The sequence below is a fragment of the Dendrobates tinctorius genome, unplaced genomic scaffold, assembly GCF_039654945.1.
Source record: "Dendrobates tinctorius isolate UK_male_01 unplaced genomic scaffold, ASM3965494v1 ptg000065l, whole genome shotgun sequence".
NCBI lineage: Eukaryota > Metazoa > Chordata > Amphibia > Anura > Dendrobatidae > Dendrobates > Dendrobates tinctorius.
In genome coordinates, this window is record NW_027361733.1 from 7,519,263 (window position 1) to 7,663,441 (window position 144,179).

The window sequence follows — 144,179 nt, forward strand, 5'->3', positions numbered from 1 at the left end:
TAACTGAAATCGCCTGCAGGAAGCAGCGGCAATAAATAGCCATCCTGAGGCTGGGAAAGATTAACCCTTGATTTGACCAGACCGGGAAAAAGGGAAAACAGGACTGAAAACCTGGTCTGAATCATGACAGGAATGGTGTTCCTTTCATAGGCCTTGTTGACCTCTCTCCAAATGTAACATTTATGGTTGTGTGCAAAAAGTTTGTCTCATCACTCCAAATTATCTTTATCCAGAAGTTTTGAGGCTTGTCTCTGTGCTGTTTTGCATATTGTAGCCGAGATGCTTTGTGGCGTTTGCGCAGTAATGGTTTTCTTCTGGCAACTCGACCATGCAGCCCATTTTTCTTCAAGTGCATCCTTATTGGGCATCTTGAAATAGCCACACCGCTAGTTTTCAGAGTCCAGTATTTCAGCTGATGTTATTTGTGGGTTTTTCTTTGCATCCCCAACAATTTTCCCGGCAGTTGTGGATGAAATTTTTGTTGGTCTACCTGACCGTGGTTTTGTTTTTTTACAGAGCCCCTGATTTTCCATTTGTTAATCACAGTTTGAACACTGCTGACTGGCATTATCAATTACTTGGATATCTTTTTGTCTCCCTGTCCTGTTTTATATAGTTCAACTACCTTTTCCCGTAGATCCGTTCACAATTCTTTTATTTTCCCCATGACTCACAATCTAGAAATCTCAGTGGCTGGATGAAAGATGCAAGAGTCTGTCTGGATCCCAGAAACTGACTCAGCTTTTATGCACACACTCTGATTACAAGTAAACAGGTCACAGGTGAGGATGTTACTTTTAGTAGCCATTCAAACCCATTTGTGTCAACTAATGTGCAGAATTTTTTCCATAATTTGCCAATAAATGGCTTCACCCAACCACTAACCATGAGGGGGGGGGAAATGTTGATGTTATCATTCATATTCTCTGAAAAAAAAGACCAAGAAAGCAAATATTCTGCCGGGTTATATAAACTTTTGACCACAACTGTGTACAACGAGTCTCCTTCACACTACTTCAGTTCCCTCCCCCGGTCCCTTTTTTTCAATGTATTTTCTTTTTTTTGTCTTTCACTCTCAATCATTCTTTCCTATTTCTCTTTCTCATCACTCAAGAGCTATGAGCTGTATTGGTGGTCACCTTGACTTTCGCCTAGCTTTCCCAGACACGCATACGAAACATAACTTAAGCAGCAACTGTACAGAAAGGTGCGGCCCCAAAATGGAAATCTCTATTTCCTATTGTCAACTTTCACTTTTCTCTAACCCTGTTGCTTCTATCTCCTCCATGGTTTACTGTGTTTTTCCTGTAGATACTTTGTACTTTAGTTTGCACAGCGGTTATTTCCTTGTGTTGTCAAGGAGACATGGAACCTTAAGTGTTTTGTTAAGTGTTATTTCATTAAAAGCTTCTATTATTATTATTTAACAGGAATCAATACATTTCCCACTTCTTGAGTCTCTGAGACTGTGCTCTGCTAGTTGCTGGATGGAGGATGTTATTAGGCACTGGAATTTTGCTCTGCTGTTTGGAATTTAGGAGATAGGACAGGTTGTGATTCTTATTAAAGCTGGGGCTTACCTGCCGATAAGTCGCAAGACCAAAAACATTTGTTCATCTTGTCTGTGACTTGCTGTCTCGCCACTATTTTAGGGTTCTGATTTTGCTGAAAATAAAACAGCCAAGTTGCGACTTGGACTTGTATCACGCTGCTTCTGACCCACCACAGGAAATCTAACACATTTGAAAACATATTTGACTGTGTCGCAGATCGCAACTCTGCACCTTAGGAATTCATTACTTCCAATGTTGCGATGTGTCGCTGTGACCTCAGTGTCGCACGACACATGTCGTCCTTTAACATAGGAGACTGTGGCTTTCACTATAAACTGCGGTGTTGCAGTATATTGTGTAAGCAACTGACAAATTGCAGTGTCAAGTCCACTATGGAGACTAAAACATAAGGTAAAAAAATGTGAAACCCTTGAAGGTGATATCTATCCCTTTTCCCATGATAAAAAAAAAAATATATTGGGTATGTTCATAAAAGCCCAATCGATCAATATAATAAATTAACCCATACAGTGAATGTATAAAGAAACAAACACCATAATTGTTTTTATGGTCACCACAAATCCCTTAAAAATGCAATAAAAAACATATGTACCCCAAATTGTTACCTGTCAAGGATAACAGCCAAAGGGGGGTTGTCACTGTTACCACTAACACCAAAGAGATCACACAGATCCCACTGTTATCAGTTTGTCAGAGGAACGTGACTCTGCAGCCTCCAATCGTCAGGACAATTACTCAATTGACTGGCGAGTGATGGATGAGGCTGTGGACGCTTTCATTGTAGGTCAGTTATTGGGGAACTTATAGTGAGTGTATACACCTCCGATTCCAACGCATGGGATATATACCCTGGTGCAATCACTGCCAACTCCACAAAAACAAAAGGAACTACAAGCTGCCTTCAGCAGTCGCTTATATAGGTAGGGTGTGTCTTCAGGGGAGTGGTTTACAGAGCTAGAGGAACAGCGCTATTAAATTTTATATATTTAATTCAGAAAGGTAGCAATGTTTATAAAAAAAAATATGCAAAGATGATACAAAATGGGAACAAAACAATATGGTTTATACAATCACATAAAAGGGACAACCAAAGAAAAAGTACCAAACCTGATGTCATGGAAGTGGTTTAAAGCTTAGTGGAGGGAGGTACTCCTTAGTAAAAAACCCACAGCAAGCTGTGCTTTCCAAGAATGACAAAGGACAGAAACCCAAATTCTGTTTATTAGATCAAGGTTACTCCCATATACCTCCCCTTGGTAAGCTCATATGGAGGCTAGTTGTGGGATCTTCTAGGCCCTCCAGAATTTTATGAGATCCTTAACTTTCTGGATATCTTCCCCCATGGAGGTTCCAGGTGGTAGATATTGCCGTCATGTTTCTTATCGCGATTTTGTGTTTATAGGGGCAAAACTAGGCATGAATAGCACCATCAATCAGTCTAATATTAAGTTGGAGGGTTTCTGCTGGCCTTACAGTGTTGTGAGTCAATGTATTCTGTATGTCCCTTTGCTGCGCCACCGAAAATATATCTCCAATAAATAATGGATTGATACAGACTGTTCCATGACTGACCACTGGGTCCAAAACGTCTCAGAACAGTGCTTTGATCAGAGGAAGCTCTATCCCTGGGAAATATACTTCCCCCACCTCTGCATAAACGAATCTTAATCTTGGTGTCTTTTTCCCAGAGCAAATCTCCTGTTGTCATTACCTGTTCACTTCAGGAGGCCCCTATTTCAGCTCCCTTCCACTTCCCAAGTTATAGTTTTTCTCTTTCCTAGCTATAATTAAATATATTCGATGTAGAGTTATGTCCTGACTCTGGAGATTTCTTTATGGATTTTGATTTTTCTCTGTGAAATTGTTTTCTTGATAATCGGCTCATCACGCAAAAAATGTAAGCCTTCACATCATTCTTTAGACCGAAAAATTAAACCGCCACGTCTCTTGGAAATTGTTGACACAATTTTTTGACTATGGAAAAAATAGTTATTGCTCTGGGGAAAAAGGAAAGGCTAAAACGAAAGCTCTAAAGTAAAAATTAGCGGCGGCAAGGGGTTAATATATGTCAATTTATAGCCAATGCCACGGGGTGGGGGTAATTGTCTCTCCTCTACAAGGAAGAACAAGGGCATCTCATCCAGAAAATTAAAAGACAAGCAGAGGCCGTAAACATGACTGCAGGCCCAGTCTAAGGGCCCCGTCACACATAGCGACTCACCAGTGATCCCGACAATGATATGACCTTGTCAGGATCGCTGGTGTGTCGCTACATGATCGCTGGTGAGCTGCCAAACAGGCAGATCTCACCAGCAATCAGGACCAGCGACATGCAGGTAACAAGCGACGCACGTCGCTTAGTTACCCGCAGTGTATCTTAGTGACCAGCGCACTGATGCAGGGAGCTGGTAACCAAGGTACACATCGGGTTTCTAAGGGTCGCGCGGCACTTAGAAACCCGTTGTGTACCTTGGTTACCAGCTCCCTGCATCAGTGCGCTGGTAACTAAGGTACACATCGGGTTTCTAGGCCGGCCACCGCTGCTGTCTACCTTGTATGCCTTCACTGAAGCTGGCCGAAAATAGGTAACAGGGCTCTCCAGCGATCCAGGACAGATTCAAACAGTGCTAATACACTAGTGGCCAAAATTATGGATACACTTGAAGTTTTTAATTTTCGAGGCTTCTAGAACTTTCCGCGATCTTACTTGTTTGATTATGTAATTATATTTATAGCCCAGGCCGCAATCTGTTACTAACGATCGGGAGACTTGTTTTTCGTATTTTGTCGGTAGTTTTTAGAATTTTGATAAGAAATATTGGCCGTCGTTCTGTGAGTAAAATTCATAAATTTTTAGTTATACTGTAGGTTAAATTTTCTTTATGTCCACGTTAAATTAAAGTGTTTTAAAGCTACAGTCGTCACTTGATCCTTTCAGTATAGGTCCTACAGGCTTTCATTTCATTACAAACTATTGAGAATTTTTATTTCTTGTATCTAATTAATATTTAAATTTTTTTTAACTGAATAATTACAAATGTCTTTTTTGAACTCAGACGCCTGAATTTTTTTTCTTTATTTTTTTAGATTTTAATCAGGCCAGCCACAGAGGTCTGATTGGTCTAAAAAAAGAGAGCTACGGCTATTGTTTTGAGGAAGGAGGGATACAGTTTCAGAGAAATTGCTAGGAAGATGGATGGTGGAGTCACTGCTTCTGGAGTGCAAAAGCTGTGTTCACGTTTTGCGGATAGTTGCAGCATCAAAACTAAGAGTGGAAGAGGAAGGAAAAGGGCAACAACTGCAAAAACAGAGGAATTGTTAGGTTAGCCTTGCAAAATAGAAGCATCAGCCAAGGAACTAAACCAGATCTTGCACGATGGAGTTTCGGGGTTGGATAGAACGGTATGTCGCCGATTACCTGATGCTGGTCTGAAAGCACGAACACCAAGAAAAAAGCCATTCCTAAATCCTAAACGGAGAAGTAAGAGAATTTCCTGGGCCAAAGAACATCTTAGCTGGAGAACTGAAGATTGGAAGAAAGTAATCTGGAGCGATGAAACGAGAATATCAATTTTGGAAGTGACGGAGTGTGTTATGTTCGGAGAAGGCCAAAGGAAGACTGTCTTCCAGAGTGTATGACAGCTACAATGAAACATCCTGAGAGTTATGATATAGGGCTGTATGTCCTGGCATTGAATTGTGAGAATACAGGTCCTTGAGGAAATTGTAAATGCTTTAAAATATATTCATGATGTCCTTGAATTAAAGCTCATCCCATCAATTCGTGACTTTGGCAAGGAACAGACCGAAATTTTTTCAACAGGATGGAGCACCATGTCACACTGCAAGGCAATGTCTAAAATGGTTGAAAGCAAGCAAATTTCTGTGCTTTCATGGCCCAGGAACAGTCCTGATCCTGAACCCCTATCGAAAATCTGTGGTCAAGATTAAGGCTGAGTTCACACGTGGCGTTTTTTTCGCGTTTCCGCGGCGGTTTTAACCACGCGATTTTGCCGCAAAAACGCGAAAAATAAGCATCCCATGCATTCCTATGGGATTCCGCATTGCTGTGCTAATGCTGCGGTTTTTACCGCGGCGGAATCGCTTCGCGGTAAAAACCGCAGCATTCTCATTAATTTGCGGAATCACGGCGATCCCGCACCCATAGGAATGCATTGTTCCGCTTACTTCCCGCATGTGGCTGTGCACAACATGCGGAAAGTAAGCAGAACAATTGCGGATGGTACCCACGGTCTGGAGGAGAGGAGACTGTCCTCCGGGCTTTGGGTACCATATCCCTGTAAAAAATAGAATTTAAAATAAAAAATATTGTTATTCTCACCCTCCGACGTCCCGTGCAGTATTCCCGCCTCTCTCCACGCTCCCGGTCCCAGTAATCCTTTGCGAAAATGCCCGCCATGGCGTCCGTTCTCGCGGGATCGCAAAGTCTCGCGGTCATTCGTGCGACGTCATCGCGAATAACCGCGATACATCGCGATCCCGCGAGAACGGACGTCATCGCGGGCATTTTCGCAAAGGATTACTGGGAACGGCTGCGCGGGACGTCGGAAGGTAAGAATAACACCATTTTTTATTTTTTTTTACATTCTATCTTTTACTACTGAAGCTGCATAGGCAGCCTCAGTAGTAAAAAGTTGGTCACACTCGTCAAACACTATGTTTGACGAGTGTGACCAACCTGTCAGTCAGTTCTCCAAGCGATGCTACAGATCGCTTGGAGAACGCTAGCATTTTGCAAGCTAAATACGCTTGCAAAATGCTAGTTTTTCCGCGGGAAAATCGCGGGAATTTAAAATGCGATTTTCCCGCGGACTGGAATTCCGGAATTCTCGCGGTAATTTCCGCGAGAGTTCCGGTACGTGTTCACTTAGCCTAAAGCGATTGGTTTCTCTTAAGCGATCAAGCAACAAAAAGGCATTGATTGCAGCTGTTATCAGTTCCTGGTACCATGTTATAACAAAAAAGAAAAACCAGCTCAGCAGTCTGCCATGGGTGCATGGAGCTCCGCCAGGACAAGCGTGAATCACATGAAGAAAGGACAAAAGCACTCCAGCTCCCATAAAATCGTAGATTTCTATTCTTCCATTAAAAGCATTAGACAAATGGCATGCTCATGTGAGGCTGCCTCACATGAGCATGCCATTTGTCTAATGCTTTTAATGGAAGAATAAAAATCTATGATTTTATGGGAGCTGGAGCGCTTTTGTCCTTTCTTCACCATGTTATAACCACAGAGGACCTTAGAAGTCTTGTTGAATCTTGATGGATACCTTATATGCTATTAAAGAAAGAGCACATATGGATAGCATGAAATTAACATATTAGGACATGATATTTTGATTCGGCTATTCCGCTATTCTTATTGAAGTAATGAGATATTTTGTATCATGGTAACCTTTTTTCTATGTAGAGGTGTTCTAACTACTTGTGGCATTATTGTTATAAACACTTTGTATGATTACATGCTAAAATGACAAAAATTTGAAGTGTATCCACAATTTTGGCCACTAAGCTCCAAAAAAAAGTACTAGTAAGCAATGCGCATGTTCTGCTGTTTAGTAGTGGTGGTCAGTTTCGAAGGCAATGAGCTGTAACAAAAAATTGTAATAGATCCAAAATGGTTGGAAATTTTAAAGATAATCTGTCACCCCTGGGACGTATATCGCCTATTAACTCCTTCCTGATATCAGGCGTAATAATACATCCCTGTGCCCTGGGCCTTATTGACCAGGGACGGATTATGTCCCGGTGCCGCTAGGTATCAGCTGATTCTGACATCTGGCACCCAGCACTAAGTGCCAGGAGCAGTCATGCACCTCTCCCGGCACTTTAACCCCTAAATGCTGCAATCGAAAGCGATCGCAGCATTTCGGGAGCCTGCAGAGGGATGACAACCCCTCTGCCCTTGGATCGGAGACACCGCAGCATGACGCGGAGTCCCGATCGTTGCCATGACCTGATGCTGTCATGATGACATCCGGCTTACCAGAGCTAGAAAAGTTGCTTGATCATGCACAGTGCATGATCAGCAACTTACTCTGTCGGTGCAGAGCTGACAGTTTGCATAGTATGGGGTTGCTGCTGTATCCCCATACTATACAAGCAATCAGCCTGCAAAAAAAAAAAAAAGCCATGCAAAAATAACTTTTTTTTCTATAAGTTTTTATTGTGTAAAAGTGCCAAAACCTAAAAAATACCATAAATGAGGTATTGCTGTAATCGTACCAACCCGAAGAATAAAACTGCGTTATTAATTTTACCACACACAAAATGACAAACCCCTCCCCCCAAAAAGAAAAATCCTGAATTGCTGGTTTTTGTAAATTCTGCCTCCCAAAAATTGGAATAGAAAGCCATCAAAAAAGTCTGAAAATTGTACCAATAAAAACGTCAACTCGTCCCACAAAAAAAAACAAGCCATCAAATGACTCTTTGGGCCAAAATATGGAAAAATTATAGCTCTCAAAATATGGTGATGGAAAAAACTAGTTTTTGCAATAAAAAGCGTCTTTTAGTGTGTGACAGCAGCCAAACATAAAAACACGATATAAATCTTGTATCGCTGTAATCGCACCGACCCGAATAATAAAGTCTCCTACTCACTTATACCGCATGAGGAACGGCATATAAAATAAAACCAATTCTTCACCTGCTGTTCATTTTTTCAGTCTGCCTCCCAAAGATCACCGTAAGGCTCGGCCTACATTTATCCTGCACTCTGCGCTGAGCGCTTACATTGGGTTTTCCGTGTAAATCTCTGAAATATGTGATTCAGACAGAACCCCGGGCAGAAGATTCCCTATAATGAGGCAGATGGAGGCAATGTGGAAGTCATTGAACTGTGATCTGGCGGTGCTCGTCTTTTTAGGATTGCATAAAAGAGCCGTCAGCCACAGTTTTGAGCACTTCTGAAAAGGTCACCACTGAACAGAGGCCAGACGGAGTCCAGAGTAACTCTGCTGCTTCATTATAGTGAATGGATCCATTGGGGGTTTCATCTGAATTATTTCACTCAGAGATTTAGATGGAAACACCAAAGTAAGTACTCAGCGTAGGGCGCCGGAGAAATGTGATCCAAACATTGTGTAAAATGTTCCCAATAAAGCTTCAACTCAATCCAAAAAAAAGCAAGTCTCCACTCAGATCTATCATCTGTTAACGGAAATGGAGGGGGCATCCACGTTACTGGTAGTACAAAGGGTCTGGAAAAGCAAAATGGCTCCTCACCCTCCAAGAGAAATTCATCAAATTCTCCACTCCCAAATTCAAATGCCCCCTCCCTTCTGAGTCCCACAGTGTACCTAAACCATATATAGCATTCACATGTTTGGCATTTCTGAAGCGATGAGAGCCCGCCTAACTTACGGGTGCGTGCCACCAGAAGCATAGGCTGGGCATAACGTACTGGTACTGTTTGGTTGCTACAGCGTACTGGTCAATACAACGGCAGTATGCAATTTTAACTCTGCAACATTCATTGCTGCTTGTTTCCTGAAAATACCCATAGAGTCAAAATCGTAAATACACCTGTAAATAAATTCCTCCATGGGCATAATTTCCAAAATGGGGTCAATTGAGGAGAGAATCTGCTCTTCTAGCAATTAGGGGCTCTGTATATGGAGTCTGCAAACTGTTTTTTGGAAAATCTGCGCTCCAGGAGGTAAAAAGTGCTTCGTTCCTCCCGAGTCTCTCCGTATGGCTGTAGTACTGTACAGTCACATATGTGGGATATTGCCATGTTTAGTAGAAATGGTGGGACAAATTATGGTGCCATTTTTACCCACTTCTTGTGTAAAAATGTAAAGTCTGGGGCCAAAACAACATTTTGGTGATAAAAATGTTATTTCTCCTTCGCCTCATTGGTGGACACAGGTGCTGTGGGTGTATGCTACTGCTGCCTGGAGGCTGACGCTAAGTGAAAAAAAGAGGTTAGCTCCTCCTCCGCCATATACACTCTCGCCCCGATTGCGGGCGGAAACCAGTTTTTTGCTTAGTGTCTGTTGGAGGCACACGTCTGTCTGTTTCCAGACTGAATTTTTTATTTTTATTTTTCCCCATGAAGATAAGACAGCGACGACGGACCCTATAGAAAGGGTCCGATCTCCCCAAACCAACAACGGGCGACCACGTGCGAGTGTCTCCTCCACGTTTCCTCTCCCGCAACGGGGATTTTTTCTGGACGTTCCGTTTTTACATGAAGATGAGAATGGGGGCGACAGATCCTATTGAAAGGGTCCGATCTCCCCAAACCAACAACGGGCGAGCACGTGCGAGTGTCCCTCCACGTATCCTCTCCCGCACCTTGGGACATGATGCCGGACTTAGCCCTGTCCACCCTAGGGTATTGAAACCCTAGGCTGCACAGAGGCACAAGTGTAGTCCGTACGGTCCCCACTGCCCCACCAATGCTAAGACTGCGGTGTGGCAAGGCGGAGGACGGTCCCTCTCCTCACCGCTGCAAGGGGTTAGATGGTTAGGATGCCCGCACCGTCATTTTTCATATATGGCCTCCCCTCTACCTGAGCTGGACGGAGGAGGATGGCCGGGGAGGGCTCCTGCTGCAGCGCAGGGCTGGAGCCCTTAACTTCTCCTGGGCGGCAGCAGAGATGGGCGCGTCTGGCAGCGGCGGATCCGGTTCCCGGCCTTGGTTCTGGGGTCCGGCGGTTCCGCCCGGGGGGATGGTAAAAATCGAGGTCGCGGCTTCAGCCGTCGCTAGGCTGCGGCCGGAAGTCCCCGCCCCCCGGCTTCGCATCACGGCGGCCCCGCCCCCGGGGCCTGGGTGGACGCCGAAGAAATTTAGACCCCGGCTTCAGGCCGAAGCTAGGCCGCACACGGAGGTACTGCCCCCAGGATCCCTTTTTTCTTCCAAGGGCCTGCCTGCAGTTGTGGCGTGCAGAATGAAGTGACGCCTCGCACGCTAGGACACAGGGGACACAGGACTTGGGTAAATGCTGCCCCCTAGCCCCACAGAGAGGCCACGCTAGGAGAAACGAAGAGCGCCCTCCCCCGGCGTTTTTTTTCAGCATGGATGCCTGACAGGTACAGCATGTCAGGAAAACCTAAGACGCATACGTTTTTATACGCTGCATGCATCTCCTGTCGGTTCGCTTTTCCGCAGGTGCAGACCAAGCGAGTATGCGAAGCCTGCGAGTCCGAATGCGCCCAGGAGCCCTCCCCTGCGACCGAGCCCAGTGTACCAAGTCCCCCAGAATGGGCGTTATCACTGTCGCAATCTATGGCGTCACGAGAGCAATCGAGTCCCTTCAGGCCCCAGATAGGGGCAGGGACAGTGGCTCGCCTGTCTTAGAACGGTCCTCTACCTCAGGAGCCTCTGACCTGCAGGGGCCGTTCTCACTCCAGGCATACCCAGGGGAAACAAACCCACACGGCGTCTCCCGGTCCAGCCGGTGCCTCGGCATCCGTGAGCTCTGCTTCTCACTCCCCATTACCAGCAGTCGATAGCAAGCAAGGCTCGGACTACGACTCGAACAAACCCCTTGACCTAGATACGCCGGGTGGTCAGGAAACGGTTAACAGTCTCATAGAAGCCGTCAACCAGACTCTAGGGATTGAGGATGATTCCACTCTGACTTTGGGCCATAAGGTGTCATTTAAGCGAGTCAAGCGTCCCTATAGAGTACTAGCTGAAGAGCTAGAGAGAGTATTTTGGACTCACCCTGAATTTGAGGACATAGTGCAACGACACAGAGAACGGCCGGGCAGGTGTTTCTCGGGCCAGAAGGCACTCGAGGCGAGGTATCCTTTTGCCCCGGATCTCCGTGAAAAGTGGACGGAATCCCCAACGGTGGATCCACCTGTGTCGCGCTTGGCTACAAAAACTCTACTGTCCGTACCTAGTTCTTCTATTAAGGATCCCACTGATCGTCTCATAGAGAACTTGGCTCGCTCAGGCATCGGGATCAGCACTCTCTCCCTCCTTCGCAGCAACGTGGGTATCCAAGACCATGATTTCTTGGTCAGAATCATTGAATAGAGCCTTGCTAGACATAGACCTACCAGCTGAAGTATCAGAAATCGCAAATCAGATAGCCATGGCGGGGGACTACTTGATCAATGCATCTTTAGATGTAGCCAACTGCGCGGCACTTGTGTCCGCAAATGCAATCTCCATTAGGAGAGCTCTATGGTTAAGGACATGGCAGGCCGATTTCTGCCTCAAAAAAAGTCCTTGACAGCGCAACCATACCAGTGGGGCCGCCTGTTCGGAGAGAAGTTAGATCAGCTCATCTCCGACTCCACAGGAGGCAAGAGCGGTTTTCTTCCTCAACAAAAGGTCAAACCGCCATTTTGTCACCAGTTTCAGGCGCGTTTCCAGGCCTTTCGCAACCCTGGGTGGACGACAGCAGCTAATTCCGCCGCGTCAGGGCGCCCCAACCAGAATAGTGACCGACAGGTCTCATATAGAGCCAACCCATTGGGCAGGATGCGGGCTAACCAGTCCAGGTCAAGAGGATCCAGGTCCCAAAGATCTGCAGCCAAATGACTCAGGGCATCTGCCAGGCGACACCAACAAGGTAGGCGGCCGCCTACTCTGGTTTCACCACACCTGGCTCAATGTCGCACGCAACATATGCGTGAGAGCTGGTGTCCACAGGGTACAAGATAGAATTTGTCAGGTACCCCCCAAGACTATTTTTTCTTTCCCGTCTTCCCAAAGTGGATACCCGGGCAAAGGCTTTACTAGGAGCCATCGATTCACTCAGCCACAATGGAGTCATCATTCCAGTACTGGAAAATGAAAAGACTCAGGGCTTCTATTCCAACCTGTTTGCAGTCCCCAAAAAGGACGGGACTGTCAGGCCCATTTTGGACCTAAGGCCGGAGTCACACTAGCGATTAAATCGGACGAATGCAATGCGATAAAAAATCGCATTGCATTCGTCCCAATGTTATTCTATGGTGCTGCTCCCATCATCCATTTTTTTTTATCGGATCCGTTCCTCGGACCGAGACAATCGCAACATGCTGCGATTGTCACCGATTTTCGGATCGGATTCGCCAATGCAAGTCTATGGATGCGATTTAAAAATCGCATTGAAAACGCACCACACGTGTGACTTGCGATTTAAATCGCAAGACTTCTCCAGGTCAACAGGAAAGAGCATCAGGCATTGGCATTGGATGTCAATTTGATGCTTAGATGCGAATAAAATCGGTTCATCGCCAGAAAATCGGATGACAGACGGATCCCTGGACAAGAAATCTTTGTGTGATTTCGTACCGTTAAAATCGGACCGATTTTTTTTTTTTTTTTATTTATTTTTTTTTCTTTTTATATCGTTGTGTGTGTGACTCCAGCCTAAAGCTCCTGAACAAATTTATCAGGATCAGACATTTCTGGATGGAGTCTCTCCGTTCAGTCATATCGGCAATGGGGCAGGGAGAATACTTGGCCTCTATCGATATCCAGGACGCATCTACATATCCCCATTTTCCCTCCGCATCAAAGGTTTCTACGCTTCGCCATCAACAGTCTAAATTTTCAGTTTGCAGCGCTGCCCTTCGGGCTAGCCACTGCCCCCAGAGTGTTCACAAAGGACATGGCAGTCCCCATGGCCATCCTGCACTCCCGGGACATAGTCGTATTCCTCTACTTAGACGACCTCTTGGTCAAGGGCCCTTCAAGGCGGGCATGCGAGGAAAGTGTCAGCATCACTAGATACTCTTGCCCGCTTAGGGTGGTTGGTCAATGTAAAGAAGTCATCCCTTGTTCCAGCTCAGAGAATTTCCTTTTTAGGGATGATCTTTGACACTTGCTGAGGGTTGGTAATTCTCCCTCGAAACAAGGCCCTAGCCCTCCGGCAGGGAGTGTGGGTACTGCATCAACCAGTCCCTCACACCATCCGTTTCTGCATGAGGATTCTAGGAAAAATGGTTGCGGCGATGGAAGTGATCCCATTCGCCCAGTTCCATCTTCGACCCCTGCAGCACCCCCTCTTACGATCCTGGGACAAGAACCCGTTCACGCTCGATCATCGATGCCGGTTGTCCTCTCAGGTCAGACAGTCACTAGAGTGGTGGATAATCAGCTCCTCCCTTCTTCAGGGGAAACCTTTTCCCCCAGATCAGTGGCTGGTGGTCACAACCGATGCCAGCCTCCTCGGCTGGGGAGTGGTTTTTCGCCACCACACGACCCAGGGACGGTGGTCACCGCAGGAGGCACGCCTCCCGATCAACTTGGAGATACGGGCGATCCGGCTGACTCTGCAACGGTTTCATGACCTTCTAGCAGGCCGCCCCGGCCGGATTGTCGGACAACGCCACGGCGGTGGCTTACATAATTCACCAAGGGGGCACCCGCAGCAGGGCAAACATGCGCGAGGTAGGGCACGTGCTTCGCTGGGCCGAGAGGAATCGCGTGGTCCACATCCCGGGGGTAGAGAACTGAGCGGCAGACTTTCTCAGCCGGCAGGGGCTTGCGTCCGGGGAATGGTCACTACACCCAGAGGTCTTTCAGCAGATTTGCCAACGGTGGGGAGAACCAGATGTGGATCTGATGGCCTCCAGGGTGAATGCCAAGGTGTCCGTATTTGTCGCTCGGTCCCGGGACCCGCAGGCAATCACCATGGATGCGCTGGTTCTGCCATGGAATCAGTTTCACCTCCCATACCTATTTCCCCCGCTGCCACTACTTCCGAGGGTCATCAAGAAGATCAAGGCAGAAGGGGTGCCAGTGATTCTGCTGGCCTCGTCGAGCGTGGTACGCAGATCTAGTGCAGCTGCTCGTCGACGTGCCATGGCGACTGCCAGAGCGCCCAGATCTACTTTCTGTGTTTGACGGCTTGGCCGTTGAATCTTGGATTCTGACGCAGGCGGGGTTTAGGCACATAGTGGTTGCTACGATGGTTAGCGCCCGGAAGCCTGCCTCAGCACGAATTTACCACCAAACCTGGAAGGTTTTCTTTGCATGGTGTCGAGGCAACGGTTGTTCTCCACTGAGATTCTCCATCCCTAATATCTTGGCTTTTCTCCAGTCTGGCCTAGACTCAGGCTTGGCCCCCAGTTCTCTCAGGAAACAGATATCGGCTTTATCCGTCCTTTTTCAGCGCAGGATTGCTACCAACATGCAGGTAAAGACATTCATCCAGGAGGTCTCCCACTTGGTACCTCCCTATAATGCACCTATGGACGCCTGGGACCTTAACCTGGTCCTAAGTGTTCTGCAGGAAGCTCCATTGAAGCCGCTACAGGATGTCTCTGTCATACCTTTCCTGGAAGGTGGTGTTCCTGGTAGCTATAACATCAATCAGGCGGGTCTCTGAGCTGGCAGCGCTATCTTGCTGAGCCCCGTTTCACAAAGACAAGGTGTTTCTTAGCCCAGCTCCTCCTGTTTTGCCAAAAGTCGTTTCCTCGTTTCACATTAATGAGGATATTGTCTTGCCCTTTTTGTCCAGCACCGGTACACCGTGTGGAAAAGGCCCTGCATACGTTAGACCTGGTGAGAGCACTCAGGAGGTACGTGTCGCGGACGGCACCCTTTTGTCAGTCAGACGCGCTGTTCGTGCTCCCTGAAGGTCGCAGGAAGAGACTCGCCTCAAAATCGACCATAGCAAGATGGATTCGTTTGGCTATTCAGGAGTCCTACCGCATCAGAGGCGCGCCGATTCCAGCAGGGATCAGAGCACACTCTACTCGGACAGTGGGCGCCTCTTGGGCGCTTCGGCATCAGGCTTCGACGGAACAGATTTGCAAGGCAGCAACCTGGTCCAGCCTGCACACGTTTACTAAACTTTACAATATCCATACTCAGGCTTCAGCGGATGCGAGCCTGGGTAGAAGGATTCTCCAAGCAGCGGTGGTGCACCTTTAGACAGGAGGTGCATGTAGCTTAGATCGGTGAGTCAACTTCCCACCCAGGGACTGCTTTAGGACGTCCCACAGTACCTGTGTCCCCCAATGAGGCGAAGGAGAAACATGGATTTTTGTGATAACTCACCGTAAAATCCTTTTCTCCGAGACACTCATTGGGGGACACAGCACCCACCCTGTTAGCCAATCGGCTCTTGTTTATTTTATTTATTAATATATATTTATAATACTTGGGTTTTCTAGACATGTTGTTACCTGCATTAAGGTTGATGTCTGATTTTTGTTTGATCTCCAACTGCTTTTGCACCAAACTGGTTTCCTCCCGCAATCGGGGCGAGGGTGTATACGGCGGAGGAGCTAACCTCTTTTTTTCACTGTCAGCCTCCAGGCAGCAGTAGCATACACCCACAGTATCTGTGTCCCCCAATGAGCGTCTCGGAGAAGAGGATTTTACGGTGAGTTATCACAAAAAAAACATGTTTTTTCTTCACTGTCCAATGGTATAAAATTCTGTAACACCTGTGGTGGCAATATGATCACTGCACCCCAAATGAATTCATTGAGAGGTGTAGTTTGTAAAATGGGGTCACTTATAAAGGGTTCTGCTGTTCTGGCACCTCAGGGGCTCTCCCAGTGAGTCATGGCACCTGCAAATCAGAACAGTAAAATCTGGCGCTCCTTGCCTTCTGAACTTTGTACTGTGCCTGAAAAATATTTCCCTATTACATGTAGGGTATTGGCGCACTCAGGAAAAAATGGATCTATTTTGTTGTTAAAAAAATCCTATTAGCCCTTAGAAAAATTAAAAACTTTGGGCTAAAACAACATTTTAGTGGAAGAAATGTAATTATTATTTCTTCACCGCTCAATGGTATAAAATTCCGTGAGGTACCTGTGGTGTCAATATGTTTACTGCACCCCTAGATTAATTATTTGGGAAGTGTAGTTTGTAAAATGAGTTCACATATAGGGGGTTTCTGTTCTGGCACCTCAGGGGCTCTGCCAATCTGACATGGCACCCTCCAACCATTCCAGCAAAATCTGAAATCCAGTGTGGCACCTCTTCCCTTCTGAGCTTTGCACTTTGCCTCAAAAATAGTATTGCCCTACATATGGGGTATCTGCGTACTCAAGAGAATTTGCACAACAAATTTTATGATGCAATCTCTCCTGTTACCCTTATGAAAATGCAAAATTTGGGGCTAAAATAACATTTTTGTTGGAAAATGTGATTTTATTATTTTCATGGCTCAACATTATAAACTGTGAGTTCAAGGTGCTCACCACACATCTAAATACATTCCTTGAGGGGTCTAGTTTCCAAAATGTTTATTCACATCAGAGAACCTCCAAATGGAATATGACATCCGCTAATGATTCTAGGAAATTTTACATTCAAAAAGTCAAATGGTGCTCCTTCCCTTCCAAGCTCTTCCATGCGCCCATACAGTGGTTTTCTCCCTCATATTGGGTATCGGCATGCTCAGGAGAAATTACACAACAAATGTTTTCTTGTTACCCTTGTCATAATAAGAAAACATTGTATTTGATGTAAATTTTGTGAAAAGAGTTACCGTATATACTCGAGTGTAAGCCGAGACCCCTAATTTTGCCACAAAAATCTGGGAAAACCTATTGACTCGAGTATAAGCCGAGGGTGGTGCTGCACAAGGGTTAATGGTGGTCCAAAAAGATGCTCCATAGATAAATACCCCCCATAAAATGCTGCACAAGGATTAATGGTGGTCCAAAAAGATGCTCCATAGATAAGTACCCCCCATAAAATGCTGCACAAAGGTTAATGGTGGCCCAAGAAGATGCTCCATAGATAAATACCCTCCAAATATTGCTGCTGCAATTAAAAAAAAAAAAAAAAAAAAAATAAAAAAATGACATACTTGCCTCTCGTCGCTGGGAGCCAGGTGCTGGTGTCCTAAGCAGGCGGGGATATCGGCCCGCTATGTGGGACAGGTGCCGGTGTCGCCGCTGTCTCAGGCCCCAGGCACTGGTGATATTTACCGGACCCCGCTCCATCGCTGCGTGCCACTCTGTCTCCCGGGTCCTCTGCAGTGATCAGCAGAGGGCGCGCACTGACTACGTCATCGCACCCTCTGACTTGAACGTCACAGTCAGAGGACCCGGAGGACAGAGCGGCGCACAGCGGTGGAACGGGGTCCGGTAAATATCGCCAGTTCCGGGGGCCTGAGCCAGCGGCGACACCGGGCACCTGTCCCACATAGCGGGCCGATGTCCCGTCATGCTTACCCCCTCCTGGCGCACAGTCTCTGCAGCCTGTCTTCTCCCATTGTCTTGGCGCCGCAGCGCTTCCAGGTTTCAGCAGTCACATTCATGACTTTAATGAGCGGTACCACTTGACCGCTGAACGCAGGAAGAGCAGGGGCGTCGAGACCATGGAAGAAGCAGGGGCTGCAGAGACCGTGCCAGGAGGGGGTGAGTATGATCTCTGACACCCCCGCCGATCCCTGTTATATGACTTGACTATAAGCCAAGAGGGGGGACTTTCAGCCCAAAAAAATGGGCTGAAAATCTCAGCTTATACTCGAGTATATACAGTAAATGTTAATTTTTTTTCCACATTCCAAAACTTCCTGTGAAACATCTGAAGGGTTAACAAATTTCTTGAGTGTGGTTTTGAGCACTTGGATGGGGTGCAGTTTTTAGAATGGTGTAACTTTTGGGGATTTTCTGTCATGTAGACCCCTCAAAATTACTTCAAATGTGAAGTGGTCCTTAAAAAAAATAATGGTTTTGTAAAAATGAGATATCGCTGGTCAACTTTTAACCCTTCTATCTTCCTAACCAAACAAAACATTTTGATTCCAAAATTGTACTGATGTAAAGTAGACATGTGGGAAATGTTATTTATTAACTATTTTGTGTGACCTATCTCTGTGATTTAAGGGAATAAAAATTGAAGGTTCAAAAATTGCAAAGTTTTCAAAATTCCCGTTTTTTTCACAAATAAACGCAAGTCATATCGAAGAAATTCTACCACTTCATGAAGTACAATATGTCACCAAAAAACAGTCTCAGAATTACCGGGATCTGTTGAAGTGTTCCAGAGTTATAACCACATAAATTGACAATGTTCAGAATTGTACACATTGGCCTGGTCTTTAACGTGAGACTGCCTTCGGGGGTAAAGGGGTTAATATGGGCATACAGATAATAGAAATATTACACTAGTCCTGCCTGTATGCCTCATATTAATGGTCTTGTTGCTGAGAAATGTTATATTCTTTGTTAATTTCTTCCAGGCTCTGGGGTGTGCGGTGTGTGGAAGAAATCCCTGCCTCCTGTCTTCCTTGTAATACTTACCTCCTCCCATCAGCGTTAGTTACGACCCCGGAATCCCTCACCTGCGCCCTGCAATCCCTCAGAAATACATACCTCCTCCTCCCTTCTGTGGGCATTGCATTCAAGGATCTTCTGTGCAAGTGCTGGCGAGTTACTGTGACCTCCGGTATGTGCCCTAAAAATCTGCTCTCCCCACTTCCTCCCTGCACAGTCATCGCTATGCCATGTGCACATGGCGATGACTATGCAGGTCACTCCGGGCACACATGTAAGGCCGGGGTTACACTAACCGACGCAAAATACGGTCAGTATTTTACATGCGTAATACGGATGAATGACCCCTAAACAGTGCTCCGTATGTCATCCGTAATCAAGGTGTGGTCGCGTATTTTGTGCATGTCAGCATCCGTATGTAATCCGTATGGCATCCGTATGGTGAGATTTTCTCGCAGGCTTGCAAAATGGACATATAATGGAGCCCTATGACAGGGTTTCTAACACTAACGAAGGAATAGATATAGACACATAGAATACATACATACATACATATATATATAGATATATTCTATGTGTATATATCTATTCTTTCTTTCTTTATTAAACCTGTCAGTGTGAGTTTACTGTATCGCGCACTGAATTGCCGGCTTTGCTAAAAGACACCTGGTGCGTATTTCTCGCAAGTCACACGTGTGGTCAGTATGTAATCTGTATTTTTTGTGCACCCATAGACTTGCATTGGCGTATTACGGGCGTAGTATGCTAATCCTTAAGGATAAAATGTTATTCTCGGGCTTACTGTGCGCTGCTTGACCAGGATAAAATCACCACAATGTGAGAAATTTAACCATTTAATTTAGTGAATTAAATGGTTAAATTTCTCACATTGTGGTGATTTTATCCTGGTCAAGCAGCGCACAGTAAGCCCGAGAATAACATTTTATCCTTAAGGATTCGTATTGGAGGTCACGCAGTGGACCTTCGGGCGTGCAGCAGGCTGACAGCGGGTTTATATGCTTAAACCTTTCCTGGAAAGGGTGAGTAGACCTTTACTATATCTATTCAATTGTCCACCAGATAAGACCCTATTGCGCTTCTCTGTTTCCTAGTTTTATTATATTGGGCATAGTACGCTGACAATCGCAGCATCCTGCGAGTGGCACGGAGCGTAGGATACGGATGAGAAATATACGGCTGGTGCGAGGGACCCCATAGAGAATCATTGGTCCGTGTGTAATGCGTGCTTTTAACGCCTCTCACTCGGCCGTATTCCTCGCCAGTGTGACCCCGGCCTAAGACTGAAAGTCTGCAGCTTGCAGGAGGCATTAAGTTCATTTTCACCTGGGTGCCCCACTGTGAGTGCAGCTGCCTGGCACCTTCCTAACATTAACTTGCATATTAACCCTATATCTGCTGTTTTTTAGCATTATCTGACCTGACTAGCTCCCTATAATCACATGAATAAGATTCCGATCTGGGGAAAATATTGTTAAAAAAAAACATAATTGTGGAAATTGCACTTGCAACCATTTGTATCTAATAGTGAACAAGCAATGATCAGCTCTTGTAAAGGGCTCTTAAGACAGGGACGACTTTCTATTAATTAACAGTATTCTAGTATCAGTACCTAAAGAGTGGGAAAAATTACACTTTTTTTTTTCTAATTGTATAGATGGAATGGTGTCACCTCTAGTGTTGTAGCATCCATGATAGATCTGCCTCTCCCCCCCGAACAGAAAAAGTAGGCAAATGTCACGTAAGTAATCTATTCCTTCCGTTAATTTCTTTGTTCTGCACCGGTGACAATTGTACTAAATAAACCTGATGTGAACAAATCTTTAATTATAATTTCCTATCTGTGAAATATCTACTGTCTGTAAAACTGCCCAACATTAATCATCAGGTTGTGTGTAGTATTGCTGCTCAGCCCCAGTCACTGTAATCCCAGATGCAACCTCAGGACAGAGGTGGCCCTGTTTTTGGAAGAAAACAGTTGTTTTACTAAACCTCTACGACTGAAATTGTGCTTTACCATTTTTAGAAAACAGCTTGAGTTGTAACATTTGATTAAATCTGCTTAAGGACAACATTGTGTCTTATACACCACTCACATCTAGAGCTGCATTTAGAAATGGAGTGCTATCGCTGTGGAGAACCCAGGATTTCTGTGCAGTACTTGGTCAGGCCTATTAATGTATTGTGTTTGGCCCTTTAAGTATTTTTCACATTGTCCCAGCTTCCTATAAGTTTCCTGTCTTGTTCTTCCTCCCTTAGCACTTTTGCCTTTTTAATGTTTCCATAACTTCATATAGAGGGTCCCAAAGGATTTCCCCCGAGATAAGGCTTGTCTTATGTTACGACATCCAGGGCTGTCATCCAGGTCCTGAGCAGCTGCTGTTATATAAATGTCCCTTCACTGTTATTATCTTTTTAAAGTGAATGAGACATAGAAAAGAGCCTTGATGTTCAATTGGAAGAAACTTGTCTAAAGGTACTGTCACACTTAGCGATGCACCAGCAATCTCTATGACGCGGTCAGGATCGCTGGTGCATCGCTAAGTGGTCGCTAGTGAGCTGCCACACAGGCAGATCTCACCAGCGACATCGCTGGGGACGGGGGTTGCTACTTACCTGTCACACCAGGCGATCCTGCGTCCTCCCGCCCGGCTCCACGCGTCGCTCGTCTCCACTGCAGGAAGCTGACGACGAGAAATGGCTCAGGACGTTCTCGCTCGATTAGCGATAACCAGCGGGGGAGCCGTCGGTGGTAAGTATCAGACATAGTGATATCGCTAGCAATGTCGCTGCTACGTCACTAGCGATATCCCTTAGTGTGACAGGCCCTTAAAGTTAATTTAACTCAGGTTTTCATTGATATGTAGCTTATACAGTAATTGTTGCCATTATACAAGAATATTTATGACTTCCTTATCTTATACTCCAGGCAGATCCAGAGCTGCAGATAACATTTACTAAATATTAGTGATGAGCGAACTTGCCCGGATAAGGTGTTATCCAAGCATGCTCTCGTGCTAATAGAGTGGCTTCGGCATGCTCAAAATATAGGTTCGAGTCCCCGCGCCTCCATGTCTCGTCGCTGTTTGACAGTCGCAGTACATGCAGGATGTCACAAGGGAGTCTCGTCCCTTACTTCAGTGCTTGGAGGGATAAGGCTCTTTCCATGCTGGCTGAGACAATAAAGCCTGGTTTTAACGTAACTTTATTCTTTCATGAGTTATTTACAAGTTTACAACCACTTATAAAATGTGTTCAAAGTGCTGCCCATTGTGTTGAATTGTCAATGCAACCCTCTTCTCCCACTCTTGACACACTGATAGCAACACCGCAGAAGAAATGTTACGTTAAAACCAAGCAAACCATTGTTTTTCTTGTGAAATTCTCAATAAGTTTGATGTGTCACATGACCCTCTTCCCATTAGAAAAAATAAAGTTGCATCCAAAATGGCCGACTTCAAAATGGCCACCATGGTCACCACCCATCTTGAATGTGCCACAAACAGGAAATTCATATCACCAACCATTCCCATTTTATTTAGGTGTATCCATATAAATGGCCCACCCTGTACTTTAATTAGCCCCTACAGTAATAATATCCCATATTCTGGACCCCACTCTGCCTCATGTCCATATTGCCCCATAGTCATCCATAATAGTATAATTCATTCCATAGTCATACTGTATATAGTAGTATAATGCACCCCCCATAGTCATATATAATAGTATCATGCACTCCAGTCATATATGCCCCATAGTAGTATAATGCGCCACCATAGTAGCATAATACACCCTCATAGCAGTATAATCCTCCCATGGTGGTATAATGCAACCCAATAGTGGTATATTGCACTCCCATAGTAGTATAATGTGCCCGCCATGGTAGTATAATCCACCGCTATAGCAGTATAATGTACCCCCATAGTGGTATAATACAGCCCCATAGCAGTAAAATGCACCCCTATAGCAGCATAATGCAGCCCCATAGTGCGGCTTTACAAGAAAGAACAAAAGTTTCTTCTTACTTGGCCGAGGTCCAGCACTGTCCTCCTCTCGACTCAGCTGCAGCTGAGGCGCGGACTGGCGTATGACAGTGATGTCATCCGCCAGAAACGAGGGGAATTATGTCAACTGCCGACCTATGATTGGCTGTTAACTTGCCGTGCGGGAGGAATCTCCTGCACATCAACAGATTGTGTGACCTCAGGCGCACGTTCAGTTAACAATCAGTTACTGAATCCTGCCACTGGGCTCCGGTGAGCAGAAGAGAGGGGGCCCGCTGCGGGTCCCCTCTGCTCGCTTGGCTCCATACGCCAGTAAGAGCAGTAATGCAGAATCTAAATACGAGCACAGAGAGGCCTCCTCCTCCATGCGTCTCTAGTTCTTTGCCTTAATAAAATTGTGTGTGTTTTGCCTATAGTCAAGCCCCAATGACTATTTTAATTGTTGTACAAAAGGACAAAATGACACTGGGGATATTTTATAATTCACTGGAAACCGGTTTAACCCCTTCAAGCCACTCTTTTTTTTTGGTTTTCGTTTTTCGCTCCCCTTCTTCCCAGAGCCATAACTGTTTTATTTTTCCATCAATGTGGTCATGTGAGGGCTTGTTTTTTGTGGGACGAGTTGGTTTTGAACAACAGCATTGGTTTTACCATATTGTGTACTCAAAAACGGGAAAAAAATTCCAAGTGCGGTAAAACTGGGAAAGAAAGGTGCAATTTTACAACTGTTTGATTGATTTTTTTTTTTTTTTTTTATAACCATGTTCACCAAATGCTGAAACTGACCTGCCATTATGATTCTCCAGGTCATTACAGGTTCATAGACACCAAACCTGTCTAGGTTGTTTTTTATTTAGACGGTGAAAAAAAATCCAAAGTTTGTTACAAAAAAAAAATTGTCATTTTCCGAGACCTGTAGCGTCTCCATTTTTCATGATCTGAGGCTGGTGAAGGTTTATTTTTTGCATGCCGAGCCATTTTGGTGTAGCTACGATTTTTGAATCGCTCGTTATTGCATTTAAATGCGATGTTGTGGCGACAATAAAAAACATAATTCTGGTGTTATGACTTTTTTTTCACTACGCCGTTTACCAATCTGATTAATTTTTTTTATACCTTGATAGATCAGGCGATTCTGAACGAGGTGATACCAAATATGTTGGGGGGGATTTAATTGTTTTATTTTGAATGGGATGGTGATTTGAACTTTTATATTTAAAATTTTTTTAATATTTTGAAAAAATTTTTTTTTTACTTTTTGCATGCTTCAATAGTCTACATAGGAGACTAGAAGCTGCAGTTGTCTGTCTCTGCTACACACAGGCAATGATCAGATTGCCTGTATGTAGCAGAATTGCTGACTTGCTATGAGCGCCGACTGCTAGGCAGCGCTCATAGCAATTTGGCAATGACAAACTTTTAATGACAAACACAGGGGTCTCCAGCAGATCCTGGGTTGTCATGCCAAACCATCTGTGACCCATGGTCATGTGACACAAGCGCTGATGGGTGGGATCAGTGACGTGCTGCTGGCACGATCACATTAAATGCCGCTGTCAGAGATTGACAGTGGCTTTTATTGGGTTAACAGCCGCAGGTGGATTGCGATTCCACCTGCAGCTGTTCAAAACAGCTGACATGTGCCGGGAAAGATGTGGGCTCAGGGTCGGAGTCCACATCAAAGGGAAGGCCCCACATGCATGTCGTGAAGGGCTTAAAGCCTTGTAATAATCCTCTGCTACGTAGATGGTACAAGCTGTTATCTTATACTTAACGCAACTTGAATCTTTTAGTTGCCATAAAAAGGTACCAATTTTTAAAATATGTATCCTTGTAATACAACCGTGACTGAAAAAAATACCAAGGAGAATAGTGCAAGATTTCACTGCTGTCTGGTAAGGCCTGTTTCACACATCTGTTTGTCACCATCAGTCAATATCTGCCGATTTGCAAAAAAAACGGATCCACCATTTATCTTGGTGGATCCGTTTTTTTCCCATTGACTTTCATTATCGGCGGATTTTGACTGAGGATCGTCCATTGCATCCGTATTTCTGCGGATCCGCCAAAATTTTGGCATCCGCTGAGATCACCAAACGGACAATGCAACGTTTTTTTGTTGTCCGGATCCGTATTTTCCTCTTTTGCTACATGTTTAACCCTAAATCCAATCTGGCTGCTGGATAAAAAATCTCTCTCTCCTCGTCGCCCGAGATCTCGCCTCCACTCACCGCGACATCGCCCGAGATCTCGCCTCCACTCACCGCGACATCGCCCGAGATCTCGCCTCCTCTGACTGCTACATCGCCGGTAGTCATTTTTTCTTTTCAGCCGCGGTTCCTTTAAAATTCCGAAATCGGCGGTTCCTAGCACACCAACGGTTCGGTGGCTCCCGTTGGTGTTTCATCACCCACGGATCCGTTATCCGCCATTTTAGTGGCTGCCAACGCACAGGAAAAACGTAAGTGTGAAACAGGCCTAACGTATCATTACAGTTTTGTAATAATATTTATATAAAAGACTATAACTACTATAAAGCTGCCTCTTATGTACAAGAATATAAAACTAACTTAACTACTATGATACTGCCCATATGAACAATAATGACTACTATAATACTGCCCCATATGTACAAGAATATAACTACTATAATACTGCTCCCTATGTGCAAGAATATAACTACCACAATACTGCCCTCTAGGTACAAAAATATAAATACTATAATACTGTCTCTTATATACAAGAATATAACTGCTATAATACTGCTCCTATGTACAATAATATAGCTACTATAATACTGCTCATATGTACAAGAATATAACTACTGTAATACTGCCCCTACGTACAAGAATATAACTACTATAATACTGCCCCTATATACAAGATTGTAACTACTATAATACTGCCCCTATATACAAGATTGTAACTACTATAATACTGCCCCCATATACAAGAATATAACTACTATAATACTGCTCCAATATACAAGAATATAACTACTATAATACTGCTCCCTATGTACAAGAATATAACTACTATAATACTGCTCCTATATACAAGAATATAACTACTATAATACTGCTCCTATATACAAGAATATAACTACTATAATACTGCTCCTATATACAAGAATATAACTACTATAATACTGCTCCTATATACAAGAATATAACTACTATAATACTGCTCCTATATACAAGAATATAACTACTATAATACTGGTCTCTATGTACAAGAATATAACTACTATAATACTGCCCTCTATGTACAAGAATATAACTACTATAATACTGCCCTCTATGTACAAGAATATAACTACTATAATACTGCCCCCTATGTACAAGAATATAACTACTATAATACTGCCCCTATATACAAGAATATAACTACTATAATACTGACCCTATGTACAAGAATATAACTACTATAATACTGACCCTATGTACAAGAATATAACTGCTATAATACTGCCCCATAAACAAGAATATAACTACAAGAATACTGCCCCATTTACAAGATTATAACATCTATAATACTGCCCCCTATGTATAAGAATATAACTACTATAATACTGCCCCTATATACAAGAATATAACTACTATAATACTGCTCCTATGTATAAGAATATAACTACTATAATACTGCCCCCTATGTACAAGAATATAACTGCTATAATACTGCCCCTATGTACAAGAATATAACTGCTATAATACTGCCCCATATACAAGAATATAACTACAAGAATACTGCCCCATTTACAAGATTATAACATCTATAATACTGCCCCCTATGTATAAGAATATAACTACTATAATACTGCCTCTGTGTACAAGATAACTACTGTATTACTGCTCCTATGTACAGAAATAAGTCAGAAGAAGTCTGACCTATGAAACACGTGTTTTAATAAATTCCTCTCTGACTGAGTGTATGCAGGTGTGATAACAGTGCTATGATCTCAAGTTGTTATGATGTATTTTCAAACACGGAATGTGGATTGTGCCAGTCAGTGGGTGTGGCCTGCCTTAAAGGATCAGTCTTTTAATTTCAGTTTCTGTGTAGAGGCACACTTTTTTTTTTTTTTCTTTTAGATTTTTTTTTTTTTTTAAATATTTAAAACTTTATTTAAAAAATCCCTATACTCCATTATACAAGCTCATTCACACCCATTCAGCATCCTCCGGGATGAGGGAGTAGGAAAATGATTATTTAGGACAAAAATAATGTTATACAAATTTTATAAATATGCAGTAATTTTTAGACATATTTTCCTTTCGAGGAGTCCTTGCATAGGAGATTATATAATCTGTTTATACTGGAATAACTAGTGTAATGTTTCTGGAAACTGTCTAATTATTGCAATTTTACCAGCATCATGGTTACACACATCCATAGAGGCACACAGCAGAATGATTACAGATCTATAGAGCCACACAACATAATGGTTTCAGATCCACAGAGCCACACAGCATAAAGGTTACACATCTATACTGTAGAGCCACACAGCATAAAGGTTACACATCTATACTGTAGAGCCACACAGCATAAAGGTTACACATCTATACTGTAGAGCCACACAGCATAAAGGTTACACATCTATACTGTAGAGCCACACAGCATAAAGGTTACACATCTATACTGTAGAGCCACACAGCATAAAGGTTACACATCTATACTGTAGAGCCACACAGCATAAAGGTTACACATCTATACTGTAGAGCCACACAGCATAAAGGTTACACATCTATACTGTAGAGCCACACAGCATAAAGGTTACAGATCAGTAGAGGCACACAGCATAATGGTTACAAATTGTTATACACGTAGCTGATGGCTCATTTCGTGGTACATGTCCGAGACTGGAGGGGTATGAGAGTCAGCAGGTTCCATGGCCTTAGCAAATGCTTTCACATGTGGTTGTAGAACCACTGTACCACGGTCCAGAGAGAGCCTGGAGGGGCGTAACTAAACAAACACCTGATTCTTCACTAGAGCCCCTGATGGTGTGGTTAGACTTGAACCCAGGTGGACTCCAGGACAGACCCCAGAGCTGCGGCAGCTGACCCCAAAGGGGACACGGAAGCATGACCGGTCAGGAACTGGTTAGGAGGAGATATGTGGCTGGTGGACAGATGCAAAATCGGGTGCAATCAGGATAGGTGTAGATACACAGGATGGCCACAGGCACTGGTATAGATTCACAGGTGCTGGTTCAGACTGGTCAGGATCAGGACTATGCACAAGCTGGGTGGGTTTGGGATTAGGTACAGCAAGACGGACTGGATCAGCTACAGACTGGGCGGACAGGGTCAGGTAAATGGAACGGACAGGAGCAGATTGAGAGAGCATGGGTACAAGGACCTTACAACTAGGTAGCAGGAAACACTGGTACTAATGTTGTTAATACACCTCCCATTTCAGGAAGGTGCCTTAAATACCTAATGTCTCAAAGCCATTCGCTGGGGACATTTTCAGAAGTGCCCACTGCCACTTTAAAAAAGCAGCATGCATGCGTGCGCCCTAGGCATTCTCCCAGGAGACTTGCGCGCAGTGTGTAGGCCCTAGGAGGACACAGAGACGGTGGGGACCGAAGCAGTATGACAAGGTGAGTGAAACACCCTGCCTTCCCTGCTGAGAGGGTTGAGGGGGACACCTGCAGGAGCGTTGGTACTGTTCTGGTACACAACTATAGAGGCACACAGCATAATGGTTACAGATCTATAAAGGCACACAGCATAATCGTTACAGATTCATAAAGGCACACAGAATAAGGCCGGGATCAGTATGTCAATACCCGGCACTGCCGCCAGCACTCGGGAGCGGAGCGTGCGGCTGCATAGAAATACATGCAGCTGCACGCTCCGCTCCCGAGTGCCGGCGGCAGTGCCGGGTATTGATGTGCAAGACTCGTCCGAGTTTCTTGCAAGTCTGACCTCAGCATAATAGTTACACATCCATAGAGGCACAGCATAATGGCTACACATACATAGAGGCACACAACATAATGATTATACATCCATACAGGCACACAGCATAGTGGTTGCACATGTATACAGGCACACAGCATGATTACACATCCATAGAGGCACACAGAATAATATTTACACATCAGTAGAGGCATAGAGCATAATGGCTACATATCTGTAGTGGCACACAGCATAATGGTTACACATTCATAGAGGCACATAGTATAATGGTTACACATCTGTAGAGGCACACAGCATATGGGTTACACATCCATAGAGGCACATTGTATAATGGTTACACATTTATAGAGGCAAACAGCATGATGTTTACACGTCTATAGAGGCACACAGCATAATGGTTACACGTCTATAGAGGCACACAGCATAATGTTTACACGTCTATAGAGGCACACAGCATAATGTTTACACGTCTATAGAGGCACACAGCATAATGGTTACACGTCTATAGAGGCACACAGCATAATGGTTACACGTCTATAGAGGCACACAGCATAATGGTTACACGTCCATAGAGGCACACGGCATAATGGTTACACGTCCATAGAGGCACGCGGCATAATGGTTACACGTCTATAGAGGCACACGGCATAATGGTTACACGTCTATAGAGGCACACGGCATAATGGTTACACGTCTATAGAGGCACGCGGCATAATGGTTACACGTCCATAGAGGCACGCGGCATAATGGTTACACGTCCATAGAGGCACGCGGCATAATGGTTACACGTCCATAGAGGCACGCGGCATAATGGTTACACGTCTATAGAGGCACGCGGCATAATGGTTACACGTCTATAGAGGCACGCGGCATAATGGTTACACGTCTATAGAGGCACACGGCATAATGGTTACACGTCCATAGAGGCACACGGCATAATGGTTACACGTCCATAGAGGCACATGGGATAATGATTACACATCCGTAGAGGCGCACAGCATAATGGTTACACGTCCATAGAGGCACATGTCATAATAGTTGCAAATCTGAATATTTACACAACATATTGGTTGCATATGAAGAAGTACACCAGCATAGCAGTAGTTTAACTTTTTTGTGACTATCTTCAGTTTGAGCAGCATAGTGTACGTATGTGAGCTTTTTATAGTGACCCTTTTTTCCCCCCTATATTAACCTTGTATTTTGCTGAATATTTATTTCCAGATTCAATTGGATTATCTCTTTGATGTACAGTAACAAGCAAAAGGCTTACAATGTTTTGAACTTTGATTTTCAGGCTCCGTATCACAATCCCCTACTGCTTCAAACATGAGACTACCATCAATTTATAGACAATCATCTTGGCTGTCTCATACTTAAATTTGACTTGCAACTATTTAGCATATGATTAGTTATGCAGATTCTTGTTATGTCACTGTATTGTTACTGTTTTACTCCTGGTGGTGGAAAAATATTTTTCTTCCTGAATGCTACAAATTACTGTATTTTTCAGACTATAAAATGCCCCGGACCATAAGATGCACCTAGGTTTTAGAGGAGGAATTTAGAAAAAAAAATTGAAACAAAAAATGTGGTCAATTCTGTACTAATATCCCTTGTCCTGGAATATATATGTCCCCAGTCCAGGTTTACATGGTCCCCTCATCCCTATCCTGGAATGCATGGCTCCTTCATCCCTATCCTGTTATGCCTAGTCTCCTCGTCCCTATTGTGCTATGCATGGCCTCCATTAGAAGAAAAACAAACCATTCTACTTGCCTTCCCTGCGCTCCCTTGCAGCGTCCTGTTCTGATGCTGGCAGCTGATCTATGCTTGTAAGCAGCGCATGGCAGTGATGTCATGCGCTGCCTGCAAGCAGAGGACAACTGCCTGAATGCTCACTGCTCCTCATGCTGAGACTATGAGCAGTGAACATTCATTGATCTTTAAAAGCAGGCACAGTAGCCGCAGCTGTAGGTTTCCAGCAGCTGCCGAGCGTTCACGTGTGCCCGCTACTATGCCCATGGGCATGGAGAGCAGTGAATATTCATTCCCTTAAGTAATGGGCACACTTGATCGGCGACTGCTGCAGGAAGCTGGCGGCTGAGGTTACAGTGCTCACTATTAAAGATCAATGAATATTCACTACTTCACACACCCAAGGGAGTCGAGTTCAGTGAATATTCATTTCCTTAAGTAGTGTGCACATATCAGAGCCCTACGGCTACCAACCTGTCCACTATTAAAGAGAAATTAATATTCACTGCTCTCAACTAACTCCCACGGGCATGAAGAGCAGTGAATATTAATTTCTCTTTATCAGCGGGCACAGGTGTTAGATGCAGCAGCCGGCTCCTGCCTCCTGTGACCCACTGCTCTGCCGCTCCCCCACCTCTCCATCCAAGCGAAAGGTCACGGGTTTGAATGGCGGACCAGCCACAAAGAAGGTTTCCCAAGAAAAGAGAGACTGCATCATATAGCTCATCAATGGTGGTTTTTCGGCCAAGAAAATTTACAATTGCATCTTGTGAGGGCCATGACAGTTGGAAGAATATGAAATGAAGTCCATCCGTAAATTCAAAAGCCAAGAGGTGGACGTCCTGGCAAAATATCAGTCAACAAGTCAGCTCATCAGGTCTATCAATTCTGGCGCATTCAAACACGGCAGTGGAGGTGGCTCCTATGCTTCATAATAGTGAGATCACAGATATCCATGCAAGTACCGTGCAACGCCCGTTACACAAGTCTGGAATGGTGACCTGAAAAAAGGGGAAGAAGCCTCAACTTAAATTTTGTCACAAGAAGACTTGACTTGAGTTTGGAAAAAGGATAATTGGAGCGATGAGACGAAAGTCAATAGACTAGGCTCTGATGCGTGCAAATGGGTCTGGAAGAAACAAGGGAAAACTGGCTAACGGATCTAGAAATTGAAGGAACTGTCAAGTTTGGTGGAGGAAGCTTGATGATATGGGGTTGTTTCACAGCCAAAAGCATTGGATATTTGCCCAGGATTAATGGTGGACTCCTTGCTGAGCTATATGTGAGTATTCTATAAGATGGGTTACTTCATAAACTTGAGTACTATGGGTATGAAAAGGACGACAGTGTTCCAGCAGGACAATACGTCAAGACTGGCAAAGAAATGGTTCAATGACAATGAAGTAGAGTTGCTGGATTGTCCCCACAGTTGCCAGACCTCAACCCAATCAAACATTTGTGGGTAGAGATGAAGAAAGCTGAATCTGATCCAGAGCATGCACAGAATGATTCAGGCAGTGTTGAAAGCTAAAGTTGGATTTATGAAATACTAACAAAATAATAAAAAAAAATGTAGATTCTTAGGAGCAAAACAGTACCAATGCAGTGACCTGACAAGAATCTGCATAACTAATCATATGCTAAATAGTTGCACGCAAATTTAAATATGAGAAAGCCAAGATGATTGTCTATGAAATGATAGTAGTCTCACATTCGAAGCAATAGTGGATGGTGAGATATGGAGTCTTAATGTCAAAAGTTCAAAACATTGTTATCCTTCTGCTCGTCACTGTATTTCCAGCTTTTTCTGAGGCTTCTCAAAAACATAGGTGGGAGACGAGCCCCTATCCTCACTTGATTTCCTGTTCAGTAGTCTTCAATAACATGGTGTTGGGGCATATTCTTTAAGCAGCCATGTGACTCCCTACTTGGGGACCACTGTGATCACCAATTAAAGGGGGAAGCACTATTCACAGAGAACAATAAAACACACATATTAGGCTACGTTCACACGTGCATTTGGGTACTCTGTGTAGGGCTGCGTGCTTCTTCCCTTCAGATCCGCATAGATGCGCATGTGTCCTGCGTACCTATCTTTAACACTGGGTACGCAGGGACATGCGTTGTATGCGAATGGGTCTGCATGCATCATTTTGACGTGTTCGCCGAACGCAACATGTTGCATTGCTGTGCGTTCGGCGGGCACGTCAAAAAGCCGCATGCTGACGCATCCACATACAACGCATGTCCCTGCATACCCAGTGTTAAAGATAGGTACGCAGGACACATGCGCATCTATGCGGATCTGAAGGAAGGAAGCACGCAGCCCTACGCAGAGCACCCAAACACAAGTGTGAACTTAGCCTTGGAACACATTAACAATGTATAAACATTTGCATATAACATGACAAGAATACATTTCAGAATTTACACTCATTTCTTTGAGCACATATGCAACAGGCGAGATGTGTTGCGGCTTCCAAGCCTTACAATACTGCTCCCTATGGGGAAGAATAACCGATTATTGGCAATGTTCCTGTCTCCATTAGAGTCTAATGTCACCTTCATATTATTAATATTCAGTACGTTATTCTCATCTCCACATTCATGGGAGGACTATGTGTAATTTATAGCAGTTAACCCCATCAACGCTGGTGTAAGGAGATTTTGTGCCTTGATAAGTGTTTTCCTAGACTGTTCATGTCAACTGCTAATGGCTGACTGACTTACGTTATTACATGGACCGCTCTGTCTATCAAGATATATCACTCTTTATTGTAGTTCTCCTGTCTATTCATGAAGCCAGAGGATCAGTATGCTGGATATTAAATGCCATACTTGTGGTCTGTCCACCCCGGCTACTCTGTACAGTATATATGGTGCTGTGTCCGCCCCTCTTGCTGGATCATTAGTGATTCTATATTGCCGCCTTGTGCAGTCATCCTTCAGGGGCCTCCTATAAATAAGAAATCCTGAACTCTCTCCTAGGACATCATGGAAGGTGAATCCCGGACATCCTGGCATGCTACATTCTGCAGCTGATGATGTGAGCTCTGCAAACATGTCCTTAATATAATAAATGCACCAGACCTTTTATCCAAGGGTGAGAAATAAAAAGTCTAACCAATACACTGCGGACTTGTGACCACCAGGCATAATGAGACACAACTTATTACATTGTAGCAATTTCCCTTACTATTGATTTATTCAGGGGCGTAACTAGAACTGATTGGGCCCCATAGCAAACTTTTAAACGGGGACCCCTCAAAGACACACCCCTCCAGGAACTACATTTCCCAGAGGTCCATGCGGCAGGCAGCTCTGCAGAGAGCTAATAGACAGCGAGGGCGCAGGGAAGGGGCCGGACTGAACTAGTCTGAAGCAATACACTCTGTGACTGGCTGCAGGCAGGGAGGCGGGCCCAATATGTGCTTCGCATCGCACTGCAGGCACAGAAATGCAGCGTAGGCTGCGAAATCATAGTGTACATTTTTTTCTGCCGGGTCCCCGGAAACCCTACACCAGTGGTCCCCAACCTTTTTTGCACCAGGGACCGGCTTCAAGCAAGACCATTCTTCCATGGCCCGGCAGGGTGGGGATGGAGGTGTGACAGGGGCGGGGCTTTGGTTATAAGGGGCGGGACTATGGACGCGGTTGTAGTTTAGCAGTGCATACTTATCATTTAATTATAACATTTGTAATGTGACTCAACTCACCATAGGTTTTGAATGAGTGGAAGCACCTGGCTTGTTTGTTTCTCTGTTTCAGTGGGAGCACTGGGCTACTTCTACTGATGACCGTCACTGCTAATGATGATTGGAACCTACAAGGAAATGGAGCATTGAGCACTTAAGAAAAATTGTACTGGAGTACTGTACATGCTGATTATTTTCTAATCATCAGAAAATGTATGTGTGGTTCCCCCTGTCCTGTCCAGCTCTGTGTGGCTCCCCCTGTTGTATGCATGGCTCCCCTGTCCCATCCTGTATACATGGCTCTGCTCCCACTCTCCCATCCTGTATACATGGCTCTGCTCCCACCCTCCCATCCTGTATACATGGCTCTGCTCCCACCCTCCCATCCTGTATACATGGCTCTGCTCCCACTCTCCCATCCTGTATACATGGCTCCGCGCCATTTCTCCCATCCTGTATACATGGCTCTGCTCCCACTGTTCCATCCTGTATACATGGCTCTGCTCCCACTGTTCCATCCTGTATACATGGCTCTGCTCCCACCCTCCCATCCTGTATACATGGCTCCGCTCCCACTCTCCCATCCTGTATACATGGCTCTGCTCCCACTCTCCCATCCTGTATACATGGCTCTGCTCCCACTCTCCCATCCTGTATGCATGGCTCTGCTCCCACCCTCCCATCCTGTATACATGGCTCCGCTCCCACTGTTCCATCCTGTATACATGGCTCTGCTCCCACTGTTCCATCCTGTATACATGGCTCTGCTCCCACTGTTCCATCCTGTATACATGGCTCTGCTCCCACTCTTCCATCCTGTATACATGTCTCTGCTCCCATCCTCCCATCCTGGTATACATGGCTCTGCTCCCACTCTCCCATCCTGTATACATGGATCCGCTCCCATCCTTCCATCCTTGTATACATGTCTCTGCTCCCATCCTTCCATCCTTGTATACATGGCTCTGCTCCCATCCTTCCATCCTAGTATGCATGGCTCCGCTCCCACCCTCCCATCCTGTATACATGGCTCTGCTCCCACTCTCCCATCCTGTATACATGGCTCTGCTCCCACTCTCCCATCCTGTATACATGGCTCTGCTCCTACTCTCCCATCCTGTATACATGGCTCGGCTCCCATCCTTGTATACATGGCTCTGCTCCCATCCTCTCATCCTTGTATACATGGCTCTGCTCCCATCCTCTCATCCTTGTATACATGGCTCCGCTCCCACCCTCCCATCCTGTATACATGGCTCTGCTCCCACTCTCCCATCCTGTATACATGGCTCTGCTCCCACTCTCCCATCCTGTATACATGGCTCTGCTCCTACTCTCCCATCCTGTATACATGGCTCGGCTCCCATCCTTGTATACATGGCTCTGCTCCCATCCTCTCATCCTTGTATACATGGCTCCGCTCCCACCCTCCCATCCTGTATACATGGCTCTGCTCCCACCCTCCCATCCTGTATACATGGCTCTGCTCCCACTCTCCCATCCTGTATACATGGCTCTGCTCCCACTCTCCCATCCTGTATACATGGCTCTGCTCCTACTCTCCCATCCTGTATTCATGGCTCTGCTCCCACTCTCCCATCCTTTATACATGGCTCTGCTCCCACCCTCCCATCCTGTATACATGGCTCCGCTCCCACTGTTCCATCCTGTATACATGGCTCTGCTCCCACTGTTCCATCCTGTATACATGGCTCTGCTCCCACTGTTCCATCCTGTATACATGGCTCTGCTCCCACTGTTCCATCCTGTATACATGGCTCCGCTCCCACTCTCCCATCCTGTGTACATGTCTCTGCTCCCATCCTTCCATCCTTGTATACATGGCTCCGCTCCCACCCTCCCATCCTGTATACATGGTTCTGCTCCCACTCTCCCATCCTGTATACATGGCTCTGCTCCCACTCTCCCATCCTGTATACATGGCTCTGCTCCTACTCTCCCATCCTGTATTCATGGCTCTGCTCCCACTCTCCCATCCTGTATACATGGCTCTGCTTCCACTCTCCCATCCTGTATACATTGCTCTGCTTCCACTCTCCCATCCTGTATACATGGCTCTGCTCCCACTTTCCCATCCTGTATACATGGCTCTACTCCCACTCTCCCATCCTGTATACATGGCTCCGCTCCCACCCTCCCATCCTTGTATACATGGCTCTGCTCCCACTCTCCCATCCTGTATACATGTCTCTGCTCCCATCCTCCCATCCTGGTATACATGGCTGTGCTCCCACTCTCCCATTCTGTATATGTGGCTTCGCTCCCACCCTCCCATCCTGTATACATGGCTCTGCTCCCATCCTTTTATACATGGCTCCGCACCCACCCTCCCATCCTGTATACAGGGCTCTGCTCCCACTCTCCCATCCTGCATACATGGCTCTGCTCCCACTCTCCCATCCTGTATACATGGCTCCGCTCCCACTCTCCCATCCTGTATACATGTCTCTGCTCCCATCCTTCCATCCTTGTATACATGGCGCTGCTCCCACCCTCCCATCCTGTATACATGGCTCTGCTCCCATCCTTGTATACATGGCTCTGCTTCCACTCTCCCATCCTGTATACATGGCTCTGCTTCCACTCTCCCATCCTGTATACATGGCTCTGCTCCCACTCTCCCATCCTGTATACATGGCTCTGCTCCCACTCTCCCATCCTGTATACATGGCTCCGCTCCCACTCTCCCATCCTTGTATACATGGCTCCGCTCCCACCCTCCCATCCTGTATACATGGCTCTGCTCCCACTCTCCCATCCTGTATACATGGCTCTACTCCTCTCTCATCCTTGTATACATGGCTCTGCTCCCATCCTTGTATACATGGCTCTGCCCCCACCCTCCCATCCTGTACACATGGCTCTGCTCCCACTCTCCCATCCTGTATACATGGCTCTGCTCCCACTCTCCCATCCTGTATACATGGCTCTGCTCCCACTCTCCCATCCTGTATACATGGCTCTGCTCCTTCTCTCTCATCCTTGTATACATGGCTCTGCTCCCACTTTCCCATCCTGTATACATGGCTCTGCTCCTACTCTCCCATCCTGTATACATGGCTCTGCTCCCACCCTCCCATCCTGTATACATAGCTCTGCTCCCACTCTCCCATCCTGTATACATGTCTCTGCTCCCATCCTCCCATCCTGTATACATGTCTCTGCTCCCATCCTCCCATCCTGGTATACATGGCTCTGCTCCCACTCTCCCATCCTGTATACATGGATCCGCTCCCATCCTTCCATCCTTGTATACATGTGTCTGCTCCCATCCTTCCATCCTTGTATACATGGCTCTGCTCCCATCCTTCCATCCTTGTATACATGGCTCTGCTCCCACTCTCCCATCCTGTATACATGGCTCTGCTCCCACTCTCCCATCCTGTATACATGGCTCTGCTCCTACTCTCCCATCCTGTATACATGGCTCAGCTCCCATCCTTGTATACATGGCTCTGCTCCCATCCTCTCATCCTTGTATACATGGCTCCGCTCCCACCCTCCCATCCTGTATACATGGCTCTGCTCCCACTCTCCCATCCTGTATACATGGCTCTGCTCCCACTCTCCCATCCTGTATACATGGCTCCGCTCCCACTCTCCCATCCTGTATACATGGCTCCGCTCCCACTCTCCCATCCTGTGTACATGTCTCTGCTCCCATCCTTCCATCCTTGTATACATGGCTCCGCTCCCACCCTCCCATCCTGTATACATGGTTCTGCTCCCACTCTCCCATCCTGTATACATGGCTCTGCTTCCACTCTCCCATCCTGTATACATTGCTCTGCTTCCACTCTCCCATCCTGTATATATGGCTCTGCTCCCACTCTCCCATCCTGTATACATGGCTCTGCTCCCACTCTCCCATCCTGTATACATGGCTCCGCTCCCACCCTCCCATCCTTGTATACATGGCTCTGCTCCCACTCTCCCATCCTGTATACATGTCTCTGCTCCCATCCTCCCATCCTGGTATACATGGCTGTGCTCCCACTCTCCCATTCTGTATATGTGGCTTCGCTCCCACCCTCCCATCCTGTATACATGGCTCTGCTCCCATCCTTTTATACATGGCTCCGCTCCCACCCTCCCATCCTGTATACATGGCTCTGCTTCCACTCTCCCATCCTGCATACATGGCTCTGCTCCCACTCTCCCATCCTGTATACATGGCTCCGCTCCCACTCTCCCATCCTGTATACATGTCTCTGCTCCCATCCTTCCATCCTTGTATACATGGCTCTGCTCCTACCCTCCCATCCTGTATACATGGCTCTGCTCCCATCCTTGTATACATGGCTCCGCTCCCACCCTCCCATCCTGTATACATGGCTCTGCTTCCACTCTCCCATCCTGTATACATGGCTCTGCTCCCACTCTCCCATCCTGTATACATGGCTCCGCTCCCACTCTCCCATCCTTGTATACATGGCTCCGCTCCCACTCTCCCATCCTTGTATACATTGCTCTGCTCCCACTCTCCCATCCTGTATACATGGCTCTGCTCCCACTCTCCCATCCTGTATACATGGCTCTGCTACCACTCTCCCATCCTGTATACATGGCTCTGCTCCTTCTCTCTCATCCTTGTATACATGGCTCTGCTCCCATCCTCTCATCCTTGTATACATGGCTCTGCTCCCATCCTCCCATCCTTGTATACATGCCTCTGCTCCCACCCTCCCATCCTGTACACATGGCTCTGCTCCCACTCTCCCATCCTGTATACATGGCTCTGCTCCTTCTCTCTCATCCTTGTATACATGGCTCTGCTCCCACTCTCCCATCCTGTATACATGGCTCTGCTCCCACTCTCCCATCCTGTATACATGGCTCTGCTCCCACCCTCCTATCCTGTATACATGGCTCTGCTCCCACCCTCCCATCCTGTATGCATGGCTCTGCTCCCACCCTCCCATCCTGTATGCATGGCTCTGCTCCCACCCTCCCATCCTGTATGCATGGCTCTGCTCCCACCCTCCCATCCTGTATGCATGGCTCTGCTCCCACCCTCCCATCCTGTATGCATGGCTCTGCTCCCACCCTCCCATCCTGTATGCATGGCTCTGCTCTCACCCTCCCATCCTGTATGCATGGCTCTGCTCCCACCCTCCCATCCTGTATGCATGGCTCTGCTCCCATTCTCCCATCCTGTATGCATGGCTCTGCTCCCATTCTCCCATCCTGTATGCATGGCTCTGCTCCCATTCTCCCATCCTGTATGCATGGCTCTGCTTCCACTCTCCCATCCTGTATGCATGGCTCTGCTTCCACTCTCCCATCCTGTATGCATGGCTCTGCTTCCACTCTTCCATCCTGTATGCATGGCTCTGCTTCCACTCTCCCATCCTGTATGCATGGCTCTGCTTCCACTCTCCCATCCTGTATGCATGGCTCTGCTCCCACTCTCCCATCCTGTATGCATGGCTCTGCTCCCACTCTCCCATCTTGTATGCATGGCTCTGCTCCCACTCTCCCATCCTGTATGCATGGCTCTGCTCCCACTCTCCCATCCTGTATGCATGGCTCTGCTCCCACTCTCCCATCCTGTATGCATGTCTCTGCTTCCACTCTCCCATCCTGTATGCATGGCTCTGCTCCCACTCTCCCATCCTGTATGCATGGCTCTGCTCCCACTCTCCCATCCTGTATGCATGGCTCTGCTCCCACTCTCCCATCCGGTATGCATGGCTCTGCTCCCACCCTCCCATCCTGTATGCATGGCTCTGCTCCCACTCTCCCATCCGGTATGCATGGCTCTGCTCCCACTCTCCCATCCGGTATGCATGGCTCTGCTCCCACTCTCCCATCCGGTATGCATGGCTCTGCTCCCACTCTCCCATCCGGTATGCATGGCTCTGCTCCCACTCTCCCATCCGGTATGCATGGCTCTGCTCCCACTCTCCCATCCGGTATGCATGGCTCTGCTCCCACTCTCCCATCCGGTATGCATGGCTCTGCTCCCACTCTCCCATCCGGTATGCATGGCTCTGCTCCCACTCTCCCATCCGGTATGCATGGCTCTGCTCCCACTCTCCCATCCGGTATGCATGGCTCTGCTCCCACTCTCCCATCCGGTATGCATGGCTCCCCTGTCCCATCCTGTATGCATGGCTCTGCTCCCACTCTCCCATCCTGTATGCATGGCTCTGCTCCCACTCTCCCATCCTGTATGCATGGCTCTGCTCCCACTCTCCCATCCTGTATGCATGGCTCCCCTGTCCCATCCTGTATGCATGGCTCTGCTTCCACTCTCCCTCCCTTGTATATATGGCTCTGCTCCCACTCTCCCTCCCTTGTATATATGGCTCTGCTCCCACTCTCCCTCCCTTGTATATATGGCTCTGCTCCCACTCTCCCTCCCTTGTATATATGGCTCTGCTCCCACTCTCCCTCCCTTGTATATATGGCTCTGCTTCCACTCTCCCTCCCTTGTATATATGGCTCTGCTTCCACTCTTCCTGCCTCCCTTGTATATATGGCTCCGCTCCCACTCTCCCTCCCTTGTATATATGGCTCCGCTCGGCTCCCCCATCCTCCCCCATCATACTTACCCTCACGTCGCTGAACTTCCCTCCCTGCATCTTGCGGCGCTTCAGCTTCTTCCTGTGCGGAGCAGTCACGTGCTACCACTCATTAAGGTGCATGAATATGGACGCCACGCCTATGGGAGAGGAGTGGCGTCCATATTCATGACCTTAAATGAGCGGTACACTTGACAGCTCAGCGCTGGAATCTGGATGAAGCCGCTGCGCCGACAGGGACTGCTATGCAGGCTGAGTATCAGCTGCTACACAGCCACCGGCTCACTTGTCTGCGGACCGGCAAGAGCACTGTAACGGCCCGGTGGTTGGGGTAATTAAATTGCACTACCGGGTAGCGCCGATCGGAGCTGGGGACCCGGGCGGCAGGCCCCTATATGGGCCGGGCCCCAAAGCAACCGCTTCGGCTGCTACCCCGGTAGTTATGCCCCTGGATATATTATTATAACTGAGTAATCAAATGACACCGGCTCTAAAAGGAAAAAAAACCTTTTCTAGTCTAGCCTTTTTGTATTAAGTAGTGAAGAGTTTTTATAACTCTTGTAAAGTTCAGAATCAGTCAGATCCGAGACGCAGGTTCAGTTAAGCTGTATTGCCATACGGGCCCGCACGGTAATAGTTAAAAGCCGCCTGCCAATCGAAGGCTGGCAGCTGACGTCAGCGCGCCGGCGAGTCCATGCTTGAAATGCCTAGAGGGAACATCGCTGCAGGAGCACGGCCAGGTAAGGAGAATGTTTTTGTTTTTATTGAAAGCGGCAAGCAGCAATGTTTCAATGGCAGGATGGAGACACATGGACCATGTGTCTCCATCCTGCCCAGGGCAGAATGGAGACACGGGGGCAGAATAGAGACATTGGGGCAGGATGGGAGACACGGGGACAAGATGGGGGGGACAAGATGGGAGACACAGGGGCAGGATGTAAACACATGGGGCAAAATGGAGAGATAGGGTAGAATGGGAGACACGAGGGCAGGATGTAAACACATGGGACAGAATGGAGACACGGGCAGATAGGAGACACAGAACAGGATGTAAACACATGGGGCAGGATGGAGACACGGGGCAGGTTGGAGACAGATGGGGCAGGATGGAGACACATGGCGGAGGATCATGGGGCAGGATGGATATGATGGAGAAAGATGGGGCAGGATTATATGGCGGCAGGATGGGAAAAGATATAGCTGGGGGCAGGATGGAGACAGATGGGGCAGGATCATGAGGCTGGATGGAGACAGATGGGGCAGGATCATGGTGCAGGATGGAGACACATGGGCAGGATCGATACGATGGAAACAGATGGGGCAGGATTATGGGACAGGATCATGGGGCAGGATGGGGAGCTCAAATGGGGGCAGAACGGATACTCATAAGGGCAGGATGGGAGAACATATGGCTGGAGCCAAGAATGAGATACACGGGGGCCAGGATGGGGGATATTATCATAGGGTCTAATTAATGGATATTATTACTGCAGTGATGCATTTTTTATTTTTTGAGGATACTGTTTTAAATGGGGGTGCCGTCTTGTCACTGTGCAGAGCAACACTGTAGCCTTTTTTTCTTCATCTGGTGTAGTGTAGAAGTTGGGAAAAAATTAAGTAGTGTGTTCTGCAAGCAGAGCTCTAGATAACTGTAATTTTCTGCAGAGACGAACCCTGGCTTGAAGAGGTGTTGGCGTCTGTGCTGGATGAAGATGAAAAGTGAAGATGAAGGACTTCACCTAGAGACGTCACTGGTGAGTCAGTGTGTTACCTGTACACTGACACTATACACTGTATACTATAAACAGATGTCTGTACAATGTCACCAGTGATCACTGTATTACCTTTACACTGACTGTATACAGAGCTCCTGTGTATGTCACCAGTGATCATTGTATTACCTGTACACTGACACTATATACAGAGCTCCTGTGTAATGTCACCAGTGATCACTGTATTACCTTTACACTGACACTATATACAAAGTTCCTGTGTATAATGTCACTGGTGATCCCTGTATTACCTGTACACTATACACTATATATACAGAGCTCCTGTGTATAATGTCACCGGTGATCACTGTATTACCTGTACACAGACACTGCATACTAAGAACGTATGTCCTGTGTATAATGGCACTTATGGTGATAGTATTGTGCTTTTTTAATAATGTTCAGTATTGTAGTATTCAGTCACTATGTGGTGGTAATATGTTGTCCGGCCATGGTGAGATGGTATTTGTTCCTTGTATGTGCTATTATATGTGGTGGTAATATGTGGTCTGGTCATAGTATGGTGGTATTTGTCCCTTGTATATGTTATTATTCGGTCACTGTGGTGGTAATATGTGGTTTGGACATGGTGTGGCGGTATTTGTTCCTTGTATGTGGTATTATAGGTCATTATGTGGTGGTAATATTTTGCCAGTATGAGACCCCGAAATTCCTAGTGGCAGCCCTATCTGCTGTGATTAATCACTGCAATTCTAAAGGGGGTTTTACACATAGCGATATCACTAGCAGTATCGCTAAAGCATCACCGATTTGGTGACGCAGCAGCGATATCGCTATGTGTGATACTTACCTCCGACTGGCTCCCCCGCTGTCTGTCGCTGATCGCGCAGCTCTATTTCTCGTCGGGCGCTTCCTGCTGGCGCCGACGAGCGACGCGTGGACGCGGACGGGAGGACGTCAGGATCGCCACGTCTGAAAGGTAAGTAACGACCGCTGTATTGCTGCTGCATCGCCGTGAGATCTGCCTGTGTGGCAGCTCACTAGCGACCATTTAGCGATACACCAGCGATCCTGACCGGATCGTATCGTTGTCGGGATCGCTGGTGCATCGCTAAATGTAAAGGGGGCTTAAGAGTCATCTCACTTGCTTTAATAGTTTATGGTCCATGTGGTTCTGTGAGCTTGTTTGTTTATCTGAGCATTTTATTGTCTCCTGCTATCTTAACCCCTTAGTGACAGAGCCAATTTTTACCTTAATGACCAAGCCAATTTTTACAATTCTGACCACTGTCACTTTAGGTTATAGCTCTGGAACGCTTCAACAGATTCCACTGATTCTGAGATTGTTTTTTGGGACATATTGTTCTTCATGTTAGTGGTAAAAAAATGTTGATATGACTTGCGTTTATTTATGAAAAAATGGAAATTTGGCAAAAACTTTTAAGATTTTGCCATTTTTTAATTTTTACGCCCTTAACCCCTTTCCTACATTATCACAGCTGACACCCGGCACAATGTGTCAGGGGCAGTCACGGACCGCCCCCGACACGTTAACCCCTGGCACACTGCGATCAAACATGATCGCGGTGTACCGGGTGTTAAAGGAAGCATCGGCAGGGAGGGGGCTCCCTCCGTGCTTCCCTGCGACCCCCACAGCGGCGCAATGTGCAGCGCCGCTGCGGGGGTCGCCTTCCCTGCAGGTCCTCGGATCCAATATGGCGACGGGGACCTACGGGGGCCTGCAGGGAGCTGGCTTCCTCACTGCCCGCAGAGTGCAGGCATGAGGAAGCCTGCAGCAGTGCCTGTGACAGATCGCTGATCTGTCACAGCGATCTGTGATGTTACAGATCAGTGATCTGTCACAGGCCAGTGATGTCCCCCATGGGACATTATAATAAAGTAAAAAAAAAAAAGTGTAAAAGTAATTTTAAAAAAATCGCTAAATTAAAAAAAAAAAATATTCCCTAATAAATTCATTTTTTGAAAATAAAAAAACAAAAAACAATAAAAGTACACATATTTGGTATTGCCGCGTCCGTAATGACCCTCCCTATAAAACTGTCCCATTAGTTAACCCCTTTAGCGAACCCCTTAAAAAATAAAAAACGAAGCAAAAAATAATGATTTATTATCATACCGCCGAACAAAAAGTGCAATAACGCGCAATCAAAAAAACGCATATAAATATCCATAGTACCGCTGAGAACGTCATCTTGTCCCGCAAAAAACGAGCCATGATACAGCATCATCAACGGAAAAATAAAAAAGTTATAGCTCGCAGAATAAAGCGATGCAAAAATAATTATTTTTTATATAAAATTGTTTTCATTGCATAAAACCGACAAAACATAAAAAAAGACCTAAATGAGGAATTGCTGTAACTGTACTGACCCGAAGAATAAAGCCGCTTTATCAATTTTATCGCACGCGGAACGGTGTAAATGCACCCCCCAAAAGAAATTCATGAAACGCTGGTTTTTGTTCATTCTGCGTCCCAAAAATCGGAATAAAAAGCGATCAAAAAATGTCACGTGCCCCAAAATGGCACCAATAAAAACGTCAACTCGTCCCGCAAAAAATAAGACCTCGCATGACTCGGTGGGTCAAAATACGGAAAAATTATAGCTCTCAATATGTGGTGATGCATAAACTATTTTTACAATAAAAAGCGTCTTTTAGCGTATGACAGCTGCCAAAAATAGAAACCCGCCATATTTAGTAAATCAAACCCCCCGTTATCACCCCCTTAGTTAGGGAAAAATAATAAAATAAATAAAATTTATTTATTTCCATTTTCCCATTAGGGTTAGGGTTGGAGTTAGAATTGGGGGGTTTCCACGGTTTAGGTACATCAGGGGCTTTCCAAACGCGACATGGTGTCCGATCTCAATTCCAGCCAAAAAAGTTAAATGGCGCTGCTTCCCTTCCGAGCTCTGCCATGTGCCCAAATAGTGGTTTACCCACATATATGGTGTATCAGCGTACTCAGGACAAATTGGACAACAACTTTTGGGGTCCAATTTTTCCTGCTACCTTTGAGAGAATAAAAAATTGGGGACTAAACCATCATGTTTGTGGAAAAAATATGATTTTTTATTTTCACGCCCGGGCGTTATAAACTCCTATGAAGCCCTAGGGGGTTCAAGGTGCTCACCACACATCTAGATAAGTTCCTTAGGGGGTCTAGTTTCCAAAATGGGGTCACTTGTGGGGGTTTCCATTGTTTGGGCACATTGGGGGCTCGTCAAACGCAACATGGCTTCCAATCTCAATTCCAGACAATTTTAGGTTGCAAAAGTCAAACGGCGCTGCTTCCCTTCCGAGCCCTGCCGTGCGCCCAAACAGTGGTCCCCCCATATATAGGGTATCAGCGTACTCAGGACAAATTGGACAACAACTTTTGTGGTCCAATTTCTCCTGTTACCCTTGGGAAAATTAAAAAATTGTTGCTAACAGATCATTTTTGTGACTAAAAAGTTAATTTTTTCCTTCCATGTTGCTTCTGCTCCTGTGAAGCGTCTGAATGGTTAATAATCTTCTTGAATGTAGTTTTGAGTAGCTTGAGGGGTGCAGTTTTTAGAATGGTGTCACTTTTGGGTATTTTCTGCCATATAGACCCCTCAAAGTGACTTCAAATGTGAGGTGGTCCCTAAAAAAAATAGGTTTTGTAAATTTTGTTGTAAAAATGAGAAATCGCTGGTCAACTTTTAACCCTTATAACTTCCTAACAAAAAAAAATTTTGTTTCCAAAATTGTGCTGATGTAAAGTAGACATGTTGGAATGGGGTGAATGGGGTCCGGGTACTGTTCTGATACCCGAACTTTTTGGAACCGGCCGGACCCAAACAACCAGGTGTCCGCCCATCTCTAGTCCTGAATGCTGCAGTCAGGATCATATTCCTTTCCAGTCGCTACACCGATGCCTCTGCCCTGTGCCAGTCATTGCACTGTTTTCCCATCCGCTACAAAGTCCAATATAAACTTATCACTCTCACCCACAAAGCGCTTCACGGTTCAGCATCACCCTACATCTCCTCCCTCGTCTTAGTCTACCACCCTACCCGTGCCCTCCAGCGCCCTGCGCGCTGAAATGCAACATGCTGCGTTCGGCGCGCACGGGCACACCTTCAGAAGTGCGCAGCGCACGCCAAAATCCTACTAGCGCACGGCCAGCGCACGATCTGCGCACCCTATGCTAAAGATTGGGTGCGCAGATCGCAAGCGTCCATGTGCGATAGTAGGCGGCGATGACCGGATGGGGCGGGCAGGGAGCCAGCAGGGGGCGGGGCTTAGCGGCGCCGTGCGCTGCGTCGAATAAACGCTAGTGTGAAACTAGCCTTACCTGGCCGCGGTCCAGCGTCAGGCAAGGCTCCCTCCATGCTGCAGCGCGCTCTAGCCGGCGACTGACACTGACGTCAGACGCCGGCGAGGTGTGCGCTGTGGCTGACGTCACCTGCCAGCCTCCGATTGGCTGGCAGCTGTTAACTATTGACGTGCGGGCCGCCGGGCCCGCATGTCAATAGAATTTAGCTGCCGCCTGCAGCGCCACTAGCCAGGGCCCGGTTTACCTGCCGGTAGGGGCCCGGTGAGCAGAGAGGAGACCGGGCCCGATGCGGTCCCCCTCTGCCCGCAGGGCCCCATACGCCAGTCAGGGCAGTATTGCCCTGGTGGCGGCCCTGTGTTGGCACTATAAAAATTATCAATTCTGTAACTTTCTGATAGACTTTGTATTTCAAATCTTTACCATCTTCAGTGAATAGAAACACAGATCCAGAGGCTGAAGATCTGTCAAGTTATTGCTCAGCTCAAACAGCTAAGGTTTTGTTAAAATTGTAATCGTCAGAAATCCACTTTAAACTAAACATGGCAACGGCAGCAGAAATGTCCCTCCAGTCCTGGACCCCAGGTCTCACCTGCACTGATCCATTGACTATCCTATGTCTGTGGGGAGAATACAGAGAAATCAACTTTATTGTGGGGAGGTGAATCTTCCCCAAGGGACAAGTGTTTACATACCGTTTGGTTGCAAATCTTTGCAAAAAAAGTAATAAAATAAGCTTTTTTCTTTTACATGCCCATTCTTTATGTAAATAGACACAATGACTACAAAAGTGGCTTCTTTATGAAAGCAGAGATTTTCCCCCAATGCACTACAGCTTTAAGGCTATGTGCCCATGTTAGCGTTTTAAAACGCACACAAAACCGGACTCCTTCCCAGAAAACGCGCGTTTTATTTCCGCGCGATTTTTGCACAAAAAACGCTCGGTTTTGATGCGTTTTTTTCCACGCGTTTTCTGGAAACATTGGAAACAGCTAAAAAAGCAGACCTATGCGGAAAAGGAGCATGCTGCGTTTTTAGCCACTAAGCGTTTTTTGAGCGGAAAAAACGCATGCATTGGCACAAAAAGGCCAAAACGCATGCATTGGCACAAAAAGGCCAAAATGCATGCATTGGCACAAAAAGGCCAAAATGCATTAAATTGAATGGGAAGCTTATTTTAAGCGTTTCTGAAGCGTCTGATCCGGCACAAACGCTTCAAAAACGCTTAAAAAAACGCAACGTGGGCACACAGCCTAAATAGGGCAGAGCATGAAATTAGCTGACTAATTAGTGGGGTCCTTCTGACTGCAAACAATTGTGTTCCTTAGAGCCCATTCACACACCACTTTCTGTTGTGTGTGTGCTAAGAGCTGGATAGCTCATGGACACATTGTAATCACTGTGCCTGGTTTTTTCTTTACATTTTTAGGGGGTTCTATAATTCACATAAAAAAACTGAGACATGTTCTACTTTAATCTGTGTTGCAGAACAAAGTGAAGCTTGCTTCCATCAGTGTACTGGCCATTTTTCAGCGTAGTTGATAGGAAAAACTTCTTTTTTTCATGCAAAAAACGTGTATAGGCGGATTGTACGAACGAACACGGACCTACAATGGATCCAGCACACTGAAAAAAGGGTGTATTTTTCACCTACCTGAAAAATAAACAATACACATCGTCATGTCTGAAAGTGTTGGCACCCTTTAAATTGTTCCAGAAAATTATTGAAATTACACGTTTTGTTATACAGATGTTTATTTTCTTTGTGCGGGTTGGAACAATGCAAAAAAGGCAAATTGGTCGTAATTTCACACAAAACCCCCCAAATTGTCTGGACAAAATTGTTGGCATCCTCAGCTTACTGTTTGGTAGTACACCTGTGGAACAAATGCAATCAATCGCTTCCTAGAACCATCAATGAGCTTCTTACACCTCTCAACTAGAATTTTGCACCACTTCTCTGTTGCAAACTGCTCCAGATCTCTCATATTTGAAGGGTGCCTTCTGCTAACAGCAATTTTAAGATCTTTCTACAGGTGTTCAATGGGATTTAGACCTGGACCCATTGCTGGCAACTTCAGACCTCTCCAGCGCTTTGCTTCCATCCATTTCTGGGTGCTTCTTGTAGTATGTTTGGGGTCATTATCCTGCTTGAAAACCCTGGGAACTACATTGTGACAAGTCTCAAGTCCTCAGAAAATTCTCTTCTCTTTCTGGAGTACTGTACATGCTTAGTGTGGTGGCACACACAGACACATGCAAAGATTTAGTCAATTTCTCCCCTTTTTATCTGATTGCAGGTGTGATTTTCATATTGCCCACACCTGTTACCTGAGACAGGTGAGTGTGACGTCAAAGCTGTTGGGTGACCTGGGACCAGGGGCTCCTTCCATGTCCCTAACACTAGGGGGTGTCCTAGCTCGCCCTACTCCCTAGGCTTCTTTTGAAGGTGAAGATGTCGGGGACTCCACCCTTGCCTTATCTCCTGAGTTAGCCCTCTGTCTGCTTTATTCTCCCACCCAGGGAAGAGGGGTGCTACTGTGCACCGTAGTACATAAACACAACAAACAAGGCAACACAAACAAGTGTTAACAGAAAACTCCAGGAATACAAAATATTCACTCACATATAACAGAGGAATGGATCGGGGCATGGAGGAAGGGTAATAAAAATAGAGAAATATAGGGAATTACCACACATACAAAACAAGCAACAGTCAACTCCTCCAACTCTCCTCATATGAGCTCCTCTCCCTCTGTTAGCCATGCAGCAAATGCTACCTCTGACAGGATTAGCAACAGAGCCCAGAATTATAAAGGGGAAATGAGTGGCTAACCGCTCTCAGTTGAGAGCTCAGAGATTTCCAACATTGGGATTCACAATATAAATTCTCTAACAGACTAGTGATGAGCAAACACAATATTTTAGAAGAGGACCATACTAATGTAGAGAGTGTCCACAGGTTAAATTTTACATTGTGGAAGAAACAGTACAGAGTATTTCAGGAGAGGAATGTGATTGTATCAGATACAATATATGTTTCATTACCTGCTGTTCATTATTGACATAAAAGTCACAATGTGATCTAAATCACCACACTGTTAAGCATAAAATGTGACGCAAACATTGATCTAACATAAATCAATAAGTGATTACTTTCTGGATATGGATTGGAAGGGTCGATGGTGTCATATTGTGATTTAGGTTGGGCATGGACAGCAGTAATTGGAGATGGGGTACGCAGGAATTCTGCAGTTAAATTCAACCATTATGGGAGATTCTTAGAAATGATTGCAAGTTGTGGGGACAGCAGGGGGGCATCTTATCTATCCTGCTTATTAACACCTGTCAGTGGATGATCCTATATACAGTTCTCTCTGCTCCTCTGAAAGGGATACAGAGTACTTAATATATCCTATACATTAATAGAATCCTACACCCTGACCCTACAATGTGAGCCTGTAATACATGGCACAGCAACCTGGCCCTAGTAAATACAGACACTTCCATAATCCTATACACCATGTTCGATGATAAGAACCCACAACTTGACCTCAAACCTAAACCTGATCATGTGATTTGACTCACAAGTCTTACGTCCAGCCTATATTTTGGATATGTCCTAAATGACCCCTATAATGTGAACCTACAAAAAATGTACAATCTGGTTGAATCATCATACATGGATAGCTAAATGTGCACCCGCATAAGACCTACACATTTACTCATCTAGAGATCCCTACACCATGACAGTAATAAAATCTGGCACCATGAAGTGTACAGAACCTGAGAATGACCCGAGAGAGGTAAAAAATATCATAAAGCCTACAACTAATGAATCCTCAGTAATTTGACAGAGGAAGCGAAAGGTCTGCTGATGGCTTATTACGTTCCTCTGTCGTACAAGATACCATAATCTCTCATTTGGCATCTCTGGACCTACAGCACCGGGCAGTGACCGCTTGTTTGCTACCCTCTGAAGATGCTTTAAGGTACCTTATATTATTTCTGCTTCTAAAGAAAGAAATGGCGCTAATTACAGGGTGGGCCATTTATATGGATGCACCTAAATAAAATGGGAATGGTTGGTGATATCAACTTCCTGTTTGTGGCACATTAGTATATGGGAGGGGGAAAACTTTTCAAGATGGGTGTTGACCATGGCGGCCATTTTGAAGTTGTCCATTTTGGATCCAACTTTATTTTTTCCAATGGGAAGAGGGTCATGTGACACATCAAACATATTGAGAATTTCACAAGAAAAACAATGGTGTGCTTGGTTTTAACATAACTTTATTCTTTCATGAGTTATTTACAAGTTTATCTTTGTTTATAGCCATTGACATGTTGCAGAGGTTAACATGTGAGGAGCGACTAGAAATTGTGTTGATGACTGGTGAACGCAGTACCTGGGTCATTGCAGCAGATTTCAATGCAAAAAAACTGTCACCATACCCATTTTATTTAGGTGTATCCATGTAAATGGCCCACCCAAAAAAGTTTGCCTCATCACTGAACACAATGTTCTGTGTAAACTGAGGGTCCTGTTCCAATTTTTGCTTTGCTCATTCTGCAAATTCAGGGCACCGATCTGGGTCACCAAACATTCCCATTTTATTTAGGTGTATCCATATAAATGGCCCACCCTCTATATCAGAAAATATGAATGCTTGTATCCAGGGGAACATTAAACTGGGGACTGTCGGACTCTTTGTATCCCTGTTCTCATGTGACTACACATTTGAGGACATTATTGACGTGGGAACGTGTGCTCCATCCTCAGTGTCTCCATGGCTGTGTGGTGCTGAGGGCTCTACTGTCTGGCACGTGATGAAAGCTGCGGTACTCGCTCATGTGTAAGTGGCACTGATGTCACCTGGCACTTAGTCAATAATCACAAGAGCAAATTGATTTCTTTATATTGGTATCCAACATGCAAAACCCTCTTAATCATCCAGACAAGGGCAGCGATCAGCAGGGGGATGTAAATGGATTATTTACAGGAATATGGAGATGGCGGCTCGCTGCGTTACATATCTAAATTCTGGGCAATTATATCTAATAACGTTTTCATGGGATAAAGATGCATGACAACTAGTGATGAGCGAACGTGCTCAGATAACATGTTATCTGAAAATCTTGGAGATAATGTTCAGGTCCCTACGGCTGCATGTTTTGCGGTTATTAGGCAATCCCCGCACATGTTGCAGCTAACAGCCATAAAATATGGAGCTGCTGGGACTCGAACATATTATCCAAGCACGCCGAAGTCAATCAGTTAGCACCCGAACATGTTCAGATAATACCTTATCCGAGCACGTTTGCTCATCACTATTAGCAACCAATATTGTCACCTTTCATAATAACTCCTGATCAAATATAGTAATGGCTGAAAGTGATTGTACCCTTGAAATTGTTTCAGAAAATGTCCTGCTTTGTGGCATCCCCTCTGACACTCTCGTGCCCCTCCAATATATCCTAATCTCTGCTACCCAACTAATCCACCTGTCCCCCTGCTATTCCCCGGCTTCTCCCCTCTGTCAATCCTTGCACTGGCTCCCCATTACCCAATGACTCCAGTTCAAAACCCTAACCATGGCATACAAAGCCATCCACAACCTGTGTCCTCCATACATCTGTGACCTCGTCTCCCGATACTTACCTGCGCGCAACCTCCGATCCTCACAAGATCTCCTTCTCTACTCCCCTTTTATCTCATCTTTCCGTAATAGCATGCAAGATTTCTACCGTGCATCACCCCTACTCTGGAACTCTCTACCACAAAATGTCAGACTCTCGCCTACCATGGAAACCTCCAAAAAGAAACCTGAAGACCTACCTCATCCAACAAGCCTACAACCTGCAGTAGCCACCGATCCACCAAACCGCTGCACGACCAGCTCTACCCTCACCTACTGTATCCTCACCCATCCCTTGTAGATTGTGAGCCCTCGCGGGCAGGGTCCTCTCTCCTCCTGTACCAGTTGTGACTTGTATTGTTTAAGATTATTGTACTTGTTTTTTCTTATGTATACCCCTTTTCACATGTAAAGCGCCATTGAATAAATGGAGCTATAATAATTACTAATAATTATAATAAAGTATTTCTCCTACAAAATTATTGCAATTACACATATTTTGTTATACACGTTTATTTTTTGTGTGTGTAATGGAATGACAAAAAAAACAGGGAAAAAAGGCAAATTGGACAACATTTCTCAGAAAACCCCAAAATGGGCAACACAAAATTGTTGGCACTTTTCCAAAACAACTTTGTTTCAAGCATGTGATGCTCATTCAAACTTGTCCGTGGCAAGTAACAGGTGTAGGCAACATGAAAATCACACCTGAAACCAGATAAAAAGAGGAGACATTTACTTAATCTTTCCATTGTGTATCTGTGTGGGCCACACTAAGCATGGAGAACAGAAAGAGAAGAAGAGAACTGTCTGAGGTCTTGAGAACAAAAATTGTTTCACAATATGAACAATCTACAGGTTACAAGTCCATCTCCAGAGAACTTGATGTTCCTTTGTCCACTGTGTGCAACATAATAAATAAGTTTACAACTCATGGTACTGTCACTAATCTCCCTGGGCTAGGATGTAAGAAAATTTGATGAAAGGTTGCAACGCAGAATAGTCTGGATAGTGGATAAGCAGCCCCAATCAAGTTCTAAAGAAATTCAAGATGTCCTGCAGGCTTAGGGTGCATCAGTGTCAGTGTGAACTATGTGTCGACATTTTAATGAAACAAAATGGTATGCTAGGAGACCCAGGAGGACCCCGATGCCAACACAGAGAAAACTAAAAAAAAAAAAAAAACCTTGACTGCAGTTTGTTAAATTGTACGTGAGTAAGCAAGAATCCTTCTGGGAAAAGTGTCTTGTGGAAAGATGAGACCAGTCAGATATGGTAGAGTTTCAAACATGTTTGGTAGTTTGCTGCCTTTGTCACTGAGTGCCATGACTGTGGCAAGGCATCATGAAATCTGAAAACTACCAAAGTATTTTTGGTAGCAATGTAGCGCTCAGTGTCAGAAAGCTGGGATTGCAGCCTAGGTCATGGGTCTTCCAGCAGGACAGTGACCTGAACCAAACTTCAAGAAGCACCCAGAAATTGATGGAAACAAAGGGCCGGAGAGTCCTGAAGTGGCCAGCAATGGGTCCATATATAAATCCCATCGAAAACCTGTATTGATAGTTGTAGGAAGTGATTGATTTCAGCTATTTATTCCACAGGGTGTGCAACCAAATATTAAATTGAGAGTACCAATCATTTGGGGGGTTTTGTGTGAAATGATTCCCAGTTTGCCTTTTTTTGCTGCTTTTGTTTTTTTAAATTGGTCCAATACGCACAAAGGAAATAAGCACATGTATAATGAAACAAGTGTAACTGTAATAATTTTCTGGGAGAAATTTTTCATATTATGGAACAATTTAAACGGTGCCAAACCTTTCAGCCATGACTGTATCTTTTTCAGTTAAAGTTTTGGCTATTTTGCTGTCTGTTTTGACTATCCCTTAAGGTACTTATTCCTTAGCGCTGCTTTTTAACAGCACTGAGAAAAAAGTTTATAGCGCCTCCCCATCGTTGGAAAATCTCCGGGGTCTTGGCAACATGATTCGGGTCGGTTTTTACCGTCCCCTGTCTCATGATCACCATTATTCACAGAATAACGGCGATCGCAAATAAAAAAAAAAAAAAAGTCAAATTTCCCATTTATTTCTCTCTCCTCTGATATGATCTAGCATACCAGAGGAGAGAGAAATATGGTCCTCTGAGCGTCCCGGTACCTCCAGTACCCCTGGACCCTCTGGTTCTGTCCCCTGACCCTCAGTGTCCTCCTGTCACCCGGCAAAAATAGGAGATTTTTCCTATTGGCTCATTTTGATCACTGTGATAGACCCTATCACAGTGATCAAAATAAAAAAAAAAATCTTTATCACCCCCTTAGTTAGGTAAAAAAAAATATTTTTTTCCCATTGGGGTTAGGGTTGTGTTGTAACGGTTGTGGTGTTGGGGTTAGGGTGGTGTTGGCTTTGGGATTAGGGTCAGGGGTAGGGCTGTGTTGGGAATGGAGTTAGAATTGGGGGGGGTTTCCACTGTTTAGGTACAGCAGGGAGTTTCCAAACGTGACATGGCGCCTGCCATTGATTCCAGCCAATTTTGTGTCCAATAGTCAAACAGTGCTCCCTCCCAAGCCCTGCCAAACAGTGGATTTCCTCCCACATATGGGGTATCTATGTACTCAGGAGAAATTGTAAAACACATTTTGTGGTCCATTTTCTCCTGATGTGAAAATAAAGTTTGGGTCTAAAGTAATTTTTTTTGTGAAAAAGTAAAATGTTAATTTGTTTCCTACCACATTGCTATAGTCTTCGTGAAGCACCTGAAGGGTTAATAAACTTCTTCAATGTGGTTTTGCGCACCTTAAGGGGTGCAGTTTTTAGCATGGTGTCACTTTTGAGTATTTTCTGACATATTGACCCCCCAAACTCACTCCAAATGTGAGGTCATCCCTAAAGAAAATTATTTTGTAAATTTTGCTGGAAAAATGAAAAATCGCTGATCAACTTTAACCCTTATAACGTCCTAACAAAAAAAAATTGTTTCCAAAATTGTGCTGATGTAAAGCTGACATGTGGGAAATGTTATTCATTGACTATTTTGTGTGACACCACTCTCTGATTTAAGGGGAACAAAAATGAAAAGTTTGAAAATTGCAACATTTTCCACATTTTTGCCAAATTTCCATTTTTTTCATAAATAAATGCAAGTCAAAGAAATGTTACCATTAACATGAAGTACAATATGCCACGAAAAAATATTCTCAGAATCAGCGGGATCCGTTGAAGCGTTCCAGAGCTATAACCTCATAAAGTGACAGTGGTCAGAATTGTAAAAATTGGCTTGTACAAAATTGGCTCGGTCCCAAAGGGGTTAAATGTATTTACCTTTTTTGTATTTCTTGTTATTAATACAAGTACTGACTTTACTATGGAATTTCACCTGTTCTTAGCATTTCTTCTCATTTTGATCATTTTGGCACAAAATGTCAGTGAGTACCACAAGTTGAACAAAAGGAAAGTAACTTAAAAAATTTGTAACTGCTGAATCAGTGTTTTAAAAAGATGCATAACCTTTTATATAGCGATTAATATTTGGATCAGTGGCGGCTCCAGTTATTAATAGATGGAGGGGATTAGATATTACCAGTGGCAGCGTCTCTTTGGAGATCGTCCAGTTCTATATCCAAGTCAGATGTTTGTCAGAAAACAAAACATTGATAAAGACAAAACAAAGATTTCCATTACGTCAAAGGTGACCTTGGATGTTTCTGAAGAACGAAAGGACGGGGATAGTGAGCACAGCCGGGAGACCTTCTATACTGGTTACAAAGCAGGGAATCATTTAGAAATCTCTGCTTGTTCAGTGTCTGGTTATCTGTATTCACCTTATGCCATACGCTGTATATTCATATATTGTAGGAAAAGCTAACAGCCCCTGTATTATAGACATTCATTTAAGCTGTTAGAGGGGTGTCTGACAGCCAATGCTTGCACTGTTTCCAATAACAACCTGCAAAATTGCAGCTGCAGGATCAGGATAAGGAAGGAATGTAAAGTATTTTATAGGATAAGACTTCCATCCATCACTCCCCCCCAAAAGGGCCAATTTAAAGAGTGATCTCAAGTTCTTAAATTGCTTTAATTACTTAGCATGAAAATAAGCAAGTTTGCAATTGACTTGCTGCTTCTATCTGCTGTAATTCTCTTGCAATGACCACTTTTATCTGTTTCAGCTGGTTTCCATGAAGCTCAGCCTCCAGGCTGAGCGTATGCAGTAGTTACCGTATATTCCAGGAGAAGGATTTACTCTTAACATATACATATCATGTATAACATTATTCATCGCATATTCATGACCACTGCAGTCCCATCACAGAGTATGGTCAGCACTTTCTAAATGTTATGTTTTTTGAGCACTCATGCACTTTACTTTTATATTTGCGCTCTTTAACCGGTTTCTTACCCTACTGGGAACATGTTTAGGAGACTCGAACACACACTATTTTTTATTTCTTTCACTTATTGTGTTACTAGGTTAACATTGTATAGTGTTGTACCAGTGTTTCATCATTTACTTTTTGTGTATTTTCATGTACTTTTGTTTTTTTTTTTTTGTTTTTAATTTAATTTAATTTTTTTTTGTTTTGTTCACTTTTTAATTTTAATTTTTCATATTTTTTACTCTTTTAATACTTTTTCAGATCTCATTTACCTTCAGCATTACATCTGTCATTATGGACAGGGGGACACATGTGGACCCGCATGTGTTCCCCTGCATCATCCATGTTATTCTCATTTACTATGAAATATGCTTAAGGCCGGGGTCACACTTACATGTGTAATGCGAGTAAGTCCTGCATCAATACCCGGCACTGCCGCCGACACTCGGACCGGAGCGTTCAGCTGCATACATGCAGCCGCACACTCCGGTCCCGAGTGCCGGGTATTGATGCGCGAGTTTGTCGCATTACACACGCAAGTGTGATGACCAAATTAGTAATCTCTAGCAATAGGACACTCATAAATAATCCAAAGTAATGTGCTTAAATAACAGCATCAACAAGTACAGCACCCAGATAACACTAATGTAGAAGACTGCTCTACGCTAAGATGATAGAAACCTATAAACAGCGTATAATGAACAATAAAATTACAAGACTTTATTAATAACATTAAAAATACAATCAATAATAAAAAAGTTGTCAGTGGTGCATGAGTTCCCCCTGACGAAGGCACGCTGCCGAAACGTGCGTAGGTGAAGAGGCACCATCACTTTGCATTGGTAAGGAATGCTAATTTTGATTAAAATGTTTGTGTAGGATATTATAGGTTTAGCACTCATTATTCACTATTATATACTCCATGGGGTATAGGCACTCTAGGTATTACTAGTGTCTTGATATGATATTATATTATGCCTTTGCATTGAATTTTGGATATGAAGGAGTTCTTGTGATACTTACTGTTGTATATTTTGGACTACACATTTTGCTATTATTTCTATAATTGGGTCATGCCTGCCATCTGGTGGTGCCACTTAAATTCTTGGCCCATCATCATGCACCATTGGCAACTTTTTTATTATTTATTGTGTTTTTAATGTTATTAATAAAGTCTTGTAATTTTATTGTTCATTATACGCTGTTGTTTATATGTTTCTACATGCAAGTGTGACCCCGGCCTAATGCTCTGTATTGGAGTCCAACTAATCCTCATCTGGCTTGTAAAGTGTCTATCTGAATTCAGTGTATTATACTCTACTTGCATAATGAGTCCAATAAATATATGCTTTCTCGTTTCTCTGATTGTGTTCCCTTGTACCAAGCAACTTACACACCCCTCCGAATGATGTGGGTAGGAGGGTGTAGTCTCATAGCTGTACACATCCACAGGCTGTCAACAGTGGTGACATGGCTGTGGGGTGGATCTGGATGAGGCCAGCACCTATACTATACTGCCGTTAGTTGTTCACCTCCCTGCTGCCCCTCTCAGCTTCTGAAGAGATGCAGTTATAAATCACCAGCCCCGCATCTTTCATAGAGGCTCTCCTAATCACAGCCAGAACTGGGTCCTTGATAGCTGAAGGTGTTACAGCAGAACTTGTGCTGAGCATTATATTTCTACTAATACTACAGCTCTGCTACTTACCAGAGCTGTCAGTCAAGGCAGAAAATCTACCCTCCCAGAAACGATGAAGTAAGGAAACCGAGGAGCCTGCATTGCTCTGAGCTGCTCAAGAGACAACTTGACAATACCCATATAAGTCTTGTTCTTGCTCGGCCCCTCCCCAGTAATATCAATGTGGTTCCTGTAATTTTTAGTGCTGACAACCTATTTGTGATTAATATATAATGTGTCTTATTTTTTTTCCACAGGTCAGAAGCCACAGGGCTCCATTATTATAGCCACAGGCTCATTGTACAGGAGAGCGTCTGAGGAAGACTGCTTAGTATGTTAGACTATGTTCACATTATGCTTTTCTGCCACGTTTGTGGCTTCACCTCAAGCTCTGAAAAACGACATTCAGGCAGAACCACGATAGAAATGTTGATTATAATGAGGCGCAGTAAGTCACGCTGTGCTCCATCTGACCTCCGTTGCTTCTTTTTTCTTAGCTAGAAAAGCTAAAAATGGAGCAAAAAGTGACATAGTCTCCCTCATTATAGTTAATAGCTTCATCTGGGCAGCCATCCTAATCTCGTATTTTAGGGCTTCAGGCGGAAAATACAATGGAGCCACGAAAGTATGAAGAATTGTAATATGACCATAGCCTTTATTTACAGGGGTGTAACGCTGAGTAAGACCGTGTTCACATGAGCGGTTTTCATGGTTTGTATACATGGCCTGACGGCTGGTCTCCCGAGCTGAAATTACAGTCTCATATGTGTTTATGAGGTTGTGAGTTTGGGTCAGGAGACTCGCTGCCAGTCCGGATACTGTGGACCATGAAAATACGTTGGTGTGAACCCGGCCTAACACTCACCGCACTGAATATTTATTACCATGACATGTTGGGAATATAGAAAGGGGCAGAGGAGATATTATCTTCACACTAAGCTGTAAATAAGGAGGTTTCCATCTACTCACAGCAAGAAGAGATCTTAGAAAATGAAATATTAAGAGCATATGAGCTCCTTTCATAGGGAAGACAGATCCCTATGTAATAGGCACTAGGGATGATAGATTTTTAGGTTTCAAGGTCTTCAAGTGTTGTGATTGCCTTAGAGTAGTTGTCTCCAACCTGTAGCTCTCCGGCTTTTCCAAAACTACAACTCCTAGCATCCTCCTCTGACAGCCTGTAGGTTGTATCTTTGGAACCTGAGTCTAGAGCTCCACAGGCCACATAGCCACATGTCAGTATCTTCTACATGTCGCAACAACTGATAATAGTAGAATCCCCCTTTAATAACGCAGTTCGCTCTCACGCCTTAGTAAATGAAGGGTTCATTGATCATTTTCACTGCCCCAGATATTTCATATTCCAGCTACATCACACAAAGCAGAGCAGCCTAACACAGGGGGCCCACACTAGTTCTGTCGCTGTCTCCCCGGAACGACTCTGCGTCGCTCTAATTCACAGGAGAAAACCAATTAGACTAAAATTAATTAACATTTATTCGGATTGATGCAGAACAGTCCCTGAACGTGGCAGAGACAGACCCCAATGTACCATGGGGAGGGGAGATATCTGGACAGTCACAGTGGAGGTGCGGACATACCCTGTCTGCTGAAGTTGTGCCCCTCAGTGCCCAGACACTTGTTTTTTTGTGCTCCCCTGTATCCTATATCTTGTGTGACTGGGAGACCATGGCAGATTAGCTGGTAGATTTCCTGTACCACTCAAAATGTAGCTCTCAAATGTATAAATATAAATTATTACACGCTGGCGGATATCTCAGTGCCCGCAGGCCGCAGTAGCAGCATACGTATCTGCTGTAATCAAGTATCGGCCTTGGCAGCAGAACTAATAAGAAAGCTCTTGCCCCAGATAGCGCTCTTCTCTGCAGGTTGTTAACATTCACCTTACATTTACATTATAGTTTTCATACGCTTTTTCTGTAACTATCCAATAATTCAAAATATTTGGTAAACCAACACTTAAAGGCACATCCCCTTTAATTACGTTGGCAAAGTCTTTTTAGAAAAGTTGCCAAACAAAGATAAAAAAAAGTATTTGATATATTGAATTAAATATTCCCTATCCTTCCCTAACTATACTATCTAACTGCCTTTCTTTAATTTTTTTTCCTACTTCCTTTTTGATGACTCATCATTCGAGATTCCCCAGTGCATGCTAGGATACTTAAACATAGCATCATCAGGGGCAGAGGCAGCAGTCACTGCCGTAGCCGTTGCCCCCTGAAGCAAAGCATCATGAGTGACCTCTGTTTCAGGGGCTATGCCAGTCCCTGCATGCTGTGCACAGTGACAGTGCGCTCTCTGGCTCAGAACAACAGTAACGAGACAAAAGCAGAGCACATTGTCAGAATACCCGGCTTGCAGAAAACAGTGATGTCACTGTCAGGAGCAGTGTTAGTCTGTGCATACTGAGTATTCTGACAATGCGCTATGTTGCTGGCTCATTACTGCTGATCTGAGTCGACAACAGAGAGCGCACTGTCATTATGCACATCACACTGTGCAATTCAGCGGTTTGTAGTCACATAAAGTTGCTGCAGACTTTTGTTCCAAGCCTGGACAACCACGTTAAGAGGCAAGCACTTGTTAATGAGGATAAATGAGTGGAGCATGGGTTTGGACCAGATGACCCAGGATGTCCCTTCCAACTCTACCATTCTATGACGATTAATTTGAATCATCCTAAGCTGCCGTGCACCAAAGACAAAACATAGATTTCCATAGATTTCCATTCCTTTACAAGTAAGCCCGGACGATTCTGAGGAGAAGAGGAAGGGAATAGTAGCCACAGCTGGGGTTACATAATGGTTATTGCCGGGCGCTGACACTGTAAAGAATCATGTCCAGAATCTTCTCTGCTTGTTCAGTTTCTGGTGATCTGCATTCCGGGAAGAGTTGTCTTTATGCCATGGATTTGAGTCTGACATAACTTACACTTTTGTGGCATACATTTTGATTCCTGTTCCTCACTCAGCCAACTTTTCAAAAAGTTGGTAGAACTGGTATAAAGAAAATGCCAAAAAGCTGTAAAAGAATTATGCAAAAATGTTGCATAATTTCAAGAAGTTTTCCTCCAAAATTCTTGAACAATCTGATGAATCAGCCCTTTTTGCTCCTAATACTAATCATTTTCAAGAGTCAGTGCATGAAAACATTGGCTCGGTGGTTAGAACTGTTGATTTACTGTATAATGCTGGGGTCCTGGGATCAAATCCCACCAAGGACAACATCTGCAAGGAGTTTGTATCTTCTCCCTGTGTCTGCCTGAGTTTCCTCCCACACTTCAAAGCCATACTGATCGGGACTTAGATTGTGAGCCCCAATGGGGACAGTGATGATGTCTGTAAAGTGCTGTAGAATTAAATAATGTGCTATATAGTAAAATAAATCACATTTCCTGTATGTTCAGCTGAGGGGTTGTTGTACTTGTATCCTGTCTAGATTCTCCATATTTAACCTGTGAGCCAAACACAGCAGCACCAATCTCTCCTGTTCTGATGGTTTGTTACAATGTATCAGTCTGTTTTCGCTCACAGAGGATTGTCTAGATTGGATGTAGTTGTACCCGGACCTTCATCAATGAGACGTACTGCTGAGATTTTCAGCTATGATGGGTAAACCGTAATGTTCTAGTTTTGCAATCAGTACGGTTGGATTCTGCTTAATGGAAACCTCTTTTGTTGCTGTTGTGAATTGCAGCGAACCACGGACCTCCTGCTGGGATGTTTTGTCCCCTTCCAAAAATGATGAGAAAATCAGGCAGAGCGGCCAGAATCTGACACAGGAGGCAGAGGATAGAAGTAAGTACACCCTTTAATATATCGGTTACATCCCTTCTGTACATTAATTACTAAGATTGTGACCAGCAGTGATGTCATCACTGGAGAGGAGTGATGTCACCACATGATGTCATGAAGTCACTTGGATGAATTGCAGCTTTTTGGTCTCTTATTGTGGTTGCCTTTTTTCAGCTTTGAGGTAAAATGTAAATCCAGAACTGCCTGTGCGTGTGATATATACAGTGCCTGATAGGTGCTGGATTATCAGATAGTCTCAGAATTGTGTATAGCTCTCTTCTGGGAGCTGATGTTCTACCATATGCATAACTGTATAATGTTTCTGCAGCAAGAGATAAAGCATAGGAGCAGATCACAACGAGTCAGTGCTTCTACCAAAGCTGTGAAATCTCATGGCATTTATTTTTATCCTTTTGAGGTTGATGTAGCATTTTCTCACATTTACTCGTAGATTATTCCAACTCTGATCAGCGGTGGGTTGAGGAACAAGAAGTTCTGCAGCAGCTGGTGAGTGTCCCCTCCCTTGTCACACCGGTACTTTCTTCTGGATGAGCAGCCGACAGCGACATCCTTGTAAAAATCAATCTGCTGTGCACAGGGTGATTGCCACTTCTCTCGCAGAGGAGCACCGAGCTGGAGGCTGCTGGATGAAGCACATTCTGCACTTGTGATCCTGCCGGAACCCTTCCAATGGAGACCAGAAAATCCACCAATCTGCTCATCTACCTCAGCAGTTACTGAGACCGCGTACTGCTCAACTTCCACCATGGAGGATTAAACTTCCACAGTCCCCATGAACCCGGAGCCTCCATTCAAGAAGGTAAATCTCAGATACTTGTATTTTAAAGTGATTGTTTGTATTCACTCCCCTGTGCTCTCTGGCGGCAGGTGAAGAATCCTCCAGTCACCTGCAGTGGTGTAACTAGAGTCTGATGGGCCCCAGTGCAAAATTTGAACTAGACTCCCCCCATCCTGAATAAAATATATAATATACACATACGCATTTATTTATTTTACTCATTTATATAGTGCCGTTAATTCCACAGCGCTTTACAGACATTATTGGCACTGTCCCCGATGGGGCTCACAATCTAGAATCCCTATCAGTATGTCTTTGGAATGTGAGGAAACCGAAGTACCTAGAAGAAGCCCACACAAACACTGGGAGAACATACAAACTCCTTGCAGATGTTGTCCTTGGTGGGATTTGAACCCAGGATCCCACATATGTGTCTTCCTTCCTGGTATATATGTCCCTCATCCTGGCATATATATCTCCTATTCTGCTATATGTCCTTTATTCTGGCCCCGTCCTGGTGTATATATCTCCCATCTTCGTATATATATGCCCCCCAATCTACCGCTGTTCTTTAATGTATAGAAGAAAATAAACCATTATGCTCACCAGGGACGTACATGAGTGATGGGGCTCCATAGAAAAAGTATAATGCACCCCCCATAGTCCTCCTTATAGTAGAATATAGTAGAATGCATCCCATAGTTCTCCATATAATATATACAATATATAATCCATAAAGTTTAATGCACACCCATAGTCATCCATAAAGTATAATGCACACCCATAGTCATCCATAAAGTATAATGCATACCCATAGTTATCCATAAAGTATAAGACACACCCATAGTCATCCTTAAAGTATAATGCACAGACCATAGTCCTCATTAAAATATAATGGACAGCCCATAGTCACCCATAAAGTATAATGCACAGTCCATAGTCACCCATAAAGTATAATGCACAGTCCATTGTCACCCATAAAGTATAATGCACAGCCCATAGACACCCATAAAGTATAATGCACAGCCCATAGTCACCCATAAAGTATAATGCACAGCCCATAGTCACCCATAAAGTATAATGCACAGTCCATAGTCACCCATAAAGTATAATGCACAGTCCATAGTCACCCATAAAGTATAATGCACAGTCCATAGTCACCCATAAAGTATAATGCACAGCCCATAGACACCCATAAAGTATAATGCACAGCCCATAGTCACCCATAAAGTATAATGCACAGCCCATAGTCACCCATAAAGTATAATGCACAGCCCATAGTCACCCATAAAGTATAATGCACAGCCCATAGTCACCCATAAAGTATAATGCACAGCCCATAGTCACCCATAAAGTACAATGCACAGCTAAGTCACCCATAAAGTTTATTGCGCAGCCCATAGTCACCCATAAAGTATAATGCACAGCCCATAGTCACCCATAAAGTATAATGCACAGCCCATAGTCACCCATAAAGTATAATGCACAGCCTATAGTCACCCATAAAGTATAATGCACAGCCCATAGTCACCCATAAAGTATAATGCACAGTCCATAGTCACCCATAAAGTATAATGCACAGCCTATAGTCACCCATAAAGTATAATGCACAGCCCATAGTCACCCATAAAGTATAATGCACAGCCTATAGTCACCCATAAAGTATAATGCACAGCCCATAGTCACCCATAAAGTATAATGCACAGCCCATAATCACCCATAAAGTATAATGCACAGCCCATAGTCACCCATAAAGTATAATGCACAGCCCATAGTCACCCATAAAGTATAATGCACAGCCCATAATCACCCATAAAGTATAATGCACAGCCCCTAGTCACCCATAAAGTATAATGCACAGCCCATAGTCACCCATAAAGTATAATGCACAGCCCATAATCACCCATAAAGTATAATGCACAGCCCCTAGTCACCCATAAAGTATAATGCACAGCCCCTAGTCACCCATAAAGTATAATGCACAGCCCATAGTCACCCATAAAGTATAATGCACAGCCCATAGTCACCCATAAAGTATAATGCACAGCCCCTAGTCACCCATAAAGTATAATGCACAGCCCCTAGTCACCCATAAAGTATAATGCACAGCCCCTAGTCACCCATAAAGTATAATGCACAGCCCCTAGTCACCCATAAAGTATAATGCACAGCCCATAGTCACCCATAAAGTATAATGCACAGCCCATAGTCACCCATAAAGTATAATGCACAGCCCATAGGCATTCATAATAGTATGGTCACTGATTTAAAAAAAATAAAAACCTTACCTTCCCTCCCACTCTGTGTGCTTTCTCTTGGGCACCTGTAGACTGTCTTTTTGGAAGGTTGTATGGAGCAGGTGGTCTGCGGTTCACGGGATTGCTCTCACTTATAAAGACAGTGATTCTGATAGATGAGGTATATTAGAGACGGGAGTCTTTCTTCTGTTTCCTCTGCTGTATTTTTAGTATTTTTAGATGTCACATCCTGACCTGGGGTCATTTTTATATATTTTTTTATTGATTGACATTGAAAAGTGGATCAATAAGTCATCAGAAATAATCTACAACCATTGGTGAGCCGAAGGTGAAAATGGAAATGACCTCTGCTATAATGTGAGAGCAGAGACTTGTACTGTTCTAGTTTCATTGGGAACTGGACTAGAAAGGGTTAATATTTTTAATAGCAGAGGTTGTTTAGTGTTAGCCCTGTGATGCCTCCTGCACTAACTGCTTAGAGCAAGAGCCTTGCTTTTCTCCATATGTAGGCACTGTGCGGGCTACATGTGAAGTGCCGCCTGCTGTCGGGGCATGAAATCTCTGTGGTTGATTGCAAGCTCCACTGGTGCCAGTGTAGTAGATGAATGCTGGCTGATCCTGCCCATATAAGTAGGCCGACCCAATGTGTATAGTGTGGTGTCCTGACTAGATCCCCCCCCCCCCCCGACAGCAACTGTTGTGGGAAAGAAGAGTCAATTTTAACAAGCCTGATATTTTGGACTTAGGTCATGTGATCACAGGTCCTTCTGGACGTCTGTGTTGCTGCCGGCTTATGGTTGGTCACTGTCATACAGGAGGCGGAAGTACCCCCCCCCCCCCCCCCCCCGAGTGAAAAATACCTGATGATACCCACTTGCATTTAACTAGAGTTATTCCTTAAATGCCATATATTTGATTGCTAATCTCCGCAACAGAGAGGCAAAATTAAAAAACTTTTTATTTCACTCTGCAGCCACAATTACATGGTGTATCCAGTTCAACTTGCAAAAAATTTGTGAAAAGTCCTCTTTGAAGGGAAGTTGTCAGAAAATACAGTGGGTATGGAAAGTATTTAGACCCCTTTAAATTTTTCACTTTTTGTTTCATTGCAGCCATTTGGTAAATTAAAAAAGTTCATTTTTTTCCTCATTAATGTGCACTCTGTACCCCATCTTGATTGAAAAAAGACAGAAATGTAGAAATTTTTGCAAATTGATTAAAAGAGAAAAACTGAAATATCACATGATCATAAGTATTCAGACCCTTTGCTCAGACACTTATATTTAAGTCACATGCTGTCCATTTCCTTGTGATCCTCCTTGAGATGGTTCTACTCCTTCATTGGAGTCCAGCTTTGTTTAATTAAACTGAGAGGACTTGATTTGCAAAGGCACGCACCTGTCTATATAAGACCTCACAGCTCACAGTGCATGTCAGACCAAATGAGAATCATGAGGTCAAAGAAACTGGCCAAGAAGCTCAGAGACAGAATTGTGGTAAGGCACAGATCTAGCTAAGGTTACAAAAGAATTTCTGCAGTATTCAAAGTTCCTAAGAGCACAGTGGCCTCCATAATCCTTAAATGGAAGAAGTTTGGGACCACCAGAAGTCTTCCTACACCTGGCTGTCCAGCCATACTGAGCAATCGTGGGAGAAGAGCCTTGGTGTGAGAGGTAAAGAAGAACCCAAAGATCACTGTGGCTGAGCTTCACAGATGCAGTAGGGAGATGGGAGAAAGTTCCACAAAGTCAACTGCAGCCCTCCTCCAGTTGGGCCTTTATGACAGAGTGGCCCGATGGAAGCCTCTCCTCAGTGCCAGATGTATAAAAGCCAGGCATAGAATTTGCTAAAAAACACATGAAGGACTCCCACACTATGAGAAATAAGATTCTCTGGTCTGAAGAGATTAATATAGACCTTTTTGGTGATAATTCTAAGTGGTATGTGTGGAGAAACCCAGGCACTGATAATCACCTGCCCAATAAAATCCCAACAGTGAAACATGGTGGTGGCAGCATCATGCTATGGGGGTGTTTTTCAGCTGCAGGTACAGTACGACTGTTTGCCATTGAAGGAAACATGAATGCGGCCAAGTACAGAGATATCCTGGATGAAAACCTCTTCCAGAGTGCTCTGGACCTCAGACTTGGCCGAAAGTTCACCTTCCAACAAGACAATGACCCTAAGCACACAGCTAAAAGAACAAAGGAGTGGCTTCAGAATAACTCTGTGACCACTCTTGACTGGCCCAGCCAGAGCCCTGACTTGAACCCAATTGAGCATCTCTGGAGGGACCTGAAAATGACTGTCCACCAACGTTCACCATCCATCCTGACGGAACTGGAGAGGATCTGCAAGGAAGAATGGCAGAGGATACCCAAGTCCAGGTGTGAAAAATTTGCATCATTCCTAAAAAGACTCATGGCTGTACTAGCTCAAAAGGGTGCTTCTACTCCATACTGAGCAAAGGGTCTGAATACTTATGACCATGTGATATTTCAGTTTTTCTTTCTTATTAAATTTGCAAAAATTTCTACATTTCTGGGTTTTTATCAGTCAAGATAGGGTGCAGAGTGTACATTAATGAGAAAAAAATGAACTTTTTTGAATTTACCAAATGGCTGCAATGGAACAAAGAGTGAAAAACTTAAAGGGGTCTGAATACTTTCCGTACCCACTGTATGCTATTAATCAAATCAAATATGTTATGTTATTTAAAAAAAATGCATTTAACATACATAGCATAATCTATATTAAGAGAATATGTCAGCAAGTGTATGCTATTTAATCTGAGAGCAGCATTATGTAGGGGCAGAGAGCCTGATTCTAGGGATGTGTGACTTGTGCAGCAGCTTGCTGTAGTTTCAATACATTTAGTGTTTTATCATCAGTAGAATATCACTACAGGACTAGGTGTCATGTGCAGCTCATCTGCGTAACCCTGCCCCCACCACTGAATAGCTGCTGGCTGAAATGTACATGGGAAGCTTCTAATTGGTGGTGTGCGATTATACATAGCGCAGCATTCCGAGAACTGCTACATCTACCGCAGAGAAAACAGGGATTCTACCAAAAGATCCTGACCCTATCTTTTGTATTGAAGCATCTAATGAGCGTGTACAAAGGTAATTGTGAATATAGGGGGAGCAGGGTCAGCTGTGACATCGCTTATTGTGATTTCTGGATGTTGTGTTATCAGATGTGTATAGAGGTGTCTTTGTCAGTGTAATCGTGCCTCTGATGATAAGAAGCCGCTGAAAACTGTATCTGAAAGGACATGAAGTGCAAGTCTAAAGAAGGCCCCAGTGGCCAGTGTGAAAATTGCAATATTATTCATATTTCCTTTGTTTAATAAAGAGCGTGATGTGAAAAAAAAAAAGAAACCTGGCTTCAATTTTTTTAGCAACTGATATCAGGCAAATATATCAATCTAAATGTTCCCACTCCTGGAAATACAGTATGTGACTAATATGATTATGGGATGGGGCAGAGTTTTCTGTCTTCCCATCAATGGACAGTGCGGTCAGCGTATCCTAGTCTGAAAAGTGATACCAGTCTTTTGTTATCAGCTATTGCTAATGCCGTCCATACACATTAAATAGCAGTCTCATGAATCGCCTTTCCGCACTCAGCTATCTCGCAGTCCTCCATAACAATGGGTCTAAAATAACATTTTTGTGAAAAAAATTTAATTGTTCATTTTTTCCTTCCATATTCCATTAATTCCTGTGAAGCACCTGAAGGGTTAATAAACTTCTTGAATGTGGTTTTGAGCACCTTGAGGGTAGCAGCTTTTAGTATGGAGTCACTTTCTGTGATACAGTCCCCTCAAAGTCACATCAAATGTGAGGTGGTTCCTAAAAAAGTGGTAATGTAAATTTTGTTGGAAAAATGAGAAATCGCTGGTCAGCTTTCAACTTTTATAACTTCCTAACAAAAAAAACATTATATTTAAAAAAATTGTGCTGATGTAAAGTAGACATGTGGGAATGTTACTTATTAACTATTTTGTGTGACATATCTCTGTGGTTTAAGGGCATAAAAATTAAAAGTTTGAAAATTGCAAAATTTTCCACCTTTTTTGCCAAATTTCAGTTTTTTTTCCACACATAAACACAAGTCATTTAGAATAAATTTTACCACTATCAAGAAGTACAATATGTCACGAGAAAACAGTCTCAGAATCACCGGGATCTGTTGAAGTGTTCCAGAGTTATAACCACATAGGCTGGAGTCACACACAACGTATAGAAAATCGGTCCGTTTTTCACGGACGAAAATCACACAAATATTTCATGAACATTGATCCGTATGTCATCCGATTGTCATGCCAGGATGCGATTTTCTTGCATTTAAGCATCCGTGTGACATCCGTATGTCATCCGTATGGCGAGATTTTCTCGCCGGCTTGCAAAATGGACATATAATGGAGCCCTATGACCGGTTAAAACACAAGCAAAAGAATAGATATAGACACATAGAATACATATATATATATATATATATATATATATATATATATACATATATACATGTCATTGAGACACATATATATATTTCATAGAGTTCTATATAGCAGAATAGCCGCTAAATCAATTAATTGCCGGCTTCTGTAAAATCAATACAAAACCTGACATGAAATGACACATGGTTTACATACAGTAAACCATTTCATTTTTCATTTAGTTTTATATATGTCTTTGACTAATAATTAGATTAGGGTATGTGTGTAAAATTTTGGACATGTAAGTGTTAAATTAACTGGTAAATTCGCTGAAAAAAATTGCTTGGGCTCCCACGGTAATTTCTCTGCCAGAGAGGGAAAGCCAGTGAGTGACGGCAGATTAGAATAGCCTAGAGAGGGACCATTGTCTTTGCCCCCCCCCCCGCGCTAAAAAAATCTGCCCCCAGCCACCCCAGATGCCCCTTTTCTGGCACTTAGCCTCTCTATTTTCATTGCCTTTAGCGGTGGCTCATGGGTTAATAATAATGGGTTAATGTCACCTTGCTATTGAAAGGTGATATTAAGCCGGGTTAATAATGGAGAGGTGTCTCTAGTAGTAGTATAGTAGTAAAGGGTTAAAAAAGACACACACACACACACACACACACACACACACACACACACTAATAAAAAATTCTTTTAATGAAATAATCACACAAAGTTTTTGAACATTATTATTCTGCTAATCCAACAGAATCCCTTGTTGTCCTGTAAAAAAAAAAAAACAATATCCATACCGCTCCGCCATACCAGTGCTAATACTACCAGCCCCGCTGTAAACCACTGCAGAATGAATGAACCCGGGATGAACTAATAAGCATGGAATAGTTTCTGAACTTATTCCAACACTGTCAGTTCACCTTCGGTCAGCCGGGGACTCCGCGCAGCCTCAGTGACATCAGCGGTAGTCACTGAGGTTGCGCGGAGTCCCTGGCTGACCTGAGGTGAACTCAGGAGCGTGGGAAAAAGTTCAGAAACTATTCCACGCTTATTAGTTCATCTCCGGTCAGCCGGGGCGCCGGCACAAATATCAATTCATTCATTCTGCAGTGGTTTACAGCGGAGCCGGTAGCATTAGCACTGGTCCCTGTTGTAAACTAATTAACCCCTTATGATGGATTGCAGCGGGGGACCTGACTGAACAGCGGAGAGCTATGGATATTGTTTTTTTTTCAGGACAACAAGGGATTCTGTTGGATTAGCAGAATAATAAATTTGGTCAAAAATGTTGTGTGATTATTTCATTAAAAGAATTTTTAATTAATGTGTGTGTCTTTTTTAACGCTCTACTATTCTAGGGTTAATAATGTCAGGTTTTGTAACGATTTTACGAAAGCCAGCAATTGATTTAGCGGCTATTATGCAATGTAGAACTCTATGAAATATAAATAAATATATATACGTGTGTCTCAATGACGTGTGTGTGTATGTATATGTGTGTATATATATATATATATATATATATATATATATACTAGCTGAAGAGCCCAGCGCTGCCTGGGCATAGTAACCAACTGTGGTTAGTTATAACAAATTACAATGATTATATTGCACATAAAAACATTTCACATCATATATTCAACACTACAGATTTGCAACACAAATTAACTAAACGATTACCCAAGTATTGATAGTATATTATTTTCAACTCATTCAAGAGCCTTTTGATAAACATGTGTATCTAACCCTATCCTGTGTGATAATGTCTGCTGAGCTGTGTACCTAATCCTCTCCTCTGTGATACTTTCTGCTGAGCTGTGTATCTAATTCTATCGTGTGTTACTGACTGCTCAGCCGTGTATCCAATCCTATCCTGTGAGATACTGACTGCTGAACCGTGTATCTAATACTATTCTGTGTGATACTGACTTCTCAGCCTTGTATCTAATCCTATTCTGTGTGATACTGACTTCTCAGCCTTGTATCTAATCCTATTCTGTGTGATACTGACTGCTGAGCCGTGTATCTAATACTATTCTGTGTGATACTGTGTGCTGAGCTGTGTATCTAATCCTATCCTGTGTGATACTGTCTGCTGAGCTGTGTATCTATTCCTATCCTGTGTGATACTGACTGCTGAGCCGTGTGTCTAATCCTCTCCTGTGTGATACTGCTGAGCTGTGTATCTAATACTATCCTGTGTGATACTGACTGCTAAGCCGTGTATCTAATCCTATTCTGTGTGATACTGACTGCTGAGCAGTGTATCTAATCCTATCCTGTGTGATACCGTCTGCTGAGCCGTGTATCTAACCCTATCCTGTGTAATACTGTCTGCTGAGCCATGTATCTAATACTATTCTGTGTGATACTGTGTGCTGAGCTGTGTATCTAATCCTCTCCTGTGTGATACTTTCTGCTGAGCCATGTATCTAATCCTATCCTGTGTGATACTGTCTGCTGAGCCGTGTATCTATTCCTATCCTGTTTGATACTGACAGCTGAGCTGTATATCTAATCCTATCCTGTGTGATACTGACTGCTGAGCCGTGTATCTAATACTATTCTGTGTGATACTGTCTGCTGAGCTGTGTATCTAATCCTATCATGTGTGATTACTGACTGCTGAGCTGTGTATCTAATCCTCTCCTGTGTGATACTGACTGCTGAGCTGTGTATCTAATCCTAGCCTGTGTGATACTGACTGCTGAGCCGTGTATCTAATCCTCTCCTGTGTGATACTGGGCTCCGCCTGCAATCTGTGTCAGAGGGTGGTCTGTGTTGGCACGGTAATAAATTGTGTTATTTTCAGCTTTACGGAAGGATGATAACACCATAGAAATTATAAGAATAATAGGCAAAATTGTTTGGTGAATTGGAACGCGTGTGGTTAAAATTTCGCCCACAACATAGCCTATGACGCTCTCTGGGTCCAGACGTGTGACTGTGCAATATTTTGTGGCTGTAGCTGCGACGGTGCGGATGCCAATCCCAGACATACACACACACATTGAGCTATATATATATATATATATATATATATATATATATATGTGTATATATATATATATATATATATATATATATATGTATTCTATGTGTCTAGATCTATTCTTTCGATTCTTTATTAAACCTGTCAGTGTGATTTTACTGTACCGCAAAATGAATTGCTGGCTTTTGTTAAAGGACACCGGTGCGTATTTCTCGCAAGTCACACGTCTGGTCCGTGTGTAATCAGTTTTTTTTCTCGCACCCATAGACTTGCATTGGCGAGCCGTGGCTGATAATCGCTGACAATCGCAGCATGCTGCGATTTTCTCAACCCGTTTTAACCCCTTCACCCCCAAGGGTGGTTTGCACGTTCATGACCGGGCCAATTTTTACAATTCTGACCACTGTACCTTTATGAGGTCATAACTCTGGAACGCTTCCATGGATCCCGGTGATTCTGACACTGTTTTCTCGTGACATATTGTACTTCATGTTAGTGGTAAAATTTCATTCAAATAACTTGCGTTTATTTGTGAGAAAAACGGAAATTTGGCGAAAATTTTGAAAATTTAGCAATTTTCCAACTTTGAATTTTTATGCCCTTAAATCACAGAGATACGGCACACAAAAAACTTGATAACTAACATTTCCCACATGTTTACTTAACATCAGCACAATTTTGGAACCAAAATTTTTTTTTGTTAGGAAGTTATAAGGGTTAAAAGTTGACCAGCGATTTCTCATTTTTACAACACCATTTTATTTTTAGGACCACATCACATTTGAAGCCACTTTGAGGGGTCTATATGATAGAAAATACCCAAAAGTGACACCATTCTAAAAACTGCACCCCTTAAGGTGCTCAAAACCACATTCAAGAAGTTTATTAACCCTTTAGGTGCGTCACAGGAATTTTTTTGAATATTTAAAAAAAAATGAACATCTAACTTTTTTTCACAAAAAAAATACTTCAGGTTCAATTTTTTTTATTTTACCAAGGGTAACAGGAGAAATTGGACTGCAAGTTATTGTGCAATTTGTCCTGAGTACGCTGATACCTGATATGTGGGGGGGGGAACGACTGTTTCAGCGCATGGCAGAGCTCAGAATGGAAGGAGCTCCGTTTGACTTTTTCAATGCAAAATTGGCTGGAATTCAGATCGGACACCATGTCACGTTTGGAGAGTCCCTGATGTACCTAAACAGTGGAAACCCCCTACAAGTGACCCCATTTTGGAAACTAGACCCCCCCAAGGAACTTATCTAGATATGTGGTGAGAACTTTGAACCCACAAGGGCTTCACAGAAGTTTATAACGTACAGCGGTACAATTAAAAAATCATATTTTTTCCACAAAAATGATCTTTTCACCCTCAATTCTTATTTTTCCAAGGGTAACAGGACACTAAAAGTTATTGTGCAATTTGTCCTGAGTACGCTGATACCCCACATGTGGGGGTAAACCACTATTTGGGTGCATAGCAGAGCTCGGAAGGGAAGCAGCGCCATTTGACGGTTTTGGCTGGAATTGAGATCGGACACCATGTCGCGATTGGAAAACCCCTGATGTACCTAAACAGTGGAAACCCCCCACAAATGACACCATTTTGTAAACTAGACCTCCCCAGGGAACTTATCTAGATGTGTGGTGAGCACTTTGAACCCCCCAGTGCTTCACAGAAGTTTATAACGCCCGGGCGTGAAAATAAAAAATTCATATTTTTTCCACAAACATGATCTTTTAGTCACCATTTTTTTATTTTCCCAAGGGTACCAGGAGAAATTGGACCCCAAAAGTTGTTGTCCAATTTGTCCTGAGTATGCTGATACCCCATATGTGGGAGAAAACTACTGTATGGGCACACGTCGGGGCTCGGAAGGGAAGTAGTGACGTTTTGGAATGCAGACTTTGATGGAATGGTCTGCGGGTGTCATGTTGCCTTTGGAGAGCCCCTAATGTACCTAAACAGTGGAAACCCCCCACAAATGACCCCATTTTGAAAACTAGACCCCACAAGGAACTTATCTAGATGTGAGGTGAGCACTTTGAACCCCCAAAGGCTTCACAGAAGTTTATAATGCCAGGGCATGAAAATAAAAAAATCGTATTTTTTCCACAAACAAGATCAATTAGTCCCCAATTTTTTCATTTTCCCAAGGGTAACAGGAGAAATTGGACCCCAAAAGTTGTTGTCCAATTTGTCATGAGTACGCTGACACCCCATATGTGGGAGAAAACTACTGTGTGGACACACGTCGGGGCTCGGAAGGGAAGCAGTGACGTTTTGGAATGCAGACTTTGATGGAATGGTCTGCGGGTGTCATGTGCGTTTGGAGAGCCCCTGATGTACCTAAACTATTGAAACTCCCCACAAGTGACCCCATTTTGGACACTAGACCCCCCACGGAACTTATCTAGATGTGTGGTGAGCACTTTGAACCCCCAAGTGCTTCACAGAAGTTTATAACGCTCGGACGTGAAAATAAAAAAATCATTTTTTTCCACAAAAATGATATTTTTGCCCCCAATTTTTTATTTTCCTAAGGGTAACAGGAGAAATTGGACCCCAAAAATTGTTTTTCAATTTGACCTGAGTAGGCTGATACCCTACATGTGGGAGGTAAAACACTGTTGGGCGCATGGCAGAGCTTGGAAGGGAAGGAGCACCATTTGACTTTTTCAACTCAGAATTGGCTGGAATTGAGATCAGACGCCATGTTGCATTTGGAGAGCCCCTGATGTGCCCAAACAGTGGAAACCCCGAATTCTAACTCCAACCCGAACCCCAACACACCCCTAACCCTAATCTCAGCCCTAACCCTAGCCCTAACCCTAACCCTAACCCTAGCCCTAACCCTAACCCTAATGGAAAAATGGAAATAAATACATTTTTTTTATTTTATTATTTTTCCCTAACTAAGGGGGTGATAACGGGGGGTTTGATTTACTATTTATGGCGGTTTTTATGTTTGGCAGCAGTCGCACGCTAAAAGACTCTTTTTATTGTAAAAATAGTTTTTGCATCACCACATATTGAGAGCTATAATTTTTCCGTATTTTGACCCACCGAGTCATGTGAGGTCTTATTTTTTGCGGGACGAGTTGACGTTTTTATTGGTACCATTTTCGGGCACGTGATTTTTTTTATCGCTTTTTATTCCGATTTTTGGGACGCAGAATGAACAAAAGCCAGCGTTTCATGAATTTCTTTTGGGGGGGTGCGCTTACACCGTTCCGCGTGCGGTAAAATTGATAAAGCCCTTTTATTCTTCGGGTCAGTACGGTTACAGCAATACCTCATTTAGGTCGTTTTTTTATGTTTTGTCGGTTTTATGCAATGAAAACTATTTTATATAAAAAATAATTATTTTTGCATCGCTTTATTCTGCGAGCTATAACTTTTTTATTTTTTCGCTGATGACGCTGTATGGCGGCTCGTTTTTTGCGGGACAAGATGACGTTTTCAGTGGTACCATGGATATTTATATGCGTCTTTTTGATCGCGCGTTATTACACTTTTTGTTTGGCGGTATGATAATAAATCATTATTTTTTTTTCTTAGTTTTTTATTTTTTAAGGGGTTCGCTAAAGGGGTTAACTAATGGGATAGTTTTATAGGGCAGGTCGTTACGGACGCGGCGATACCTAATATGTGTACTTTTATTGTTTTGTTTTTTTTTATTTCCAAAAAAAGGATTTATTTGGGGGAATATTTTTTTTTTCTTTCTAATTTATTTGGCGATTTTTTTAAATAGTCCCAGGTGGGACATCACTGTCCTGTGACAGATCGCTGATCTGTCACATCACAGATCACTGTGACAGATCAGCGATCTGTCACAGGCAATGCAGAAGGATTCCTCATGCCTGCGCTTTGCAGGCACTGAGGAAGCCAGCTTCCTGCAGGCCCCCGTCACCATCTTGGATTCGGGGGCCTGCAGGAAAGGAGCCCCCCGCAGCAGCGCTGCACATTGCGCTGCCATGGGGGGCTCAGGGAAGCACGGAGGGAGCCCCCTCCCTGCCGATGCTTCCCTTTAACCCCCGGTACACCGCAATCGTGTTTGATCGCGGTGTGCAAGGGGTTAACGTGTCGGGGGCGGTCCGTGACCGCCCCTGACACATTGTGCCGGGTGTCAGCTGTGATAATCAGCTAACACCCGGCCGCGATCAGCGGCGCTCACCACGTGGGCGCCGCTGATCGCCGTAGACGTACTATCCCGTCCATGGGCATAGGGGCCCGGGTCCCAAGGACGGGATAGTACGTCTGATGTCAGGAAGGGGTTAAATAGGTGAGAAAAAATCGTATGATGGGAGCTGCCCCATAGATTAACATTGGGACGAGTGCTAGGCGATTTTTTATTGCCTAGCACTAGTCCGTTTTTCTCACTAGTGTGACTCCGGCCTTAAAGTGACAGTCTCTTTCTGTTGGCTTGGTCTGGGGCGTCTGTCACTGTGTGTTGCATACTATAGTGCTGGCGCAGCCCGCCTGATAATACTATGGGCGTCATTAATAGGTTGCAAGCCAGACACTTTGCATCACACCTGCCTGTGTGACTGGCGTCCAGTGCAAGCCTTAGCTATGTGCATTTTTTCTGCTAGGCAGCCAAGCCCTCCATGGTCTGGTAGGTGTGGGGTGGTTGTTTTATCAGTGGATTGCACCTGTGCTGCCCCTTGCCTTTATTAGTGGAGGCCGGCCGCACCCTGCATTTGTTCATCAGACAAGGTTTTGGGAAGGCCATATCTTGTGGTATGAGTTTTTTTTAAAGTGACAGTGGTCAGAATTGTAAACTTGATGAAATGTAGTTGCTCTATCTTTATTATTACAATTAATATTTTTTACAAAATGACCTATATAATAAATAACAAAAATTATATGCACTCCATGTCTACATTCCAGAATATCGATATAAACATATACAATCCAGATAATCTGTACAAGATCCTTCACATTCACAAATATCAAGGATGCAGCATTTTTAATTATTCTTTTTGTCAAGGACACTGGATAAAGTCATTTTATGGCCAGTCTGGGAATTTAGGGACGGACTCACAGCCTGTTGGGATCAGCTTCTCCATGTGTCAATGATTTATCCGTATGGATCCAGGATCAATGTTTGCTTCTTCCCAGTTTTATATTGTAATATATGGATGGAATATCTTCTAAGGTTGCAGGTTTGTGGGTTTTTTCTTTCTATAACATTCCCAGCACATGAGAGCTGAGATCAGAGACCCCTGTATGGATGGCATCACTTCTACAACACCCATCATTCCTAGTACCAGGGCATCACTACTGTGCATGGTCTCCAAATCTGGCCCTAGTAGTTTTTCAGCCTAATTATGAGATTACACCTCCTCTGTGTTTCTGGGTCAATGTATCATTCAGAGACTAGGAAAGTGGGTTGACAACCCCAGTGAAGGGGTTAATAGCTAATCTGAGGGTCACTGATCTTTTAGAAAAGCAGGCTGACAACTGGCTTTACTAGGAGGAATAATCCAGCTGGGTATGAGGATTAACTCATTGTTGGGACTGGTAGGATGTGGCAGCGCTCGCTCTATAGTCGGAGCTGTATTTTGCCTCCTGTAGTTTAGTGAGACAACTCCTGACATATTGAGGTTACATCACACTGCACTCTGCTCATTTGGCTTTCCATCACATTGTCACAATGTCTGGCTGAATATAATTCACGGTTTTAATGCTGCGACGCACGGGTCATAGATGCGACATGAGAAGTATTTTATTTCTTGCCTGTAATATGCCCTCTAATCTCATCTCTGGACTGCGATACTATATCTTGTGAATGGGACAAGTTGGAAGTTATAAATCCAGATCCCATTTTCCATAGATAGATAAGCAACAGGTGAGTGGCAGCCACTGATCTCCTTCCATAGAAATAACATACATGCCATTTATAAGATGGCTAAAATTCAAGAACTCCACAAGTGTATTTATAGTCAATAATATTAGCATGGAGAACTGATGATTGTCTAATGTAATCAGCCATGAAGGCAGCAGCCTCCATAGTGACAACCCTGTGCATACATTTCTTCATTTTACTACCACAGGGGTCAGTATTGGGATCTTTTCTTTTTAATGTATTTAGTAATGACCTTGTAGAGGGCAATATATGTAGAAGCTCTACAAGTTAATCAGCACAGAGGAGGATAATTTAATATTACAGAGGGATTTATAAGCTGGTGATTTTGGTCAAAACGAAGTGAAACTTTAAGTTTATGTAGATAAATGTTAGACCATCCACTGACTTGGCTCTAGAAAACTAAATGTAGAATTATGTACTGAATTGTAAAATATTGGGTAAAATGGTCACTGAAAAATACTTGGGTGTATGACTGTACAGCAAACTCAACTTTAGAGACCAGTGCCAGGATGCTGCTGCCAAGTCAAATACAATAATGGGATGCCTTAAAGAGTTAATCTCAAGTTATATCGTGAGCAGCGCAGAGTTCTCCAGTCTCTTTCACTTCTTGGTTACGGGCTCTCCCCCTTGACTGAGCTCTGGTGAGTAGTAGAGCTGTAGTATTAGGCCGCGGTCACACTTGCAACTGCAATGCGAGAAACTCACGCATCAATACCCGGCACTCAGGACCGAAGCGTTCAGCTGCATAGAAATACATGCAGCCGCACACTCCAGTCCCGAGTGCCGGCAGCAGTGCCAGGTATTGATGCGAGTTTCTCGCATTGCAGTTGCAAGTGTGACCCCGGCCTTAATCGCTATATATAAAACTGAAAGTGTGTGTGTGTATCACCAACCAATCAGGAAGCATCTTTCATTTCACCAGAGCTGTTCAAAAGAAGCTGAGCTGTGATTGGTTGCTGTGAGCAACAGTTTTCCTTGCAACCAATCAATAAGCATCTCTCATTTCACCAAAGCTGGTTAAAAGAAGCTGAGCTGTGATTGGTTGCTATGAACAAGTTTTCCCACTTGACAGCACCTCAGCAGTCACTGACATGGTGGGAGAAATCTAGCATCCCTGGGAATATAACCTCCCAGCCATTGTCTGCCCTCAGAAAGGAGCAGAGAGCACATGACAGAAATGAATCCCCCCTCCCGTGCCCATATACCCATCACACATCCTCCATCCCGTAGGCACATCTTCCCTCTTAAAGGGATCATTGGTATGGAAGTCAGAGCAAATCCATCCAGCGCTTTGGTTTTTGACCCCCGGCCTCTCTTAAAGGGATCCCCGGTATGGAAGTCAGGGCAATTGCCTTCAAATGCTCTGGTACTGACCCCAGGCTCTCTTAAAGGGTCTTCTGTATGGAAGTTTGGGCAAATCCCTCAGAGCTCTGATTCTGACCCCAGGGTTCTATTAAAGGGATCATTGGTATGCAAGTCAGGGCAAATCCACTCTGCTTTCTGGTTCTGACCCCAGGCTCTCTTAAAGGGATCCCCGCTATGGAAGTTAGGGCAAATCCACTCAGCACTCTGGTTCTGACCCAAGGCCCCTCTTAAAGGGATTTCTGGTATGGAAATGAGGGCAAATCCACTCTGCGCTGTGGCACTGACCCCAGGCCTCTCTTAAAGGGATCTCCGGTATGGAAGTTAGGGTAAATCCCTCAGCGCTCTGATTCTCACCCCAGGCTTCTATTAGAGGGATCATTGGTAAGGAAGTCAGGGCAAATCCAGTCAGTGCTCTGGTTCTGACGCCAGGCCTCTCTTAAAGGGATCCTCGGTATGGAAGTTAGGACCGTTCTACTCAGCGCTCTGGTTCTGACCCCAGGCTGCCGGGATGATGTGTAATATTAGGTGTAGTTGTCCGGTGGCTCTGGCTGACGGAAGGAGATGATGTGAGATATTAGTGGTAGTAATCCGGTGGCTCTGGCTGATGGGATGATGTGGGATATTAGAGGTAGTAGTTCGGCGGCTATGACGGGATGATGTGGAGTATTAGTGGTAGAAGTCCTGTGGCTCTGATGGGATGATGTGTGATATTAGGGGGAGTAGTCCGGTGGCTCTGGCTGACAGGATTATGTGGGATATTAGGAGTAGTAGTCCGGTAGCTCTGGCTGACGGGATGATGTGGGATATTAGGGGTAGAAGTCCGGTGGCTCTGATGGGATGATGTGGGATATTAGGGGTTGTAGTCTGGTAGTTCTGGCTAACAGGATGATGTGGGATATTAGGCGTAGTAGTCCGGTGGCTCTGGCTGACAGGATTATGTGGGATATTAGGAGTAGTAGTCCGGTAGCTCTGGCTGACGGGATGATGTGGGATATTAGGGGTAGAAGTCCGGTGGCTCTGGCTGATGGGATGATGTGGGATATTAGGGGTAGTAGTCTGGTAGTTCTGGCTAACAGGATGATGTGGGATATTAGGGGTAGTAGTCCGGTGGCTCTGGCTGACAGAATGAGATGATGTGAGATATTAGGGTGAGTATTCCGGTGGCTCTGGCTGATGGGATGATGTGGGATATTAGGGGTAGTAATCCGGCGGCTCTGGCTGACGGGATGATGTGGGATATTAGAGGTAGTAGTCCGACAACTGTGACGGGCTGATGTGGGATATTAGTGGTATTTGTCCGGTGGCTCTGGCTAACGAGATGATGTGGGATATTAGGGGTAGTAGTCCGGTAGCTCTGACGGGATGATGTGGGATATTAGGGGTAGTAGTCCGGTGGCTCTAGCTGACGGGATGATGTGGGATATTATAGTAAATGTGGCTATGCGGAGTGGGCGGGGCTATACACTCAGCTTTATATATAGATATAATCATTATAATATGTTAGAACTAACCATAGTTCGTTACTATGCCCGGGCAGCGCCGGCCTCTTCAGCTAGTAGAAGTATAAAGCACAGCACGTTATGCTGTAACATATTTAGCTAATAGGATATTAGTGGGGGGTTTTCTGAGTCTACACTTATCACTATATTTGCACAAAGACAAAGAGATAGGCATTTGAACAAGCATATGGCCCAGTGCGAGTCATGATTAGGAAACCTTCTATAAGAGGCAATGGTGAGGGCTGGAGATTTTGCAAGATTTTTAAAAGCAGCTTGTCAGGAGCTGAGATCTCAGGGGAAGGATGTGAGCACCTAACTACGGTATAGAAATCAATGGGCTTGAGAGAGGTGGCTTGTATGTTAGCAGTTAACCACTCGCCTGGAAAGTAGCATCTGTGCACTCTCAATCAGGTTCTGGAGGCAGAGCTCTATGGAAACCAGCTGTACATTATGAACGATAAAAGCTGTCATTGCAATAGAAAAAGCAAGTCAATTGCAAACTTTAATTTATTTTCCTGCTGTTTAACCGACTCAAGCAATTTAAATCATCATATTATACAGCAATATGTACTTACAATTGCTCATTTTGCCTTTCTACCCAGTAATTCTTCTTTTTTCTACTCTATATAGAAACAGGAGTCTCTTGTCCTTATAAATCACTCCCGTCTTCAGTTCCTGACTCAGCAGCTCCCTCCTCCCCTGCCAAGAACTTTTGCAGTGACTAATGACTCAGGCTGGGAAAATTGACCTCCTGTTTCTACGTAGAACTTTGATGGATTCAGATTATCAGTTTTTAGTCATGTGATGTCATAGACCTAAAGAAAAACAGAAGAATTAACTGGGAAGAAGGGCAAAATGAGCAATTGTAAGTGTACAGTGCTATAAAATATGATGACTGTAAGATATTAACCCCTTCACGACCTTAGACGTATCCGTACGTCCAGGTTGGGAAGTACTTCCCGACCTTGGACGTTCAGTGGCAACCAAAAGTTTTTTTTTGTTTTTTTTTAAAGAGTGATTACTTCTGTATGGTTGTTGTGATGCCATTTTCTTGGTGATGAACTGAAAGTGCCTGAAGTTGTCATCATGCAAGATCTTAATTTTAACCAAAATTCTTTAGAATAAAAGTATAGTCATATATGGAAAGAAAACTGACGGCCAAAAAGTTTTGCATATACTATTTATTGATCACACCATAGAGAGTAATTAATTGGTTACAATGCCATAACTTAGAATTTTGTAGCATAATCTCTTGCTATAATTACTGCACCACACCACTGGGGCATTGAAGCCACTAGAGCAGGGTTTCCCAACTCCAGTCCTCAAGGCCCACCAACAGATCATGTTTTCAGGATTTCCTTTGTATTGCCCAAGTGAAGCAATTATCACCTGAGCAATACTAAGGAAATCCTGAAAACGTGATCTGTTGGTGGGCCTTGAGGACTGGAGTTGGGGAACCCTGCACTAGAGTAATCAAGACATCCGGAGGGATCTTGCTCCATTCCATTTACAAGTCTGTAAACCTTTCATCTTTATTGCTATGGGTACGGGCCCCAACTCATCGCCCTAACTTCACCCCAAAGGTGCTCCAAAGGGTGTAAATCAGGTGATAGGCTTGGCAACTGCAACAGATGAAAATTTTTCTTTGCTAACCAGTTTTTTGCTAAATTGGATGTGTGCTTAGGATCATTGTCTTGCTGGAATTTCCAGCCCTTGCCTACTGTGGTTTTACCATGTGGCAGCATTATATTCTCCAGTATATCCTTGTAAATGGTAGCATTCATATTTCCATCAATTCTATGCAGAGGTCCAATGTCAGATGCAGAAAAGCAGCCCCAAACCATGACATTTCCACTACCATGTTTCACTGTAGGTGTTTGATACCTTGCATCATTATGTTTTCCAATTGGGTGGTATATACAGTGCTTGTCATCACTACCAAACAGATTGAACTTGGATTCATCCGACCACAACACCTTAGACCAATCTGACTCTTTTCATTGGCTGTGTTCTTTGGCAAACTCAAGTCAGACCTTCCGGTTCTTTGCAGAGATGAAAGGCTTCTTGACTGGAACTCGTGTATTCAACCCCACTGCTCTTAGCCGTCGCACCACAGTTTGGTGACTCACTTTGACCCCATATTCTTCAGCAGCAAAATGTAAAAAGTTATAGCTCTCAGAATAAAGTGATGCAAAAATAATTATTTTTTATATAAAATAGTTTTTATTGTGTAAAAGCGTCAAAACATAAAAAAATATAAATGTGGTGTTGCTGTATTCGTACACTTCTGCACTTCCGATCATGCGCAGTGCACCTCTCTGAAGCTGGGACACCTACACCAGGCTTCAGAGGATCAATGATGAGCGGGGAATCTTTTGCCCTCTGTTATCAGCCATTCATGGCTAAGCAGACAATAAAAAAGTGTTCTTAAACACCCAACTGACTGTTCTGATATAATGGGGGTTCAGCCCCTCCGGATTTATAAGCTTCGGCCTCAGTTGTTACCAATTCTATCTGACTCTCGTTTTCCTACAGATGGGAAATGGATCCGTCGCATCAGAATTTCATTCCTCGGTATCAAAAACCAGCGACGTCATCCTGGGAGCTGTGTACTCGTTGTTCGGTAAAGTATTTTCTGCGTAAAATCTCATCCACAATGCCGGAAAATTAAGTGTATATACACCCCATGTGCAATCACCCCAAAACATGGATCGGCAATTTAGTAGGGATAATGGGTACCTACACACTTTTTGGGGTGTTCTTACATGTGATAGGGCATTAAACGACCCATGAAAATCCGGGTCCGGAAAAACTAATCAATAGCTCAAAACACTTGTAAGTTTCGCGCTGATCCGGAATCATAAGCCTGGACATGCGCGGAGCAGCATACAGCCTCAGTAGAAAGTCTTTGATCCCCTACACCTGTCTGTGCTGAAATCAATGGCAAATCAGACACAAGTGAATGAGGCTTTAGGATGATTTTTTTTGGACACAAATGTAAACTTATATAAAAACTACCACAAATTGTGTGTGTGTGTGTGTGTGTGTGTGTGAATATACCCTAATAACGGCACAATACCAATAATTGGCAGGATATAAATGGTCATTTCTGGTCACAGCTGGGAGGTCACAATTATTGCTTGGTGCAAACAAGTCATCACCTATCCAAAGTATAGGTTAGTATCCAAGCGGTAGGATCGGTGCTGATCAGCAGATCGAGGAATTTTTAACTCCGTTGCAAAAGGGCTCGACAGGCTAGATGCCAGACCGGCGCTCCATTCATTCCCTACGGAGCTTCTGGAAAAAGCCGAGGACAGCACTCAACAGCCCCATAAGGAGTGAGTGGAGCGGTGGTTGGTCTCATAGTCGTGCAGGGATAATGGGTTCTCCCTCCCGCTCAGCCGATCAATGCGAATCCCAACAGTCGGACCCCACAGCAATCAACAACTTGGCACAAATCCCCTGATTTCTGCACAGATTTCAGTTACACCAAAGGAATCTGTCATTCACACCCAAAACTGCCTTCACAATTCTGATGGTTGCCCCTTGCTAAAGACAACAGTTTAGTTCTACGTCTTTGCAGACCTTGGACCGGTGGTCATGCATTCCTGGATGCTAACTGGAGAGCAGCTTTGGAGGTGAGTGGAGAATAAAGCTTTTTGGGCTGCACTGCTACAGACACGTCTTTTTGATTTTATGATCACAGTGATGGCTGATTCTTCTGCATTTTCTCCTCTTAGGACTCTTCTCCCTCTCTGGGAACTCCATGCTGTTGCTGGTGGCTTATCGGAAACGCTCAATACTGAAGCCTGCCGAATTCTTCATTGTGAACCTGGCGATCAGCGATTTAGGAATGACAGTCACCCTCTTCCCTCTGGCCATCCCATCGTTGTTCGCTCACAGGTAAGTAGAGGTGGGCAGAGGATCAGGCCATGGCTGCAGCAACCACATATTGGAGAAGAAAAAAAACAAGAATGGTAATAAGGGGCTCATCTCTTTAATAATTACCAGGCCTTTAAGTGAATGGATTCCTCACCTTTTGCATGATCTTAGTAAGTAGAAACGTTTTTTGTATACAGCCCCAGCGTCCCATGCAGTGCAATGCTCACACAGCTGCAGAGCTCTGAACACTGTACCAGGCTAGGTAGACAGAGCAGGATCAAGTCAAAACAGGGGTTTTTGGCTCTGCATGTAAACAAGTATTTATTTACATTGACAACAAGCAGAGATATATACGTTAGGGCTCATACTCACTTCCGAGAGAGACTTGTGTGAGTCTCTCGCATGAAAACCTGACACTGCCCCCGGCACTGGGACCGGAGCGTGCGGCTACATATATTTCTATGCAGCCGCACACTCCGGTCTGAGTGCCGGCGGCAGTGCCAGGTTTTCATGCGAGAGATTTGCACGAGAATCGTGCGAGTCTCTTGCAACTGAGTATGAGCCCTAACACTTACACACGACTGGACAGTCAAGATTTTTCCTATAATTTTGAGCGGCAGCATTTGCAGTTTTATGGCTGCATATCTTCTGTAAATGCACCAAAGGATCCGTTCACTGTCCCAATCAGATCTACCTGCAGTTTAAATGACAATTATTATTAATATTGATTTATATAGCGCCATTGATTTCATGGTGCTGTACATGAGAAGGGGTTACATACAAAGTTATAGATATCACTTACAGTAAACAAACTAACAATCAGACTGATACAGAGGGGAGAGAGGACCCTGCCCTTTTGGGCTTACATTCCACAGGATGGTGGGGAAGGAGACAGTAGGTTGGGGGGTTGCAGCAGCTCCAGTGATGGTAAGGCGGTAGCTCCAGTAGTGGTGAGGGGGCAGCGGGGATCATTGCAGGCTGTAGGCTTTCCTGAAGAAATGGGTTTTCTGAAGGATCCGAGTGTGGTTGATAGCTGGACGTGTTGGGGCAAAGAATTCCAGAGGATGGGGGCTATTCGGGAGAAGTCTTGGAGGCGGTTGGGTGATGAGCGAATAAGTGTTGAGGAGAGAAGGAGGTCTTGGGAGGATCGGAGATTACGTGAGGGAAGATATCGGGAGATTAGTTCAGAGATGTATGGAGGAGACAGGTTATAGATGGCCTTGTAGGTCAGTATTAGTAATTTGAATTGGATACGCTGAGGGAGTGGGAGCCAGTGAAGAGATCTGCAGAGGGGAGAAGCGGAGGAGTAGCAAGAGAGATGAATTAGTCAGGCAGCAGAGTTAAGGATGGACTGGAGAGGTGCGAGGGTGTTAGCAGGGAGGCCACAGAAAAGGATGTTGCAGTAGTCGGGAAGGGAGATGATGAGGGCATGCATAAGCATTTTATTAGAGTGAGGGTTGATGAAGGGACGGATTCTGGAAATATTTTTGAGCTGGAGGCGGCAGGAAGTGGAGAGAGCTTGGATGTGCTGTTTGAAGGACAGGGCAGAGTCAAGGGTTACTCCGAAGCAGCTGACCTCCGGTACGGGGGAAAGCGTGATGTCGTCAATTGTTATAGATGTGAAATGGGGGAAAGATGATCAGTTCAGATTTGTCCACATTCAGTTTGAGGAAGCGGGATTAGAAGAAGGAGGATATGGCTGATGATAGACACTCCAGGATTTTGGACAGCAGAGAGGTGACGTCTGGGCCAGAGAGGTAGATCTGAGTATCATCAGCATAAAGGTGGTACTGGAATCTGTGTGACTTTATGTCAACTGTATAGATTGAGAAGAGTAGGGGTCCTAGAACAGAGCCTTGGGAAACTCCAACAGAGAAAGGGTGGGATGAGGAGGTAGTGTGGGAGTGGGAGATGCTGAATGTGCAGTTGTAAATGTATGAGGAGATCCAGGACAGGGCGAGGTCTTTGATGCCAAAGGAAGAGAGGATCTGTAGTAGGAGGCAATGGTCAACTGTGTCGAAGGCAGAGGACAGGTCTAGGAGGAGGAGTATAGAGTATTGTCCGTTCGCTTTGGCTCTAAGTAGGTTGTTAGTAATCTTGGTCAGGGCTGTCCCAATGGAGTGATGGGGACGGAAAACAGATTGTAGATTGTCAAAGAGCAGGTTAGATGAGAGATGGGAGGAAAGTTCAGCATGGACGTGCTGCTCCAGGAGTTTAGAAGCGAATGGGGGCAGCGATATTGGGCGATAGCTGGACATAGCGGTTGGGTCGAGGGTTGGCTTTTTAAGGATAGGCGTGATTGTAGCATGTTTGAAAGCAGAAGGGAAGGTACCAGAAGTTAGTGATAGGTTGAAGAGGTGGGTTAGAGATGGGATAAGAGTGGTGGCGAGGTTGGGGAGGAGGTGGGATGGGGTCAACTGCACAAGTGGTGAGGTGTGATTTGGAGAGAAGATGAGCAAGCTCCCCTTCAGTGATGTTGGATAAGGAGGTTATGGCATTTGGGCATTGGTCTGGTATACAAAGGGGTTGTGGTGGTTGAATAATAAAGACTTGCCGTGTTTAGTCTATCTTGTTTTTGAAGTGCATGGCGAAGTCCTCGGCAGAGATTAGGGAAGTTGGAGGGGGCAGTGGTGGGCCGAGGAGGGGAGTTCAATACTTTTAACAACTGTTTGGGGTTGTGGGATAAGGAAGATACCAGGGATGTAAAGTAGGCCTGTTTAGCAGAGGTGAGGTGAGAGCTGATTTGAATGCAAGTGTTGCTTGTTTGAGTGCAGTGAAGTCGTCTTGGGAATGTGTTTTCTTCCAGCGCCGTTCAGCAATTCTGGATGCTTGCTGAAGCTTTTTAGTGGTGTTATTGTGCCAGGGTTGTCTATTGATTCGTCACACTCTGTTCTGCATGACAGAGGCGACCGAGTCGATGTCTGATGCAAGAGTGGCATTGTAGAAACTAGTGGCAGTGTCTGTGTTGTGAAGTGAGGATATGGAGGACAGTGGTAGGATAGAGTCAGAAAGTGTGTGAGTGTCTAGATGTGCAAGGTTTCTGTGGGGGTGCCCGTGTTGCTGGACATGGGTGATAGGTGAGGAGGACAGGGATGAGAAAGTGAGTAGATGGTGGTCAGATAGAGGGAGAGGGGTGGTTGTGAAGTTAGATAGGGAGCAGAGACAGGTGAAGACCAGGTCTAATGTATGTCCCTCTGTGTGGGTGGCTGAGGAGGACCACTGAGTAAGTCCAAAAAAAGAAGTAAGGGACAGGAGTTTGGAAGCTGCTGACTGGTGGGTGTCGATGGGTATGTTGAAGTCACCCATGATGATGGTGGGAATGTCAGCAGAGAGAAAGTGAAGGAGCCAGGTGGAGAATTGGTCAATAAAGGCAGTGGTGGGACCTGGGGGTCGGTATATGACAGCCACTTGGAGGTTTGAGGGAGAGTAGATGCAGACAGAGTGGACTTCAAAAGAGGGGAGGACAAGGGAGGGAAGAGGTGGGATTGGGTTGAAGGTGCAGTTGGAAGAAAGGAGAAGGCCCACTCCTCCACCATGTCTGTTGCCAGGGCGAGGCATGTGGGTGAAGTGGGGGCCGCCATAGCATAGCGCAGCAGGGGAGGCGGTGTCGGAGGGTGTCAGCCATGTTTCAGTGAGGCCAAGAAAGGAAAAATTGCAAGAGGTAAAGAGGTCGTGAATCACAAGGAGTTTATTGCAGACGGAGCGGGCATTCCAGAGTGAAAGAGGGAGCAGGGTGGTGGGCGTCAAAGGCACGGATTTGAGGTTGGAAAGAATTCGGGTGTTTTTTTGAATTGGGAGTGATAGAATGGGGCAGTAATGGGAGGTATGTCGCCAGCAGTGAGGAGAAGCAGAGAAAGGGAGAGCAAGTGGGAGGAGGAGAGTGGGAGACATGTTTTGTGTGTTATTAGGAGCGATCTGAAGTTGAGGAGCAGGTTAGCGGAGGAGGTCAGATGGGGGGCAAGAGGGAAGGAGAGATTATTACTTGGTTAGAGGGTGCTGGGGTCTGTGGATAGCGAAGGAGTGTCAGGAGTAATGGAGGCAAAACCATTAAAGCATATTTCAGCATGGTAAGAGTAAGTGTGGAGCTGACAGAAAGAAATTTGGCATATTTAAACAGAGTTTTGGCGTACCTTCTGGTCACAATTCTAGATATTATTTATGGTGTGAGGAGATGATGGGCGTTATTGCACAATGATGACTCTTATGGACAGGTTTCAAATTTTAGTCCTGGAGAACCCCCCCTTTCACTAGAGGCGCACACAGTGCAGTGATGACACCTGCTGGTCACATGTAGAACTGCAATGTACCCAATAAACTAGCAATGTAGGATCCAAGGCAATGGAGCATACTCCAGCACCCCACCTCCAGGAGGTCTCCCCACATTTGTTCCTGTCTGTCTCAGGCAATAGAGCTCACTCCAGCACCCCACCTCCAGGAGGTCTCCCCACATTTCTTACTGTCTCAGGCAATGGGGCACACTCCAGCACCCCACCTACAGGAGGTCTCCCCACATTTCTTCCTGTCTATCTCAGGCAATGGGGCTCACTCCAGCACCCCACCTCCAGGAGGTGTCCCCACATCTGTTCCTGTCTGTCTCAGGCAATGGGGCCCACTCCAGCACCCCACCTCCAGGAGGTCTCCCCACATTTGATCCTCGCTCTGTCTCAGGCAATGGGGCACACTCCAGCACCCCACCTCCAGGAGGTCTCCCCACATTTGTTCCTGTCGGTCTCAGGCAATGGGGCCCACTCCAGCCCCCCACCTCCAGGAGTTGCGGTCTTCCCACACTTGTTCCTGTCTGTGTCGCAGGCAATGGGGCACATTCCAGCACCCCACCTCCAGGAGGTCTCCCCACATTTGCTCCTGTCTGTCTCAGGCAATGGGGCACACTCCAGCAGCACCCCACCTCCAAGAGATCTCCCCACATTTCTTCCTGTCTGTCTCAGGCAATGGGGCACACTCCAGCACCCCACCTCCAGGAGGTCTCCCCACATTTCTTCCTGTCTATCTCAGGCAATGGGGCTCACTCCAGCACCCCACCTCCCGGAGGTCTCGCTACACTTGTTCCTGTCTCTGTCTCAGGCAATGGGGCTCACGCCAGCACCCCACCTCCAGGAGGTCTCGCTACACTTGTTCCTGTCTCTGTCTCAGGCAATGGGGCCCACTCCAGCCCCCCACCTCCAGGAGTTGAGGTCTCCCCACACTTGTTCCTGTCTCAGGCAATGGGGCACATTCCATCACCCCTCCTCCAGGAGGTCTCCCCACATTTGCTCCTCGCTCTGCCTCAGGCAATGGGGCTCACTCCAGCACCCCACCTCCCGGAGGTCTCGCTACACTTGTTCCTGTCTCTGTTTCAGGCAATGGGGCTCACTCCAGCACCCCACCTCCAGGAGGTCTCGCTACACTTGTTCCTGTCTCTGTCTCAGGCAATGGGGCCCACTCCAGCCCCCCACCTCCAGGAGTTGAGGTCTCCCCACACTTGTTCCTGTCTCAGGCAATGGGGCACATTCCATCACCCCACCTCCAGGAGGTCTCCCCACATTTGCTCCTGTCTCTGTCTCAGGCAATGGGGCACACTCCAGCAGCACCCCACCTCCAGGAGGTCTCCCCACATTTCTTCCTGTCTGTCTCAGGCAATGGGGCCCACTCCAGCACCCCACCTCCAGGAGGTGTCCCCACATTTGTTCCTGTCTGTCTCAGGCAATGGGGCCCACTCCAGCCCCCCACCTCCAGGAGTTGATGTCTCCCCACACTTGTTCCTGTCTCAGGCAATGGGGCACATTCCAGCACCCCACCTCCAGGAGGTCTCCCTACATTTGCTCCTGTCTCTGTCTCAGGCAATGGGGCTCACTCCAGCAGCACCCCACCTCCAGGAGGTCTCCCCACATTTCTTCCTGTCTGTCTCAGACAATGAGGCACACTCCAGCACCCCACCTCCAGGAGGTCTCCCCAATTTGTTCCTGTCTGTCCCAGGGAATGGGGCCCACTCCAGCCCCCCACCTCCAGGAGTTCAGGTCTCCCCACACTTGTTCCTGTCTCTGTCTCAGGAAATGGGTCACATTCCAGCACCCCATCTCCAGGAGGTCTCCCCACATTTGCTCCTCGCTCTGTCTCAGGCAATGGGGCACACTCCAGCACCCCACCTCCAGGTGGTCTCCCCACATTTCTTCCTGTGTCTCTCAGGCAATGGGGGGTACACTCCAGCACCCCACCTCCAGGAGTTGAGGTCTCCCCACACTTGTTCCTGTCTCTGTCTCAGGCAATGGGGCACACTCCAGTACCCCACCTCCAGGAGGTCTCCCCACATTTGCTCCTCGCTGTCTCAGGCAATGGGGCACACTCCAGTACCCCACCTCCAGGAGGTCTCCCCACATTTCTTCCTGTTTCAGGCAATGGGGCACACTCAAGCACCCCACCTCCAGGAGGTCTCCCAACATTTGCTCCTGTCTCAGACAATGGAGCACACTCCAGCAGCACCCCACCACAAAGAGGTCTCCCCACATTTCTTCCTGTCTGTCTCAGTCAATGGGGCACACTCCAGCACCCCACCTCCAGGAGGTCTCCCCAATTTGTTCCTGTCTGTCTCAGGGAATGGGGCCCACTCCAGCCCCCCACCTCCTGGAGTTCAGGTCTCCCCACACTTGTTCCTGTCTCTGTCTCAGGCAATGGGTCACATTCCAGCACCCCATCTCTAGGAGGTCTCCCCACATTTGCTCCTCGCCTTGCCTCAGGCAATGGGGCACACTCCAGCACCCCACCTCCAGGAGGTCTCCCCACATTTCTTCCTGTCTCAGGCAATGGGGCACACTCCAGCACCCCACCTACAGGAGGTGTCCCCACATTTTTTCCTGTCTGTCTCAGGCAATGGGGTCCACTCCAACCCCCCACCTCCAGGAGTTGAGGTCTCCCCACACTTGTTCCTGTCTCTGTCTCAGCCAATGGGTTACATTCCAGCACCCCATCTCCAGAAGGTCTCCCCACATTTGCTCCTCGCTCTCTCAGGCAATGGGGCACACTCCAGCACCCCACCTCCAGGAGGTCTCCCCACATTTGCTCCTCGCTCTGTCTCAGGCAATGGGGCACACTCCAGCACCCCACCTCCAGGAGGTCTCCCCACATTTCTTCCTGTCTCAGGCAATGGGGCACACTCTAGCACCCCACCTCCAGGAGGTCTCCCCATATTTCTTCCTGTCTATCTCAGGCAATGGGGCTCACTCCAGCACCCCACCTCCAGGAGGTCTCCCCACATTTCTTCCTGTCTCAGGCAATGGGGCACACTCTAGCACCCCACCTCCAGGAGGTCTCCCCATATTTCTTCCTGTCTATCTCAGGCAATGGGGCTCACTCCAGCACCCCACCTCCAGGAGGTCTCCACAAATTTCTTCCTGTCTATCTCAGGCAATGGGACTCACTCCAGCACTCCACCTCCAGGAGGTCTCGCTACACTTGTTCCTGTCTCTGTCTCAGGCAATGGGGCACACTCCAGCAACCCACCTCCAGGAGGTCTCCTCACATTTGCTCCTATCTCTGTCTCAGGCAATGGGGCACAATCCAGCAGCACCCCACCTCCAGGAGGTCTCCCCACATTTGTTCGTGTGTGTTTCAGGCAATGGGGCACACTCCAGCACACCACCTCCAGGAGGTCTCGCCACATTTGTTCGTCTGTGTCTCAGGCAATGGGGTCCACTCCAGCCCCCCACCTCCAGGAGGTCTCCCCACATTTCTTCCTGTCTCAGGCAATGGGGCACACTCCAACCCCCCCACCTCCAGGAGGTGTCCCCACATTTGTTCCTGTCTGTCTCAGGCAATGGGGTCCACTCCAGCCCCCCACCTCCAGGAGTTGAGGTCTCCCCACACTTGTTCCTGTCTCTGTCTCAGCCAATGGGTCACATTCCAGCACCCCATCTCCAGGAGGTCTCCCCACATTTGCTCCTGTCTCTGTCTCAGGCAATGGGGCACACTCCAGCACCCCAACTCCAGGAGGTCTCCCCATATTTCTTCCTGTCTCTCAGGCAATGGGACTCACTCCAGCACCCTACCTCCAGGAGGTCTCGCTACACTTGTTCCTGTCTCTGTCTCAGGCAATGGGGCACACTCCAGCAACCCACCTCCAGGAGGTCTCCCCACATTTGCTCCTATCTCTGTCTCAGGCAATGGGGCACAATCCAGCAGCACCCCACCTCCAAGAGGTCTCCCCACATTTGTTCGTGTGTGTCTCAGTCTCAGGCAATGGGGCACACTCCAGCACACCACCTCCAGGAGGTCTCCCCACATTTGCTCCTCTCTTTGTCTCATGTTCTGCAGAATAACAGCTGCTTCCTCCTCTCCTTAGGTGGCTCTTTGACCGACTGGTCTGTAAATATTATGCGTTTTGTGGTGTCCTATTTGGTCTCTGTAGCCTGACGAACCTCACAGTCCTAAGCGCTGTCTGCTGCATAAAGGTCTGTTCCCCCATGTACGGTGAGTTACAAGTTTCATGAGTGATGTTTGGATTTAGTATCTTCTCCCACAGTTTCATAACAACCTTAAGGGCTTGTTCAAAAGTTGCGTTTTTCCACTGCGCTGCTTTTTACAGTACCATAAAAGCGAATGACATTTCTGAGATCTCCTGCGCATGTGGCTTATTTTTTCCTTGCAGATTTGAAGCGTTTTTTTCAGATCTGTAGCTTATACTGTATATTTTTGTTTTTGCAGTTTTTTTTTCCCCATGTAAATTAGTGGGAAAATATGCATAAGAAATGCATGCATTGTATGCAGTGTTTTTCCTGCCAACAGTCTTACTATCTTCAGCAGATTTTTCTGTGCTCGTAGCCTAACAATACTTTAGTCTTGTATCCAGAGCCTGTAAACTGTAAGCAGGAACGTTTCTATTCACTCACAGCAAACAGAAATCATTCAAATAAAGTGTGAAATGCAAGTCATACTAAAGTTGTTCTTCCCAGTATTGCGCCGTCTATGGCGTGATTTATTGCAGGCTCAGCCTATGTTCCTACTCTCTTTGCAGGTAACAAGTTTTCTTCCTCCCACTCCCGTGTCTTGCTGCTGTGCGTCTGGACCTATGCCTTTGTGTTTGCTACGGCGCCCCTGGCTGACTGGGGGAGTTACGGTCCCGAGCCGTATGGCACTGCCTGCTGTATAGACTGGAAAGCTGCCAGCCAGGAGCATAGAGCCGTCTCCTACATCGTGGCACTGTTTGTGTTCTGCTACATCATTCCCTGCACAGTAATCCTGATCTCCTACACCCTCATCCTGCTCACCGTGATAGGGGCAAGAAAAGCCGTGCAGCAGCACCTGTCCCCGCAGAACAAGGGAAGCGCTGTCCACAACCTCATCATAAAGGTGCGAGATTGTATATTTAATTTATTTATTCTATTTATATAGCGCCATTAATTCCACCGCGCTTTACAGACATTATTGGCACTGTCCCCAATGGGGCTCACAATCTAAATTCCGTATCAGTATGTCTTTGGAATGTGGGAAGAAACCGGAGAACCTGCAGGAAACCCACACAAACACAGGGAGAACAGACAAACTCCTTGCAGATGTTGTCCTTTGTGAGATTTGAACCCAGGACCCCAGGGCTGCAACGCTGCATCGCTAACCACTGAGCCATCAAGCCACCATGTAGTAGAAATGGTGGTCACCATCAGCACACAAAACCTAGAAGTATGACTACACATATATACATACAGCTCTGGCAAAAATTAAGAGACCATTGCACAGTTTTATAAGAATCAGCTTCTCTACATGTCTGACAGCCATTCAATTCCAGTGTCAGATAAATTCCAACCAGAGTACACCTCATTCTACTTAATGTGCTTCTGATTAGATGATCACCTGAACCAAATCTTATTTAACGAAGGAAAGTACAAAAAACCCTGCTGTGGTGTTCACAATCCTCTTGCAGTAGGACAAGCTTGATGGCAAAACAAGTGCTAGTAATATCCCAAAAGTAATAAGAATGAAAAATTAAATTGTAACCATGCCAAAGAAGTTGAAAAGAAAAGTCTTGAGTGAGAAAACAAAGGGCTCAAGTCTGGCTTTACTAGCAGAGGGATACAGTGAGCGTCATGTTGCCTCCATCCTTAAAATTTCTAAGACGGCTGTCCATTACAACAAGGTCAAGCAGCAGACATTGGGGACAACTAAGCTGCAGACCGGCAGAGGGCGAAAACGACTCTCCACTGTCCGGGATGACCGTCATCTTATTCGAATGTCACTCAGCAACCGCAGGATGACATCAAGTGACCTACAAAAAGAATGACAAATGGCAGCTGGGGTGAAGTGCACAGCAAGAACAGTTCGTAACAGGCTCCTAGAGGCAGGGCTCAAGTCATGTAAAGATAGAAAACAGTTTTTCATCAATGAGAAGCAAAGAAGAGCCAGGCTGAAGTTTGCCAAAGACCATAATGATTAGACCATAGAGGACTGGAGTAAGGTAATCTTCTCTGATGAGTCTAATTTTCAGCTTTTGCCCAACAACTGGTTATCTAATGGTTAGACGAAGATCTAGAGAGGCGTACAAGCCACAGTGTCTTGCACCCACTGTGAAATTTGGTGGAGGATCGGTGATGATCTGGGGATACTTCAACAAGGCTGGAATTGGGCAGGTTAATCTTTGTGAAGGACATATGAATCAAGCAGCATACAAGGTTATCCTGGAAAAACGGATGATTCCTTCTGCTCAGGCAATGTTCCCCAACTCTGAGGACTGGTTTTTCCTGCAGGACAATGTGCCATGCCACACAGCTAGGTCAATCAATGTGTGGATGAAGGATCACCACATCAAATCCCTGTCAAGGCCAGCCCAATCTCCAGTCCTGAATCCCACTGAAAACCTCTGGTATGTAATCAAGAGGATGATGGATAGTCACAAGCCATCAAACAAAGAAAAACTGCTTATATTTTTGTACCAGGAGTGTCATAAGGTCACCCAAAAGCCAGAGTTGTAATGTACAGTGACTTCACCAGCAGAATAGTGAGTGCAGCTCTGGAGTATAATACAGGATGTAACTCAGGCTCAGTACAGGATAAGTAATGTATGTACAGTATGACTCCACCAGCAGAATAGTGAGTGCAGCTCTGGAGTATAATAAAGGATGTAACTCAAGATCAGTACAGGATAAGTAATGTAATGTATGTACCCAGTGAGTCCACCAACAGAATAGTGAGTGCATCCCTGGAGTATAATACAGGATGTAACTCAGGATCAGTACAGGATAAGTAATGTAATGTATGTACACCGTGACTCCACCAGCAGAATAGTGAGTGCAGCTCTGGAGTATAATACAAGATGTAACTCAGGATCAGTACAGGATAAGTAATGTATGTACACCGTGACTCCACCAGCAGAATAGTGAGTGCAGCTCTGGAGTATAATATATGATGTAATTCAGGATCAGCACAGGATAAGTAATGTAATGTATGTACACAGTGATTCCACCAGCAGAATAGTGAGTGCAGCTCTGGAGTATAATACAGAATGTAACTCAGGATCAGTACAGGATAAGTAATATAGGTACACAGTGACTCCACCAGCAGAATAGTGAGTGCAGCTCTGGGGTATAATACAGGATGTTACTCAGGATCAGTACAGGATAAGTAATGTATGTACACAGTGACTGCACCAGCAGAATAGTGAGTGCAGCTCTGGGGTATAATACAGGATGTAACTCAGGATCAGTACAGGATAAGTAATGTATGTACACAGTGACTCCACCAGCAGAATAGTGAGTGCAGCTCTGGGGTATAATGCAGGATTAGTAATGCAATGTATGTACACAGTGACTCCACCAGCAGAATAGTGAGTGCAGCTCTGGAGTATAAAACAGGATGTAACTCAGGATCAGTACAGGGTAAGTAATGTATGTACACAGTGACTCCACCAGCAGAATAGTGAGTGCAGCTCTGGAGTATAAAACAGGATGTAACTCAGGATCAGTACAGGGTAAGTAATGTATGTACACAGTGACTCCACCAGCAGAATAGTGAGTGCAGCTCTGGAGTATAATACAGGATGTAACGCAGGATCAGTACAGGATAAGTAATGTAATGTATGTACACAGTGACTCCACCAGCAGAATAGTGAGTGCAGCTCTGGAGTATAATTCAGGATGTAACTCAGGATCAGTACAGGATAAGTAATGTATGTACACAGTGACTCCACCAGCAGAATAGTGAGTGCAGCTCTGGAGTATAATACAGGATGTAACTCAGGATCAGTACAGTATAAGTAATGTAATGTATATACACAGTGACTCCACCAGCAGAATAGTGACTGCAGCTCAGGAGCATAATACAGGATGTAACTCAGGATCAGTACAGGATAAGTAATGTATGTACACAGTGACTGCAATAGCAGAATAGTGAGTGCAGCTCTGGGGTATAATACACGATGTAACTCAGGAGTAGTAATGTAATTTATCTACACTCTGGAGTCACTGCTATGTGCATTACTTCTATCCTGTACTGGTCCTGAGTAGACTCCAGGAATACACTTTGCTACAGAATTACCACCTCCCAGTATTCCCTACTTCTTTAATGTCTGCCCGGAGTTGGCTCTGCTGATTTGTATTCTGGGAAATATTATTTTTGCAATGCTATGTTCAGTTATCCAATGCTGGAAAAAGTAACTGTTCCTCTTTATTATAGCAGCTTGTTGGTCCACATCCATGATTTTTGTTTTTTATAAAGTCCCTTTTCGGTCTTGCGTTATTTGTTGCCTGTTTTTTTGCGCTATAATCTTCCAAAGGGCGCCTGCGATTCTAGAATTTTGCGCAAAAGTCACAAAATATGCTTTATTTTTATGTTTGTGCAACTTTTTGCACTAAAAAGTAGCAAAAAAAAGGTTCACTTGCAAAACGGTACCAAAATAACTGCTGTACCTAAAATCATTCCAGGAGGGGACTGGAGTACATTTGCGACTTTGACTCAGGCAAAAACATTTGGAAACCCTAAACGTTGCCTGTTTTTAGTTATGTTTGCCATTGTGGGCGAACACTAAAAATTAGACTTTAACAATGTTGCAAATTAAAAGAAGAATAAGATGTAAATGAAAAACATGTGAAAAGCACAAAAAAAATAGACAAAAGAAAAGAAGGCAAATGCAATATTGAATTGGCGCAAAGTATTTTTGTTGTTAATGTAGATTATATAGATAACGCTGCCAATAAATAATAGTCAGGAACAATCCCCCTCCTGGTTATCAGGTGTGTAAGGAGGAAATCCAACAACCCAAATGTATGAATGTAGGTTGGATGCACACGTTGAGGCCAAAAATGGCAATCACATGCAGATTGGCACAATTTCCAAATTAATTGCAAATTAACAGAATCACATTGGATCACATCTGTGCGAGAAGTCGCGTTCAAAGCATCTGTTGCAGAAAAAATATAGCGTAACAAACTGCATGAAACATTGGACACCTCCAGCCTTAAAGTCAAAGGGGTCTATTGGGCGCCATTGGTGTCAATTTTGATTTGCCTAATGCAAATGTGAACAAAGCTTTAGCTGCAGTGAATGAACACATGTGGACATGCTCCCGTCCACAGCACGAGAACGCAGCCAGTTTCGGGACTGATCGGCGTTTGCTCCTCTATACACTAACATGGACTATTCCTCTTTCTCTCTGCAGCTCAGTGTTGCCGTCTGCATAGGTTTCCTCTTGGCCTGGACACCGTATGCTGTGGTTGCGTTGTTGGCGGCTTTCGGTGATGCCAGGTTCGTGCCACCTATAGTGTTTGCCCTGGCGGCTGTGTTTGCCAAGTCCTCTACTCTCTACAACCCCGTGGTATATCTGCTGCTGAAACCGAACTTTCTGAATGTGATAACCAAAGACTTGTCCGTGTTCCAGGCAGTGTGCGCGGTGGTGTGCCGCGGCTGCAGAACACCGGTTAAGAGGGCACAGTGTTTGCGGGAGAACACCATAGGTAAGCCAGGCACATGTCAGGACTATATGGTGGCTTTGGAGTGTCGAAGTAATTACCCGGGATACTGCAATTTGGATCCTATGGATGTTATCCCACAGACGCACCGGTCTCTGGTAAAGAGTCCTGTAGGAAACATGGAATTACCGACCTCTGTCCATCTTGTGGTCTGTTCCACCAAGACCAAATCAAAGACTGAGGCCACTGAGGTCACTGTGGGATCACCGCAGCCAGACTGCATGAAAGATTTCCTCTAATTGGTTTATTTGTCCTGTTGTAGATTTGTACGATTCCTACTATATTCTGCTTTCACACCATTAAAGGTACAGTCAGAGGCTGGTGTGGGGCTTGTGGTTGACGCATCGGGAAGAAGCTCATGCCCTACACTATAGAGTGGGACTATTACTTGATCAATCTACAGGTGCTTCTCACAAAATTAGAATATCATCAAAAGTTAATTATTATTTCAGTTCCTCAATACAAAAAGTGAAACTCATTTATTATATAGTCATTACAAAAAGAGTGATGTATTTGCAAGTGTTTATTTCTGTTAATGTTGATGATTATGGCTTACAGCCAATGAAAACCCAAAAGTCATTACCTCAGTAAGTTAGAATAATTAACAGAAAACACCTGCAAAGGCTTCCTAAGTATTAGGTCCCTTAGTCTGTTTCAGTAGTCTCCACAATCATGGGGAAGACTGCTGACTAGACAGATATCCAGAAGGCAGTCATTGACACACTCCACAAGGAGGGTAAGCCACAAAAGGGTATTACTAAATTAACTTTTTGATGATATTCTAATTTTGTGAGAGGCACCTGTATATATACATAAAAGACAACTGTTTCCAAGTGCTGCTGCCTGCTGGGTCAGAGATGGGATACGCTCAGTGTTCTGTGGATTAGATACATACGATAGGATACACTTAAGCTCTGCTCACTTGTCATGCGTTTGCAACGTGGATCCAATATTTAACAATAAAAGGATCGGTTACAGAGTAAAAATGGACATCAAAGTTTCACTTTTTGAATTAATCTGCATTTTACAGAAAGGATCTTTTGAAAAGTAGACTTTTTAATCCATTTTTGCTCCATTTGCAAACGCTTAGTGTTCTGGACATATGGTACGCAGTGCTAAAAACCAGATCCATCATCATGTGACATAATAGATGACCATCGATGTTAACGTCCGTTTGCTATCTATCCATCTATCTATCCGTTTTGTTTTTTATGCTAAACAAAAAAGTTGTGCCGACTACTCCTTTTTTTCCAGCTAAAAACTGGAAGACATTTTTCTGATATGCCCTTTCCCATTCAGATAAATGGATCCTGCACTGGAATGGTTTAATTCCATTTTTACGATACAAAAAGAGAAATGGTGAACTGGACATGTAAATAAAGCCTTAAAGGGGTTGCCAGGCCTGGGGCTCAAGTCTGCAGTCACTCTATGTGGCTGCAGACATGTAAATTCTCACATTACAAGCACCAGGAGGATTCTACGGGGCTGGGAGTGGGCGGGCGGTCTTGTGATTGCAATTATGCAATTTGCATACTTCTAACCACATTCCGACTAGATGTGTCTGACTAGTCGACAACTGACCACAGGTATGGAAATCACACACTTGCGCTCACGCTCACCGGACAATCCTAACAGCGGGCAGTGTGCGCGAGGTGAGGATTCACAAGTCTGCAGTCACAAAGTGTGACAACCTCTTTAAAGTCCAGACAGTTTGATCAGTCCTGAAACGCTCTCTCTCCGGAGATCACACTGGCCGCAGGGCAAACGGGATAAACATATTGCAATTTTGACTTTTGCAATTTCGTTTTTTCGTCCCCTTCTTCCAAGAGTCATAATGTTTTTATTTTTCTGTTGACCTATTCCCATGAGGATAGCCCTGGTTTTTTTTTGCAGGGAGAGATGTAGTTTTGAATGATGCCGTTTATTTTTCCATGCAGTGTGTGCAATTAACTGATGATGGATTGGACACAGAATGACAAATGAGAACACAATGGGCCGTCTGTCCGTCAGACGGGAGGAGGGGTGACATGTCCACTTTACGGATCAGAAACAAACCGGCAACTTTCTAACGCACTGTGTTTCCATTTGTCAGTTCAGGATTTCTACTTTCGGTCATTGAATGGACACTTGTGTGCGATACGTCCTAAAATCCATGCTAGCACCGAGCTCTGGCAAAGCCTTTAGTGTTTCCATTCCCTGCCCATAAGCAGAGCTCTTCACTCTCATTAACTAACCTTTTATCTTAATTATAAAAGCTAGACTGGACGAGAATTTTAGATACACTGCTCCAAAAAATAAAGGGAACACTCAAATACATCTCTGGACCAGATATCACCTCCCTACTAACCAGAATCCCTCAATGTCTGTCCACTATTTCATCCTTCTTCTCTGCTAGATTTCTGAAACTCAACATGGACAAAACAGAATTCATCATCTTTCCCCCATCTCACGTGACCCCCCCAACAAACCTATCACAGTAAATGGCTGCCCACTCTCCCCAGTCCCACAAGCTCGCTGCCTAGGGGTAATCCTTGACGCTGATCTCTCCTTCAAACCACATATCCAAGCCCTTTCCACTTCCTGCCGACTTCAACTCAAAAATATTTCACAAATCCGTTCATTCCTCAACCAAAAATCTGCAAAAACCCTAGTCCATGCCCTCATAATCTCTCGCCTTGACTACTGCAACCTCCTGCTCTGTGGCCTACCCTCGAACACTCTCGCACCCCTCCAATCTATTCTAAACTCCGCTGCCCGACTAATCCACCTGTCCCCCCGCTATTCTCCAGCTTCTCCCCTCTGTCAATCCCTTCACTGGCTCCCCATTGCCCAGAGACTCCAGTACAAAACCCTAACCATGACATACAAAGCCATCCACAACCTGTCTCCCCCATACATCTGTGACCTCGTCTCCCGGTACTTTCCTGCACGCAACCTCCGATCCTCACAAGATCTCCTTCTCTACTCCCCTCTTATCTCCTCTTCCCACAATCACATACAGGATTTCTCTCGCGCATCACCTCTACTCTGGAACTCTCTACCACAACATATCAGACTCTCACCTACCATCGAAACCTTCAAAAAGAGCCTGAAGACCCACCTCTTCCGACAAGCCTATAACCTGCAGTAACCACAGATCGACCAAACCGCTGCACGACCAGCTCTACCCTCGCCTACTGTATTCTCACCCATCCCTTGTAGATTGTGAGCCTTCGCGGGCAGGGTCCTCTCTCCTCCTGTACCAGTTATGACTTGTATTGTTTAACATTATTGTACTTGTTTTTATGTATACCGCTCCTTACATGTAAAGCGCCATGGAATAAATGGCGCTATAACAATAAATAATAATAATAAAATAACACATCCTAGAGCTGAATGAATGAAATATTCTCATTGAACACTTTGTTCTGTACAAAGTTGAATGTGCTGACAACAAAATCACACAAAAATCATCAATGGAAATCAAATTTATTAACCAATGGAGGCCTGGATTTGGAGTCACACACAAAATTAAAGTGGAATGTAATGTCCTTAAAACAAGTCAAAATGAGGCTCAGTATTGTGTGTGGCCTCCACGTGCCTGTATGACCTCCCTACTGTGCAACGCCTGGGCATGCTCCTGATGAGGTGGCGAATGGTCTCCTGAGGGATCTCCTCCCAGACCTGGACTAAAGCATCCGCCAACTCCTGGACAGTCTGTGGTGCAACGTGACGTTGGTGGATGGAGCGAGACATGATGTCCCAGATGTGCTCAATCGGATTCAGGTCAGGGGAACGGGTGGGCCAGTCCATAGCATCAATGCCTTCATCTTGCAGGAACTGCTGACAAACTCCAGCCACATGAGGTCTGGCATTGACCTGCATTAGGAGGAACCCAGGGCCAACCGCACCAGCATATGGTCTCACAAGGGGTCTGAGGATCTTATCTCAGTACCTAATGGCAGTCAGACTACCTCTGGCGAGCACATGGAGGGCTGTGCGGCCCTCCAAAGAAATGCCACCCCACACCATTACTGACCCACTGCCAAACCGGTCATGCTGAAGGATGTTGCAGGCAGCAGATCGCTCTCCACCGCGTCTGCAGACTCTGTCACGTCTGTCACATGTGCTCAGTGTGAACCTGTTTTTCACCTTCGTCTCATTGGGGGACACAGATACTGTGGGTGTATGCTTCTGCCGCTAGGAGGCTGACACTAAGTGAAAAAAAGAGGTTAGCTCCTCCTCCACAGTATACACCCTCGCCCCTATTGCGGGCGGAAATCAGTTTTTGCTTAGTGTCCTATGGAGGCACACACAGTCTGGATCTCTCCAGACTATTTTTTTCTAGTTTACTATGAAGATGAGACAGGGGCGACGGATCCTATTGAAAGGGTCCGATCTCCCCAAACCATCAACGGGCGAGCACGCGTTGAGCATAGTCTCCGCGTATCCTTTCCCGCACCGAGGGACATCTCTGGGACTTTTCCACAGACATCTATTTTTTTTTTTGTTTTTTTATTTTATGAAGATAAGACAGGGGCAACACATCCTATTGAAAGGATCCGATTTCCCCAAACCATCAACGGGTGACCACGTGCGAGTATCCCTCCACGTATCCTCTCCCGCGACGTGGGACATTATGCCAGACTTAGCCCTGTCCACCCCTAGGTATTGAAACCATGGGTTTGCACAGAGGCACAAGACTAGTCTGTGCGGCCCCCACTGCTCCACCAACGCTAGAAGGCGGTGCTGCAAGGTGGCGGACGGTCCCTCTCCTCACCCCCTGAAGGGGATAGATGGAGCTAGGGTGCCTGCACTGTCCTATTTTTTATCAAAGACCCCCTCACATACCTGCGCTGCAGGCTGAAGATCATCGGTGAGGAGAGGGTCGGAGAGGGCTCCTGCGAAGATTTCGGGCTGGAGCCCACAGCCGCAGCACGCCTCGCGGTGTCCACTAGCCATGCAAGAGAAGGGCTGGATCTGTCAGGACAGGAATACTGCGCCGGTCAGTAGCGCCACTTTTGGTACCGCGCCCCCCCCCCCCGGTCGGGTAGGGGAAATAGAGGCCGCGGCTTCGGCCGGAGCTAGGCCGCGGCCGGAAGCTCCGCCCTCGGGGCCGCGTGTCACTTCCGGCAGCCCGCCCCGCACTTGGCGGCGGTAAAAATCGAGGCCCCGGCTTCGGAGCACGGGCTAGGCCGCAAAGTGGGAGTACCGCCCCTAGAGCGATTTTACAGGCTGGTGCGCATCACAGATGTCGGCGCGCGATTTAAAGGAAGCATCCAGGTCGGGGGGGTGCAGGACTGGGGTAAGTGCTGCCCGAGAGGCTACCTCCTCCCCATATCCCCAGCAGCGGACAGATACAGCATGTCCGAACAAAAGCAAAGACGCACACGTTTTTATGCGGCATGCATCTCTTATCGGGCTGTGTTTCCGCGGGCGCAGAGCAGCATTTATGCGAAGCCTGCGAATCCAAACGCGCCCAGGAGCCCTCCCCTGCGACCGCGACCAATGTGTCAAATGCCCCGGAGTGGGCCCGATCACTGTCACAGTACATGGCATCGCTTACGAGAGCAATAGAATCCCTTCAAGCCCCAGATAGGGGCAGGGACAGTGTCTCGCCGCCTTTAGAGGGAACCTCCACCTCACAGGAGCCTCCGGCCTGCAGGGGCCACCCTCACTCCAGGCAGACCCGGGGGAAACGAATCCACGCGGTGCCGCCCAGTCCATCCGGTGCCTTCGGCATCCGTAAGGTCTGCTTCTCGCTCCCCGTCACCAGTGGTTGATAGCGAGCAGACCTCAGATTGCGACTCAGACGACCCCATGGACCTGGACACTCCAGGGTCACGTGAAACAGTGGACAGCCTCATAGAAGCCATCAATCAGACCCTGGGGATTGAGGATGATACCGCAGCGGCTACGGGGCGTAAAGTGGCATGTAGACGGGTGAAGCGGCTGCACAGAATTTTTTACTCTCACCCTGAGTTTGAGGACATAGTGCAGCGGCACAGAGAACGTCCAAAACTGCATTTTTCTCGGGTTAAAGGGCACTCGAAACGTTATCCGTTTGCTCCGGACCTCCGTAAACAATGGATGGAATCCCCGATAGTGGATCCTCTGGTTTCACGCCTGGCCACTAAGACCCTGTTATCTGTCCCTAGGGTTTCCTCGATTAAAGATCCCACGGACTGCCTTATTGAGAGCCTAGGTCGTTCAGTATATGAGGCGTCAGGGTCTGCACTTGCTCCCTCGTTCGTAGCAACTTGGGTAGCCAAGGCTATGATATCATAGTCAGAAACATTAAACAAGGTCGCGCAGGAGCAGGATCTACCTGCAGAGATCTCGGAGGTCACATGTCAGATGACGATAGCCGGAGATTATGTATTGAATGCGTCTTTGGATGCGGCCATTTTTTCAGCACTTGCTGCCGCTAATGCAATCTCTATCTGAAGAGCCCTGTGGTTGAGGACATGGCGGGCCGATTCTACTTCCAAGAAGTCCTTGACTTCCCTGCCTTATCAGTGCGGCTGCCAATTTTTGTATCAATTTATCTCCGACTCCACAGGAGGAAAGAGCGGGTTTCTCCCTCAACAGAAGGTTAAATCGTTTTTTCGTCACCCGGTTTAGGCACGTTTTCGGGCCTTTCGCAGTGCCACCGGCCACTCTAGGCCGGGCGTGACGGCATTGGTCAGGTGGTGGCCGCTAAGCAGCCTGAGCCTGGTCCGGGACCCGAATAGGAGACCGGTCCGGGGTCATGCGTTAAAAGACTCCGGGTGGACTACGGGGCCCAATTCCGCCACCTCAGGCCGCCCCAATCAGGATAGGGAGCGGCAGGTCATATAGAGCCAACCCATTGGGGAGAATGCGTGCTCAACAGGCCAGATCGAGGGGACCCAGATACTAAGGATCATCGGCCAAATGACTCGAGGTCTTTACCAGATGACACCAGCAAAGTGGGCGGCCGCCTACTCTGTTTTCACCACGTCTGGGCCAACATCGCTCACGACGCATGGGTAAAAGAATTGGTGTCCTCCAGGTTACAAAATAGAATTTGTAAGATACCCTCCAAGATGTATTTTTCTTTCCCGGCTTCCCAGGGTGGATACCCAGGGAAGGGCTCTATTGGGAGCCATCAAGTCGCTCCTGCACAACGGAGTCATTGTTCCAGTGCCGGAACACAGAAGAGCTCAGGGGTTTCATTCCAACCTTTTTGGGGTTCCCAAAAAGGACGGGTCTGTCAGGCCTGTTTTTTGGACCTGAAATTTCTGAACAAATTCATCAGGATCAGACATTTCCAGATGGAGTCTCCGTTCAGTCATAGCGGTCATGGAGCAGTGAGAACACTTGGCCTCAATTGACAGCCAGGACGCATTTCTGCATATTCCCATTTTTTCCTCCTCATCAGAGGCGGCTACGCTTCGCCATCAGCGTTCAGCATTTGCAGTTCGTAGCGCTACCCTTCGGGCTAGCCACGGCTCCCAGAGTGTTCACAAAGGTTTTGGCAATTGTCAGGGCCACACTACATTCTCGAGGCATAGTCATCTTGCCTTATCTGGACGACCTCTTGGTCAAGGGCCTATCAATACGGGCATGTGAGGAAGGTGTCAACATCACGCTAGATACTCTTGCCGCTTTGGTTGGTCAATGCAAAGAAATCATCCCTTGTGCCAGCTCAGAGGATCTCCTTCCTAGGAATGATCTTCGACGCTTGCTGAAGGTTGATAATTCTCGCTCAGGAAAGGGCGCTAGTCTCCGGCAGGGAGTCCGGACACTACGCCAACCAGTCCCTCATACCATCCGATCCGCGATAAGGATCCTAGGGAAAATGGTGGCAGCAATCGAAGCGATAACTTTCGTCCAGTTCCATCCTTCACCCCCTGCAGCACGCCTCGTGTCAGCCTGGGACAAGAATCCTTTCACGCTCGATCGGCGGTGCAAACTGTCCTCTCAAGTCAGGCAGTCGTTCGGATGGTGGATAACCAGTTCTTCTCTGGCCTGATAATGACAATCAACGTCAGTCTCCTCGGTTGGGGAGCGGTGTTTCGCCACCACACAACCCAGAAACGGTGGTCGCCACAGGAGGCACGCCTCCCGATCAACTTATTGGGGATACGAGCAATTCGGCTGGCTCTGCAGAAGTTTCATCACTTTCTTGCAGGCCGCCCCGTCCGGATTCCATCGGACATCGCCATGACGGTGGTTTACATAATTTGTCAGGGGGGCACCCGCAGCAGAACAAACATGCGCGAGGTGGAGCACATTCTTCAGTGGGCCGAAGCAAACCACTCAGTGATTTCAGCTGTCCACATCCCGGGCGTGGAAAATTGGGCGGCAGACTTCCTCAGCCGGCAGGGTCTTGCATCCGGAGAGTGGTCTCTACATCCCGAAGTTCTTCAACAGATTTGTCAACTGTGGGGAGCTCCGGATGTGGACCTGATGGTTTCCAGAGTGAATGCCAAGGTGCCCACATATGTCGCTCGGGCCAGGGACCCGCAGGCATTCGCGGTGGACCCGTTGGTTCTACCATGGAACCAGTATCGCCTCCCATATCTATTTTCCCCACTGCCACTACTCTCGAGAGTCAGCAAAGGGATCACGACGGAAAGGGGGCCGGCGATTCTGCTGGCTCCAGACTGGCCCCGTCGAGCGTGGTACGCAGATCTAAGGCAGCTGCTCGCCGATGTTCCTGGGCACCTGCTAGAGCGCCCAGATCTACCGTCTCAAGGGCTAATTTGCCATCCGAACTCAGGGACCCTGTGTTTGACGGCAGGGCCGTTGAATCTTGGATTCTAACCCAGGCAGGGTTCGGGAGCAAGGTGGTCGCTACAACGATTAGCGCCCGGAGGCCTGCTTCAGCATAAATTTACCACCACACCTGGAAGGTGTTCTTTGCTTGATGGCGAGGCCGCAGTGTTTCTCCGCTAAGATTCTCGATCTCCAACATCTTGGCTTTTCTCCAGTTGGGCTCAGAGAGCCCGGATAGCTTAGTCGGTAGAGCATTAGACTTGGGCTTTGCCCCAGGTTTCTGCAGGAGACAAATGTCGGCCTTATCCGTCCTGTTCCAGTGCAGGGTTGCTACCAATTTGCAGGTGAAAACTTTTCATCTGGGGAGTGTCCCACTTGATACCTCCCTATATGGCGCCGATGGACGCCTGGGTTCCTAACATGGTCCAAAGTGTTCTTCAGGATATCGCTTTGAGGTACCTTTCCTGGAAAGTTGTTCCCCTAGTGGCCATCACTTCCATCAGGTGGGTTTCAGAGCTGGCGGCTCTATCCTGCCGAGCTCCGTTCCTCACTTTCCATAGGTATAAGGTGGTCCTCAGACCAGCCCCTCTTTTTCTGCCTAAGATCGTGTCCTCTTTGTCACATCAATGAAGATGTTGCTTTGCCTTCATTTTGTCCAGCACCAGTGCACCGTGTGGAAGAAGGCTCTTCACACGTTAGACCTGGTAAGACCCCTCCGGAGGTACGTGTCACGGACGGCACCCTTTCCTCAGACGGACACGCTGTTCGTGCTCCCTGAAGGTCGCAGGAAGGGACTCGCTGCCGCAAAGTCGACCATAGACAGATGGATTCGTTTGACTATTCAGGAGTCCTACTGCATTAGAGGCACGCCGATTCCGGCAGGGATCAAAGCGCACTCTACCCGGTCGGTGGGCGCCTCTTGGGCGCTTCGGCACCAGGCTTCGACAGAACAGGTTTGCAAGGCAGCAACCTGGTCCAGCGTGCACACATTTGCCAAACATAATATCCATACTCAGGCCTCGGCGGATGCAAGCCTGGGTAGAAGGAGTCTCCAAGCAACGGTGACGCACCTTTAAACAGGAGGTGCATGTAGCTTGGATCGGTGAGTCAATCTCCCACCCAGGGACTGCTTTAGGACGTCCCACAGTATCTGTGTCCCCCAATGAGACGAAGGAGAAACATGGATTTTTGTGAGTACTCACCGTAAAATCCTTTTCTCCGAGACGCTCATTGGGGGACACAGCACCCACCCTATTAGCCAGTTGGCTCTTGTTTAAATGAATGTGTTTACTTATTTGATATAAGGGTGGTGTTTTCCTTTGGACATGTTGTACCTGTATTAAGGCTGATTTTTTTTTTTTTTTTTTTTGTCTTCCTACTGCTTTGGCACCAAACTGATTTCCGCCCGCAATAGGGGCGAGGGTGTATACTGTGGAGGAGGAGCTAACCTCTTTTTTTCACTTAGTGTCAGCCTCCTAGCAGCTGAAGCAAACACCCACAGAATCTGTGTCCCCCAATGAGCGCCTCGGAGAAAAGGATTTTACGGTGAGTACTCACAAAAATCCATGTTTCATATGTGAAGAGCACAGGGCGCCTGTGGCGAATTTGCCAATCCTGGTGTTCTGTGGCAAATGTCAAGCTTCCTGCATGGTGTTAGGCTGTGAGCACAACCCCCATCTGTGGACATTGGGCACTCAGACCATCCTCATGGAGTCGGTTTTTAACCATTTGTGCAGACATGCACATTTGTGGCCTGCTGGAGGTCATTTTGCAGGGCTCTGGCAGTGATCCTCCAGTTCCTCATTGCACAAAGGCAGAGTTAGCGATCCTGCTGCTGGGTTGTTGCCCTCCTACGGCCCCCTCCACATCTCCTGGTGTACTGGCCTGTCTCCTGGTAGCGCCTCCAGCCTCTGGCCACTACACTGACAGATACAGCAAAGTTTCTTGTCACAGCTCGCATTGATGTGCCATCCTGGATGAACTGCACTACCTGAGCCACTTGTGTGGGTTGTAGAGTCCGTCTCATGCTACCACGAGTGTGAAAACACAACCAACATTCAAAAGTGACCAAAACATCAGCCAGAAAGCATTGGTACTGAGATGTGGTCTGTGGTCCCCCACCTGCAAAACCACTCCTTTATTGAGGGTGTCTTGATACATGCCAATAATTTCCACCTGTTGTCTATTCCATTTGCACAACAGCATGTGAAATTGATTGTCAATCAGTGTTGCTTCCTAAGTGGACAGTTTTCTTTCACAGAACTTTGATTTACTTGGAGTTATATTCTGTTGTTTGTGTTCCCTTTTATTTTTTTGAGCATTGTATTTCCATGTCACCCGATGATGACATTGAGGAGAAAATAGAATTGTTGAATAAGAATTACTACATTTGCATTTGAGAGCAATTAATATTTGTAGCAAAGAAAGTAATGAGTGCTGCCTGCAGGGAAACACATATTTTAATAGATGTAGAAAATTCCCATCAGTGGGATGTTCCTACGGTAACACAATACGTCCTGAAGCATTTATAAACTTCTGCAATTCCAAAATTTTTATATCTACACCATGTAGTGTTGACAGACACCCACCAGGTGGCAGCATTGCTCCCCGCAGGAGTCCAATCCTGGCCCTTTAGGCACTGACTCATTGTGATAATGTAAAGGGATCATTTCCACCCCCCATCAGTAACCATTTATTAACACAACAAGATATAAGCGCAAAGTCGCAGGTAAAGATAGCAGAGATGATTTGGTAATTTGTCAAGCATTCTAAGTATAATTAGTTTGAAAAGAGCATCTGCAGTCCTATGTAAAATTGTTGCGCAATAGTTTCTTAACGTCCCCAGTGGGCATTAGCGGTACTGCAGGATTTTATTTTAAAGGAATTGCATAGCTTATAATAAAACTATTATCAACAATTATAATTGCTTGTGGATCAAGGCAGATACAAAAGATCTGGGCAGAAAATCAGTGCAACAATAGCATGAATTCAGTGATGGGTTTTATTGCCTGCAGTTGCAAAAACTGCAATCAGGTGCAATGAGGTTTTTACATTTTTCACAGCACAACCCAAACAATCTGCATCACAAAGTTGTGGTAATACCGGGGATGGTTGTCAGGTGCAGATCGATAAGATCATGTGTCAATAAATCCAAAACATTTTAATGTCACCTATAGCACGTGCCCCCACTGTCTGACCTGCACTGTAATGATGGCAGCTGGGACCGGGTCACACACATTCATCATCCTGATGATGGTAGCCGCTAATCGCAGGGTAGATCCCAGCACCACTAATGTGATCTCTATCCTCTGAGAACTGTTTCTTAATGCAGGAAAAATACATCTTTCTACCTGATGGAATGAATAACCAAGGGGAAATAAGAAACTGCTCTAAACAAAGCTATTGGTATACAAGTACTGCCCACTTTAAGGCTAAGTGCACACGTACCGGATCTCTCGCGGAAAATACCGCGAGAATTCCAGAATTCCAGTCCGCGGGAAAAATCGCATTTTAAATTCCCGCGATTTTCCCGCGGAAAAACTAGCATTTTGACAGCGTAATTAGCTTGCAAAATGCTAGCGTTCTCCAAGCGATCTGTAGCATCGCTTGGAGAACTGATTGACAGGTTGGTCACACTCGTCAAACACAGTGTTTGACGAGTGTGACCAACTTTTTACTACTGAGGCTGCCTATGCGGCATCAGTAGTAAAAGATAGAATGTAAAAAAAAAAATAAAAAATAGTGTTATTCTCACCCTCCGACGTCCCGCGCATCCGTTCCCAGTAGTCCTTTGCGAAAATGCCCGCGATGACGTCAGTTCTCGCGGGAACGCGACGCCTCGCGGTAATTCGCGATGACGTCGCGCGACTTCGCGATCCCGCGAGATCGGACGCCATCGCGGGCATTTTCGCAAAGGACTACTGGGAACGGGAGCGTGGAGAGAGGCGGGAAGGCTGCGCGGGACGTCGGAGGGTGAGAATAACAATATTTTTTATTTTAAATTCTATTTTTTACAGGGATATGGTACCCAAAGCCTGGAGAACAGTCTCCTCTCCTCCGGACCGTGGGTACCATCCGCAATTGTTCTGCTTACTTTCCGCATGGTATGCACAGCCACATGCGGGAAATAAGCGGAACAATGCATTCCTATGGGTGCGGGATCGCCGCGATTCCGCAAAATAATGAGCATGCTGCGGTTTTTACCACGAAGCGATTCCGCCGCGGTAAAAACCGCAGCATTAGCACAGCATTGCGGAATCCCATAGGAATGCATGGGATGCTTATTTTTCGCGTTTTCGCGGCAAAATCGCGCGGTTAAAACTGCCGCGGAAACGCGAAAAAAACGCCACGTGTGAACCCAGCCTAATACTGCCCCTATGTACAAGAATATAACTGCTATAATACTGCCCCTATGTACAAGAATATACTATATTACTGCCCCCTATGTATAAGAATATAACTACTATATTACTGCCCCCTATGTATAAGAATATAACTACTATAATACTGCCCCCTATGTATAAGAATATAACTACTATAATACTGCCCCCTATGTATAAGAATATAACTACTATAATACTGCCTCCTATGTACAAGAATATAACTACTATAATACTGCTCCTATGTACAAGAAAATGACTACTATAATACTGCCCCATGTACAAGAATATAACTACTATAATACTGCCCCCTATGTATAAGAATATAACTACTATAATACTACCCCTATGTACAAGAATATAACTACTATAATACTGCCCCTATGTACAAGAATATAACTACTATAATACTGCCCCCTATGTACAAGAATATAACTACTATAATACTGCTCTTATGTACACGAAAATGACTACTATAATACTGCCCCATGTACAAGAATATAACTAGTATAATACTGCCCCTATGTACAAGAATATAACTGCTATAATACTACTCCCTATGTACAAGAATATCACTACGATAATACTGGCCTTACGGAGCAGTATTATAGTAGTTTCTGCTCTCTGTGTACAAGAATATAACTACTATAATACTGTCCCTATGTACAAGAATATAACTACTATAATACTGCTCCTATGTACAAGAAAATAACTATTATAATACTGCCCCTATGTACAAGAATATAACTAATATAATACTGCCCCTATTTACAAGAATATAACTGCTATAATAGTGCTCCCTATGTACAAGAATATCACTACGATAATACTGGCCTTACGGAGCAGTATTATAGTAGTTATATTCTTGTACACAGAGAGCAGTATTGTAGTAGTTTTATTTTTGTACATAGAGGCAGTGTTATAGTAGTTATATTCTTGTATATAGGGACAGTATTATAGTAGTTATATTCTTGTACATAGGGGGCAGTATTATAGTAGTTATATTCTTGTACATATGAGCAGTATTATAGTAGTTATATTCTTGTACATAAGGGGCAGCATTATAGTAGTTATATTCTTGTACATAGGAGCAGTATTATAGTAGTTATATTCTTGAATATAGGGGCAGTAATATAGTAGTTATATTCTTGTACATAGGTGCAGTATTATAGTAGTTATATTCTTGTAAATAGGGGGGCAGTATTATAGTAGTTATATTCTTGTACATAGGGGCAGTATTATAGTAGTTATATTCTTGTACATAGGGGCAGTATTATAGTAGTTATATTCTTGTACATAGGGGCAGTATTATAGTAGTTATATTCTTGTACATGAGGGACAGTATTATAGTAGATATAGTCTTGTACATAGAGGCAGTAATATAGTAGTTATATCCTTGTACATAGGGGGGCAGTATTATAGTAGTTATATTCTTGTAAATAGGGGGGCAGTATTATAGTAGTCATATTCTTGTACATAGGGGCAGTATTATAGTAGTTATATTCTTGTACATAGGGGCAGTATTATAGTAGTTATATTCTTGTACATAGGAGCAGTATTATAGTAGTTATATTCTTATACATAGGAGCAGTATTATAGTAGTTATATTCTTGCACATAGGGGCAGTATTACAGTAGTTATATTCTTGTACATTGGGGCAGTAATATAGTAGTTATACTCTTGTACATATGGGCAGTATTATAGTAGTTATATTCTTGTACATAGGATCAGTATTATAGTAGTTATATTCTTGTACATAGAGGCAGTAATATAGTAGTTATATTCTTGTACATATGGGCAGTATTACTGTAGTTATATTCTTGTACATAGGTGGAGAATTATAGTAGTTATATTCTTGCACATAGAGGCAGTATTATAGTAGATATATTCTTGCACATAGGTGCAGTATTATAGTAGTTATATTCTTGCACATAGGTGCAGTATTATAGTAGTTATATTCTTGTACATAGGGGCAGTAATATAGTAGTTATATTCTTGTACATAGGGCAGTAATATAGTAGTTATATTCTTGTACATAGGAGCAGTATTGTAATGTAAGATATGATTTTGCCGAACTTTCTAGAATCTCCCATTGCTACACACTGAGGAGACGAGCCTGTCATGCAGCTGCAACCCCCCTCTTCCCCCACAACACACACACCAGTGTCTTCCTGTGTGCAGCTCTGTGAAACCTGAAACCGTCCATTTCCTCTCGAAGCCCTCTCCTTCCCCCATACCTGCACGGCTATGTGGAAAGGATGTCCCTTTGTCTGAAACCATGAGGCCAATCTAGCTATAGGTGATATTAAAGAGACTGTATCGCAAAAACCATATACCGTCGAGATATAATAATCATATCACTGTGTAGGCAATGAAGCCAGCATTCTAAACCCCTATGTTTCACGATTCTCGGACTTCAAGAAACTGAGATATGGATTGCTCCCAAATGGAGTGTCCTAAGTATGGCATGCTTGGAGTTGTTTCACTCTATTCGGTAAATTACAAACAATGGTACCCTACGGGTGGTTATACGAGCTTTTCTCGTCCCGATATAGCTAGTATAAGTTTTTAGTAAAGTTTCAACTTAGAGAAGGGGGGTGGAACCTCCCCAGCCGGCCCCTTTTGCTGAGGTCACACAGCCTAGACCATAAGCCGAAGTCCTCATGCCAGAGAGACGTGCCGATGAGTGGGGACGTTTGGTTAAGCGCCCCTCCCCCAGCCACATGGTCTGCCTAATACCAACTACGCACATGTGAGTGTTACTTTCTGTTCTTTCATCCACTTTGTTTTATATTTGTATTTGTACATATGTAATGTCTCAACTTTATAACAATTTTTATGTAATCACTGCCCACTTTGGGAATAAATGAAAAAATCTATTAGTTTGCCTCGATGCTCTAAGAAACGAACTATGCGCTTTTTTTTAGATAATCGCTACTAATTTGGGGTTTGTGACGGACCCTCTTAATTAACTCTGTGATTAAGTAAAGCGTGGCTGATGGCAGCGTGGTGTGTGCGGTGGGTTAGGCTAGTTGGCAGTACAGACGGGTCTTACATGCTGAATGAGGAGCTGCGGCCACAGCATTGATAATTCCATTACTGCAGTAGTCTAATTGCCCGTGCACAGCAAGCAGCCCATCCGGCGACTAATTACCCTAGGTGCAGTTCCCTGACTGACCTGAGGGTAAGGGGGGGCGCTGGAGAGCTGCGAGTTCCAAAGTGGAACTGAGAAAGTGGGATATACATAAATCCCCGGAGTTCTTGGAAGGTTGTTAGCAGTCGTGGGGCATCCAAAATACCCCCCTGCGGTAAATTATTAGAGCAAGATTAGCTTGCTGTATTTTTGACACATGGTGCCGGTGGTGGGATAACTAAGATAAGCCCCCACTGTGCCTGTGATAGCCGTGTGCCGGCTGTGCGTTGCATCCCTCCGTCCGCTGACAAACCCGTGTCAGTGGTGGGATCGTGACATTGGTGGTACAGGGTCCGCTGTCCGTCGCAATTTGGCGACAGCGGTCCGCCGTTCATCAATATAGCAGTTATATTCTTGTACATAGGGGCAGTAATATAGTAGCTATATTCTTGTACATGGGGCAATATTATAGTAGTTATATTCATGTACATGATGGACAGTATTATAGTAGTTATAGTCTTGTACATAGGGACAGTATTATAGTAGTTATATTCTTGTACATGGGGGACAGTATTATAGTAGTTATATTCTTGTACATAGTAGTTATATTTGTAATGTAAAAATGTCTGTAAGGTAGAACTTTCTAGAATCTTCAATTCTTTCCAGAAAATCGCCTTGTCACACAGCAGCATCCCCCCTCTCCTTATCAGCTGTGTGCCCGCACTGGTAATAGGACACTTCCTCTATAACATTTGGCCCCTCTCCACAGAAGGGAATGCTAATTAGCTAAGGGAAAGCATTTCCTTTGTTCTCAGATCTGTGGCTGAATGAAACTATGGGTGATATTAAAGTGACTGTACCGCAAAAACCATACACCGTCAAGATATAATAATCATATCACTGTGTAGGCAATGAAGCCAGCTTTCTAAACCCCTACGTTTCACGATTCTCGGACTTCCAGAAACTGAGATATGGATTGCTCCCAAATGGAGGGTCTTAATTATGGCATGCTTGGTGTCTTCGGATTCTATTCGGTAAATCACAATCAATGATGCCCTATGTGTGTTGGTACGGGCTTTTCTCGTTTAGATATAGCTATTCCAAGTTTTGTAGCCAAATCATAACTTGGAGAGAGGGAGTTTGGACCTCTCCATACCGCCCATTTCGTGAGGTCACAGACCCTAGGCTATAGGTATTCCCTACCAAATTCCAGTCAGTTCAGCTGGAGTCCTCCTGCCAGAGAGATGAGCCGATGAGTGGGGACGTTATACGTAATATCAACTACGCACATGTGAGTGTTACTTTCTATTCTTTCATCCACTTTGTTTTATATTTGTATTTGTACATATGTAATGTCTCAATTTATTACAACTTTTGCATTTGTAATCACTGCCCGACTTTGGGGAATAAATCGTAAAATTATCAGTTTGACTCCATGCTCTAAGAAACGAACTATGCGCCTTTTTTACATAATTACGCTACTGTTCGGGTTGGCTTCGAACCCCTCCATTAAGTCTATAACTTAAGTGGAGAAACCAGGAGCTGGTGGCAGCGTGGTGTGCATGGCTGGCTAGGCTAGCTGGCAGTACAGATGGGTCTTACATGCTGAATGAGGGGCTTCGGCCACAGCATTGATAACTCCCTTACTGCAGTAGTCTAGCGGTCCGTGCACAACAAGCAGCCCGTCCGGCAACTAATTATCTTAGGTTCAGTTCCCTGACTGACCTGAGGGTAAGGGGGGCGCCAGAGAGCTGCGAGTTCCAAAGTGGAACTGAGAAAGTGGGATATACATAAATCCCTGCAGTTCTTGGAAGGTTGTTAGCAGTGGTGGGGCATCCAAAATACCCCCCTGTGGTAAATTGTTAGAGCAAGATTAGCTTGCTGTATTTTTGTCATGTGGTGTCGGTGGTGGGATCGTGACCTATTGGTGGCACAGGGTCCGCTGTCCGTCACAATTTGGCAGCGGCGGTGGGCCCGTTCGTCACATATTGGTGGCAGCGGTGGGATGTTCTTCACATATTGGTGGCAGAGCGGTGGGATAATCCTAGAGCATTAGTGATTTGGTTTGAGCAATCATTCCTCTCACTAAAAACCTGCACGGTTCCTGCAGGAATCCTGCATCATAGGTTTTGGTGAACAGACTCAGTGGTTACTAGTCCTGTACTTGCAAGTATTCCCTCCCTTTCTCTTCGTTTTTCTTTTCTATCTTTTATTTGGCAACCATGGCGGCAAAAGGAGAACACTGGTACAGACAGCAGAAAAAGAAAACCTTGCTGCAGTATGCACGTACCGAGGCATTGACGCCACAAACAAAACCAGAGACCAACTCATCGCGGCTCTGGTGCAGCTGGACAACGACCAGAGCCCAGCGGACGCAGAAGCTGGCCCAAGTGACAATGGGGCTGCAGCAGAGGCTCCACTCCTGAGTGCTGGCCCCACATTCAACCAGAGCGGGCTGGACCCCTACCTGCAAGCGGCCTTGGGCGCACTCCCCGCCAAAGACAGTGAAGGACGGGTGAGGCTGATCCAGCAATATCGGCAGGAGGCCCAAGCCGAAAGACAGGCTGAGAGAGCTGAGCGCCAGGCGCAGAGGGCCCATGAACTGGAGGTGCTCCAGCGGGGGGGGAATGCCCCCACAGCCCGAAGCAGTGAGCCCAGCAGCGTCCAGACTCCTAAACCCCGGCCAGAGCATTTTCCCATGATGGACTTGGACACGTTTCTGCGAGCCTTTGAGAAAGTCTGTCGACAGTACCGGCTGGATAATGTCCAATGGGCCAGGTACTTGACCCCAGGGCTAAAAGGCAAAGCTCTGGAGGCGTTTGCTTCTCTGCTGTCAGAAGACGATGACGACTATGATGCCATCAAGCAGGCCCTGATCGCCAAATACCGTCTGACACCTGAGGTATACCGAAAAAAGTTCCGGAACCTCCAACGTGGCCCACACGATAGCTATAGTGATGTGGTGCAAGGACTCAGGACCCACTTTGACCAGTGGATCCATGGACTGTCAGTGAATACTTTGAGCTGCTACGGGACCTGATGATCAAAGACCAGTTCCTGCATCTCTGCCCAGCCGAGGTCCGACAGTTCATCCTGGACCACGAACCAACGAATGCGGACAAAGTGGCGCAGATCGCCGACAACTATGAGGCCAACCGGAAGCCAGAGACGCGGAGGCTAGTCACCACCAGCTGGAGAGGGGGTTAGCGTGCAACCAACCCCAGTGCCTCAGCTAGCCGTCTCTCCGGAGGCCCTGTCCCTGTTGCCAACACCAGGCATACTACTGACAGTCGCCTGTGTTTCCACTGCAAGCTGCCTGATCACCTCCATTACACCTGTCCGGGGAAACCGAAGAACCCCCCAGCCAAGGCCTCTGGGCCCAACGCCTCTGTTCTTTTGGTGGGAGGTGTGGTTGGGAGGATTGACGACAACGTTCAACCTGTCCAGGTGGGGGCCCGTCTTGCTACAGGCCTCAAGGACACCGGGGCTGAGCAAACCCTCATCCGTCCTGGACTGGCGACCCCTGAAGAGTTTGTTGAGGGGAAAACCCTGACTGTCACTGGGATCGGGGGTACCCCCTGTTCCTTGCCAGTGGCCCGGGTATTCCTTGAATGGGGTGCTGGGAGCGGGTTGAGGGAAGTGGGAGTGTCTGAAAACCTGCCCACTGATGTTTTATTGGGGACAGACTTGGGGAGGTTGGTTGCATACTACGTCCCTGACACCCTTCCCCAGTCTGATAATAAGGGAAACGTTAACCCTGGTGTTAATGATGATGATGATGGGAAACAATGTGTTACCGGCTAATGCCTTGATGAGTAATGATGCAACTAACAAACATTCTTTCCCCAGGAATGATGGTGATGTAGAATCATAGAATCATAGAATCGTAGAGTTGGAAGGGACCTCCTGGGCCATCTGGTCCAACCCCCTGCTCAAAGCAGGATTCGCTAAATCATCCCAGTCAGATATCTGTCCAGCCTCTGTTTGAAGACTTCCATTGAAGGAGAACTCACCACTTCTCGTGGCAGCCTGTTCCACTCATTGATCACTCTAACTGTCAAAAAGTTTTTTCTAATATCTAATCTGTGTCTCCTCCCATTCAGTTTCATCCCATTGCTTCTAGTCTTTCCTTGTGCAAATGAGAATAAAGTTGATCCTTCTACAATGTGACAGCCCTTTAGATATTTGTAGACAGCAATTAAGTCTCCTCTCAGTCTTCTCTTTTGGTCTGTGAATGTACCAAAGCAATCTGATAACGATTCTTTTCCTAGGAATGATGATAATGATGATGATGATAATGTATCTGTGCCGACTGAACCTGTTAACCATTTCTTTGAAACGGTAGATGTGTCCACAGGTACCGAAGTGCTCAGCCCCGTCACTCTGTGGAGTGAGACGGTTGAGGAACCCCTGGCAGGAGCAAGCAACGGTGCTCAGGGAAATGGGGAAGTGCATGGGGACCATGAGGAAGGTAATGCCATGCAACTGACCAGTGCCACCGAGGAAGGTAACTGGCCCATAAGTAGCACTGCTCCTGAAGTGTTGGGGGTGGATGGGGAGGTAGAGCCCATAGCAGCACCGACTGGTGGGTCTGTAGAAATCCCCAGGGAGACAGCATATGTAGCAGCTGTCACACGCAGTCAGAGTGCCCAGATCGCAGGTAGCGCCCTGTCTTCTGGACCCTCTTCTGCTACAGGAGAGTCTGAACCAGAGGTGAACCCAGAGCCGGTTCCAGAGGGTCCCAGTAAGGAAGGAACCCTGACGTCACTTCTGGTAGCCTCCAGCAAGGAGTTCCAGGCAGCTCTGCACTCAGATGCAAGCCTGGAGAAATTGAGACGCCTCGCCGAGACTCCCACCTCCGAGTCTGATAAGGAGAGGGTGTTCTGGGAACGAGGAAGGTTGTACCGGGAGACAGTACCCGGAGATTCCCAAAAGGAGTGGTTGAAGGAAAGACAGCTAGTCGTCCACTTACAGTTTAGAACTGAGTTTCCACTCGCTGGACACTTGGGGATCAGCAAAACAAAGGCACGGCTGTCTCAACATTTCTATTGGCCCAAGATGTGGACAGATGCAACACAATACTGCCGCTCCTGTGACACCTGTCAAAAGGTGGGTAAGGCGGGGCCTGCTCTTAAGGCTCCCCTTATTCCTTTGCCGGTGATAGAGGAGCCTTTCCAGAGAATCGCAGTGGACATTGTAGGCCCGCTGGCCGTCCCCAGCAGCTCTGGAAAGCGATAAATTCTCATCGTGGTAGACTACGCTACCCGGTACCCAGAGGCAGTAGCTCTGTCTTCAACCAAGGCAGACAAGGTGGCTGACGCACTGGTGACCATCTTTTCAAGGGTAGGATTTTCCAGGGAGATGCTTACCGATCAAGGGACCCAATTCATGTCTCGCCTAATGGAGGCTCTCTGTGAGAAAATGCAGGTGAAGCACCTGGTATCGAGTGCGTATCACCCACAGACGAATGGTTTGTGTGAACGCTTCAACGGTACCCTCAAACAGATGCTCCGCATGCTGGTTGAGACCCAAGGGCGCGACTGGGAGCGGTACGTCCCACACCTGCTGTTCGCTTACAGAGAAGTTCCGCAGGCCTCGACCGGGTTCTCCCCCTTTGAGCTCCTGTATGGCAGGCAAGTCTGGGGACCCCTTGGGTTGATAAGAGAATCCTGGGAAGATGAGCCAAACCCCACAGAAGTGTCCATCGTGGATTATGTCATGCGCTTCCGTGACAAGATGCAGACCTTGACGCAGTTGGTGCATGACAACAAGGCTCAGGCTGACCAGAAGCACTGGTACGACCAGAACGCCTGGGAGCGGACCTACCAGGTGGGTCAAAAGGTGTGGGTGCTGGTCTCCGTACCAACGGATAAGCTTCAGGCAGCCTGGAAAGGCCCATACGTCATCCACCGACAGCTCAACCCGGTCACCTACGTGATCACGCTTGACCATGCTCTGGGTAGGTGCAAGGCCTTTCACGTCAATATGCTGAAGGCGCACCACGAACGTGAAGCTTGCTCCTACCGGTCTGCAACCTGCCCGAGGATGGGGAGGAAGATCCCCTCCTGGACATGCTGGCCCAAGCCAAGGACATGGGTCCACTGAAGACATGGAGATAAGTGGTTTGCTAACCGTGTCCCAGCGGTCGCAGTTGGTGGAAACCTTGGAACCCTTCCGGGCTGTGTTCACCAACCGACCTGGGAGGACGGAGTTAGCGGTTCATGAGGTGGACACTGGGAATCACGCCCCACTACGGCAAACATGTTATCGGATCTCTGAGGAGGTGCAACAAGTCATGCGCCAAGAGATTGAGGAGATGTTAAGGCTGGGGGTGATTCGACGGTCAAAAAGCGCGTGGGCCTCACCTGTAGTCCTCGTGCCTAAAAAGGATCAAACCACCCAGTTCTGCATGGACTACAGGGGGCTCAACGCCATCACAACCTCTGATGCCCACCCGATGCCGCGCATCGAGGATCTGCTTGAGCGGTTGGCAAAAGCAAGGTACATATCCATCATGGATCGGAGTCACCCCCTTTGGACTGTACGAGTCCACAGTCATGCCCTTCGGCATGAAAAATTCCCCTGTCACTTTCCAGCGGATGGTCAACCACCTGCTCCGGGGACTGGAGGAGTACGCAGTGGCATACTTGGACGACATCGCCATCTTCAGTTCCACCTGGGAGGAACATATTCAGCATCTCCAGGAGGTGCTCATGCGTCTTCACCAGGCAGGCCTGACTATCAAGCCGGGAAAGCGCCAGATGGGCATGAGCGAGGTCCACTACCTGGGGCGGGGGTTCCATGAGTCCGGAGCCAGAAAAGGTGGACGCAATCACGTCCTGGCCCACCCCCAGGACCAAGAAACAGGTGAAGTCCTTCTTGGGCACTGCACTACTTTAGGCGGTTTATTCAAGACTATAGCACCCTTGCCAAAACCCTTGACTGACCTCACCAAGCAGAGGCTACCCCAGTCAACTGGACAGATGACTGTGAGGTAGCCTTCCAAGCTTTGAAAGCAACCCTGTGCAACTCTCCAGTGTTGAGAGCAGTCGACAGCAGTCGCCCGTTTCTGGTACAGACCGACGCCAGCGAGTTTGGCCTCGGTGCTGTGCTCAGCCAGGTCGACTCGGGGAACCAGGAGCACACCGTGTTGTACCTGAGCCGGAAACTTTTGCCGAGGGAAGTGGCATACTCCACCATCGAGAAGGAGTGTCTGGCCATGGTGTGGGCACTGCAACGTTTGCAGCCCTACCAGTACGGGCGCACCTTCACGGTGGTAACCGACCACAACCCTCTGAGCTGGTTGCACACAGTGTACGGAACCAATGGAAGGTTGCTCCGCTTGAGCCTTGCCCTTCAATGGTACAACACAAAAAGGGCAGTGAACATGGTAATGCCGATGGGTTGTCCCGCCGGGGCGAACCCGCTGAGGTACGCATGGCCGATTACCGAGAAGTAATGCCTCTGTAGCGCCCTCTAAATGGGGGAGGTGTAATGTAAAATGTCTGTAAGGTAGAACTTTCTAGAATCCTCAATTCTTTCCAGAAAATCGCCTTGTCACACAGCAGCATCCCCCCTCTCCTTATCAGCTGTGTGCCCGCACTGGTAATAGGACACTTCCTCTATAACATTTGGCCCCTCTCCACAGAAGGGAATGCTAATTAGTTAAGGGAAAGCATTTCCTTTGTTCTCAGATCTGTGGCTGAATGAAACTATGGGTGATATTAAAGTGACTGTACCGCAAAAACCATACACCGTTGAGATATAATAATCATATCACTGTGTAGGCAATGAAGCCAGCTTTCTAAACCCCTACGTTTCACGATTCTCGGACTTCCAGAAACTGAGATATGGATTGCTCCCAAATGGAGGGTCTTAATTATGGCATGCTTGGTGTCTTCGGATTCTATTCGGTAAATCACAAACAATGATGCCCTATGTGTGTTGGTACGGGCTTTTCTCGTTTAGATATAGTTATTCTAAGTTTTGTAGCCAAATAATAACTTGGAGAGAGGGAGGTTGGACCTCTCCAGACCGCCCATTTCGTGAGGTCACAGACCCTAGGCTATAGGTATTCCCTACCAAATTCCAGTCAGTTCAGCTGGAGTCCTCCTGCCAGAGAGACGTGCCGATGAGTGGGGACGTTTGGTTAAGCGCCCCTCCCCCCAGCCACATGGTCTGTCTAATACCAACTACGCACATGTGAGTGTTACTTTCTGTTCTTTCATCCACTTTGTTTTGTATTTGTACTTATGTAATGTCTCAATTTATTACAACTTTTGTATTTGTAATCACTGCCAGACTATGGGGAATAAATCGTAAAATTATCAGTTTGACTCCATGCTCTAAGAAACGAACTATGCGCCTTTTTTACTTAATTACGCTACTGTTCGGGTTGGCTTCGAACCCCTCCTTTAAGTCTATAACTTAAGTGGAGAAACCAGGAGCTGGTGGCAGCATGGTGTGCATGGCTGGCTAGGCTAGCTGGCAGTACAGACGGGTCTTACATGCTGAATGAGGGGCTGCGGCCACAGCATTGATAATTCCCTTACTGCAGTAGTCTAGCGGCCCGTGCACAATAAGCAGCCCGTCCGGCGACTAATTATCCTAGGTGCAGTTCCCTGACTGACCTGAGGGTAAGGGGGGTGCCAGAGAGCTGCAAGTTCCAAAGTGGAACTGAGAAAGTGGGATATACATAAATCCCCGCAGTTCTTGGAAGGTTGTTAGCAGTGGTGGGGCATCCAAAATACCCCCCTGTGGTAAATTGTTAGAGCAAGATTAGCTTGCTGTATTTTTGTCACGTGGTGTCAGTGGTGGGATCGTGACCTATTGGTGGCACAGGGTCCGCTGTCTGTCACAATTTGGCGGCGGCGGTGGGCCCGTTCGTCACAATATTCTTGTACATAGGAGCAGTAATATAGTAGTTATATTCTTGTACATAGGAGCAGTATTATAGTAGTTACATTCTTGTACATAGGGAGCGGTATTATAGTAGTTATAGTCTTGCACATAAGGAGCAGTACTATAGTAGTTATATTCTTGTACATAGGGGCAGTATTATAGTAGTTATATTCTTGTACATAGGGGCAGTATTATAGTAGTTATATTCTTGTACATAGGGGCAGTATTATAGTAGTTATATTCTTGCACATAGAGGCAGTATTATAATAGTTATATTCTTGTACATAGGGGGCAGTATTATAGTAGTTATGTTCTTGTACATAGGGAGCGGTATTATAGTAGTTAAATTCCTGTACATAGGGAGCGGTATTATAGTAGTTATATTCTTGTACATAGAGGCAGTATTATAGTAGTTATATTCCTGTACATAGAGGGCAGTATTATAGTAGTTACATTCTTGGACATAGAGGGCAGTATTATAGTAGTTATATTCTTGTACATAGGGGGCAGTATTATAGTAGTTATGTTCTTGTACATAGGGAGCGGTATTATAGTAGTTATATTCCTGTACATAGGGGGCGGTATTATAGTAGTTATAGTCTTGTACATAGAGGGCAGTATTATAGTAGTTATATTCTTGTACATAGGGGCAGTATTATAGTAGTTATATTCTTGCATATAGGGGCAGTATTATAATAGTTATATTCTTGTACATAGGGGCAGTATTATAGTAGTTATATTCTTGTACATAGGGGACAGTATTATAGTAGTTATATTCTTGTACATAGGGAGCGGTATTATAGTAGTTATATTCCTGTACATAGGGGGCGGTATTATAGTAGTTATAGTCTTGTACATAGGGGCAGTATTATAGTAGTTATACTCTTGCATATAGGGGCAGTATTATAATAGTTATATTCTTGTACATAGGGGCAGTATTATAGTAGTTATATTCTTGTACATAGGGGACAGTATTATAGTAGTTATATTCTTGTACATAGGGAGCGGTATTATAGTAGTTATATTCCTGTACATAGGGGGCGGTATTATAGTAGTTATAGTCTTGTACATAGGGGCAGTATTATAGTAGTTATATTCTTGTACATAGAGGGCAGTATTATAGTAGTTATATTTTTGTACATAGAGGGCAGTATTATAGTAGTTATATTCTTGTACATAGGGGCAGTATTATAGTAGTTATACTCTTGCATATAGGGGCAGTATTATAATAGTTATATTCTTGTACATAGGGGCAGTATTATAGTAGTTATATTCTTGTACATAGGGGACAGTATTATAGTAGTTATATTCTTGTACATAGGGAGCGGTATTATAGTAGTTATATTCCTGTACATAGGGGGCAGTATTATAGTAGTTATATTCTTGTACATAGGGGGCAGTATTATAGTAGTTTAATACTGTCCCTATGTACAAGAATATAACTACTATAATACTGCCCTTATGTACAAGAATATAACTACTATAATACTGCCCTTATGTACAAGAATATAACTACTATAATACTGCCCCTATGTACAAGAATATTAGTAGTTATATTCTTGCATATAGGGCGCGGTATTATAGTAGTTATATTCCTGTACATAGGGGGCAGTATTATAGTAGTTATATTCTTGTACATAGGGGCAGTATTATAGAATGATTTTTTTTAATAGCTCTTGCTCTAGATTCAGTGCTACTTCCCCATAGTGACATCACATGCGCATTGCCTGCCGGGAGTTGCATTGTCGCGCCGCTTGTTTACACCGCCCTCTTCCTGTGTTGCTATGGTATCGAGCACGCCGCCTATATAAGGGCAGCTCCCGGAGGCCGCAGCTTCAGATCCGCTCTGACAGCCAGCGCGAACAGTTCGGGGAGAAGCGAGGAGTCCCCGCCGCCTCATGCACCGTCTGCTGCCGCCCTGGGACCCGCCAGGATGTGGGGTTATTAGACCCATGGACACCAGCAACTTCTACTACGACGAGAGCCTGGGGGCCAAAGCGCAGCGCCGGGGGCCCCTGCCCGAGCACGAGAGAGCCATAGACTTCAGCCCGTACCTGGAGGCGGAGTGCGGGGAGCTGCTGTGTGAGCTGGGGGCCTCCCACTACCGGTACCCGGGAGAGCCCAAGGCGGAGCCGGTGCTGCACTCGCTGGACACGTACCGGGACGGGCCGGCCAAGGACGAGACGCCGGCCATGCGCTCCTTCCTCGCCTTCCACGCGGTGCCGTCCGGCAGCAGCGGCAACCTGAGCAGCGCGTCCTCCTGCAGCCCCCCGGGGACCCCCGACCCCGCGCCCCGCGGCTCCGGGGCCAAGCACAAGAAGTCTCTGGACAAGCACAGCACCGAGTACAAGCAGCGCCGGGAGCGCAACAACATCGCCGTGCGCAAAAGCCGCGACAAGGCCAAAATCCGCAACATGGAGACGCAGCACAAGGTGCTGGAGCTGACGGCGGAGAACGAGCGGCTGCAGAAGCGGGTGGAGCAGCTGAGCCGGGAGCTGGGGACCCTGCGCAACCTGTTCAAGCAGCTGCCGCCCGAGACCACGGGGAGGTGCTAGAGACACGGCCGGGGCCCCTCCGCCCTCCTCACGCGGGGGCCATGCACTTGTAGGACTTCCCGGGGCCCCGCCGCTTCCTGGAGGTTGTCGGGGCCGCGGTTGTCGGGCGCTTGTTTACAGCCGCTGATGTTTGCACTCTGCACCTTCATCTACACGGAACACTTATGAAAACTATGGACCGGGGGCGGGTGATGCAACCTGCGGCAACCGGACACTTTCTACAGAGATTTCAGACAGAGACTTTATTATTACAGAGATTTTTTGGGATTTCTATTTTGAGCATTAAATGTTGGAATAAAATGTTTTCATAAATCTGAGCTGAGCCGCGCCTGTTCTGTTCTATGGACGGCAGACCCCCCCCCTCCGGTAATCGGTGCTGAACCCCCTCGAATATGGTCTGTGAGGAGGGGTCTCCCAGTAATCGGTGCAGAACCCCTCGAATATGGTCTGTGAGGAGGGGTCTCCCAGTAATCGGTGCAGAACCCCTAGAATATGGTCTGTGAGGAGGGGTCTCCCAGTAATCGGTGCAGAACCCCTAGAATATGGTCTGTGCCGAGGTGCACCCTGGTAATCAGTGCAGAGCCTGAACCCCTAGACTATGATTTGTGCTGATGAGGTGCCCCGTTATCTGCAGAACCCCTAGACTATGATTTGTGCTGATGAGGTGCCCCGTTATCTGCAGAACCCCTAGACTATGATTTGTGCTGATGAGGTGCCCCCAGTTATCTGCAGAACCCCTAGACTATGATTTGTGCTGATGAGGTGCCCCCAGTTATCAGCAGAACCCCTAGACTATGATTTGTGCTGATGAGGTGCCCCCAGTTATCTGCAGAACCCCTAGACTATGATTTGTGCTGATGAGGTGCCCCCAGTTATCAGCAGAACCCCTAGACTATGATTTGTGCTGATGAGGTGCCCCCGGTTATCTGCAGAACCCCTAGACTATGATTTGTGCTGATGAGGTGCCCCCGGTTATCTGCAGAACCCCTAGACTATGATTTGTGCTGATGAGGTGCCCCCAGTTATCTGCAGAACCCCTAGACTATGATTTGTGCTGATGAGGTGCCCCCAGTTATCTGCAGAACCCCTAGACTATGATTTGTGCTGATGAGGTGCCCCCGGTAACCGTGCAGGAGGATTTAAGCCTTAAGATATCATGTGACTGTTGAAATGTCCCCAATATTCCGTGTAGAACTCTAGAATATGGTCGGTAACTGTGATGTGCCCCCCATAATCTGTGTAGGACAACTACACCCCTACAGTATCATCTGACTGGTAAGGTGCCTCCCAATTATCAGTGCAGAACTGTAGAATATGGGCTACGACTGATGAGGTGCCCCCATAATCAGTGCAGCGTAAACATCTAAAATGTGTGATAAATGAGGGACCCCCATAATCATTGCAGATGACTGAGCCTCTGAAATACAGGCCATAACATAATGGGTGCAGGACAAGTGATGAACTCCTCTCCTGTCAGTGCAGGAGCCATAAACTTGCTGTGATGACTGCCATGTGTCTGATCGGAGGAAGATGTCCATCCAGAGCCTGCATTGTGGCCCCTGTGCACTTGTGGTAGATGAGGCTGATCGGATGGGGCCGGCGCCGCTCACTGACAACACAAAGCTTAATTCCGTAAAAACAAGTAAGGCGCTGGTAGTTTTCATGGTGCAGGATGTGGAGCCGGCCACCAACTTGTACTATGAACTTTGCAACTTTTTTCTTCTCTCGCCTCAAGTGTGAGGAAAATTTAGGTGAAAGATTTATCGGACACCAATTTATGCTAGAAATTGGTTAAAGGGAATCAGTCACCCTATTTATCAGCTGCCGGCACCGCCATCGGGGACTTATCTAGAGCATTACAGAATACTGTAGAGAAGCCCCTGATGGCGGCGGCCGCAGCTCATAGGCCAAAAATGGGGTGACAGATTCCCTTTAAAGTTACTGCAAACCTATTCTTGCTAATAACAGACACAAATTTATTACAAGGTGCACACATTTAAAGTGAATTTCTCAGTTTTCATAAACCAAGCTGTTACCATTTTCCATATTAGCCCTAAGGAGACTGGTGTACTTACTTTATACATCTGTGTGAGAAGAGCTGCATAACCCTGATAATGTGTATCTCACAGAGTCCAGCTATAGAATGATATCACAGCGCATTCACATTCTCTGAGCACCCAGCCGGACTGATAGCTGCAGCTTGGACTGAGCCGCGTGAGATCTCAGCAGCAGGGAGGGGGAGCACTGAGAATAAGTGGGTGGTGATTGTGTTAAGTATATACATACAGTGAGGAAAATAAGTGTTTGATACACTGCTAATTTTTCAAGTTTTCCCACCTACAAAGAATGGAGAGGTCTGTCATTTTTATCATAGGTACACTTCAGCTGTGAGAGACCAAATTTTAACAAAAATCCAGAAAATCACATTGTATGATTTTACATAAGTAATTTGCATTTTATTGCCTGAAATAAGTATTTGATACAATAAAAAAACAACTTAATATTTGATACAGAAACATTTGCAAATACAGAGGTCAGACATTTCCTGTAGTTCTTGACCCAGTTTTCACACACTGCAGCAGGGATTTTGGCTCACTCCATTTTGGCTCACTCCTCAATACAGATCTTATCCACATCTTTTAGGTTTCAGGGCGGTCACTCAGCAACATTGAGTTTCAGCTTCCCCCAAAGATTTTCTATTGGGTTCAGGTCTGGAAACTGGTGTCTAGGATACTCCAGGACCTTGAAATGTTCTTTACGGATCCACTCCTTAGTTGCTCTGACTGTGTTTCAGGTAATTATCATGCTGGAAGATCCAGCCATGACCTATCTTCAATGCTCTTACTGAGGAAAGGAGGTTGTTGGCCATCATCTCACGATACATGACTCCATTCATCCTCCCTTCAATATGGTGCAGTCGTTCGATCTCCTTTGCAGAAAAGCACTGCCAAAGTATGATGTTTCCCTCACCATACTTCACGGTTGGGATGGTGTTCTTGGGGTTTTACCCATCCTTCTTCTTATAACTCCAAACATGGCAAGTAGAGTTGATACCAAAAAGTTCGATTTTGGTCTCATCTGACCACATGACCTTTTCCCATGCTTCCTCTGGATCATCCAAGATGGTCAATGATGAACTTCAAACGGGCCTGGTCATGTGCTGGTGTGCAATGCAGCATTTTAATCCATGACGGCAGTGTGTTTCTAACGGTAATGGTAGAGACTGTGGTTCCAGCTCTCTTCAGATCATTGACCAGGTCTTCCTGCTTAGTTCTGAGCTGATTCCTGACCTTTCTCTGAATCATCCTTACCCCACGAGGAGAGATCTGGCATGGAGACCCAGACCGAAGAAGACTGGCCGTCATCTTGTGTTTCTTCCATTTTCTAATAATTGTGCTAACACTTGTTGCCTTCTTACCAAGCTGTTGTCCCGTAGCCCATCCCAGTCTTGTGCTGGTCTACAATTTTGTCCCTGGTGTCCTTAGACAGGTCTTTGGCCTTGGCCATTATGGAGAGGTTGGAGTCTGATTGAGTGTGTGGACAGGTCTCTTTTATACCGGTAACAAGGTCAAACAGGTGCAATTAATACAGGTAATAAGTGCAGAGTAGGAGGCTTCTTAAAGAAAAACTAACAGGTCTGTGAGAGCCAGAATACTTGCTGTTTGGTCAGTGATCAAATATTTATTTCATGCAACATAATGTCATTTAATTATACAAAAATCATGTAATGTGATTTTCTGTTTCTTATTTTTAGATTCTGTCACAGATGAAGTGTACCTACGATAAAAATTACAGACCTCTCCATTCTTTGTTGGTGGCTAAAGATGCAAAATCAGCAGTGTATCAAATACTTACTTTCCACAGTGTAAAGGCCCCGTTACACATAATGATGTCTCAGCGATCCCACCAATGATCCAACATCGTTAGACAGCCCCTCCAGCGATCAGGACCAGCGTGTATGCTGGTTTCCAAGGTAAACAGCTGGTAACTAAGAGCCGCGCGGCTCTTGGATACCGACTGTTTACATTGGAAACCAGTGTCGCTGATCGCTGGTCTCTCGCTGCCACACGCAGCAATGCACGGTGGCCAGCGGGAGACCAGCGATCAAAAAACTGCCCAGGACGATGGAGCGTGAGAAGCGATACCCGGCAGGGGGGCTGGTCGCTGATCCATGTCACACACAGCGATCTCGCTGGCAAGATCGCTGTGTGTGACGGGGCCTTTAGGTTGTGTGCCCACGTGTTTTTTAAGCGTTTTTGCCGCTGCGGACACGCTAATAAAACACATTCCCATGCAATCCTATGGGATTCCGCAGTGCTGTGCCCATGCTGCGGATTTTACTGCTGCGGAATCGCATAGCGGTAAAATCTGCAGCACGTTAATTATTTCTGCGGAATCGCTGCGATTCTGCTCCCATAGGATTGCATTGAAACTCTCACTTTACGCATGCGGCTATGCCCACCATGCGTAAAGTGAGCGCTTCATGTGCAGATGGTACCCAGGGTCTGGAGGAGAGGAGACTCCTCCAGGCCCTGGGTACCATATTCCTGTAAAAAATAGAATTAAAATTAAAACAGGGATATACTTACCCTCTGTCGGCCCCTGGAGTCTGCCCGCCTCTCAGCCACGCTGCCAGCATCTTCCCTTCCCAGGGATACATTGCGCGAATCACCTGAGAGGACGTCTGTGACCGCTGCGTCATCAGAGGTCATTCGCGCAATGCATCCCTGGGAAGGGAAGATGCTGGCAGTGTCGATGAGGGCAGGAAGGACTCTGGGGGTCGACAGAGGGTAAGTACATCTATTTCTTTTTATTATTTTTAACATTCTATCTTTTACTACTGGTGGTACACAGGCCGCATCAATAGTAAAAAGTTGGTCACACTTGTCAAGCACTATGCTTGACAAGTGTGACCAACCTGTCTTACTTTTCCAAGTGATGCTTCAAATCGCTTGGAAAAGCGCTAGCATTCTGCAAGCTAAAAACGCTTGTGTTTTGCATGCGTTTTACCCGCGGCGGGGAGTTGCGGAAATCCTGCGGACAATTCTGCAACATTTCCGCAACGTGGGCACTTAGCCTGACTGTCAAAGGGGCACACGCAGGGCAATATTACATTCTGGATCAGCAAAGCAAGTACATTTGCCTCATCAGGTCTAAGAGTATACTATTTGTGTTGTGAAATCTGGTGACAGACACACTTTAACCCCTTAGCGACAGAGCCAGTTTGCAGCTTAATGACCAGGCCAATTTTTACAATTCTGACCACTGTCCCTTTATGAGGTTATAACTCGAACGCTTTAATGGATCCCGCTGCTTCTGAGAATGTTTTTTTCGTGACATATTGTACTTCATGTTAGTGGTAAAATTTCTTCGATAAGTCTTGTGTTTATTTATGAAAAAAACGGAAATATGGCGAAAATTTAGAAAATTTTGCAATTTTAAAACTTTACATTTTTATGCCCTTAAATCAGAGAGATGTCACACAAATTTCTTAATAAATAACAGTTCCCACATGTCTACTTTACATCAGCACAATTTTGGAAGCAAAATTTTTCTTTTTGTTAGGAAGTTACAAGGGTTAAAAGTTGACCAGCGATTTCTCATTTTTACAACACAATTTACAAAACCATTTTTTTTTTAGGGACCACATCATATTTAAAATCATTTTTAGGGGTGTACATGACAGAAAATACCCAAAAGTGGCACCATTCTAAAAACTAAACCCCTCAATGTGCTCAAAACCACATTCAAGAAGTTTATTAACCCTTTAAGTGCTTCACAGGAACTAAAGCAATGTGGAAGGAAAAAATTAACATTTAACTTTTTTTTGCAAAAAATTTACTTCAGAACCAATTTTTTTTTATTTTTACAAGTGTTAAAAGAGAAAATTAACCACAAAATTTGTTGTACAGTTTCTCCTGAATACGCCGATACTCCATATGTGGGGGTAAACCACTTTTTCAGCACACGGCAGAGCTCGCAAGGGATGGAGCGCCATTTGACTTTTTCAACTCGGAATTGGCTGGAATTGAGATCGGAGAGCCCTTAATGTGCCTAAACAGTGGAAACCTCCAACAAGTGACCCCATTTTGGAAACTAGACCCATTAAGGAACTTATCTAGATGTGTGGTGAGCACTTTGAACCTTCAAGTGCTTCACAGAAGTTTATAACGTAGAGCCGTGAAAATAAGAAATCCATTTTTTTTCCACAAAAATGAACTTTTCGCCACCCAAATTTTTATTTTTACAAGGGTAACAGGAGAAATCATGCCCCCACAGTTGTTGTGCGATTTGTCCTGAGTACGCCGATACCCCATATGTGGGGGGGGGGGGGGGAGCAATGTTTGGGCGCATGGGAGAGCTTGGAAGGGAAGGAGTGCCATTTTGGAATGCAGACTTTGATGGAATGGTCTGCGGGCATCATGTTGCGTTTGCAGAGCCCCTGATGGGCCTAAACAGTGGAAACCCCCCACAAGTGACCCCATTTTGGAAACTAGACCCTCTAAGGAACTTATCTAGATGTGTGGTGAGCACTTTGAACCCCCAAGCGCTTCACAGAAGTTTATATATAAATACCAGGAGGAAAAACAGAGCATGCAGTAAAGGTTATATCAAGTTTTATTTAAGTAAAGTACTACAAACAACGTGTATCTAATAGTGTACATTTTGTGGACAAAAGCAGACAGTATCCACCCACAGTACCCCAAACCTCCATAACGATGGAAAATAATCCCAAGCTATGTCCCCGGAAAATATTTCAACCCCGCAGTCAATACTGATATATAATGCCCAGGCACAATGGCCTAAATATAATTGCAATAAGATAAACAAATAGAGGGCATCAATGTAGAAAAATAAACCGCAGTATGCAGCTGCTGTATAAAGGTGGGGAAATGAAATCCCAGGGGCACTTACCGGGAGTGGAGGTAAGGGGGAACCAGGCTGTACCACCCCCGACGCGCGTTTCGCGGCGTCTCAGGCCGCTTTCTCAAGAGGGATATGATAAAAATGGTCCATCAGGACCTTAAAATAGCCCCTGACCCTGGCCATGTGACCCGAATTAACCAATAGAAAAAAACGCTGTCAGCGCATGCACCCCAATCACCGCCAAAGCACAAGGTACAAATAGGACCTTGCGAGAGCCCCTGACCTCAGTCATGTGATTTACGGCTGGCCAATAGTAGAGGCACTACCGGCGCATGCGCCCCAGACCCCGAAAGTCCTGCGATGCACCACAGGCATCAAATGTCACTGCACACAATCCGGGATATAACCAGGATGTGCGCACCACACATGGAGATGCCGGGCGCAGAGCAGGGCCACAGAGCACTGAAGGCGACGAGCACGGCCAATCACCAAATGGCCAGTGCCAAAGATAGATAGAATCAATGGGGCAGAGGGCTAACACACAACAGATATATGTGCAAAAAACCTTATAATTCAAACCACTAAATTTAAGTGGCAAGAAATGTACCAATATTCCCGGCCACATATATATATAAACAAAAAATAGTAATCAGAACACCACAATATATATATATATCACAATATAGCCAATAACAATTAAAGCGGTATAAGATATGAACTATACACAGTAATGGATGCATAGTACAATATATAAAAATGCAGGATATAAATAAGACAGAAATATACATTTATCACAATTATAGAGAGGCATCCAGTATTGTGAAAAGTAGCACTATGGGCGCTTGCAGATGACCAATCCAATTGTGTAAACAATCACGTCACAAATCCACGGGCAGGGGGAGTGCTGTATGCTAAAGATAAATAAATATAGAAAAAAATTTTTATTAGTTAAGAACAAAAGATAAAAAGAAAAAATAAAAACCAAAAAGGAACTGCCACGGAATCAAATGGGGGATACGGAATATGGAAGCAACAAAAAGGAAAGGAAAGGAAGGAATCTCACAAAGTAATTGAGACAAGGCCAATGTCAGGAAAAAATTATTATTTATTGCATGCTACAGGGGTTATAGGAAAGGAGCGAAACTGAGATGTTCATTAAGTCCCCTTGGAGTCATGGTATCCAGTTCCACAATCCACCTTGTTTCCATTTGTGCAAGTATTTTCTTGTTGTCACCACCCCTGATACCCATATGCAATACGTCAATCCCCCTCACCTTCAACAAACTCCCATCACTATTATGATGTGATCGGAAGTGTCGGGGGATCGTCTTCAAGTCAGCCGGATCGGACACCACCCTAGCCGCGCCAATGTCCCGCACATGCTCCCGAACACGTGTCCTCAGCTCTCTGGTGGTCAGACCAACATAGATTTTTGGACACGGACATGTGGCATAATATATCACATTTGATGTTCCACACGAAATACGATATCTAATCTTAAACTGTCTGGTACCACTTGAGGAGGAGAACGTGGAGCAGCGCAGGACATTGGAGCAGCTAATGCAGTGTCCGCAAGAAAAAGAGCCAGTGATCGGGCCACTTGAACCAAAAAGGTTTTTAAAGGTGGGAACGTAATGGCTCCGCACCAAAATATCATTAAGATTCTTTGATCGGCGAGGTGTCATGGAAGGAGAGCTCCCCAGAGTGGCACCCAGGAAGGGATCGGTCTGTAAAACAGACCAATGTTTACGTAAGATATTTCTCATATTTTGCCACTCATGATTATATGTGGAGATGAACCTAACAGGTCCATCCCCAACATTTCCACCACCCCTCTTGGTCGAATGTAGAAGACTGCTGCGTGGAGTATGCCTTGCCCTATTATAGCCGGCTTTGATACATCTCCGGCTATAGCCTCTATTAAGGAAACGATTTGTCAGATCGTGAGCTTGTCTCTCAAAACGGTCATCGGTGGAACAGATGCGTCGCATACGTAGGAATTGTCCGACCGGGATGGCCCTCACCGTGGCATAGTCATGAGCCGATGTAGCATGCAATAGGGAATTCACCGAAGTGGGCTTCCTGAATACGTCCGTCTGGATGCGCCGGCCGACATCGACCTCCAGACGGACGTCCAGGAAGTCCACACATGCATAATCAAATGAATATGTCAAGCGAATGTTTTTAGTATTCCCATTTAATGTCCTCATAAAATCACTGAGCTGACCCGTCGTCCCGTCCCACAAAAACAAAATATCATCTATATAGCGGTACCAGCACAGCACATGGGACGCGTCGTGTGGGCCCCCGTCACCAAACACCTCCCTCTCCCAGGCGCCAAGGAAGAGATTGGCATACGAAGGCGCACAGGCCGCGCCCATGGCTGTGCCCCGCTTCTGTAAATAAAACTGGTCTTTGAAAACAAAAAAATTGTGGGTAAGGATGAAATCAGCCAGCTCAAGAATCAAGTCACGTAGAGGGCCATCCAGATCGGAGGTCCCCAAAAACCAGCGTACCGCATCTAATCCCACCGAATGATCAATACATGTATAGAGACTCTCCACGTGCGATCACATCAGAGGAAAGAGGAATTTAATGCATAATCGCGGCTTCTTTTTTTTTTGCGGTCGCCGTTATAGGGTTAATAACGGCGATCGCAAAAGCAGGGTCGGTAAAAACCGACCGATTCATGTTCTCTGGGGTCTTGGCTACCCCTGGCAGCCGAGACCCTGGAGAAAATCCGACACTGGGGGGCGCTATGTACTTTCTTCCACAGCGCCGTTAATTCACGGCGCTGTGGTTTTAGTACACTCAATTACCGCCGTTAAAAGGCGTATCCGCGGTCGTTAAGGGGTTAAATCCAATTGGTAAATCATCCCTATAGAGAACTTTTTATGGCCGCCATGGTGGGGGCTGATCAACCTCCTCTGAAGCCCCTCAGACATTAATGGATAGTGCTCCCCTTTTCTGGGGAGCCCAATTCTGATAGATGCCGCTGGCTGAAGAAGCCCTTACGGCTTTATTTACATGTGAGCAGAGTGGATATTCTTGAGTGGCTGGTGACATTGCATTGCCTCACCCCACCCTGTGGGATCTATAGCCGACTTTAGAAATGACAAGAATCTATTTCGCCCCCGAGACAGAATCGCCCCAGGACCTGGCTGTAACATAAGCCACCCCCACCCCCAGCAGCCATTCTGTGGCGGCCACAGACCTCGCACAGCAGTCAGCGAAGTGACTTACTGCAATTATGCACGGCCGTTGTATCCAAAGTCAAGAAATAAGCGGCCACCATGCATTACACCCCGCTGATCTGCCCTGGAACAAACAGAACAATGTAACCTTGGAAATGTCTACCTTTTACTGCCATGTGTAAGGATATATTCACATGTGGCAGATTTACTGCAGACTCTTCCATACATCTAAATGAGGTTTGCAATAATCCAGTAACTGCCCCATAGTAATCTGCAGCGTGTGGCGAAAGGTGGAAAGTGAGAGCTCCATAATAAAGTCCGGGCTGCCTGCAGTCACCACTAGGGGGTGCTCCAGAGCCTACCGCATACTGTGTTATTATGGAGTGCTATATATGATCAGTATGCAGTCATCTCATGTCCCCAGAGCTTTCCCATCTAACCTAACCCGTGTGCGGGGGATTTGGAATAATGTATCAGAATAACAGATCTCCGACCCTTAAACAGCTATATATGACAAAGATATGCAACATTTTGGAACAATTTACAATGTTTTTTCACTAGTGAATGCTGATACAGCCATATTTTAAGTGCACTGGGCGGCTCTTACCTTCAAAGACGTCTGGCTATTTTTTGGCTGCAGGTTGTAAATGGCTGTAGATTTCGTCACTGTGTGTCGGTTCCCATACCGGAGATGCCTCTGCAGAAATTGTCAATATTGGAGCTGCACTCGAGCGCTGACATGGTGTTTGCCGAGCTCCTTCCCTTCATCACTTCAGAGAGCACAGAATAGTAATGGGTGGCTGCGGCTCGGTGACTGACACTCCGCTCCGGGCTCAGTAGTTACATGGGATATTTCCTCTGGGATGGTGGACCTTCGCCATGTAAGGCTACTTTCACACGTCCGTCGGTGGCATTCCGGCTCCGTGCGGCAAAAAGATGGAGTGCCGGATCCAGCCGTGAATGGAGGGACCGGAAGTATATGCGGCGCATCTTACGGCGCCTGACACAGCTATGTTGCGGAGTCGCCGGGGAAGAAAAGGATCCACGAGCCAGTGAACAGGGTATGAAAAAGAGAGAACGGGGTATGAAAGAGAGAGAGAGAGAACGGGGTATGAAAGAGAGAGAGAGAGAACGGGGTATGAAAGAGAGAGAGAGAGAACGGGGTATGAAAGAGAGAGAGAGAGAACGGGGTATGAAAGAGAGAGAGAGAGAACGGGGTATGAAAGAGAGAGAGAGAGAACGGGGTATGAAAGAGAGAGAGAACGGGGTATGAAAGAGAGAGAGAACGGGGTATGAAAGAGAGAGAGAGATATCCGGGCATGCGCACAGGGTAAAACCGTGCATGCGGTGGCCGGATCAGGTAGAAGCCTGATCCGGCGGCCGGAATGTGCCATAGCGTAACATTGTCCCGCAGAGCCGGGAGGGCCGCATCCGGCCATGTCCGGCTTTTTTCGCCGGACAAAAAAACGCTGCAGCACCCGTCCTGTCCGGCCGCCGGACAGAGGAATTCAGCCGGATCCGGTAAAAACCGGAACAAACGGAAGCACATGCGGCGCGATCCAGCGCATGTGCTTCTCAATGACAAAAAAACGCATCCGGCGGTAAAAAAAAACGGATCCGTTTTTTTACACACATGCCGGATTGTGCCTGACGGCACAAACCGGATGTGTGAAAGAGGCCTAAGGTGGCTCCACTTTCACTGACATCTGATCCCGAGCAACAGACGCTTTGTTAGGCTAGGTTCACACTATAAACTGGGAGGCGCACTACGTGGTGGTTTTTATCGGAATCTTCAAAAAAAAAAAACAGTATTCCAGTGTGAACTCCATCCTCGAGATACTTGTCTTTTTCAGACCTGCACAAAAATGTAAGAATGGAGGCCAGTGTCCGCAGTGAATGGCTACATCGAGATTCCTGTCAGAATATTATTTTTCGGGGATTCTGACAGAAACTGTGGGGAGCGCTGTATTACTGTGAACCCAGACTTAGCAGCAATACAAGCTAAACGGGAATTAACTTTTAAAGGGGAATCTGTCGGTAGGATCAACCATCCTAGGGCATAGGAAGTTGAAGGTGATGATACCTTGATATCTGCGATCAGATGTTTTATTCTAGAGAAATCCACGTTTTTCTTAATATGTAAATGAGCTGTTAATATCTATGGGCCAGACATAGATCTTCCTGAGAATCTGCCTCCAGAGATTATTGCAAATGAAAGATGTTACCAGTGCGAGACATGTAATGACTGACAGTCTGCTCTCCAGAGCTACATACTGGTAACATCTCCTTTCATTTGTAATAAGCTCTGGAGGCAGATTCTCATGAGATCTATGTCCAGCACATAGATCTAAACAGCTCAATTACATATTAAGAAAAACAAGAATTTATCTGCAATAATACTTCAGATCACAAATATCAAAGGTATCATTGTTTTCAGTTTTCTATGACCTGCATGCCCATATAGACTGTTCAGGAGGGTTGATCCCACTGACAGATTCCCTGTAAATGTATCGCAAATCTTCACTCTGCTGAAAGCTTCCTAAGGACATGTCAACAGAGTGTACATTTCGGGTATATATCACCCACATGATTCAAGGAAATACAGCAAAGATATGCAAAGCCTACAATGGGACAGACTTATACCTAAACATGCCAAATGGGCGCTTTCCTTGGCATATGTCGGCACACCTTTTAACTGTACTGTAAACCAGTCATCTCATTGTATCAATACAAGGGCATTCTGCCAAAAAACCGAGCCATATGTGGTTGGACAGCGATCCCTCCTAACCTCTGCATACACATGCATGCACTGCTGAGATCTGAATGGGGGAAGTGAAATACACCGATGCCAGGCACCTCTGATGGGAACTGGTTTCCCCTGGGCACAAAAGGATTGGACATGTTGAAATCCATCTGCCCAATCTTTTCCTCCTAAAAACATCTGTCGTCAACAAGTCTCATTGCAGACAGATCAGATGGCTGGACGGTCAGGTTATAATTGGCGGGCTCCACTGACATGAAAGGGATTGTTTGAGATTTTATGAGGTTTATCGAACACCAATAAAACAACCATTACTCTAGCGCCGTCGCTCTGCGGGTCCTGTGCTTCTACATCATTCACATGACTGCTGCAGCCAATCACTAGGCTCAGTGGCCACGTGCCATGCATGCCAGTTAGACTCACGTGAGCTATGTATGTGATGACATGGCGAGGTTGGAGGGTTAGGGGAATTAAAGAGGATTATGGGCATTTTATATTATCGTTTTTGCCTGCTGTTAGGTACATTTTATAAAAACCCTGGAACACCCCTTTAATCTAATATACCGTATATGGTCCCAGACTTGTATCAGTGGTTTTAAGGAGGGTTTCTGTTCATGGCATCTTTTATTATACACCACCCAGTGATTCCATAGACTGACAATTAGGAGTCACATTAAAGGGTGTTCCCCTTCCCAAAAATGATAGTTTGTAGGGGACCCAGAAGATTTATCTTCCCATTTCTTGGCCACAAGACAGTGTCCTGAAGAACAGAGAAGCTAGTCCTGAATTCATAGCCAAGGAAGAAGCTGGAGGCAGCGTTTAGTCAGTGCCGTAGAGTGTATGGCGCGGTCCGGCACATGCCCATCCGAATGTTCCGATCACTCCTCCTGACCATTCCTACAACTAGACCCAAAACTACAATGTTTTGTTCACCAAGCCACTTTGTTACCACTTTTGCCTTGTGACATGGACTCCATCTGCTGGAAAAGCGGTTATCTCCTGCTCTGGTGATCAGTGGGGTACTAGCAGTGGGAAAGATAATCATATTTGGAGACTGGACACTCCAAGTCACTGCACCCTTATAGAGGGAGGACATCTGGGCAGCAGAGGGTCCATCATCTGCAGTAAAAGCAAGAAACATATCCACATGCTAACCCTGCGGAACTGCAAGCCTCCATCTTGTATGGATCACAACACTCTGGATCCCCCATCATTGCCAGCAACTCTCACCAGACACTGAAGACAGGAAGGCTCCATTGATGAATGCGTTTTGCCCAAGACCTAAATCAAAGAGCACAATCGTTAGTTTTAATTACTGCAAATTGAAGAAAAGGGTTCTGGAGACACCAAAAAGTGTCTACAACTAATGAATCAATAATGGGGCTGACACGCGCTACAGTCGGGCAGGTTATACCCCCCAGTAATCATACAATACCAATGCCACCCATATAGCTGTATATTCAGCCAGATGAACCGGACTATTAACGGAAGAGCCATTAGGAATGTTAGGTGGGTTATAGTCCGTTTCACAGTCGGACAGAGGACTTCATCATATCTTGTGACTTCACAGGCACAAGCTTTAGGGATATCCTGATCCCAGCCATTCCAATCCTGTGGCATAAATTACATGACCACTAAACATGATGGCATATAGGATACTCACGCTGATGTGGTCACGTCTCCTATCTATAAAATAAATGACAAAATTGGGCAGCACAATGGCTCAGCGGACAGCACTGATTTTCAGAGTTGGGATTCTGGGTTCAAATCCCAACAATGTCTTCAATGGTCTTCTACCCTTCACCCTGGCAGCTGGTTATCAGCTTCTGGCCAAGATCCTGACTGATGACCGCCCATTCTGGTCTCATCAGTGCTTGGAGGTTAGAAAAATTTCTTTGTTTTTTTGATTTTCCACCCACTTTGAGGATTGACCACAGGTCCTCAATGGGACTCAGATCTGGGGCGTTTCCTGACCATGGACCCAAAATGTTAATGTTTTGTTCCCCAAGCCACTTTGTTTCCCAAGGCAGAAGTAGAAACTGTCTCCATCTGCTGAATAAAGTATCATCACCAAAATGCTCCTGGATTATTGGGAGAAGTTGCTCTTGGAGGATGTTAGATCCCATTCTGTATTCATGGCAGTGTTCTTAGGCAAAATTGTGAGTGAACCCACTCCATGGATGAAAACCCCCCACACATGAATTGTCTCAGGATGCTTTACTGTTGGCATGAAACAGGACTCATGGTAGCGCTCACCTTTTCTTCTTTGGACAGCCATTCTCCCAGATGTCTTTAACAGTCTGATGGGGGATTCATAAGAGAAAATAACTTTACCTCAGTCCTCTTGTAATCCAATCCCCATACTGCCTGTAGAATGTCACTCTGTCCTTGATGTTTTCCTTGGAGAGAAGCATTTTCTTTATGGCCCTTCTTGACACCAGGTCAGTACCAAAAGCCTTCACCTGACTGAAGCCATTCAGGAGCAAGCTCTGCACTGGTACTGAACCAATCCTGTAGTCAGACCTGGCCAAACTACAATGCACAAACCAGGAAAGTCAAAATGTCCGATCCAATGCTGTGCTGCTTCCTACCTGACATCTTACGTTCACTGATATCTGTATCCTTGGGATGTAGATAGCGATGAACACAACAATGGAACAGGGAGCTGTCAGCTCCCTCCTCTATGATTGAGCTCATACGCCTGAGAGCACAGAAGACATGATGACAATATGACTTCACTATATCGTGCCACATGTGGCTCAGTACACAGTGCTGACTGGAGCAGCAGGAGAAAAGGGGTAGGGGAGTAGCGATTTTTTTTTTAATTGACTGTACACTGTGGAAAACTGTGGGAACATAATACTGTGAAAGGGTGTGGTGGGGGATATAACAGTGAATATTGGCTTTGGGTGACATGACACTGGGCAAGAGGGCGGTGGGGACATAATGCTGTGCAAGGGGGCTGTTTGGAGACATTATACCATGTAGGAGGGCTGTGTGGGGACATAATACTATGTATTTGTGCTGTATAGTAACATACTGTGCTAGTGTGGAGGGCACATCATGCCGTGCGTAGGGTACATCATGTGCGGAGGGGACATCGTGCCGTGTGGAGGGGGCATCGTGCCGTGTGGAGGGGGCATCGTGCCGTGTGGAGGGGGCATCATGCCATGCGTAGGGTACATCATGTGTGGAGGGGACATCATGCTGTGTGGAGGGGGCTTCGTGCCATGTGGAGGGCGCATCGTGCCGTGTGGAGGGCGCATCGTGCCGTGTGGAGGGGGCATCGTGCCGTGTGGAGGGCGCATCGTGCCGTGTGGAGGGCGCATCGTGCCGTGTGGAGGGGGCATCGTGCCGTGTGGAGAGGGCATCGTGCCGTGTGGAGAGGGCATCGTGCCGTGTGGAGGGGGCATCGTGCCGTGTGGAGGGGGCATCGTGCCGTGTGGAGGGGGCATCGTGCCGTGGTGGAGGGCGCATCGTGCCTGGTGGAGGGGGCATCGTGCCGTGGTGGAGGGGGCATCGTGCCGTGGTGGAGGGGGCATCGTGCCGTGGTGGAGGGGGCATCGTGCCGTGGTGGAGGGGGCATCGTGCCGTGTGTAGGGGGCATCGTGCCGTATGGAGGGGGCATCGTGCCGTATGGAGGGGGCATCGTGCCGTATGGAGGGGGCATCGTGCCGTATGGAGGGGGCATCGTGCCGTATGGAGGGGGCATCGTGCCGTGTGGAGGGGGCATCGTGCCGTGTGGAGGGGACATCGTGCCGTGTGGAGGGGACATCGTGCCGTGTGGAGGGGACATCGTGCCGTGTGGAGGGGACATCGTGCCGTGTGGAGGGGACATCGTGCCGTGTGGAGGGGACATCGTGCCGTGTGGAGGGGACATCGTGCCGTGTGGAGGGGACATCGTGCCATGTGAAGGGCACATCGTGCCGTGTGGAGGGCACATCGTGCCGTGTGGAGGGTTGTGTTGAGATATAATATTGTGTTGGGAGCTGTTTTGCAGGGGGTTTTGTTTTGCAGTGGGTTTGTTTTATAAGCCTTCTGGAAAGCAGTAAATTATATGGCTTTATGAAATTCAGTGGACATGGGGTTTTAGTGATAGTTAATTTTCATGAGAAGGAATGACTACCATTTTTTGCAGTTCATTTAATCCTTCTTTATAACAATGTAGAGTGAATGCAACTTGCCTCCATAGAATTGGAGCAGGAAACTTTATCAAAACCAAAATGTGTCAGTTTAAAAATTTTTGGCCAAGAATGTATAATACCCCATACATGTAACACTACAACCCCCCCAACATGACCTTATCACTGGACATAATGAGCTATGTACAGGGTACAACGGAATTATCTATATACAGAATTATAC

At 45.8% G+C, this 144,179-nt stretch overlaps 2 protein-coding genes and 1 long non-coding RNA gene across 9 annotated transcripts in view; 2 read left to right on the top strand and 1 right to left on the bottom strand.

Annotated features, from left to right (window-relative positions):
• The first annotated feature begins 62,160 nt into the window (after positions 1–62,160).
• On the top strand, positions 62,161–99,620 carry LOC141094701 (opsin-5-like). Of its 6 annotated transcripts, none has more exons than XM_073580592.1 (8): positions 62,161–62,251; positions 62,700–62,755; positions 62,847–63,068; positions 84,014–84,101; positions 85,219–85,381; positions 93,693–93,820; positions 94,365–94,699; positions 98,994–99,620. In XM_073580592.1, the coding sequence occupies exons 3-8, from the start codon at positions 63,042–63,044 to the stop codon at positions 99,540–99,542; spliced, it is 1,290 nt and encodes a 429-aa protein (XP_073436693.1). In that variant the 5' UTR covers positions 62,161–62,251; positions 62,700–62,755; positions 62,847–63,041; the 3' UTR covers positions 99,543–99,620. The 6 variants fall into 6 exon arrangements, with proteins under 6 accessions (XP_073436693.1, XP_073436694.1, XP_073436695.1 ...); XM_073580593.1 differs by having other exon boundaries at positions 62,173–62,251; positions 62,870–63,068; XM_073580591.1 differs by lacking the exons at positions 62,161–62,251; positions 62,700–62,755; positions 62,847–63,068 and adding exons at positions 77,424–77,485; positions 77,736–77,910.
• Positions 99,621–126,261: 26,641 nt separating this feature from the next.
• On the top strand, positions 126,262–127,309 carry CEBPB (CCAAT enhancer binding protein beta). The gene has a single exon (XM_073580597.1). The coding sequence runs from the start codon at positions 126,336–126,338 to the stop codon at positions 126,990–126,992; it is 657 nt and encodes a 218-aa protein (XP_073436698.1). The 5' UTR covers positions 126,262–126,335; the 3' UTR covers positions 126,993–127,309.
• Positions 127,310–133,592: 6,283 nt separating this feature from the next.
• Positions 133,593–144,179, bottom strand: part of LOC141094704 (uncharacterized) — a 211,301-nt gene continuing 200,714 nt past the window's right edge. Inside the window, exon 4 of one of the 2 annotated variants that reach the window (XR_012233157.1) lies at positions 133,593–134,770. This is a non-coding gene — a long non-coding RNA (uncharacterized lncRNA). Of the gene's footprint in view, positions 134,771–140,419; positions 141,096–144,179 lie in introns of those variants that run through there. The other variant, XR_012233158.1, reaches the window with a different exon arrangement.

Excerpts from the sequence above, each read along its gene's own strand:
- LOC141094701 (XM_073580591.1), top strand. The coding sequence starts at position 77,821 with ATGATTTATCCGTATGGATCCAGGATCAATGTTTGCTTCTTCCCAGTT. Across the intron at positions 85,382-93,692 it reads CCATCGTTGTTCGCTCACAG|GTGGCTCTTTGACCGACTGG; the intron begins GTAAGTAGAGGT and ends TCCTCTCCTTAG. Across the intron at positions 94,700-98,993 it reads TCCACAACCTCATCATAAAG|CTCAGTGTTGCCGTCTGCAT; the intron begins GTGCGAGATTGT and ends TTCTCTCTGCAG.
- CEBPB (XM_073580597.1), top strand. The coding sequence starts at position 126,336 with ATGCACCGTCTGCTGCCGCCCTGGGACCCGCCAGGATGTGGGGTTATT.